A 121298-nucleotide genomic window follows, 5' to 3' on the forward strand; every position below is an offset into this window, starting at 1 on the left:
CTACTTCATACAGCAATATTAGAAAAAACAGAGTGTGGTGGTGGGGAGATGACACCATTAGATTAACCAAGCAAAGTCTACTTGTTTACCCAAAAGTTTGTCTCCATGATGGGACATCACTCCAAAAACATGCTAATGCTTCGTGACAACAGCGACTGGAACGGTTTTATCACCAGCTGCTGGCAGATACTCCAGGCTCACCTAGGCACAGCGTAGCAGCCATTGCCACAGCATCTGAGCACCTTACAGACAGGTTACAAAGTAAACTCAGTAATTTGTGTGTCTCCCTGCATAGGGAAAGTCCTTCCAGCAACTACAAACTGCTGCTTACTATTAGCTCCCAGCCTTTCCAAGAGCAAACATGATGATCAGGGCAGTTCTGCTTCACAGTGGGACAAGCGGTTATTGAGGAGGCAGCTCCCCAGGGACTCTGACCCTTCTGCCTTCAACTCCGATTTCCATACTACTGTCACCTTGCTTAGGACGCCTCCATCCTGATTTTCAAGTATCTTTAGTCTCAGTGGCTGTGGCTAGATCTCATTCCACTAAACCAGCACAAAACAGCAAGTGAATTTCACTGCCTGCAGACACAGCACATTAAAAGCCTTGTTGACATTCCTCCAAGTTAAAGATCAATACAGTTCGTAAGAGCCTAAAACACCAACTAAAAGATTTAAATCATTTATTTGCACATTCTGTTTTCACACGCCTCACTCAAGGGACAGAAATTTATGGTAAGGTCTTATTCACCTGAACTCCTGTGTGTCTGTCAGCAACGGGAACAGCCTGAGCAGTTTCCTACCAACCTTCAAGTTGTACTTCAGGATAAGGCATTTCAGTGGAGCAGAAAGCTGTGAGGGCTGTTCCGGGGAAGCCTCGCTCTCAGAGCTGCCCGCTGCGTGGCCTGGAAGCCCACTTGAGTCGCGGAGAGGGCGCAAAGAGCCAATACGAAAATAAAATTCTCAGAATTATAAATAGTACAAAAGGAAACTAATGGCTGGTGCAGCCTGTCCGATGCATCGCGGTGCAGCCCACTGTCATACACGCGTCTCTCTATAAACTGAAGAGCAGCCAGGGTCTGCCTGGAGGGCAGTTCCTTTCCGTGAACAGGCACCCCTCCTGCGGGGCGTGCAATTCCGCACGAGCTGAAGTGCCAGGTATTGAACCACGACATCCAGTCCCCTGAGCAAAGGGAGTGTCGAGAGAGTGGAGCACAACCGCCTCTGCCTAAGCAGAGGACTGGGGATGATGCAACACCTGCGCTAAGAGTCTTTTCAGGAAGGAATCATGCCTTTGTTCCGCTTTCTGTCAGCCATGACTCGTCGATTATGGTTAGCTCTTGTGCTTTTGTTTGCTTCCTTCTTCCTTCGTTCCTGCACTGTTTCCCGGTTCTGCCCATGGCCCTTCACATTCCCAACAACAGCAGAGCTGTCGTGCTTGTGCCTGGAGTACACAGAGAAAGGACATCACAACGAGAACACTGCACACTTGGGGGACAAAATATACCAATCCCTAGAAACAAGTGGGTGTGGGGAGTTCAGCCATCGGGCCTTGAGCTTTAGCTCACCCCAGCTCTGCAGGGCTTCTGCAATAGCTGAGCATCAGCATTAGCCACGCAATGGCTGCGTCCTTCTATACATTGAGTCTGTCAGCTAAAGCCAGCTATTAAACCATCCTGAAACCCCTGTGGGAGCTGTTCAAGCTCTGGGAAGCTGTGCTCTCCAAGATCCTATCTTGCACAGGGTTCTGCTGCTTATAATAAAGAGACTGTTCCAGGGAAGCCTCGCTCTCAGAGCTGCCCGCTGTGTGGCCTGGAAGCCCGCTTGAGTCGCGGAGAGGGTGCAAGGAGCCAGTACGAAAATAAAATTCTCAGAATTATAAATAGTACAAAAGGAAACGAATGGCTGGTGAAATGTCATTCTACCCATTTAATGGGATAGAACAAGCAATGAAGTAAAAGTTGGGTGAGGAAGTTAACACCACCGTGGTAGTGACCCTGACGTACAGGAATGTTAAGGAACAGGTATACCCTGAACAATTCCAGTCAGCAGCAAAACACCTGCTAACTGCAGAGCCACAGTTTCACCCTGCAGAGGGAGATGCTTACTTACCCCTTCCTTGCAAGGTAAGCCAGCCGCCTGGCTTCAGCTCTCTCCCGCAGTACAGCTGGGTCCTGCACAAAATGGTCCTACCATGGGAAGAAAGGAAAGAGGTCAGTAAACTCATCAGCATCACGCAAAAGGCTAGAGCAGAAGGTGATTCTGTTGGACCACGGAACAGAGTCAATTCATCATTCATTATCTCTTCTGGCTGAGCCAGCAAGATTGGTGTCTCTAAACACAAAACTTGGCAGAAAATCTGACTGAGACTTCTTCCCACATCCTACCTCTGCCAGCAACACCATCAACATCACTGTTTCCAGTATATCCATGACAACAGAGTGTTAGTGACCCTCAAAGCATTCTGCTGGCATCATCCATCTATGGAATAAAGGAGATGAAACCTCTCCACAGAGTAAGTGTCATCGCTCTAGTACAGTTAGCCTAGGAGGCAGTGGAGAGCTGTACTCAGGGGACATTTCACAGTCCAGCAGACCGCAGAAGTAGCCACGCTGAAAAGCGGCTCAGTCTCCATGCTACTGTTAAAAGATTCACTCTCTGAAAGAGGAAATCTGCTCCGCATCACTCTACGGGTGAAGCAGATAAGACACATGGTAAATCTTAACGCAACTCCAACCACAAACTGTCACCTTTGTTCTTTCCTTTTCAGCTTCTTCCTCCTCCTCTTCATCCTCTTCCTCTTCTTCCTGTCCCTCCTCCTGTCCTTTAGGTCTCAAGACCTGAGGAATTGTGAATGGCCTGAGAATTAAGACACAAACAGTCAGCAAGGAAGACAGTGCAGCCACAAACGTTTCACTGAAGAGCGTACCCTTTTGGGTTTGCATCATATCTTTTGAAAATGAGAGAGTCTACAAATTTCATGGACTCGCTTCTTCTTCTGAAGGAAAAAAACCAAAAAAACCCCAAACAGTAGCTAATGACACATTTGCTATGGACAATTAACAAACACATGTTTTTCGCTGGGGAATGTTCACTATGACATTGTTACTGAAAATAGTAACAGTCAAAAAAAGCAGCAGGTCAGGAAAAACCTGAAACCTCACAAGGAATTTCCCCAAGGAAACAACTGCTTCCTCTGGGAGAAGGGGATCCAGGCACAGCCACAAGGCATTAGTAAGGAGTACACTTTGCTAGGCTTTAGCTCACCAGTCAGGGAGCATCTATGGTACACAGACAAACCCTCAAACCTCAAGCTCAAACTCAGACAGAAACATTAATGCTCAGAAAGTGCTGTGCTCTAAAACCTGCTCAGCGGTTATCCACAGAGCCCCAATTTTGCACAGGGGGAAATACTTGGAGAAATCCGTCAAGCTTTATGGATCACCCTGAACACGCCAAGGGCCTGGGAGGGGTGGGGGGTGGAGGCAGAATTTAACACATACCTATAGCTCTTCTTTAATATGTATGTATGTGTGTGTGCATGTGCTTAAATTCTATTGGAATTCAGATCCACCATTCCACTGTCAAAGAAATAAATGTAAAACCAGAAAAGCCTTTGTTACTTCAAACCTATAGATCTAGTTTTCAGCAGTAACATCCACTAATTGTTCCCCTGCCTCTCTAAGAGCAGTGAGCACTGAGCACCTGAAATAGGGGAAAAGACCTGAGTGCCACACTGTTACAGGCAAACAACAAAAAGAATTTAAATTGAAGCCTCACTATGCTTTGGGGGGGCGGGAAGCAAAAGGGACAAAGGAACTCCAAAGATGCATTTTGGTTTGAGATTAGAAATTGTGACATCTTCATCATACATCAGAATTTAAAAGGCCACTTTCAGAAATGTTAAACCAGCTTCTAAAACATGTTTTCTATCTCTAGCTCTTATTTCTAAAATAAATATTCTACAACCCCCATCCCAAACTAACCCTCTGCTTCCTAAAAGCTAATTGTCTCCAGCTGTCAGTCATGTGGAGAGTGCTGTGCAGTCCACCAAGGACTGAATTCCAGGTGTCAGCACTCTCAGATGTCAAGGGGGATTGGCAAGGAGAAGAAGCCTGGTTGTACAGTTTTCCAAATTTTGAACTTTTCCTTTGCTAACCAGCCATTTTACATTGCCCAGCTACACTCAATCCTGGTTATTCAAGACAGCCCATTTTCCCCTGCTGCAGGATAGTTTTCTATAAGCAGAAGCACCGGTGAGTGCAAGTTTCAACACAATGGCAAATTTCCCTCTTAGATTTGTTGATTAGTTGAGGCAATGGCCGAGTCCTGCAGACACAGAAAGCAGAAGCCTGGCAACGTCCTGGGTGCACACCATGGCAACACTCCCTACCAACAGGAGAGGAGAGACCCAAATCTCCCTCCTTGCACGTTACAGAGAAAGCAGCAGAAAAAGGGGTGGTTTGAAGCATGCACGTCCTCATTGAGGAACAGAGCCAAAACCCAGCACTGAACAGGTTTGTGTGAGCCGGACAACTCTAGGCAGTGATTCCCATCAGCCTCCCATTCACTGCAGCCACAGCACCCACCTCCTACTGATCAGCTCATCATCTGAGTCAGCATCATTTGCCCCCACTTGGTTTCCATCGTAAGTGTCATCGTACTCGTCCTCATAGTCCTCCCTGTAGAGCTGAGCTTCTCCTTGCTGCACAGGAATCTCCTCCACGATCACGCTGTACTGGCTGTAGCGTTCCTTCTGCTCAGCAACCAGGCGTTTGTCATTCAGCAAACTCCTGGTCGTGTCTTTCTCCCTCCTGCACTCCACAGCATGGAAATAGAGAAGCAGACACAGAAAGGCAGTGTAAAGATCTTCTCTATAAGTTACTTTTTTTTCTTGTTAGTAAGTGGAAGCCAAAGCAACAGAAGTCTGATGTCAAACTCCACAAGCACTACTTAAGCCTACCTATTTCCCCTCTGATTTATAACAGGGCTGTTTGTCCGGCTACTAAAAACAGCCACTCCTGGCTTGGAACAAGGTCATTTTTAAACAGAAGCCCAGCAAGATTACACAGCAGATAAGAACAGGAATTGGAGATCGCCACTGTCATTTGAGACAGAAAGGAAGCTTTTACAGGAGGCCAAATGCAATTATACTCAAGCTGAAATTTGGCCAAAATCCAAATAACACAAGAAGTCCCATGAATCTTGAATGGCAAGCTGTTAGGGCTAAGACTCCAGCCTACGAGACGGCTCTGCAAGGCCCAGAGTGTCCTCTAACACCATGCTGCAGTATCGTCTCACTGCGGTAGCACGCACAGCTGCAAATCACGGACCAGGGCTGCATTAGAGCAACTGCTGCACGGACACGTATGTTCCTACAGTCAAGAACCTTAGCTTACAAACGTGAGATGCAAACGACGAATGTAGATGGGCAGAGCCAAAAAATTACCAGTGCAGCAAGCAAGGATTAGAATAAGCACAACTAAGAATGAAACAAACAAAACAGAGTAGACTAGTGATTCTGATTCAAGCTATCTCAAAGCACTGCATGTAAAAATTTTTTTTTTTTTTTAATTTAGGAGGCAAGTAAATTATAGTCATTTTAAAGAAGGGAAGACCAAGAAACAGAATTTTGACAGAGGTATTAAAAAGCAGCCACTGAGATGCTGCCTCTCAAGGTGCACAAGCATGAACTCTTTGAAGTCCCATTTTTCAGACCAGCCAAGTATACGCTTACAGCAAAGCAGCAAGGGATTCCACTGTCAAGTATTCACAGGACAACTTATAGCCCTCAAAGCCTAGGGGGAACATGCATCAGTGATCTATTTGGCATCTGGATATTATCAGAGAAAGAACCCATCCAAGACAGACTGTCAGTGACTCAAGAATGGATAGACTTATGTGACATATCAGCAAGTAGTGGGGAAGTGATCTAAGCAGCCTGATTTTCATTAAGAACCTCAAACCAAAGTAACATTACAGATAGATGTGGTTCCCCTCTCTTCCGTGACTCACTGTTACATGCCTGCATTTAGCTCCAAAATGCCCTAGAAAGCCTGTGGTTAGTTCACACATACCTAGGCTGGGATAACACCTTCTGTTGGTACTCAGCATGAGACTGAACTAAGTATTTGATAATTGTTTCCTGTTGAACTGGTCTGATGACTGCAGAAGGGCTGCAATAAAATGTTTCAGACACCAATTCCAGGAAAAACAGTGGGATAACTCCTCTAGTCCCATGGTGTTCAGGACATGCTCTGACTTCCAGAGACAGATTCAGCTAGCAATTATGGATGGACAGGCAGAGACAGGTGAGATCACTTTTCAGCATCAGCAAAGAATCACGTATATGCTGGTATGTTCATTTCCTCATGCTTGTTTCTCTCCTCATCCTGGTGTGGCTTTCTCTTTCACATTAACAGTCCCTGCCCCAAACTGCTTATGCTTACCCACACAGCAGCTAGCGCAATGGGACCCAACCTGATCTGGCTCTTGAAGCACTATTGCTACATCATGCTTAGGCAGCAACGGCACTCTAAATACAAGCAGAATTTGGTGAGCAAAAGATTTTAAGAAGGAGAAAGAAAAAAAAAAATATCAATACAATTCAAATCCAAAGCAGATCTCACACTAGACTAGGAGAAACCTGTTACCCCAACACTTGGCTAAAGCATCAGGCTCCTTGTTGTGGAACAAGGACTACTGAGGAAGTTGCACTTTTATTGCTGAAAGGACGCTCTTCATATTTATGGAGTTCTGAACGTTAAAGCCTAGAGAGCAAGGTACTATAACTTATCCTTTGATTTAGTTAGATATGGTCAACTTTGGGCATTGCTGATCCCAGCTAGTTACCTCCAGGTTTTAAAAAAAACACTCAAAACATAAATAACATGTCTGGAGTCCTGCAGAGAGAGCGTTCTCAGCGTAAGAAGAACTGTTTTGAAACAAAGACATATCCTGAGGGAGGCCAAGAGACACCAGGAACAGCAGCAGTAAGAGGATAATCCCAAGAGGTGACGTAACAGTATAGCAGAAGAGATGACAACTTTCTCAAGGAGCGATGTTACCATTGGAGAGAAGACACAGCCTCCTTAGCAGCAGCCGGAGGGCAATGCCACGGGAGCAGGGTCCCACAACCCAGCTCTGGGATGACTTACAACTTTCAAAGCTCTGTTAATGATCTGCAGAGGGAGCTCCCAGCAGGGTTATTCCATGTGCTGGATGCACCGTGCTGAACTCAGACAGTGCACTCTGGCCTTGTCCGGCTGCTGCTGCAGCCACCCACATGGGCAACACTTTGGGGAGGTGGGAGAGAACCGAGCGCGCCTGTGCACAAAGCTCTTGCTGACAAGGTGCCTGCCTGCACTCTGAGCCAGGCAACACGAGGAGGAGAAAGGAGAGAGATTGTACCTGTGAATTCTTAGCTATGGATACTTCAGAAGTCATTGCCTTGGCCAGAGAGAAGAGAAATTGTTCTCTTGCCTAGCCAAGCCAGTATAAACACTACAGCACTGCTGCTGAGAAGCTGTTTGGCTGGACTTTGGGACAAAAGTGTTTTTTTTCCTGAGAGTTTGATGCAGCTTTGCAACCAAACCTTAACTGGAAGCTCCCAGGGTCACGTGGCTCAGTCTCCAGCCAGACTTCTATTTACATTCTGGGTAGGTACACACCAACGTAAAGATCAGACTTGGCTGGTTAGCGAAAGTGTATAAAAAGAATCTGAAACAAATCAACCGTATTATAGAGATACGGTTGACATCAATGGGAGCCAGCAGGACAATGCCCTAACCTAAATTTGCATGGAGTGTGGCACAGCACAACACGCCAAACTAGGCAGAAAGCAAAGTAAATGTCCTTCTGCAGGAAGCTTACAGCAGCAGGAACAACAAAAGAAGTCTAAGCCACTGAGTGTTATCAGATTTTGAAGTAGATGGATATTGAAGCTTCACTTGGATCTAAACCAAATCATTATTTATTCTCAGTTCTGAGTCACAATCCCAGGCTGGTAGAGACGGGTGCTTTGCAAGGTTTGTTGTTCACTACAAGTTTGACATTAAAACCAAGAAGCAAGAGCCCGACATTACAAATGAGCTTGGCAGAGCAATCTCTAGCAGCATACAGAGGAAAGCCAATTAGGAAAAAGACTAACTGAAAGCAACCCCATAATAATATCTCTTTTTACTTTCCTAGAGAAACAGAAGAAACGGGTGGGAAATATTTTTTGATAAGCCTTACCCCCTGCCAACAAATTCCTGCAGGAGGTTTGCACGAGAAATAAATTTGGAGGTTCACAGATATTTATTCCTCCTGACAGACAGGGTTAATTAAGGGCGCACGATACTCACCGCTTGCCTTTTTGTATCCGAGAAACATCCACTGAATCCCTACTGAAAACATCAAACTCATCATTCTGGAAAACATTACAGCGAGAAGTGACTAGAGGAGTAGGGTCTGGCTTCAGCTGTCTGTTTTAAAAAAAAAAAAAAAAAAAAAAAGAATAAAAACAAAGGTGAACTGAGGAAGACCAAGTCCTCTCCTTCCTAAGACCTCGGTTTATTCTTTGTCAGTCTCAAAGTCATCCACAGCATGCCAAGATCCTCTTCGTGGTGCTGGCTGACTGGGTCACAGATTGCTATTCCTTCATTTCATAGCCACGCGATAGTACATGCACGACCACTACGTGGCATTGATCTAAAGATAAAGGGCACAGTTTTTGAAGCTTATCTTTGTTGGGAAACCAAAGCAACTTACAGAAAGCAAAAACAAAATTCTTCTGTTCATTTAAGAATAAGTCAAACTGTACAGGAGCATGCAATATTCAACAGCCTGCTGGTCTCAAACCAGTGACTCAGTAAAGCCAACCACTAAGTATGATGAATTACATGCTGGAAAAAATTCCAATAATTTGCCGCTGTTGATTTCAGGATATTTATCTCCCTATGGTTCCTTCTTAATTCTTTCTCAGGGTTCCAGGTTTACATTTGTTCAACTTATAAGTCAAAAAACCATTATTTTTACATTCATTTTGTTGGTGCTGTTAGCTCAGCTGGGCATTTGAAAACGTTGCTGTGCTCACTTTTAAGATCAGCAGTGATCAAAATTCTACATTTGCTATAGAACTGACAGTTTTGTTACAAGATGCAAAAGGCAGGAAAGAAAACCCAGCCCCATCTTCTGTAACTGCTGGCTTTCCAGAAAAACACAACCCTTCCAAAAGCCCACCCCACATCATTCATGCCAAAGTCAGCAGATCTGACTGTGAGAACATGAAGATTGTTGCAAAACTAAGATTTTTTTTTTTTTACATCATTTTTCTGATAAAGATGCTTTCCTTTTTTAATGCAACAATGAGACAGTCTGCCCATTCCTCCATGAAATGTGAGCAAACAGCACATTCACATCCTGACACTCAGTCAGAAACTGCTGTTGCAGCACAAACACATGCTAGCAGCTGCAGACGAACTAAAACAACTCAATTCCACTGCCAGCTATAAACCCTACATCCCATGTACAACCCAGAGAAGCAAGCAAAAGCCTGGCAAGTTTGTCAAAGGGTAGACAAAAATGGATCTAAATTGCCATTTCCAATCTCTCTCCAGTTTATCTTCAAATCGCAAAACTGTAGCCTTTCGAATACTATATTTGACCCTGCAGGTTGAATTTCAGCTGAGTTAGTTCCTTTGAAGATACCCTTTCCTGCAGGACAGCTGGGATTTTAACACCCTGTTCTCTGCAGCAAAATAACTTTTGAAGGCAACACATTCTATTGCCCAGCCCAGGCTAAGCCCATGTCCCCATGATGGAATTTTAATGGTTCTTATTTGAGTGTTTAATGTACAAGTATTTTTGTCCCCCATCACAACACACAACAAAGCATCTGCTCTACAGAGATGCTGAACAGTGAATGTTCCAGTCCTCTGCAGTGACACAACGAGGGCAGAAAGCTAGTGGCAGATGGCAATGAGAAGCTCTCACTCCAGCTATCTACCCCTAGAAAATACACATGCAACTTCTCAGAGCTCTACAAGTGTCTAACCTTCAATAAGAATTATGTTAAATCATAGAATCATAGAGTTGTTTAGGTTGGAAAAGACCTTTAAGATCACCAAGTCCAACCGTTAACCTAGCACTGCTAAGTCCGCCACTAAACCATGTCCTTAAGCACCACATCTACCTGTCTTTTAAATATGTCCAGGGATGGGGACTCAACCCCTTCCCTGGGCAGCCTGTGCCAGTGCATGACAACCCTTTCAGTGAAAAAATTTTTCCCAATATCCAATCTAAACCTGCCCTAGTGCAACTTGAGGCCATTTCCTCTTGTCCTATCACTTGTTACTTGGGAGAGGAGACCAACCCCCACCTCGCTACAGCCCCCTTTCAGGTAGTTGTAGAGAGCGATAAGGTCTCCCCTCAGCCTCCTCTTCTCCAGGCTAAACAACCCCTGCTCCCTCAGCCGCTCCTCATAAGACTTGTGCTCTAGACCCTAATGATAACCCACAAACGAAAAAACAAAAGGCATCAAAGCCACGCCAGAAGTTATCCCGCACCTTTGCATTGTTCGGTCCAGCTTATCCAAGTACGGCACCAGTTTATCTTCTAAAATGTTGTTGATCACTTGCTCCGCGTTGTAACTGTACTCTTCCAGGCAGGCCAGGATGAAGCCCTCACCAAGGTCTGGCAGCAGGTCTTTCACTTGAGAGATCAGAGAGTCCAGCTCCACCCCTGAGACCCTGACAATGGGCGCAGCAGCTGCACCGGCACACTACATACACCAAACAGAATCGGTGGCATTACTGGAAAGGGACAGCAGCTGAAGGGTGGCAGGTATGCGCATTAAGAAAGGGAAAGGAACAGTCTGGGTTATCAGAATTTAAACACAAAGAAGTCAAAGACTGAAGTCAAAAAAAGAGAAATCAGCTAAGCTGTTTATACTACGCAAGCTCTAGGACACAGACTTGGGCACACAGCTACTTGTGCCTGTCCCTGAGTCAGTACAAATACTCTGGAGAATCCCTTCCTCAAATAACATATAAGCTGTGCATTTAAAAAATATGCACATGAACGACAGTGATGAAGCACGGTATTTAAATAAACCACAGCAATAGGAAACCCAAGCCAACAGGAGTTAGAAGCCATTTGCTCAAAGAGAAAGCCGGGATTCAGGTGTAGCTTTGTTTCTCATTTCACAAGGCACTCAGGGCTGCACTGAAATCTAGCAAAGCTAAGAAGTGAGACTAAATCTCATGTAATCCCCAAAACCGAGCAAACCAATCCTCTCTCCAGAGACGAATGAAGTAAGGACAGGAAGAGCAGAACCCAGTCCTATCCACACAGCTCTACTCACCTCATCCTCTGATGCATATGCAGCCCCGAGCTCTTCCATATCCTCAGCAGCGCTCTCCACTATTGCTGATGCTCCATTAGATGCTGCTGGTGGTGTTGGATCTTTAACAACGTGTGCTTTTTTCCTGTCTACCCCTTCCCATGCGCTTTCCACTGCTTGGAGGATATAGGCTGTCCTGGTCTCATCTCTAAGAGGACAGCATTAAGGACATTTCTAGATGCACATATTCAGACCTCACCTTGAAGCAACTATGCAATTTTCAGTGACTCCCAAGCCTGTGCCTACATTACCATTCCCTCTTTTCTTTATTACCATTCCCTCTTTTCTTTTTTTAAGGAAAAAAAAAAACCCAAAACCAAAAAAAACTTTCCATCACTCGCTGCCAGTCATGCAGCTTAACCAGAGGCAGCAACACTGGAAATGCCACTGGCGTGAAAGAATCTAAGAGCAGCCAGGTCTGCAAAACCCCAGGGTGACAGCAAAGGATACAGTGTGGAGGATGCTTGCTGAAGCAGACTGACATCATCCTCAACAGGAAACAGTTCATCATAGTCACGGAGAAATCTGAAAGCACAGAAGCGAGTTTAATCAATCGAACTCAAGAATAAATTACCAGCAGACCTGTTGGACACTACCATCCCTGGTACGCCACTTTGACTTCCTCACTGCTCAGGCAGGAACATGTACAACCCCTCACCCAATGCTGAATTTCAGGAGGGGTTGCCATGTCTGATTTTTGCCCCTGTTATACTGCAGCAACACTTCCCCCCAAGCCATCAGAGCCAGCCGCAACACTCCTCATGATGTTGAGACCTGTAACCCAGTGCCGCATTACAGAGAAAATATGGTTTATGACTTGAACATGATCAGAATGTCAGGATCATTGGGAGGACAAGATCGAATTCCCAGTTCTGCCACTTATTCACTTCACATCTTCAGCATTAGCACTTAATATCTTTCTGGTCTGGTCACCCCAGTTGAAAAGCACAGATTAGTAATAATAGCCTAACTTGTCAAGGTAGCTAATGGCTAAATTGCTATCCTCCACTTTGAAAGCCTAGATTAAAGAGAGTGAAGAATAACATTCTCCAGTGTCATGCAACATCCTCCTCACCTTTACAATAAAGTCTGTACTGCAGCCTGAAATCCTCTCACAGCAGTTCTCCCAACTAGTTAGAATGATTTCTAACTCCCAAATGCATCGTAATGCCTCATAATAATGTCTCGGTCAATTCTGTTGTAAAGAATGGAAGAGGAAGGCAAGCGGACCCTCCCCTTGGGCCTCTTTCAGCCAGACTCACCTCCTTTCCTGAAGCACCGAAGTGAAGATCTGTAGAAATTCCTCAATAAAAGGCTGAATGTTCTCACAGCTGCAGAAAACAATGGCACAACAGAGGGAAAAACTGTGCAATGCGGTAGGCTTACCACTATCTCCACATTCTGCCTCACTAGCCAAACTAGTCACATTCATACATCAAGGGAAAATCCTATCTGAAAACAGATTTCAGTCCACTTTTTGGCTTTCACAGGAGCAAAGGGTCCAACAGAAACAAGTTTCTTTTATGGCTTCAGCAAACATTTCAGCCAGCTAGATTAAAGCTGTATCACAGTTAGAATTACAGGACTTCTGACAGACTTTACAAATCATAGTTTGATGCCTCAGACTTGCAATAAGCAGAAAAGGGCGTGTAGCGCTTTTGTAATTGCGCTCTTATTATATGCCTTGGGATTATACCAGTGAACCTGCCAGAAAATATGTGCTCACCTATGTAAGAACATATGCCAAGCAAACTCCTGTTGCAACCTTTCTGTTTTAACGCCTAAACCTCCCATTGCTGCTGACGCATCAAGCCTCACAGCAAGACAGAATGCCTCTGCAGTAGATTAGTGTTAAGAAAAAGATATTCCCCTAGAAGCCGGACATCTTGTTTTCACAGTAGCTCTTGTCAAATTGGCAATGAGTGTCTGGAGCTGTCCTTTACTACCTCTGAAGTATATATAGTCCTTAATACTGTGGAATCTGAACACATTACACTCATTGGTTCCTTTATACTTTCAATATTCCGGTGGGTACTGAAAGGCAATACTCAGGTATGCAAGGGTAAGGCAAGGCTACTATTGATCCTTTAAGGATTGGACTTATAGCACAGACAGGTTGGGTGATTTAGTCCAGGTCACAGAGGAAGTCAAGGAAGCAAATCCAGGTCTCATAAGGAATTCCACCAACAGACCCTCTTCATCTTCTTGGACAACCCTCCTGATATCAAACCAGGGAAAATATTCAAGCAGAACAGCAGCCACAGAGACCAGCGATCTATGAAACCTGTAACGAGTACAGGCAAAGAGAGACCAGCCCAAGACAGCACTGGCCTTCCAATCAAGATCCAGGTTCTTGGCTCTGTCTCCAATACGCAGCATGATTTTGGGTCATGTCACTTCATTTCTCTATTTTAAAATAAGGATAGCTATACTTGCCTTCATTTTCAGATTACTCACAGAGCTATCGGTTAACAATTCTCACAATAGGAGTGGGGGTAGAACTAGGTAAAGGACCAGTATCTAGATTCAAAAGAACTGTTCTCAATGATCTGTAACCCTGCATCGCTTTTACTGTGCTGACAGTCAAGGTGTCTACGCACAGCATTAGAACCTGCACCTTAGCCATAAACTGAGGTTAGAAAGCTTGCTGGACCACAGCCTTATCCCACTTTAGTGGGGTCAACACACAGCTCACTACACCAGTTCTGGATCCTATAGCTTCATCTGGGACATTCCTGCTATGCAGGATCAGACTGCTGATCTTAGTCAAAGTCTTTGGCTATGACCCCAACACATATAGCAGTATCTGTTCATTTGCTCCAGGAAATCTGAAAACGAAGAAACAATCTGCCCCACAATGGCAATCAAATAACTGGCTTGTACCACAGAGCCCAAGTGCCATTACCTGCTTTCTAAGATGGGCTGCAGACAGACTTGGTTTATTAGGATGTGAAAAGCTTCTATCATCTTCTTCCTGGAATGTGAAATTCTCCTCCACAAATCAGCAAAAACACTTCAGAGAGAGTAAAAGAACACACTGTTGGTGTCGGCACAAGAAATCTGAATCTTTAACACACCTTTACTCCAGTTACCCCTCGAGAGGAGGGATTTCATTAGCAGAATAATTTCTTTGCTGCAAGGACCAGAGATTAGAGCCATTTTGTACTCATTAAGGAAAAATCCATGCTCTAAACAAAGCTGGTCTCAACCATCAATTGTCCTGACAGCTAGACACATGAGATCTGTACCAGCATAGTCTGCACCTTAAAATGAGACCAATCTATACATAGAGATATCATTCATGTTTTCCCACTTTGTTACAATTTGAATGCATCTCCCATCAAGTTTCTTCTTAGACAGCAGCGAAAGAAATCATTAGTCACCCCACTGCCCAGGAAAATTTGGAATTAGAAAAGCCATCTCCTCAGAGTTCTTTGAAGCAGCATAAAAAAAGATAGAAAGACTCTGCAGAGATGGGTAAAGCAGCATGAAGTGAATTTTTAACTAAGCCCTGGGAGACTTTTATTGAAAAGAAAATGCAAGTCTTTGCAGACATTTTCACCTGTTATCCTCATAATGCCTCTTCTTAATTGCAGATTCCAGCTCAGGAATTGCCAATTCATAAAACGAAGCTAATCTGTAGAAAGGGGCAACAAAACAGTAACTGTCAACTGAGGTTTCAAAAATCATTTGCTAAAAGACAAATCAAATGGTTACTTTCATTAAATTCTCCTCACTAGCAGTACTCATTAGCATTACCCCATTTTGTTATTTGTTCCCTGAAACACAAGCAAGCAAATATGCAATAGACAAAGAGCAGCACTCTAAGGAAACCATCCAAGTGTCTTTGAAGACCTAGGCAAAGAAATGCATTGGAAAAGCATCATGCCACTGAACAGGAGAACAATCTGCCCAACCAAGAAACATCCCAAACACAAATTTGCAGTCTGCAAAGAGCTGATAGGCTCAAGTCCATCCCGAAACACCGCCTCCCACTCCGATATCCTTATGGCCCTATCTTGCTGTATGCTAAAAAACTGGGTATGAAACAGGATGTGATTTCCAATAAAGTCTTACTGGTCTCGCTATTCGGATCTGCTCTAGGTGGGCATTTAGATGAAGGTATGCAGAAAGCCTAAGAGGATGTTTCAATAGGATGGGGCAGGGAGGAAACAAAGAAAGTTAGTTTGGTCCAGTTTCACATTTGACATGCCAGGCAGCCCACGCAGACCCTTTCCTTCAGGGACACAGCCCCAAGAGATGCGGAGAAACGCCCTTAGGGAACAACAGCCAGTACTGCTTCATCACTAGCTACATGTTACAAAGAACAGTTTACAGCACTTTGCACAAAAGCCAAGCCTGCTGAACTGATGAGCAGAGACTCCATTAGGAACATTACGTCTATGTCTCATATTAAGAGCCAAACATGTTAAATGAGTCTCCGTGAGGCAAATGTAGCAGAAGCTGGTTGATACTTTTAGTCAGGGTGAGAAATTAGCCAGTGCCTGCAGATTGACTCAGAGGTTCCAAAAAGATGACATGTAAATCAGTTTTCCCTCCCCACACTCCAAAGACCCAGTCATTAGTCCATATTGAGAAGTAATGAAAACGTTGCTGTTGTCCCACTGCACAGAAATCAACACTATTTTAGCACATCTCTGACATCAATGGTAGAATTAAAAGCAAAAGGCTTTCCTCCTCTGAGTAACCAAGCATGTAGGCAGTGCTGCTCGCCAATCCAAACAGCCACCAGCAGTCCACCAGTCTCCTCGTCTTTCAATAACCAACTCAACAACAACATCCAAGGAGGACAGAAACCTACACGCCCCAGAGCAGCATTACTCAACCTGTGGTCCATAAACCACTGGCAGCTGTAAGGCTTCAGAGGTCTGCAACGTGATTGGAAACAAAAGCAAAATACAAATGTGTGTTCATTCACACTAACAAGCAAAGAAAACAGGGGAAATATGGACAATAAATTAACACTTCACTTGGTCCTAAACAAAGGCTGTTACAGCAAGACTCTACAAGATGATCTGGGGGCTTAGAGCACCTGGAGCAAAACTGGTAAGTGCCACTCCAGGACTTGCAGCCTCTCGGGGAACACACTCTGCTGTCTGGTCCTTGAGACCATCCTGACTCATCGCCACTGCGATCCAGAGTCGGACAGGGACTTAGCTGTCAGCCCAGCTGCGAGAATGCTGGCTTCTCACCCTCTCCCAGGCACTCAGCTTTTGCCAAACCTCGGTAATACTCTCTAACATAAAACTTAGGCAGAACACCAAACAAAAACGTTTCTTTTCAGACCTTGATGGACTATCACTCTGAAATACTTTCTACTTCCCTTGCTTCGGGTCCTACAGCAGGAAGCTCTTTTTGTCCACAGCTCTCTTCTACTCATCCCTCTCCACCATTTCCAAAGCACAACGAGCACTGTTTAGCTGAGTTTTGAAATTGTCATGGTTGCCTGGCTCTAGGATCACTCATAGATAATGATGAAGGTAAACATAACAAAGTCTAGACGTCCCTATACTCATTTACTTATCATTCTGTATTCCTGTCAGTGTGAACCTCGCAGTCTCTAGTTGCACTCAGTCTGTCTGCTCTTTTAACAACGAAGGGACTAGGACAGGACACAGCAGCACATTCAGTATTTTTACTTCACCAAGACAAGCTCTGTCTGCAGTCCAAGATGTACCTGTAACAAAACTCATGTTTTTGGAAGGTCTGGCAAGCCAATGGGAAGACGTCAAGAAACGCCCAGAGTGTCGTGCAAGTGTCGCATAAGTACAGCACAATATCCTTCAGCTCCTGAGAGAGAAAGAGCAATTACCGAGAGAAAAGCCAGACAAGTTTTCCTAGGAACATAGTATAACTCACTAACAGGGCCACATCACATTCGGACCAAGGCTTTTTCCTGACTGCACAGAGAGAGTCTGCTATCAATCATAAACACGTTACATGTTACCGGGTCTAGAGGCAGAGACAATGTCTCTACTAAAACTTCTATCCTTTAAAGATCTATAATGCAATCCCAACTGCCCACTCTTATTAAAGATTCTGTGAAATTACAAGAATTCTCATCATATCGTGTTTTGGACAGTGGTTTTGTCCTCAATATACCCTCCACATGTAGAATTCTTGCCCATCTAGCTGGAAGCACTACATAGCAGTAATACAGAATTAAAGGGATGATTTCAGTGCTCCATTTCAGTGCAAGCTACGTTTCCAGGGTAGCTGTAACAACTCCCACACACAAACTGTATGATTAAGATTCTGTAGAAGACCATGCCCACTGATGTGAGGCCTGTCTTTGTACAGCACCCAGCACAAGAAAAATCCCTCTTAACTAACTAAAGGACACTGTTGTTCAACAAACATTTCTGGAAAAAAAAAAAAAAACACACAACCAAAAATCCAACTCTGATCACTGTCAGGGTTACATGGAGACTTCTGTCAGATACTCTATTACTTATAAGCTGTTAAGCAAAAAAGATGCCATGTTTAAAAAGAACGCATGACACAATGGATATGGTTGAAATGCAAAGCAACCAACTCACGGTGGAAAGGCTTTATCATGAAGTCATATGACAAACAGTGAAACAATGATGTTGAACCATGTGCTGTATGAGCCACCAGTGTTTGGGAACAGAATGACCCTCTGTGGTCTTACTGCTCCATGGACTGTTCAGTCTGCAGGACTACAAACAGTAAAGTGCAAGGAGCAACAGTTCTACCTGGAGGGGCATGTTCCCCGCAGTTACATTTACTTTTTCTTCCAATTTCTGGGGCTCAGCAGAGGCTCCTTCACACTGCAAACCACACTTATGCAAAATATTGTTGAACACCTAAATCAAAAGAACAGAACAGTGTTAAAACAGACAGGAGAAAGCAGTGGGACATGCTTTATCTTGTTAACAATCACTGCTATGATCACGTATGCAATATGGGACTATTTCCATACAGCACGGAGCTGTGTAAGACGAAAGCTGCAACAGACTCTTGCAAGCTACAGCAGGAAGGGCCATGCTGCACTTCTGAAACTCCATGCAACTTGTAAGCAATTTAAGTGCAGCTGCATACGGCTGTGCTGCTGAGACAAGGATTGCAGCTCATCCAAATCCTTAGCTATGTGAGAAAAATCAGCCAGCAAGGCCAACGCTGGGAGGCCACCCAGGATCCCTATTTGCAAGGGAGTAGTGGGACAACTGGGACGTTAACACCACCTCCTGCTTACGAGCTAGTCCCAAAGCCTTCCTGTCCCATCCCCTGAGGTTAGCAGGACAGATTTTGTGGCTCTTGTTTATAAACAAAGAATCTGAGGAGAAGCTGATAGAATTTGGTTCTGGATTGCTAATAACCTTTGGTGTAGGACCAGCTTAAAAGCAACTCCTCTACATTTGCACCTTGAGAGATTTATCAAACCCTCCTCCCACAGATACGTAAATGGGTGGCTAAAGGTCCTGAAGTTGCATACTTGGTGTTAATACGACTGTTCTACAGGGCACGCAAGCTCCTAAACCTGCACAGGTATCAACTCCTTTCAGTGACAGCGTAAGCACATAAATAGTTTTATGGATCAGTAACGACACATCTTTCTTTGAGCTGTTGCACCCGTACACTTGAGATACACTGGTATCACCCTGCAAAACACAGAGTAAAGAAGCAGTGTTCTGCAGAGAAACTGCTCTGGCATGGTACATCACAAAAAGCAAATGGAATCTCTGCTGTCCTCCCCAGTAATTCATTTGAAGGTTTGGTCTTACATCCTAGAATATTTTTTAAACGTGGTATCACCTCTGAGATTTACCTCAGTTTCTTAACACAAAGAAAAAAAAAAAAAAAAAAGAAGAATGTGGACTTTCAAAAGTCAAGTGACATTATAGGTGTCTTGGGGTAAATGGTATCTTGCGGTTGTTTATTTTTGTGCATAAGTGAGCTTTTTGAGGACATAAATATGACATTTTCAGGGTACAAAGATGTCAAGGCACCTTGATTTCCCCCCTCAGATTAAATGTGAATCCTGCTTACCGAGTCTGGGGAATATAAAAAACGCTTATAAAAATGAAAGCTTAGACATGGAGAGGTGCTAAATACCTTTTCTATGGCAATAATGCATCCCTTCCAACAGATTTTCATTTACTCCTGAAAGCCTGCAGTGTTAACACTAACCCATTCTACTCTCAAGTCTTAGCTACCTCTCACGGTCTCTATTTTGTTGTTTTAAGTTTCAATGCTTGTGGGAGGGATACAAAGAATACTTTTTGAACTGCCTAACAAAAATACCTTGAGATTAACTGCAGAGAAGGCCAGAAGCTGAAGGAAGGTAATAGGAAATAGTCATCAAGTAATAAAGGTTCAAACCTACCTGACCCATGTTAGCATAAACTAGAGAAAGTCAGCAATAGCAAATACATTCTGCCTGCCTATGACCACATTTGTTCCCTTCCACCCTCTAAGCTATGCCACATTTCCAGACGAAATCCAAGCCGTGGGCCAAGCAGGAAAGCAGTACCTGGAGGACAGTGGGCAGAGTTTCGTCTAGGTCACTGAAATAACTTGGTTGCTGAGTGAAGATATTTTCTGAGAAGAGAAGGGGAAGGAGACCATTTCCCATTAGTTCAGACATTCATGCCAACAAGCAAATTTGCAGCAGAAGATGTATTTGTGTTATTACTGACACACACACACACCCCCCCCGGACACAGCTAATAACCATTTAGGATGTGGCACAGGCTCACTTCTCAACTCACACACAGGGCCTGCTCCGATAAAGCTGGCCCATCGATGCTTCAGTGCAACCGGAGAACTGGTCACGAGAACATGCTCATCAGAGCAGAGCAAACGAGATGTTCGATGATTCATGCCCCAGAGGCTGAAGCAATGAATAATGCAAATACTATCGCTAAACATTCCTAGTTCCTGTATTTGACAACTGGAGTTGACTTTTAATTACTGATAACAGTTCAGCATACACTGGAAAATGCTCTGCAGAATATTTCTTAAAGGTAATGAGGCTTCAGTAATACCTGCTATTATATTACTAGGACTTCATTATCTTTAGAAAATACTCCACTGAGTAATGGCGTACCATAAATCCTCACCAAGTAAGCACAGAGGCTGCCTATTCCCTTGTGAATTACTGTTCAGACGATGAAAATTAGCAGAGTTCTCCAGCAAGGACAGAGCATGGGTAAGAGTTATGAGACAGGTTTCAGAAAAATTTATACCCTGAGAAGACCCTAAAGTTTACCAAGTTACGAATTACACACCAGAACTGCTCATGCCACTACTGTCACAACATAATGCAAATAATCAGGTGAGCAAATCGTTGGTCACTTGCATGCAGCATTATTGCGTTGCACTCCAGAGCATATGCATAATTCAAATGAGGTTTCATACACTTAGGTCTTCTTCAGAATATTTTAAGACCCAGATAATCTAAGCATCACATCTGAAAGAGCACTATCTATCTTGTCACGCCTTCCTTCCACCTCTGAGGCTTGACAGGTGAATTTAGAGTGGAAGTCACTGAAAAAGGATAAAGGAATTACAAAACGCAAAGGTTTATCTAAGCTTTTCTGGTCTGGAAATCTGGCTGCATCACGTGATCTCCAATGCTTCTCCTGTTACTCAACTTGGAAATGAGACAAAAATAACTACCAAAGAAAGGAAAAAGTTTCATTACATGAACTGCAGACAAAGTGGGTTAGAATTTCGGAAGAAGAGCTCACTTAATCCAAGGCTAGGAGCTCTTCCATCTGTGCTCAGCTGGATGTTAAAGATCACAAGTGGTTCCCTTGTGAAGAAAGCACAGGATAAATAACAGAAGCTAAACCAATACACCCTGTCTTCATTTGGCAGGTCCTAGCATCCAAGGCTGAGACATTACTTAATATGCACTTGCCACTAAAACTGTCTGTACAGATACAAAGAAATCTAGGGATAAGCACAGCTTGAGCAATGCTCTGCAGTGCTTTGTGGTTTGAAGGCACTATATAAATCAATGTCTGCACTGAAATTGCAAGTTCTCCTACTTCATAAACCAGTGATTACCTCACGGTGCACGTTTCGCTTGGCTCCCAACTCTGGGAACAAAAGCACTCATAGGAGCAGTTGGACTGTGCCCCACCTTCTAACCCTCCCCCCTCCCTGCCCAGGAATTGAGTTGTTTGCCCCCTCCCATCTCTACCAGGATTTCAGAGCCCTCCTGGTCCTCTTACAGTGGCTAAGGACACATTTAATTGGCATGGGAAATAACCACTGAGGCATAACTGAGCCTTGGTTCACGCCCAACACCATGAACCCAGCTCAGGACAGCTAAGCAGCAGGACACAATGCTTTCTTGACATAAATGAAGTTCACAAGAAAAAAAAGAAAAAAGTAATCTGATGTAGAAATTATAGATTCTAGTTGCTACTGAACAATTCATTTTCAGAGTAACACCAGTAGAACAATTCATTTTCAGAGTAACACCAGTATAAAACCCCACTCGTCACTTGCCATTATATGAGTAAGCAAAAGCCTAAATGCAACAAGTTGTTCCTTGGCTTTAACTAACCAATCATCTTCTGGAGCAGGAGACCATTTCCTTTCCCAAAAAGCACACAGAGATCCAGAATCTTAGGGATGTCGAAAAGGAAGTTATTGTAAATAATTTCTCCAAAGACAGAGGGAGTGATAAAATGATCCTACAAAGAAGAAGAAGAAAAAAATTAATTTAAAGGATAATCCGTATCTTACTCTGCAAGAACTCCAGCATTATAACGACACCTGTAAAACCATCTCTCAAAGGTGTATTAAAGGATTTTGTTTCATAGAAGGCAGCAACTCTGCTTATCCCAGCTTCTGCAGAGCCCTCCACCCACACATTTCCAGCTGCTTGTCACTGCCACTACACCGTCCACCCCACTGGCCTCGCACCACTCGCAGGGCCAGGCCGTGCCATGAAGTGAACCAATCAACCTACAAGTTAAAACAAAGCTACCTACAGTTCATTCAGTTCCCAGACCTGGCTCATGATACAGCCAAATAAACAGCTGAGCTGACACAAGAATGGCTCAGCTCAGGAGCAGGAACGAGTAACCAGGCATGGGAACAGCTTAACTGGCACTGACACTGAAAAAAAATACTTGTGAGATGACAGCTTGAGGTTATTGGTAGCCTGGAAGAGTAGAATCAAGGCACCAAAGACGACTGCATCAGTGACAAGTAGGAAGAAAACCCAGGAAGTGCAGCTCTATACCCTGTCTGCGAGAACACCGTGTCAAAAACACGTGACTCATAACGTTGAAAGAATTCCTCCTAAAATTCTAGGTGACAAAAATTCCATCGTCTTTGACGCTGAGAAACGACCAAGCTAAAATGTGATTTCAGATTTTCAGAAGACAAATTTGCCTGTGATAGCAAATGTTTTCCATCACAGTGAAAGGTAGTACGCACATTTTCCCTGCTAACGCAAAGGGACAGGGCTTTATGCTGGCTAGGTTCAATTTCTAGAAACTCCTGCTGACTGCCTGTATGACAACAGGCTATTCATTCTCTTCGAATTACTCAACTATAAAATGGTTTCAAATGTTTGTCTGCCTCATTGGAGTGGTAAGATTTAATCAGATCCTGCAATGAAAGACACCATAGAGGTGTCGAGTACTTCTGCTGAAGTGGTGCCAGCTGCAGGCTCCAGCATTCCTTCTACCTGTTTCCACACCAGTCCTCCACCTCCCACTCCAAGAACTTTCCTCAAAATGTCCTGAGCGCCACCATTGTGATAATCAAGAGAACAAGTACATGACTGAATAATCACGTCATGAACCAATGAGGATATCAAGGGGGTAATTGCTAAAACACAAGGTGCCTCACTCGTCCTGCCCAAAGGCCTTGTGAAAATTCCACAGCTGCTCACGCAATTAGGGCTGAGTATGTCTTTCAATTATGATGCCAAGAAAACAGTAATTTAGAGCAATTTCATTGTGTATCCAAAACTTGGGGAAAGTTCAAGGAAAGACAAGCATTAGCACAGATTACACAATGCTGCACGGCACAGAGGAAGTGGCATTGAGGGAGCGAACGCTCGGCTACTGGTGGCCTGAAGAGCCTCTGTTCCATGCGGCCATATAAAGGACAACTTGCTCTTTTTTCTCTTACAGCGATGTATCATACCACCACACGTAGCTAACCTGCTATTACTTAGCTGATTGCCTGATCTCCTTCTTAAGAAATCATTGCATAGTTCAGATCCTTCAGCTCTGAGTGGTTATCATCTCCATACGGAGAAACAGACTGATAAAAATAGCCAGGGAGAGGAATGCAGTTGGACATGCAAGTAAGAAACATGTTTAATTTCTCCGATTGTCTTTTCCCCTACACTATACAGCCCGGGGCACCTGCAAGGCAAAGAAATATTTACCTTGGACTCCTTGTGAGTGGACATTCTGAGGAAAGTCAGGAAGACACTCCGATGAAGACTTTTCTGCATGTCATTCACCTCTGGATGGCAATCCAACAACCCATCAAACTTGCGAGGGGCATAGCACAGGTAGGAATCCAGACATTTCTGAAGCGTCTCATCAAATATTACCTTGCACAATACGAGACAACAAAACGGAAAGAAGGGAATGTCACACGTTCATAGGTTGCGCTCATGGTCAGCCCAGTTACATTCAAACGCAAGCTAAAGCATTCCAGAGTGCTAAAAGGATTCATATATGCATCAAATACAAGCAAACTCTTAAAATCCACAATGAAAAATCTATAGGGAAATACTACTTTCCTTGCACTCTAAGGTGCAGTAATTAAAATTAAAATGCTTGACAAATGACAAAATGAGCACACACAAGTCTTTACGAAAACGATTTAAAGCTCACGGCTTTTACAAGCACTTAGATCATTCATGCTTTTTCTCCAGTGTCCACAAAACAATTATTACCTGGCACCAAAATTTATCATGAGGCAAAGCCAGAAGCCAGTTCAGGTCATCTGCAATGAATTTTGCTCGCTCCAAGAATTCTTCCACTAAAGCAGGGTCTCTGACAACAGGTGGCGGTCTGTATAGCACAAAAGACCGATCTGCTTTTATTTCTGGGTGCTGCAGAAAGCCAAAACACTGTATTAAAAACACAGACCAAGGGACAGGAGTGCCCAGTTATCATTTGCACCGCTCACTGAATTTTAGGAAACCAACACAAAATTACACTTTAATACAATCTGACGTTCAGTTCCCTGGTAACTTCCCATTTTCTAATCTTTCAAGGCAATAGAGCAGTGAGTTTGTATCCTTCTTTATCAGCAATATTTTCAGACCTTCATAATTTGGTAGATGTTGCTCCTGGCATTCTATTAAGCCTTGCAAAGCAATCCTCCCACACCTTCAAAACAAACAGCATCAGGTTAATGCCATGCCTTTGAAATATGGCCGGCACTCTCTCTTTTTTCCTCCAAACTGGTTCTTGCACAACATTCCATGAAGCCAAACCAACATGACCACTAAATACAGAGAAGAAGCATTTCACTACCCTTCCCAAGGGTTACTGAACAGGCTTTGCCCAAATACTCCCATCCTAGAATAAGAATCACATTGACTCGCAAGCAGCAGCTTCAAGCTCTGCCTCAACCCGCACATATGCCGAGGGTAAACCTCCTCGCAAGCAAGCAGCATTAACGGCAGATCCCACTTCTGCAGCACGCCCAGAAGGCTCTCTCCACGCCTTCTTACTTCTGGGAGAAAAGGGCAACTGTGGATTTAATGTTCTGATTTCACCAGGCTGAAGCCACAGGGCAGGAGGTCACAGGATGCAGTAAGTGGATGGACTTATCCCAGTGCTATAGCTCGGAGCTAAACTTCATACAGAGTTTGCAAAAGCTCCCAAAGCATTCTCTCTATTGCAGCAAAGTTTACATTGCTAATTGGGCTGTTCCTCAAAAGGAGGAGTTCTGAGAGAACCCAGTTTACTAGCAGATGTTGAACGCAGTAAGCTTTCATTTACTCATCATTGACATAAAATTCTCAACTATCTGAATGCACTAAAACACGAAGAGAACAATTTCTTTAACACGGAAGCTGACCAAATTTCATCATATCCTGGACCAAGGGCTAGTTTTGCCCAGGCCCGAATATATGACAATTATTTGTTAAAGGTCTTGTTTGGCTTTCGGGAGAAACACAGCTCACCAGTGCCGGTAAAGTTCTCAGCTTCCCTGTCTTGGGATCCCTTTCTGTCAGCTGGAGTTCATCCAGAGGCAACGCTGGCATCGTGATGACTTGTTCCTGTCTTCAGCAAACAGAAAAACAAAAGCAGCACAGGATGAATTTTACAAGGTCAATCAACCGAAAGCATAACAAAAGAGGCTACAGCCTTACTGTAACACACATACACACGGCGGCTGGAAATATATTTATGCAAAGTGATTTATACACCACCCAAATGCCAAACCTCGAGGGAACACGCAAGAGCCAGCTGCACACGCCTCAGAAGAAACCTGTAACATGGTGCTGTACGTCCATCCCTGTTCCTTACTGAGAGGCCACAGATACCTTCCAGGACAACAAAAAGCATTTTGGGACATTGTTTAATATGGGAGCTTGATACTTAAATCTGGTTCCTGAAGGGTTGGGCTGAACTCTGTTTTTGCAGTCTCTTTTAACGCTTGCAGTCTATCTCCTGACATGACAAACCGGAGAGGCAATCAAAAGACATCCTGCCAACATACTATTAAAAGAATATTTTCAGTGCTTACGTGGCAGAATCACTCAGTACTCATGCAGATAAGGCACACAGGGTGAGCCTACAAAACACTGCCTGCCTTTCCCCGCCAATTTCCCACATGCTCACAAAACTGTATTTTATTCTATAACAGCATTTTTAAACTCAGAAATATTTCAATTAACTTTCTGAAATTAACTGCAAGTCAAACCTTAGAGTAATTCAAAACAAACTATTATGCGCACTGTTTAAAAAGTTCAGATATTAACAAAAAGTGAAAACTGCAGGTTAACGGAGCTTTTCATTTCTTGGAGTTTTATAGTATTACGATTTCTGTGAAATGGTACTAAAAAGTTAGATTCTTGTTAAGATCTAAGATCACAAGTCTCCTGATACGCATATTTAATTGCAGTCCCATTGCCTGGGCAGAATAATAATTAAAACAAGAGAAGTGTCCCTACAGCTGAACAATACTGATTCAGGAGCAAGATCACAGTTTAGACAGCAAGGGAAAGAGTAACGTTTCTGGTTCCACAGCATTTGTCATCTAGGGACGTAGGCAAAAATTGTGTCACCTAACATTTTAAAGTTCGATTTAAAGAAAAAAAATTGAAAAAAATTATACTAGAGCAATGCCAATATATTGGACAGCTTGGAGAACTTAAAATAATTATGTCTTTCCAAGGAGTTTAAAGATTAGAATAGGGACAAGAGTGTTTACAATTTTTTAATGATAAACAATTTCTTTGAAAAACACACTTTTCAGCAGAATAAGCCAAGGTGTTTTTCAGCTCTTGTCATATATTTAATTTGGCTCTTAGAGCTTCTAGTCATCCTGAAAACTGCGCATAGAAGCGCGCGTTTGCAAGCAAGAAAAAAATGTCAAGTGTCTCATTTCAAGCCTGCTAAGCAGCAAACTCTCCAGTCCAAAACAAAAACACCTTGGAAGAGGCAGCCCCCCTGACAAAATGCTCCTTTGTCTGGAGAAGAGAATAAACCTGAGTATGGAATATCCCCAACACAGAGAATCATCCCCGATCGCTGTCCTATGTTTCCCCCCCCCCCCCCCAGACCACCTTTGGCCTCCACTACCAGGACATGATTAATTCATCGTACACCTCCTTGCACACACCCCACACCCCCCCGCTCCCGTAGGCCACCTCGGCCACCACAGCCACGGCCACCACAGCCAGACCCGGCCACCACAGCCACGGTCACCACAGCCAGGCCCGGCCACCCCCCTACGGCCCCAAACACCACCCCCCTACGGCCCCAAACACCACCCCCCTACGGCCCCAAACACCACCCCCCCAGCCACCGCCGCCAGCCCGGTCACCCTGCCCGGCCGCAGGAACCCCCGCCAGGCCGCCCGAGCCCCCCGTTACCGAGCAGCCACGTCCAGCGCCGTCCCCGCGCTTCCGCGGCCGAACGGCCCTTCCGGTGCGGAGCGGAAGTGGGCGGCGCGGGCGGGGCCTGGCGCGGCAGGGCGAGTTACCGCTCCCGCCTGCGGGTCTGAGGTACCGGAGCCATGGCCGCGACTTAAACCGAAACGGTTGGGTTGCGGTAACCGGATAGGCGGTGTTAATCAGCAAACCCCGCGCCGTTCCGCCGGGCCGGGTTCCGGCTGGGCTTCCGTGATTACCACTAGGGCCCGTAACGGTAGGCTGCGAGGGGAGGAAAGCCTCTGCCTGCGAGGCCGCTGTTTTCCCTCGGAAGGGCAGCCGGCTGGTTCCATAAGTCACCTTGTTTTATAAGGGAGACGTTATAAACGTCATTGCACCAGCGCAGGCGGTGCCTCCCCTCGCCCCTTCCCTCCGTTGAGGCTCTCGTTAGGGAGCTCACGTGAGTTCTCGCCAGTTAGTGCCAGCGCAGTTGATACTGAGCCGGGGTCGGGTTAGTGACGCTTACCCCACACCGAAACCCTGGGCACCGGGCATCCCCCGGCCTGTGGGAGGACAGAGGGACACGGGGCAATGGACACACCGACTGGCGCTAATGCAGGTGCTCTGAAGGGGCCCAGCTCTCTCCCCGACCACGGGGAACTCCTAAACCTAGGCCGGAGTCCAGGTTTAGATGGTAAACTAGCCTGAAATAGAAATCACGCCATGCCCTCTGCCACGTGGCTAATTAGGAACGGGACTGTAACGAGGTGGGGGTCGGTCTCTTCTCCCTAGTAACAAGCAATAGGACGAGAGGAAACGGCCTCAAGACGCACCAGGGGAAGTTTAGGTTGGATATTAGGAAAAACCTTTTCACCAAAAGGGTAGTCAGGCGTTGGAACAGGCTGCCCAGGGAAGTGGTTGAGTCCCCATCCCTGGAGGGATTTAAAGGATGGATAGACGTGGTGCTCGAGGACGTGGTATAGTGATAGACTTGGCAGTGACAGGTTGACAGTTGGACTCGATGATCTTAAGGGTCTTTTCCAACCTTAACGATTCTATGATTCTATGAGGTTCCGGCTCCCGGTCCCCCAGCCCAAGCCCTGGCAGGCTCCAGACGGTCGGGATTCCAGCTTCCCGCCTTCCAGCAGTAAGCGCTGGCGTTGGGGCGCCCACGACCCCGCAGGAGGGCAGAGTACCACACGGCTGAAGGGCTTCCCGCAGCCCCGTGGAGGACATTAGCCGCTTGCCGCTCCGGCCCGGCACTGCCCGGGCTGACATGGCTGTCCTCATCCTCGTCTTCGTCTTCGTCCTCATCCTCGTCCTCATCTTCATCCTCGTCCCACTGAGACGTCCCCCGCAGCAGGAGGGCAGTGCAGGCAGGCTGTGTGGCTTTCACGTTCGGTAGGGTGCTATCAATTTGCACCTCAAACGCCATGATGGGTTGTCCCGAACCTGCCATTTTCACCTTTTTTTTTGCCATACCTTTTGAATGACTCGTTTTAAAATGAATGATTTATTATTTCTGTTTCTCAAACATCACCTACACGAGTCAGGCCCTGGGGCTGGAGCCCCAGCACCAACACGCTGCAAAACACCAGAACTAAACTCTAGTCATGATGGCAGATCCAAGGTTTGCTCCGATTCTTCAGCGGAGGATAACATTTGGCAACTGAAATGTGATTCCCTTGCAAAGGCGTCTGTTTATTTCCCCTCCTCTGCCAACCTCCCTCCAGAGCAGCGGTGGCGAGACTCCAAGTGACTCAGTGGGCTTCGAATCTGTCACCGAGCTGTTTTGAAGCACTATTCCTCTTTTTGGAGGTTTTTTTTGGTTACCTTACCCATTGTGCATTATATATTTGATTTCCTAAAGCACTGCAAACTATTGGAGCCTCTGCCCAAAACATTGGTGATATTAACTATGGATGTGTAACCGAGTTACGGAATTATAGGTGTACGCATACAAATTAAATTTAACCTGGCAAATGACTAGAAATTAAACAAGTCAACCAAAAAGTGCATCCGTTCACCTGCGTACAACGTGCCAGAGACCTTTAACACTTCACGGCAGTAAAAGTCAAATCTGAAATCTTGATGCAAATCACAGCTTTCCGATCCCAGCCGTGCAGGACAACTGCTGGCCCCTCTGGCACGGGTAAGGCAAATCCTAAAACCAGCTTGCAGGCCGCTGAGCTCCGCTGAAAAATCCCACGTTCAAGGTTTTGATCCGGAGCATCTGAAGTTACTGGGCGAGCAGGCTTCGGATCAGATCCAAAGTGGAGAATTTCTCCAGACGAAAGCTTCTGCAAAAGGAGCTTTTATTAAAAGGATCCTTCCTCGGTGTGATTCGTGGACGGGAGGGAGTTGTTCAGTGCTGAGTGTAGCTCGGCAGATTATCAGATGTCACAAGTCAAAGGCTGGGAAGAGTGCCCCGGTTCCGGCAGCACCGTGGCGTTTTGACAGGTACGCACCAACAACCTCCTTGACGCAGTTTGCGTGGTAAGGACGCTCCTGACTCGGCTAGCGGGAAGACACAAAAGCAGCCTTTGGAGCTCAAGGAGCTCAAGAAGCACCAAGAGGAGGATTGAAATGCTGGAGCGACCCCAAGAACGTGCTATCGGAGGTCAGTCTGTTTGCTGTGTCCGTCTGTCCCGAATGCTGCAATATGGCGTTCTGCTTCCCGAACAGCACCGAGGTTTCCGCAGTTCCTGCATTTTCTCAAATTCCACCTCAAAGTCCCAAATGACAGCCTGCGGGCCAGTTGGAATATCTCCTTCACTTCTGCACAGCGTTGTGGTTTAACCCCAGCCGGCAACTCAGCACCACCCAGCCACTCGCTCACTCCCCCACAGTGGGATGGGGGAGAGAATCGGAAGGGTAAAAGTGGGAAAACTCATGGGCTGAGATAAAGGCAGTTTAATAGGAAAAGCAAAAGCTGCGCACGCAAGCAAAGCAGAACAAGGAATTCATTCACTGCTTCCCATCGGCAGGTAGGTGCTCAGCCATCGCCAGGGAAGCAGGGCTCCATCACACGTAACGGTGACTTGGGAAGACAAACGCCATCACTCTGAACGTCCCCCCCTTCCTTCTTCTTCCCCCAGTTTCTATACTGGGCATGACGTCATATGGTATGGAATAGCCCTTGGGCCAGTCTGGGTCAGCTGTCCTGGCCGTGTCCCCTCCCAACTCCTTGTGCACCCGGCAGAGCATGGGAAGCTGAAAAGTCCTTGACCAGTGTAAGCATTGCTCAGCAACAACTAAAACATCCGTGTGTTATCAGCATTAGTCTCATACTAAATCCAAAACACAGCGCTGTACCCGCTACTAAGAAGAAAATTTACTCTATCTCAGCTGAAACAAGGACACGGTCATGAAAGGCAGCTGGTTTTCCCCTGCTCGCACCGTAGTCGCAGCAGTCGCTGGGCCAAGCGACCTTCTTCCCCACACGCGAACCAGGTGAGGCACACCTGCTGTCCCCTCGTTTTTTCCAAACGGACGTCACAGAGGGTTTAAAGGCAGCAACCTGCCCGGGCGCTGCTTACACGCGGGTCTGAGGGACCCTGAAGGACCGTCACTTCTAAACACATTTAAAAAATAGAAATAAAATGAAAGAGTTATGAAATGACCAGAGGAAAATGTCAGTGTAATCTAAAAAAAGACACAGTATTAAACTGCAAAGCTGTGGAAATTTGCCATTGTATTTTCTACGCAGCTGAAATGCAATTACAGTAATAATGATGAATCAATATAGCCCTGGGCTTTGCAATTTTTCAACCCAGCTCTACTTTTTCCTTTTTTTACATTTTACCTTAATGATATATACATTAGCTTATCAAGGACTAATGGAAGTTGTAAGCCTTCCACAGCATGTTCTTCACAGTCATAGAGACAGGGGTATTATCATTAAGCTATCGACCTGAGGGATCCTACAAGAATTTATTAAATCTTTTCAATTTTCCATCATTCTCCAATCAATTAACCCCCTTGAAGTATATTCTTAGCATAAAGTCTCATCATTGGATATTTTTAATCCAAAGACATGAGGGATGGCCCGAGATACTTCTTGGTTCGTTCTGCGCACGGCAGACCACCGGTTCCCTCCTTCGCTGAGAGGCTGCCGGCGCAGCGTTCGCCTGGCCGGTGGAACGAAGGAGTTGCTCAACGTCCGACAGCTTTAATGGTGCAAGTTCCTGTGGGTGGGAACTCCTTCCTCTGACACCTGCACGCCACAGCGGGCACAGTCCTGAGTGGGTAACCAGCACATTTCTACAGCATAAAGAATTATCAGTTAAGATAATCAGTTAAAATACTATCATTTTCTAATGATATTTGAAGCAGCTCCTCTGATCAGACAGCTTCTTAGCCTCTCACTGCCTGGTGTTTCTCTTTTAAACAATAGAATAATAACTATCTAACTTCAGGAGGAAAGATCTTAGGCGTGCTCATTAAGAAAAATACGTATGCTTTATTATTAAAGGCGTTTTCCAGGCAGCATTGTTGTAGCAACATAGCACACAACACAGAAAGTCATTAACTTTTCCAAAGAAAAGACATTTGGTATAAAATACTTCGAACATTTTACTTATTTTTAGCTCACTAGGCAAAAATATGGATTATTAGTCTTTTAAGTATAAAAAAATAATATAAGTGGACATAAACCAAGACTTCCAAACACTGCCTAGACTGAACACCTGGCATATCTTCAGTATTGATGTCTTCAGCTTTTACTTCCAGGTACAGAAATGCCCTCCACAAACAAGGTGTCATCCCTCATCCGCAGAGCAACGCCCTGCCCTCATGAACCTGAGCAGTACTGGTATGTTCGATATAAATTCTGTAAGGAAGTGCTGTCCGGCCTTTTACAGTCGGGCATCGTACGTCTGCTTTAGTAAGGCCTTTGAGACTGTCTCCCACAGCATTCTCCTGGAGAAGATGACTGCTCACGGCTTGGATAAGTGCACTCTGCGTTGGGTTAAAAACTGGCTGGACGTCTGAGCCCAGAGAGTGGTGGTGAATGGAGTCAAATCCAGTTGGCGGCCAGTCACGAGTGGTGTTCCCCAGGGCTCAGTGTTGGGGCCGGTCCTGTTCAATATCTTCATTGATGATCTGGATGAGGGGATCGAGTGCACCCTCAGTAAGTTTGCAGACGACACCAAGTTGGGTGGAAGTGTCGATCTGCTGGAGGGTAGGAAGGTCCTGCAGAGGGACCTGGACAGGCTGGATCGTTGGGCCAGGGCCAACTGCATGAGATTCAACAAGGCTCAGTGCCGGGTCCTGCACTTGGGTCACAACAACCCCACGCAACGCTACAGGCTGGGGGAGGAGTGGCTGGAGAGCTGTCTGGCAGAAAAGGACCTGGGGGTGTTGGTTGACAGCTGCCTGAACATGAGCCAGCAGTGTGCCCAGGTGGCCAAGAGGGCCAATGGCATCCTGGCTTGCATCAGGAATAATGTGGCCAGCAGGACCAGGGAGGTGACAGTGCCCCTGTACTGGGCACTGGTGAGGCTGCCCCTCGAATGCTGTGCTCAGCGTTGGGCCCCTCACCCCAAGAAGGCCATGGAGGGGCTGGAGCGTGGCCAGAGCAGGGCAGCGAGGCTGGGGCAGGGTCTGGAGCACAAGGCTGGGGAGGAGCGGCTGGGGGAGCTGGGGGTGCTCAGCCTGGAGAAGAGGAGGCTGAGGGGAGCCTTCATCGCTCTCTGCAACTGCCTGAAAGGAGGCTGTAGCGAGGTGGGGGTCGCTCTCTTCTCCCCAGTAACAAGCGATGGGACAAGAGGAAACGGCCTCAAGCTGCGCCAGGGGAGGTTTAGATATTAGGAAAAACTTCTTCACGGAGAGAGTGGTCAGGCGTTGGAACAGCCTGCCCAGGGAAGTGGTGCAATCACAGTCCCTGGAAGTATTCAAAAAACACGTGGATGTGGTGCTTAGGGGCACGGTTTAGAGGTGGACCAGGCAGTTAGGCTAACAGGTTGGACTCGATGATCTCAGAGGTCCTTCCCAACCCTAACGATTCTATGGTTCTGTGATCTGCTGGATGGAGCTGGGTTCTCGTGTGCCAGCCAGCTCAGGCGTCCCAGCAGAGCCAGGCTCAGACGGCCGTGCTCCTAGCTGGAAACACTGTCCCCAAAGCAGTATTTGCTCAAAAATGTTGCTGTTCCACTGAAGTTTTCAGAGTCCCCTAAAACTTCGTATTTGATTAGTCCTGTCATAATCATCTTGATGTGTAGCTGTAGCCAAGACAGCTTCATTGCGCTAGCTTCCCTTCAGCAAAGTGTCACTAATAGTACATCTTGTTTTAAAACAGGGTTATTAGAAGACAAAAAATCCTAAAATGAGACTGTTGGAAAATGTTCTGACAAAAATGATATGTATGTAATAAAAATCTCATTATTTTCAAATTATTCATCTACTTTTCAAGGGAATGAGTCAGGACATCCATTTTTTGGGCCCCATCAGGACGACTGACGGAGTGGGTGCCTCTCACCGGGCATATTTTAATCAGGGGTGGCCTCACGCTGTGCTGACCCCGACGTCGTCACCACCTGCCATTTGGATTAAAGGAACAATGAAATAACTGCTTGTTTGGTGGGAGCAGAAAGAATGGAAGCGCCTACACAAAGAGGAACACAGGATAAATACGATGGTCAGCGATGGGTCTGAGCGCAGCATTCTGCTCAGGAATTCGTAAAAAAAAAAGGAGAGTACAATAAGTAAAACAACAAAGTAAAGTAAAAGATGAAAAAAGAAACAAAACGGGAGAGAAAGGATGAAGAGAGCTGCTTTTGGGTAGAAAACTGGCCAAAGAAGCCAGTTTGGAGTCTTGAGAAAGGAAACTACCCTGCGTTTCACGATCTGACTCTTCTTACAGAATCAGGACTTGGAGTTGTTTGTTTTTTTTAAGACATATCTGACCTTACCATCAGTTTTTCATCATAACAGAAACAGCCCACAGAGTCTGAGTTTGGATCACAAGAATGAAGTGTAATAAAGGTTACTGGATGGTAACAGGGGCAGGGAAGTACCCGGCGCACGTTTGGTTTTGCCATTTCTCGCTGTGCCGGGTGCAGACCGCTCACGGATTGCATCTCACGTACAGGATGGGCGCAGGAGCCGGCCTCTGTGGAGCGATGATCTGAGGGACCAGGCTGGGGTGATCCAGAGCAGGATGCTCTCAGCCTCCACCACGACCTCATGCAGATTTTAAACGTCCCCTTATTGAATACAGCCAATAACTAAAATGACATTTGGGTTGCGACTGCAGCCCAAAAGAATATCTTTCCACATTGGGTATCCCTTTTCTTTTTGTAAGAAGCCAACTAGTAACTCAGCAGCTGTGCCTCAAACAGTAAGAGAGGTTTGGAAAGGACTTGTTGCGTCTTTAGGGTCAGTTCTCAGCTGTTGGTGGCGACTGCATCAGGGGAAGGCAGCTCGGGGAAGGATGACCCAGAGCCTCAGGACTTGAGCTGTTGGAAGCTCTGGTGTTCTCATGTTTCAGCCCAGACTCTTCATGGCCATCGGATACTTGTTTTCTCTTACACTAACATCACCCTTGCTCTTAAGGGAGGTGTGTTTACTTCTGTGTTTACTCCCTGAAGTTTCACACAGAACAACTGTATCCCTTCTCAGCATTCAGTTTTTTGGCTAAACAAATTATTTCAAGATCCTTACATAAAAAAAAAATCAGGATTACCCTGTAATTATTTTCCAGTCACATTTTAAGTTTGTGTCGCTTGATCAAAAGTGACCAGAGCTGCATGCATAATTCCAGAGAAGGTTGCAGCAGAGCTTTGTATTAACATTTTCCCCTTCTCCTGGAAATATCTCAGTTGATACATGCGTTTCGTGAGAGCTGCTTCATATTCGGAGTTTGCAGTCATCTTGAGATCAACAAATACACCCAGATTTTTCTCTTCTTCTGTCATTTCCAACTGATGAGCTCCCAGCTTGCAGCAGAGATTCTTGTTAGTAATTCCCAAGTGCATGACCTTGTACTTTCCACTATTAAATTTCATCCCATTTCCAGTGTGCCAGCACTCAATGATATCCAACTCTTCCAGCAATACAGATATTCCCTCCGTAGTGCTGGTGCCTCTCAACTTTGTGCCATCAGCAAATGCCAGTGCCTCACTCCTACCTTTTGTTCCAAGGCCTGTCTGAAAAATAGCGTGCAAGATCAAAAGCACATCAGACGTGCCTCGCTGGGCCAGCCTGCGGCCCCTGCGCTCCAGCACTCTGAGAGGGGCAGTCAGCAAGGCTGTTTAGGGAGAGCGCTGGAGCCCAGCCGCTTTCTGCTATCTCTTCCCTTCGCACTCCCCGTGCATCCACAGGTGCTGTATGTTTGAGGTGACTTCCCTGCCTTTTCCGTTTTTTTATGGACCTGCTCTCCATTAATTTATTGAATACATTTTTGAACCTGCTGATTGGCTCCCAAGCCAGTTCGTAAGAAGCTCAGCTCGACCCTCACACTCTACCTTTCCACCCAAACTACTGTCACCTGTTCGTGACCAAATAGCTCCCCAGATAAACTACACATTTGCCACGTGGCATTGTATTTAATATCCTATTAAATCCAGTTAGATTAAACCTATTGTATATCCACTGTCTAGAAAACAATTATCAAAGGTATAATCTTAGTTAAATGCAATCTATCTTTAATAAAGCTATGTCTCGTTTTACTTTATTTTCCACTTGCTTGTCTGTCCCCAAATACTTTTTCCTTTACAATTTTTTCTCAGCTTTTAATGTTCTTGAGGTCAGACTAACAGGTGTCTAAATGACTGGATTGCTTTTCTTCCTCCTGCTTAAAACCAGATAGTGCTTCGGTAGTTCCTCAGTAATTCATTACCACCCTCAACCTGACAAATTAAAAACTTTGTACTGGATGAGCGAGGATTCATTCCAGGTCCATCAGAACTGTGGGCTTGGGAACACCTCGTTTCCCGAGCTGCATGTCACGTTCTCACAGGGCTTGCTCTCCCTCTGGGTACAGTCATTTCCATTTGGATAAAATAATTCTCATTAGCTATCATTCTTTGCCCCGTGCCCATCATGGAAAATAGAGGGAAAAGTCATTTAACATGGGGCCATACCTAACATTTATTAAAAAATAAACTGGAACATAAGAAATGGAGAGACTCAGAACACAAGACGTGGAAAGCCTCCATGCAGTGTGTTTAACCGTATCGGTAAAGATAATGCCAAAGACGACAATTTGTGTCACTGAAATAAGCAGCTGGAAGCGCACAGCTTTTCCTGTCACAGCAATGGCACTCCGGCTAGCTCCCCCTCTTTAAAAAACAGAAGGAGCAACCAGCAGGTTCTGCTGTACAAAAGCGCCGGATCTCCAGGATTCTGCTTCCTGAAGTAGGTCACATTTGATCTCCGTCCAGGCATACTGCAAAAGGCAACCATTTAACAGGGAGTTTTCAAAATTCATATTTGGCGTCCTAATGCTGTCAACACACGTCCTTTTCAGATACAGCTATACCGGCTGAACATTTTTTCCTTGCTTTTGGGTATAAACAAGAAGGAATCCTGTTTTTCCCTTCAGTTACCTGTATTTCTTCCAAAGTTCCTCTGAAGGTACCTATTGACATTCAGATCACATTTGCCTTCAGATGATGGCTTGTTGTTTGAAAAAATCGCTTTAGAGGGGCTGATTAACTTCCTTTCAAATGTTTACTGTCCCTGACCAAGGGAGCAAAACTAGAAAGCAACTCACTGCGTGGCTTATATCTGAGTTTAAAGACATGGGATCCTGTATTTTGTATTGTTCTCTCTGAACACTACTTCTAGCTTCAACATGACTTAATGACAGACCGAAGTCCATCTGTTACAATGACTAGCCTTGGACTCAGAGGGAGAGTCCTGTGGATAATTTAGAAGTGCATTTTATAGTTACTTGCTTGCAAGCATTTCATTTCAGATCAAGGCAAACATGAGGAGCAGGTGGAAATCTCTCTCAAAAGTACAACCTGACCTACATACGGTATTGTAAATTAAAGATATGTATAAAAATAAAGCATTAATGATCCATCACACTTGCAACAAAACCCAGATATAAATCTCGCTGCTGAAAGGGACCTCCATTGCACAAGGCTTAGTTAAAGCTTCATTTTGGAAACTGCAGCGCTTCCTGCCAACCGTACCCCGCTACCACTTGCCTCTCAAGCTTTCTCATGCCTTTCTGTTGCTTGACGCTCATATCCCTTTTGCTTTATCACTTGTCTCTCAATTTCCATGTATTTTTTGGCTCTCATGCCTTGCGTTGGCTCCGTGCTCTCCATTACCTCATGCTCTAGGAGCTGCGGGCTGCTCAGGGTGGCTTGGACAGTGCATCTACCGATGGCGTGGGGCCACACATGTTCTTACAGCTGAGCTGAATGTCACAAAAGCAAAGGAGGAAAGCATCGGCCAGGAGGCCTTGTGCGCAACAGTGGCTTTTGCAGTCAGACAGGGTGTTTCTCCAAAGGACGCACGGGGTTTGGAGGACTCCTGAGGAGGACCCCAGACTGCGGGGTGCGGGCAGCCCTCGGCTCGCAGAGCTCCTCGGCTCCCGCAGCTCCCCTCAGCACCCAGCTCCGCCGATGACCTGCCTCACAGGCTGGCCGAGGCGGCCGCAAAACCTTCCTGGGACACTGCCACCGCGTCGCACCTTCTGCCCCAGCGCGGCTCTGGGCTGCCGAGGCCGGCCTCGGCCAGCTGCGGGCGGTTAAGCACCCTGACAGGGTTACAAAAGGAGGAAGGGGCGAATCATCTTCACCCGCTGAGAGGCTGAGGGAGGGAAGCTGCCGGGCTCCGGGGATGGCGGCGGCGCTGGCCGGCCACCTCCTGAGGGGCCGGGGAGCCCTGAGGAGAGAGGTGCCGCCGCCGCGTCCCCTCGGAGCGGGGCGAGGGGGGGCCGCGGAGGGCGGGAACGGCGCGCGCCCGGCCCCGCCCCGCGGAGGAGGAGGAGGAGGCGGCGGCGGCGGGAGCGCGCCTCGCCCCGCCGTGCCCGCGTCCTGTGCGGCCGCCATGTTGTTGTGGCAGTGAGAGGCGGCGGAGGCAGCCAGGAGCCCAGCGACCTCGGCCCAGGCAGGAGGCCGCGCCCCGGGACGGGGGTGTGGGGGCTCCGCGCCATGCCCTGCCCCGCGGTAAGGAGCCGGTGGGGGCGTCCGGGCTCGCCCGGTGTCTTACGGGGGGGTCGGCCGGCCTGCCGGGCCGGGGCCTGGAGGAGGGCGGCCGGGCTGTCAGCGGCCGGGCCGCGGCCCGGCACGCCCCCTCGGCCCGCGGGGAGAGGGGCAGCGGCCGGGCGCCGGCTCCCTCCGCTCCGCTCGGCCGGAGCCGCCGCGGGAGGAGGCGGCGGGCTGAGGCGGTCGCCCGGCACCGCGGCCGAGGGGTGGCGGTGGCGGCGGCGGCGGCGGCCTCCCCTCCCCGGGCAGGCAGAGATGCCCTCCCGGGCGGCGGCGCGGCCACGGGCCTGCTGCGGGGTGGGGGCGCGTCCCTTCGCTGTGGGGCCGGGGCTGCCGGGCGGCGCGGCGGGGGGAAGGTGGGCTCCCCGCCCGGCCGCTGCTGGGGTCCGTGGCCTGTGGGCCTCACCTGCCGCCAGCCGCCGCCCGGCCCGGCCCGCGGGGGTGGCTCCCTCCCTCTTGCCCCTGTAGCCGAGCTGGGGGATCGCCTCATGCCCCTGGCAGCCGTGGGCCCGTGCTCGGCTTCTCTGCTGCTTTTGGCTGTGATGTCAATTGTACTCAGCTGTCCTTGTGCTTGGGGCAAAATTCCCGTTCCCTTTTCACGTGGGACTTGTTAAGGCTTTTTCTTTACATAGTTTTGGGCTTTAATTGTGCCTCTTCCCCATGTTCCTCTTAACAGTCCTATTCTTTTGGTGGGATCTGAGCAGATGTTGCCCTTCTCTGGTAAGTAGTGTTTTGCCCTCCCCGTTCCCCCAACATGGAGTTTAAGTTTCTGCGTTGCAGTTGTTCCTTCTGTTCATTCTTGTAGGGAATGTTGTTTTATCAGCAGATGAAACCTGATGTTTCTTCACATCTCTGTACAGGAAACTGATTTCTTTCCTTTTCACACATACTTCCCTCACTGGGGGGAGGGCTGGGTATGAGCTTGTAACTCTGGCGGACTTCAGGTCTGATAGGCACTCTTCTCCTGTGTGCTTCACCTGTTTGTTTTCTTGTGTGATCAGCCCATGTAACCATGTGCAATAAGGCTTTCTTTTAGAAGAAAAGAGCTTGTCTGGTGAATCATGTCAGGTAGTGCTGAGTGTAGTGGTACAGCTTGGCTTTATGGTGAACATAAAGGCATGTTTAAATGCCTGGGTGAGTCCATGGGGAAGGGATGGCAGTGTGACTGAAGAAACTATGGCAGGTTTCTTGTAATACCTGTCATGCTCTAAGCTGTAGATAAAGAGCTGAGGTGCCTTTCGTCTGTTATTAAAGTATGTGCTGTAGTATTTGAAAATTAACTTTTTTGGTGGACGTGAAGGAGTTTTTACGAAGCAGTGCTTGTAGATAACTTGAGGGGAGGAGGCTGTCATCTGATATCTGCGTTTCTTCAGCTGTTACTGATCACAGTGGTTTTGGAAGATAGAAGTGCTTTCTTTCACAGTACAGGAAATGCTGTGAGCTGTAAGTGTTGAAACTTTCAGCAGATAAGTAAAGGTGGGGCATGGGATTCTAAAATGCTTCAGTGACAAGTGTTTCTGTGTGCATGCTGTGGAGTTTGGGGAGAGGTAAATGTGCAGAAGGAGGAATGTTGAGCAGTGGTGGTTTTTTGAGCAATTGCACTAAAAGGTGTTCTTGTCCTGTTTCAAACTATAGGAGTGATATATTGAAAATCAAGCTTAGTTCTCTTGCTGGTGGTGTTATAGTACCTATCTAGGATACTGTTAATATCCATTACATTAACTGTCTGCACTAGAAATTATTAAAATATCAATGTTAGCCCACTTAAGCAATATGCTATGCAACCCACAAATGATACCGAGTAGGTGGAATAGGTCAGCTTGATAAGCTTTTTTTAAAAAAACTGGCCATCCACAGCTGGAGGAGATGGAAATGGAGCATGCTCAAGCTTCTGAAGATAGAGGATACAATATTTTATCTCAGATCTCATTCCACCTACATGCAACCCAGGATGGTGGAGAGAAGTATGTTGTCAGCCTTTCAAGAGTAGGAGGAAAGTGGCTATGCAGTGTTTTGCTGGCAATTAAGCCGTAAAATGGAGTAACTTAAGGAGAAGGGTGTTGTTAGGCTGCTGGATTAATGGGCAGAGGCCTGACAAGTCTGCTGTAGCAGGGAAGAAGGAATTGTCTCCATGGAGTGAATCGGAGGAGCTGGGTTAGTATCCAGCACAAAGTTTGAGATCTTTTCACTTGCAGAGATCAAAGGGATGTGATGGTTATTCCTACTCTGGTAGCTTCCTACTGGGATGTGTAACTGGATATAATGAGATAGGGCTCTTCTACGCGATATCGGTGGTGTCTTCCAGAGCGTGTGGCTCCAAACAGTGCATTAGTGCTTATCAAATGTTGCAAACTAGAATGAAAAGTCCAGATACTTAAATATGCACTTGTTTCATAGTTGCTTTCGTTGGCTGAATCAAAGTAATGTAGGTTATGGCTTAGACAATTCAGTACTTAGAAGCTTATTGTGAAAGAAACATAATGTGCAACTGTTCTGCATCTGTCTCTAGCTTGAGTAGCTGGTGGTGTAAAAATCTGCCTGTTAGATCCCATATGGGTTTTAACTCTCCGAGAAATGAGCTTGATGATTTGTAATTCCACCCTTCTTCTAGATATTGCTGCCATAACTTCCCAGTGCTGTCAGGAAAACTTAAGGAATATGCCTAGCGCTCAATTCATGCTGTAATTCTTGGGAGTTAATTGGATTGTTAAAAGATAACTATATCTTTGTGGAGCTTCGAAATTTCAGGGTGATTAAGTGGCTTGCATGAAGGACCTAAAAGTGAAGTTAGTGCTAATTCAGGAATTTGACATACTGACTTTTTACTGAGGCTTACTATGCCCAGTAAAGAACTGAAAACCTCAACTTGTAATGTGTTACAACTTCCACCTTGGATGCTTTAATCCTGAATGGTGCAGGATTGCTGTATCCAGGTATATTGACTTGCATGCAGGTCAGCTTGTTGTGTCTGCTGCTTGTGGGATGGGCAGAGGTCACAAACTATAGCAGCGTTTGGTGTCAACTGTTGTTGTTTGGAATGTAGTTGATAACAGAACAATGAAGATTTTTGTCCTCTTGCTTTGGGGTGAACAGTTGAGAAGGACTGGCAGAGCGTGCTTGATACCATAGAAATCTAATTATGAGCTAGAGCATGAGTAGCCCAGACCTGTTCTTCCCCTTGTCTGTGTAATCGTTTCTGGTAGTGGTGTAAAGGAGGTGAACACCAACTGGCTGCAGTGATTCTGGGAGGTAATGGCGTATGGTGTAAGGAAGTCAGTCTTTGCAGATCAGAAGAGCAGCCTGTAGTAGCAGGGAAGAAGTGTGGTGTTATTTTGTTGAAACCAGTGGTATCTTCCACCTTCAGTCTGTTACGAAGTGTTTGGATTGTGTTGCTCTATGAGCTAAAGGTGCTCTGTTCACCTTCAGTAAGTAGCAATATGTGCCTGCAAGTGTTGGAACTGCAGCTCCACACCATGCAAAGTGAGCTAGGGAAGAAGAGCGTAGCAGAAGGCTTTCTGGAATGTTAATTGAAATGGATGAGCTATTTCTGGAAGCATTGATGTCCATCAAAAAGCACTGTTTTCAAAGGCTTAACTTAAAATACAGTTGGTGATACCTAGCTTTGGTTCATCTTCTGAAACACCTCTGACTGAGAATCTAAAGTTTAGAAAGCAGCAGTTGGTTTGATGTGTGAATGTGACTGCAAGTGAAGCTGTTAACTGAAAGTATGCTCTGTAGGTCTTACTGGGGGGCAGCTGAATACTTCTGAGGCACTGGTCCCCATCATGGGTGTTAACGCTGAAAATAGTTGCAACAAAGTAAGCTTGGTATGATCCGGTTTGAAGTTTTTCTGAAATTTGTGTGTGTATATATGCATGAGTGAAACAACTCATGACATTGTAATAGCTATGATGTAGCTGGTGGAACCCTTCCAAGCTCTGATAAGGAAAAAAAAAACCCAAAACCTTGAACACGACTGCCTAAATAAGTGGTTCTTGCCCTTCCTTGGGAGAGTTGGATTTCAGAAGACTTGAAGCTGGATGGCCTTTGTTAAGTGATACTGGAACTAAACTTGTACCAGCTGCTGTAGTGAAGTATTACCACTTCTGAAAAAGTTACTACTTTGAACAAGATCCTAGTGGAACTTAATTTTAGAGAAATTAGTCTGCTATTTTTCCTTGTGACTAGGAATGAAGAGAAAAGCTTGGGGGCAGGCTGTTGGACTAGCTACTAGTCATGCCAGTAATGGAATGATAGCTTCAATAGTGTCCTCAGTATCACATGCTGCTAGATCTTAGTATTAAAACCCTTTTTAGAGGGTTTTTTGAATTGTAAATACTTTAAAATATAACTTTGCAGTTCAGTGTTAGTTGAAAGTGGACAGAACATCAAAGAAACCAAGCCTTATGGAAGGCAAAGCAAGTTGTCTTTTGCCTTGCTCAGCACATCTCACTGTCATTTTCAGTGGTCATTTTGATGGACTAGCTAGCTACAATGAAAATGAAGTTGGCTGTGCTGTTGACGGCTTCCATCCAAGATGCTGATCTCACTGATGCTTTCACTGGCTTTTGTGACATCAGTTCTTGATTGAGTTATTCTCCAGTGCATGGTAGTGGGCAACTTTAGGATCTTCAGGTATTGTGTATCTTGTGAAGCATTAGAACTAGTACTAGCTGTGAAGCCTGAGCTTAGCATGGAAAATTATCCTGTCACCTATGGAATTAGCTTGCAGCTAGAATGAAATCAGAAACTTGGTGTTAGTCTGTGGCGTCTTAGGAAGAGCTGAGTGTTTGGAAGGGCAGTCAGAACAGACCACCACCCTGACCGGGGTGTGTTCTCCACAGCGAGAGCTGTAACAGGGAACGTTCAAATGTTTGAGCTTCTGAGACTGGATGGCAAGGCAGGCTGCCACAGGCCTCTGAACTTCCAGAACATGGCCTAGAAGACAGTGAATATCTGTGTAGGAAAGACTTGTTCTGATAATTGAACTTTGATTTTTTTTTAACTCTGTCTTCTTCCTTTCTGTTGTGTATATTGATCTCAAGCTGTATGTTCTGTGCTCCCCTCCATTTGATTTTACTCCAATCACTCCTGCATTTTCTGCAGAGTGACAGTTTCCATAGGCTTGGACGGGGCTTCTCTGCAGCACCTCCTCTGGTGTGGTGGCTGGTGCATACTTCTGGGGAGAGTAAGTGGAAGCCTCCACTGTGAGGGGAGCTAGAAAGCTCTTCTGCTTCGTGGGCAAGCACATGAATGTGAAAGCTATTATAGTATTGTCTTTTTTATCTTCTGGCAGAGCTTTAAAATAAGAAGCTGTGACTGCATTTTAACTTGGTTACAGGAAGAATCAGTTTAAATGTGCTTTTCTGCTGGTTAGATTAGGTCCCTGAGAAGGCTTGGGCTGATCAGCTGATCTATTAGATCTTGTGAGGTAGAAGCAGGATTTAGGTACTTGGTTTCTTGAGCTGGGGCAGTTCTGCAGACACCTAGTAAACTCAAGGCTGAACACATTCAGGGAGTGTTGGATATCTTGAGCTGGGTTTTTTGTATTGGTTTAATTTCAGAACTAAAGTTATTCTTTATTGGTTCTCTCTAGCAGATGTGCAGGATCTACCCTCTCAGGTCCTACTTTGTTTAGCTCTTACTGGGAAAAATAATTGGAAAATGCTTTTCACTTTAATCTTAGCTTCCTACTTTTCAAGGAAACAACATTGGCAAAGTAACTTCCTACCTTTATGTGCTTCTCCCATGCTGTGAGTACACTATCCCCATGGATAAGACTTCTACTAAATGCTCTCATTTGTGGGCTTTCTTACCCTAATTTAAGAGCGTGGAAAGGTTTTCATCAGGGAAAACCAGTGAAAAGCTATGCACCATGCTTTAACTGAGACTTCTGAAAACAAAGTAGCTTGAAATAGAGATTTCTAGCTAGGGTGCCTGTCTGTATGATGAGGTCGCTTGTGCATACAAGTCTAATAGTCTCTTCAAGTATTTTTTGTTGTTCTGGTATTCTACAAGGTTTAGTTCCTAGAATATATAGTCACTATGGGGGGGAAGAAATGTACTTCAAGTTGAATTTGTGGAGGAAGACTGCTGCATTGCCATCATTAAGTCTTTGTAGTTTTTCTTTCTAATACCAGAGATTTATGCACTGGCATAGACATTATTTATAGAAACACTGTTAGAACAGTTTTCTGTTGCCCTTTTGTGGGCCTCATTGCTTCTCCAACTTTGGGACTAGAAACCAGGGCTATAATCAAAGCATTAATTCTGTAGCGTTACCTGAAAGGACGGAGCTTTGGGAAGAAATAAAAATAGTTTCTCTTTCCCTATGCCTTTAACAGAAGATTTTTGACTCCTGTATCAACTGGGAAAAGACAGGCTCTTGACAGAACGAAATGGTTTTCTCTAGTGCTGCTTTCTCGAAGTGCCTGGGGGAAATGGCTCCCAGCCACCTGTGTGAGGAGAGGACAGAAATGCCTGTCTGCATGCTGAAAGGTGTAGGTTGAAATCGAGTCTGTGAAGATGAGATGTGCTTAGTTGGCTCTCTGACTACCCTTGGAGAGCGGAGGGAAGGCAGGACTTGCCTGCAGGGTCTGTTGCATTTGCTATTGCCCCAGCTCACCCCTGTGAACAGCCTTTCACGTAGGGGTGATGTGGATTACAAGCCTTCCAAGTCCTGTGAGTATGACTCCTCAGTTTCTCTGTGGTTTCACTGTTCTGCGCAAGTAGGATTCTTATTTTTTGGGGGGGTTTCTGTACAGCTGGTGGCAGGAATTCAGAAAATAGACAGAAAAATCAGATCTTTCCTTGAGTCGTTGTCATGTAGAGTTTAGCACCTCATAGGCCAAGGGCAGAATACTAGAATTTTGGTTTCAGTTATTTAGTTGCTAGAAATTGTAGTTGAAAGTATTGAAGAGTTGAGTGAAACTGAAGGCTGAATTAAAGAAATAGTAACAAAAAGACTGAGCACCCAGAGAGACTGGGAACAATTTATTTGCACCTGCTGTAACACTGGAACTGCTTATGACTGTGGAGTCTCAATACCTTTAACATCTTACAGGAGATGTTACATGGGTAAGATAACTTTCAGTACTTCTGAAGTGAAGCCTAAATTTTGTTGTACAGAAGATGTTAGAATGATCCAGTCTACTAGTTGATCTAGTATTAAGCTCTGTCATATCACTCTTGTGCTACTGCTATGTGCTTTCAAACTGAGTTTTAAGTCCTAAGCTGCTCATGGAAGTGGTTGTAGCTGGAAAGTGTTTCCCTGGAATTTCCTATCTGGTAGTTAGAAGGGGACCTGCAGCCTGGCTCCCCTTGTTTTCTCTGCAATTAGATCAGGAAGGGGAGTAAGCTAGTTGCTGTGGCTGTCTGATTTCATCTCTTGTAGCTCTAATTGACCTAAATGTGTACCTGTGAAAGCTTTACTTATTGCATTGCTATCTGTAAGCTTGTAATTGCTATCATTGAAACTTAACCCTGAGATAAAAGGAGATGCTGTGAAGTTCTGCTGTTTGTAATTATACTGTTTGTTGCATTGTTGGTAGGGTGTTTGCTTTGAGACCTTTTCAGATCTATTTCTGGATTTGTTGCAGCTGAAAACTGTCCTCAGTTTTAGTTGCTTTCAGTGTCGTCTTTAACTTTTAAAACTACTGTTATCAAAGCTGACTTTTACTGTTCTCTGACTTCTCTGTAAGTTCAGGCTTTAAAAATACTTTTCTATCTCTTGACAAAGAACAGATAAGACAAAATGAGAGGCTATGAGAGGAAAATTCACCTGCCATATTGCAGAGCAGCTTTGCTTGAAAATGTGAGGACATGGCACTATCCATTCTGCAGTCAGTTTGCTATGGTCTGACTAGAGTAGAAACACCTTTTCTAAGTGTTGTGAGCTGATAGCTTTGCTTTTGTTGTTCTATTTGAGTTTTCCTTATTTCCTTTTTTCACTTCTGAGAACAAATATGTGAGTGTAATGTAGGCATTGTTGAACTTCTGATCCAAGAAACCTGACAAAAATGTCTAAGCAGATTGCATTTCTAGGTTATTTTGATTATTTTCCTTTAATAAATGAAAGCTGAAAGCAAGTGAAGTGTACTTAATGTAAACTTGCGAGTCTGTTGCCTCTGCCTGCAGACTTTTACTTCTTTCCACCTAAGCACTGTGCATGTTTTTTTAAGAGTGGGTAAGCTTTTTGTCAAATTAATGACTAATCCTTATCAAATAAGTGTTCATCTTTACAATTAAGCGTTCCTGTTCTTTAATTGTGTGGTGATTGGTGGACGTACTAGTCATGAGTCATGAGTACCTTTGAGAATTCAGATTCTTAATTTTTTCTCTCACTGCTGGTAGCAGGAATTTGCTGTGAACAGAGCATTATATTCTGGTTGGGTACCCATTATGATTAAATTATCATCTTTGTCTATGTTCAGTGAACCTTTCTTTGAGTAACTTCCAAAAGAATGCACCTTTTTGCACTTTGGGAGAATCTGAACTCTCTGAGGAAAAAGGAGGAAGATGGAACAAGGTAAATATTTTGAGGTCTGCTAGGCTTTCCTTGTAGGTTTGGCTAATGGATTATGGTCAAGGCATAGTTGTTTTCTAATGCAGAATACAATAGCTTGCTTGTTTTCTTTTACTTTGGACTGGAATCTTTTAATCCCTTCAGACTCAAGCATGAGTATCACATGATTTGGAGGTGTTTGGTTAGTGTACTTCACTGCTGCAGAGCATCCCTGTACGTAATGGATGAGTAAATTGGGACTGCAGAGAGAAACCACATGTGGAAATTTTCAGTTTTGGAGATCCATGTCTAAGTGCTTAATATTTTGTTGCTGGGTTGTGTTCTGGCAAAACCAAGGGGAAGCATCTGGTCAGACTTCTAAGTAAGTAAAGAGATTGGATTTCTTCTCTAAAACTCCTAGTTCATGATAAAAAGGACTACAACTTCAATATACTGATAGTGTACCTATATGTTCAGTGTACCTACAAATACTCAAACCATGTATTAGGGTATTTGTATGGAAACTTCCTTGCAGGAAAACTGTGGTGCAGCTAATCATAGGTCCTTCTTTCAGAATCTGTGATGGTAGAAGACATTGGTCGATACACAGCTGTATAAGTATTACTCATAAACCCCTGTTAAAGTAAAAGAATAATAAATACTCACTAACAGATAATTTCAGAAAATAGTAGCTTCTTATATAGCTGCATAATGGTACCAACATGCCTGGTCACTGTCATGTTGCTTTTCCCCCCTTCAGTTAGGCAGGCTTTAGGAGCTAGAACCAAAGTGTCTTCCACGTGTCAAACTGGAATTTTAGCTTTTAAATGACAGGATGAATGCTGATACTTGATGAGGGTAACTGCTAAACACTGATCTAGTGAGAGGACTAGACAAGATGAGTATGTTGTTGGGGTTTTCTAAAATAAAATAGGATTCCCTAAAATGCTGAATTATGGTAATGAACTGAGGATGGTAAAAAACCTCCAGTGACTTAGAAGATGCTGATCTTGACTCTTGGTGCTGCTTTTGCAGAATTTGGTATGTTAAGCACAAGATCCCTGTTGCTGTGCTTAGAGTGGCTTCAGTAACTTATTCTACCAGCAGCTGAAGCCTGCTTCTTCCCAAGCTGTTTAACTGGCATCGAAAGAAATGCCAAAATAATTGGGGAGCTGTAGTCCTGGTGGCTCTATACTTAGCTCATTACTCCAGGGAAATTATCTTTTGCTTCTCAAGTGTTGACTGGTAGGCTGGTTTAAGAGCTGTCTAGCTTTCAATTGCTAGGTCATTCTAACCCCTCCGCAATATTTTTATCACGTAGGCACTTCTTCCTGTGAACTCTTGAAAGGCTGGTGATAACCTAACAGTGGAAGGGTCTAAGGATGGACATTCTGTAGTAGCTTGAGAGGGGAAAAAAACACAATGCCAAACCTGCTGTTGTAATCAACTTGGAGTAGGAAGCAATTTTGAAACCTGCTCGATACGATGCTTTCCTGCCGAGGGTGGTTAGGTTTGTTCCTGCCACTGCGCTGGCTGATGCCTGGGCTGGGTGGGTGTGGTGTTCATGTGGAGGACATGGGGGAGCTGTGGACAAAGGACAAAAGGATTTTGCTTGATTTGACAAGTGTAAGAGTGGTATAACAAGGACAATAAGAGCTATTTCTTGCTTTCATTTTTTAAGACTAGTTTTTCAATAAGCTGTTTGTATAAGGTACAAGTTTAGGTGCTACTGTCCTTTCTGAGGGTCACACCCAGAGAGCAGTCCTATTAAAATTAATAGTGCTATTGCATCATTCCTTAGACCGCCATATTCTCATTCAGCACTAAGGTATGAAGACTTTTCCTCTTGCATAAGACAACTTGATTTGTTCTGGTTGGGGAGGAAAGAGTTTGGTGGCTTGCTAAAGAGTAAGTTGCATGCTGCTGTGCCTTGTAGCTTATTTTTTTGAACATTACTATTTCAAGTTACTGTCCCGCTTTCTAAACTGCCTTAGCAGTATGAACAACTGCCCGAGACTAGACCACTACTCACCAGTGGCCAGCCCTCGCTGAATGCGGTTCCTTTACTGTTCTTGGCGTACTTCTTGCTCCTAGACCCAAATTGTTTGGCATTCATATTAGAGGCCTAGTAGGGCAAAGCCTCATGTACTTGAACATATCTCAAGGGCCCCAGAATTGCAATATGACTTAATCTGCCTCGTCTCCTTTAAATTTCTAAGTATTTACAACTATTGTTTTTTTTGTTCTTCCAACAAAATTCAGCTTTTAGTCTCATCATAAACACTTGCTACCAGGTGTCAATCCTAGCAGACCAAGCAATGTACTGGTTAGGAAATAATTTTTCTAAAAATACGCTGCAGGTTCAGTAACATTTATTGAGCTAAACTGACTTCACTTGCCAAAGGCAGGGAGTGATAAGTTAAAACATGCCTTGCCAAAAGAAGTCAGTCTTAAGTGACTTGTATCATGAAAAGGGCAAGCAGAGACTTCAGTTTTTTGTGCAAGAATTACCGTATTGGAAGCAAGCAGGTGGGCTGAGGAGAATCTAGTTAAGCTTACAGTTTAGAGAAAGGCCTACTGCCAAAAAAACCCTCCAAAACCTAATTTATGTGTTTAAACTCCACAATTTTTTTATACTGACTCTTGCCAAGACAATTAAAGAATTCCTAGAGCAAGTTTGAATTTCCAGACTGGGTTTGGAGCGCGGTAGCTGCTTCTGCAGGTGCAGAGAATACTCAAGTCTGTTCAGGTAGGTTGGTGAGTCTCGGTGGTTTTATTGCTGGAAAGATTTTTAGGAGTCTGAAGATGTTGCTGTGAAGCACTTTTGTGGTGCAGTTGCATGTGTAGCCAGCTGGGGTTTTTTTACTGCTTGTAAAAGATCAGCTTTTGAACTTTCATGAATTGATGAACAGTAAACTTTAAACTGGTGTTGTAGCACCTGTTTTCTGGAACTGCAAGCCTCCTGTTTGACTCTGGAAAACTTAGGAGGAAGAGTAGGGTCCCTGTGTGGATTGGTGTTCTTAAGATCTGCATAGCTATTTGTAGCTAACTAAAATGCAAAAGGTGAAGGAATACCCTAGGGCCAATTCAGAGAAGGCTTGTTCAGCTGAATGAAGGTCAGCTGTGGTAAAACAACTCAGTGCATCCATCATCTTTGCAAAAGAAAACACAATCAGCACCATATTTCAATAGCAATTAGTCAGGTTTTGCCATTGTATTCTCCCCTAGGTGACTTTGTGCTAAGTATTGTTGAAAGACTTGACGTAGCAGAGTTTGTACATGTTGAAACAAATACGATGGCTTGAAACTTGTCTGAAGAATCTGCTGCTCGTTAGCTGACTTCTGGAGAGCTGCTTTACCTGTAACCCTTCAAAAATAACGCTGATGACTTGGTTACTTTGATTATTTTTTTTTAAATAAAACTTTTACCAGAACTCGTAAAGAGTTTAAACAACATACTGATAGTTTATTGCGTAGAAGAATGTGGAAGAAAGTTGTGAATCTTTCTGTGAAGCTGGGAATCCATAGATCGTGCTGAGTGACAGCTCAGCCTCTGCATGTAATTCAGAGCATCTTTGCCATGTTATAAAAAGCTTGTTGCCTGGTGCTGATCTGTTCCTCCAACATAGAGCTTTTTGTAACCTTTAAACTCTCTAAGTATAGAGTAGGAATTCATCCTGTTAAAACCTGCATTTGTTTAAAGAGTTAGCTCCTACTTATTCACCTATGTCCTACATCTCTAGATCTCAGTTATTTAAATACCAAGGTGTGTGTCACTCCAAACTTACTGGGTAGGTAAGTTTTTCATTTAACAGAAAGAAGTAAATGTGACCTGTAGCAATCAAACAGCTGTGCCTATCTCATGCCTCTCTGTACAGTGTTGAACTTGTAAATCAGGATTTAGGAGTTGGTCTGCCAGTGAGTTTTTGCCTGTGAAATCTTGGAGATTTGTCCAAATGCTTCTGAGATGGAGTGTCTAACTTCAGCTTTATCTTGGAAGTGATGTATTTTATGTTGTATCTGATGTCAATTTTACAGGCTTTCTTTTTGGGGAGGAATGGGGAAAAGTCCTTACTAATGTCTCATCTAAAGAAAATAAGCTGGGTGATTACTATAACAAATACTGGGTATATAGAATATCTTTAAAATGAAGTGCTTGATGATGAAGTAGGCTGAATGGAAGGGTCTGAAGGCTTCAATTCTGAAGTAAGGAATAAGTCTTCTAATTTGTCTAGTTAGGTTTGCCCTACTTTCAGGCCTCACTGAATTTTTGAAGGGAGAGGTAGCAGATTTTTTGTGTAAAACAATAGGCTTGAATTATATCTGCTCTTAGGATTTTGAGCTAGCTTGGTATAGTTTTCACAGAAATGTTTCTCATACTAAGCTGGTGGGATGGGAGTTAAGGTGGGTTAAGTTCATCACAACTCAAATATGGTTCTTCTCTTCCTTCCAGTATTTTAACTCCTCGTGACAAGTGACACAGCCTTCCTTGCGGACAGATTTGAGGTAGAAATCTGCAGCTTAACCTTTGTTTCAGTGTTGTGTCAGCCCATTTTTTTAATAAGGGATTTTTTTAATACAATGCTTCTAGACCAGGGTTGCTACAAGTAAAGCATTTAACAAGTGCTTCTGCAGTGCTTTATTTTGCTTCTGTAGGTAAAATGGTCCCTATCCTAAAGTTGCTGGCTTACAACAGCCTTCCCTAGGTAGAGTGCTGCTAGTGTGCTGCAGTCGAGGATGGGTACAGAGGAGTAGGGCTGCTTTGTGGATCGTGGGACTCTGGAGCTAAGAATACTGCCTGCCTTACAGCGCTGGGGTGTTGGGCTGAACTTCTGGTACGGGAAGGCCTAAATACTGAAAGGTTAGCAATTACTACTGATTTCAAATTATCCCTCAAAAATGCAACTCCTGAACCTGTTCTGTATCTCAAACTGATTTTGTCACCTGCAGAACACCTAGCTCTCCTAGGGTTTGCCTGTACTGCTCTCTGGCCCTGGGCTGTGTACTGGTGGTGCTGCTCGAGTTGTACTCGAGATTTATGCAGGAAGTGGAAGCAGATGCATTCCTTTTTCTCAGAACTATTTTATTAATTGTTAACTGAAGCAGTTGAATTGCTGGTTTTTTTTGTTTAGTATTTGTGGTAGGATTTGATATGTTGCTTGATAAATGCTCATGTGTTTTCCACAGATAAAATGTGCATAGTCCTTGTGGTTTATGGAGTAGTGGGTTATTGGATTTGTGGATGTTAAGGTGGCTATGTATTTAATACGGTAGTGAGAACTAGCGCACTGAACCTTCATACTGGAAAGTTATTCAGTAACTCTGTTTTGGTTACTGAGCTGCAAAAAATAATTCTGGTGAGCTTAGCAAGGTTAAAAGAAAAATGTACAAAACACAAATGTATGTATTTCAGAGCCTGTTCCTAGAGGTGATAAAGCCTTCATTGGTACTGTACTCTCAGACATATTCCTCCTGGCTCTAATAAGACTAAAAATTTTGTAATTCATGTTGTTTGATACCTACACAGTTAGGACCTCTGGCTCTCATTCCTGAGGCTTTATTTTATCTTGTCTGTAAGCAAAATGATTACCTGTCAGCTTGCTGTAATGCTGAAAAGGCATGATTTGCTTCAAACTTAAAAGTAAAACAGAACATATGCATTGCTGTGTTTGCTCTGGTGTAAGTTACTTCAGAGTATTGGCAGATCTCTTCTGTGAGATCATGTATCAGTCTGAGGTAGAAGCTAGTTGCCAGCACATTTAATCTATTTTTGATTTGTCAAGATCTCGAGGGTAGAAACAAAAAGCACTTTGTCCTGGCTAGTCTCATGAAGACTGACACTTGAATTGCTCTTTCTAGCTGTCTATTCACTTATTTCTTAGCATGCTGCTCTTGCTGAGTGAAGCTCATTGTTTTGTAGAAGTCACTTCCACTGTCTAAGTTCAAAGGCTTTCATCTATAGGTTGAACATCTCATAGTAGTAATTTCAGATGAGGTACTTGTTTGAACAGTTCGAAGTTCAGCCTTGTCAGCATGTCAGCGAAGCTCCTCTGGCAACTGGCAGCCCTTCTGTAAAATAAGGCTATGCTGGGGCTGAATCTTACTGCTGCCTTCCGTCAAATCCTTGATGCTGTATCTCCTTTCCCTCAATCGAATGAGAGAAGAATGTGACTGAAGGTACTTTTTGATCGGTGCAGAAGCAGCTCTAGAGAACCAGTATCTCTGGGGTTTTGGTGGACTCTTCAGAGGCTCATTCATGCTTATTTATGCTTTCTTGCTGAAAGAATCAAAGTCTGACAGGATATCCTGGAAATATTGCATCCAGGTCCTAGTTCTTTTTTTATATTATGACAAACGTTTCTTCATTGCTAATCCCAAGTGTCTAGATACAGTAAAAAGTCTGAGTCTTTACTTTGCTGTATAATTTTCATGTATCTGTTTTCTGAAGCTCCAGTCATCAGGGCTTTAAATGTCTCATGCATATTAGAGCTGTGTGAGAATTTTCCCTGACACTTGCAGGTGATCATGAAGTATTCAGTTTAAGTAGTTGAGCTTGGTTTCCTACTGTTTATTTCATGCTTTTCAGGTTTCTGTTTGAATTTACCTTAGTTAAGCAATAATAATTAACTCAAAGCATTGAACTGATTGAGTTCTATTGGGAGAACAAACAAATAACCATAATGCAATAAGCATTATTGCAGCTTCCTGGTAATGAGAATTCCAGTAGTGGAATACTTGATTTAATTTTTAAGCTCTGAGAAAGTAGTGGTGGTGATAGAACAACTTTATAACTGACTCTCACTTAGGCAGCTACTTAACACTAGCAAAAAGCTTGGGGTGTGTAGAAAGAATTGTAGTGACTTTACAGCTGTTGAATAACAGCTGTTTGTGATGTTAATATAGGGAACGTCTGGTGAGCTGCTTGTTCTTTGCATTTGAACACCAAAGGATGCAGTGTGCCCATGTTTTTTAATTACTGATGCTTCCACAGACAGTCTAGATGACATTGTTTATTTCCTTCTAGTGATTCTGTCTAGATGTATTTAGCTGGAAACTGCAGAGTTGAGGACACTTGAATATTGGATACTGTCCTCTCGCCAAACCACACAGTTGAATCAAGCATGTGTCTGTCTTCTGAAGTGGGTGTCCAAAATGGGTAAGAACTGCTCACTAAGGGACAGAATGTGGGCCTCTTTAAAAAGAGACAAGGTCAGACACAAAATCTGGCTTTAGGTGATAAGAATCTTACTTAAGGTCTCTGGGGCAGTTTTTGTGGACATGGCACTAAGGACGCTTCCAGTGAAGATCTCTCTCTTTTGGCTGCATATGGCTTTGGCAGTTTTCTTGGCATGAAAACTTGGTTAACCAGCGCTGCTGTAGATATAGTGTAGGTATAGTATAGATACAGCCTCTTAAGACCCCACTGAAAAGCTCTGAAGAACTTGTGTAAGGACAGCTCTGATTCAGTGGGGAATGTAAGCACATGATTAAACTTAAAGCAGTATCACTGTACAAGTCAGAATTGTTAAGGCTTCCAGCCTCACAAGTGAGGGCATCAGTTCTATCCCATAACCCTCTTAAATCGCATACCATCTCAAAAACTTGTTTCTTACCTCACTCTCTTATTGTGCTTACCTTTAGGCACTGATTTCCAGCTCTGTAGGCTGGAGCACAGCTGTGTGCTCTGCTAATCAGCCGATAGGTGGATGGGCACTAACTGCTGGGTAAGTGCCTCAAGGCTTTCTGCTTGGCAGTAAGGGCCTGTGTGGAGATGGTGGCTCAAAGGCTCAGGCAGTGCCTGCACGCAAATGCTCGTCACGTGCAGGGAGATGCTGTTCCGTACCAATTTAGAAGCTTCTAGTATAATAAAACTTGCCCCAAAGCCAACTTTTGATAGTTTATCTTACTGAATTTTCTATCGGTTTCACAGATACTGCCATGGGATTAATATTGTATCTTAAATATAGGTATTTTGAGCAATTATGGAAGAATTGAAGATGAATGCTTATAGAACAATAGTGGGGTTAGAGTCTAGGATACCTTAACGGCATTATGGAAGCTAGCTATCGTATTATCAGAACCATTCTAAATATATTTCAGCATTGCATTCTTGACAGAGTAATTGTGACGCCAGGACTTGGATATGAATACATCCTAGTGTGCACACTCATGTGAGAATGACGGAACAGCACATGCTAGGCTTGAAGATAGTGTTTCTTTCAGTACGATTTGGAGTATGGTACAATTATCCTTTGCTTTTGACATGTTATGCAAACTCAGTAATGCATGGCTGTTCAGAAGTGACTGCAAGCTGGAGGTTACAGGAAAGTCTGACTCCTTCAAAAGAGAATGCATCTCAGTTTCTGCTGTCCATGTAGAGAAAACTGCTTGCAAAGCTCTTCATTGGGTATGAGATGTCGGGAAGATGATTCTGTTTTTCCATCTTCACGAGAAGTCCATCTTCTAGCTTTGGTCTCCTAGGCTTTGGTTTTTTTTTCCTCTTACTTAGGTTTTTAGCTTGGTTGTGTACTAGTTTTTCTCATCAGTCAAGTTGTTAGACGGGAATACCTGGTAAGTAATACTTATAAGCTTCTGTAATGGATTGGTATGAACTGTTCAAATGTCTGCTGCTTTCTTGTCTCTGAGCTTGCTCTGTACTGCATAATTTAAAGGAAGTACAGGGGTGTTCTGGACAGGAGGGAACAGGTATCCCAAGAGTCAAACTATCTGAGAGGCACTGCCTGGCATAGCTGTCCTGATATCAATGAGGATGGACTCTCATGGTTGTGAAATCAGTAAAATATCACCTCTCTAAACATGGTCTTAAATTGCCTGGTCTCCTTGGCAGAACTGGACATTCTTTTAGACATACAGACTCTTCAGGCAATCTAAAGCTTTTTTTTTTATTGCAGGCAAATGTCTTGGTGACCTGAAGGGGGACTTTGGTAGGCTGAGGAAGTCTTTCTTGCTACCATGTCCTCCTTGCTACCCGTGCTAGCAGGAGATGGGTGTCTTTCACAGTGGAGTGAACATCTACTTGAAGTCATGAGGCATCAGGTTCTATAGTGAAAAGCATTAGTTAACTAAAAGTAGAAGTGAGGTAGCCTTGAATGCCAGAAGACAGGATTGCTGATGACTGATGAAGGATCTGTACCTCACTTCAGCCTTCCCTTTGTATCTTGGGTTTCTGATGGAGTTCAGTAGACATCTTGGCTTAGGTAGTACCAGAGGCAGGTGGTAACTTGGAGTGGGGTTAAAACTCTGTAGAAGTGGAGGTAAGGCAAGAGGAAAATGTGAAGAGCTGACATGCTACTGCTGTATTGATTTCCATACCTGTGCAAGGCCTATATATTAAAGGTATGCTGCTAAAAACCTCTCCCTCCTGTCCTCACTTCTGTGGAGGCAAAATGACAGGCTTCAGTTCCTCACTCTTACTGCTTTAATTCTTCCTAAGGCTGCCACCAGAGTAGCTTTGCTTCATGCTCTGGCAGTCTTGCTTGAGCTGTCAGTGCAGTCTGCAAGCTTTCAGTATGAACGCCACTGGTGTAGCAGTTGATTGAGCAGTGGAAGCTGGAGTAAGTATCACTGGCTGGTTCTCAAGTCTGACATCATATCCAAGAATTAGATGGCTCTTGTTCACTATGGGGCTAATGAAATAATTCCTACTGTGTTATTCATTAACTCGCATTTCATTCAATGGCTCCTAAGAGGATAACGAGTATGTTAGAGGTGAACTTGCATAAGACTTCTGACATCCTTTTGATAAGATAAACAAGAGTTAAAGCTAGGACAGCGATGCCTCACCGAGGCAGGTGGCATATGGTGTATTACATGTACTGAGTTTAAAACTAATTTAATGGCTTTTTCTTTAATGGTTTAAAGAAAATAGCCTGCTTCTAAAGTTGTTGGAGAAATCACTAGTGCCCAGAGCCAGATGAAGGTCTGTCTTAGTGTGGAGGCTGCATCGGATTGAATGGCTGTACAGAAAGGTGAGGTTCAGCCCAGCATTGCAGTGCTTTGGGGCAGGTGTGGGAGCCCGATAAATAAATTGGGGGACCTGCAACAAAGAAAGCATATGGAGGGAAGAGTATCTTGAAGGACAGCTGCTCCTGATTGGTATAAAAAAATTTGATACAAGAGCCTGTTGAACCTTGTTGGGTTTCTAGTTTTAGCATTAATGTAGCTTGAGCGTGTGTAAAATTTGAATATCCCTTAAATGTTAGTGTCATGCACTCTTCCCCCTCATGTACGCAGTTTTGTCAGCTTAAACTGCCATATGCTACTGTGCAAGAAAACTTTAAAGGGGAGAAAGATTACTTAATTTGCTAAGGGATTTTCACTAACATTATGTTCAAAATAATGAAACTGGGCAACTCTACCCCTAGCTTTAGGGCTGACCATTTTAAAGGAGGCTGTGGGAATTAGGTGTGTTGCCTGATTTTTTTGGCTCTAATCTGAGTCCTTGATGACTTGGGCTTCCTGATAAATATGGCTGTGGCTGTTGTATCAAGCTACCATACCAAATCTGAGTACTGTTGTATTCTGAAGGCTTGCCAGGGGGGTTCATCTCCCTCCAAAAGAGGTTTATCTGTGCTGTGCAATTGAGCCAATAAACAATATAATCAGATTAAGCTGTTTGTGGGAGGAATAATGATTGGATATTCAAATGCATAATAAACTGTCTGATCTTTTGACTGTTGCTGTTAATGCACTGGCATCAGAAGTTCATCCCCACAGGTAATAACTGAGATGATTTTAAGGAGAGGCTGCAGTAGCCTTGGACATCTGAAGAAATCCAGAACTTCCAGGTGGGCCAATAAGATCTTAAATTACCTGGTATTTGTCAAAGCACTGGGTGAGGGAATAGTGACTTTATCTGGGAAGAAGTTGTAGGTGGTGGTCTGGTGAGTCAGGTGGCTGGCATCCTGGAGAACTAGATGTGTCGCTGTCCTGTTGTGGCTTGTGGCGCTGGCTAGTAAGTTACCGGAAACTTCTACAGGTGTGTGTAGTGTTATGGTTTTGGTGTTAAATACACAACTCCAGGCTTGAGTGCTCGTCTCTGCAGCTCAGAGCCCCAGCTAGTGGAGCTATTTCCCCAATACTCCCAATATTTATAGCATTCTGCTCTCTATTTGAAGAACTAGACTTTAGACATCTGTACTGGGTACCAAAACTGGATCTTTCTGATGCCTTGAACTCTTACTATGCTTTGTTTTTCAACCTTTTAAAAATACATTACTACCACTTAACCATATGGGACAGTGTGAAAACTGTGGTAAGCACTGTGGATTTTTAGCAGAAAAGGTGCTATAAAATGAGCAGTGTAGAAAAGATTGACTTGATTCAGAACTGCACATTGACTACAAGGTTTAGTAAAAATGAATATAATGAAAAGTTTGGGCTCAGGGAGTGCTGTCCACCCTGAGTGAGGGTGGGGGTTTATGAGAAGGAAAGGATGGAGAAGGGAATTAGGGATCATACGTATTCCAAGAGAAGCTGAACTGAAGCTTCACAGGTGATCATAGTGCTTGCATTTCCTAGTGTGTAATTCTTCCCTCCATGCTTTTCATATGTAGACGTTTTAAGATGCAATTACAAGCTGATTTCCGTGGCACGTATGAGTAGTGAAAATATCTGCTGTGTCATTAATCCATGGGTTTCAGGCTGTCAGCTTTGCCTCCCTTGTTTACTGTATTGTGCAACTACCTGTAACAACCTTAACTCCCAGTCCAAAAATCCATCACCGAAGCACTCCTGCCCTGTCAAGGATCTCTTCTCTTACAGCAGCATTTACACACCAGTGCTCTGACTTCTTGAGCTGTTGTACATAAAGCAGTAAGACACCAAAACAGGCCATTGTTTCTTACCTGTTCTTGGAAGATCTGTTTCCCAGCACCCATGGTAATGGTAACTGGGAAAAAAGAATGTCTGCAGTTTATGTCAAGCTTGAAGTTGTTCAGACTGAACATAGAAGTTTGGCTGTAAGGGCTGCTTCATGGATGTCATTGGTTATTCTGGAAGCTTCTACTGTCAGGGAAGACTTTCAAAACAGTTGTTAGCTGGACCTGAAACTGATGCAGAGATGTTATATTTCCAAGCTAATGACACAGATGTGGTACTTTTATTATAACATACATACCTTGGATCCTTGTACTTGGTTGACAGATTAACTTAAGCTTGCCAAGTAAGCTTCCTGCATAAAGATGTCATCTTTCATCCAGGAAAGGTGTTTGGCCATTTTTTGGCATTTGAATCTAGATGTACAAAACTGCATGCAAGCTCTTTTAGAAATACAAGGCCTGAATACTGAGGTTGTTCCTACAGCAAGCTGTTATTTATCTAAATTGCAAATGCTTTTTCATCTCAGCTCTGAGCATTTGCTTCTAGATTTGTCTTTGCATGTAGATTTGTTACACCAACTGCATAACCTCTTGAAGTAAAGGCTTACAATAAAAGTGAGGTAGACTTCAGTATTCTGAACATTCTTATCCTTGTTGTTTTCCCTGGTTTTGCTCAGTGTGAAGGCTTCCTTTGCCTTTGAGTGTTTTTCTGAACTTGGTGTAATTAAGATTCCAGCCTTAGTATTGGAACAGGTTGTCTAGAAAGAATATGCTTAGAGATATTCAAACCTTGGCTGGACAAGGTTTGAGCAACTTGATCTAACTGGAACCGTGTCAAGCAGGGGCTTGGACTAACTGATGTTCACTTGTCCCATTCAACCCAAATTGTTCTGAATTTTTTTGCATGTGTATCTATCCTGGTTCTTTATACTTTCCTGTTTGGACTTAAAGGGTCAGAAGCGGCTTCTGCTCTTTTGTAATTGAATATTGGATCTTGTTCCTGTGACTGTTAACAGCACAGAAATCTCTGGTGTTGAATGCGAGTCTCTTTCAGAAGGAATGCTTTCTGTGAAGTTCAGCCCTCCTGGACCTGATGGCAAGCTTTACTGCAGACAGCTTTTATTTTCATGGTTACGGGAAGGAAAGAAATTCCTGCCCTTTTTTGGTTTGGACTTTGATCAAGGTTGACACCTCATAAGATCTTTAAAGGAGATCCTTGAGTACCTCAGCAAACTGAGTTTCTCAGCATTATGTTCATACGTTGTCAGCAGCTTCATCCTGCTTATGCATCATGAAACAAGACGTCAGTTGGGGTCAGGGTTTTTTGCTGCTTAATTTCATCAGGAGCAAAGCTGTAAATTGGGACCCAAAACTCAAGTACTAAACCTCTTATTGCTCCTTATTCATGTTGTATCTACTTTTTTGCCAAATTTTTGATTTACTTTTTTAATCTAAGCAAATGCAAATTGAGTATTTTATTCTCATAGGTTTAAGACAGCTACAGTACAGACTTGTTTTTCTTAAGTTGTTTACCGGGGTACTTCAAATTGAAGGATAAAGAATAAAAATAGGCTAATTTAGTTGATAGTACTTAATTTTTACTGTGAAATGCTACTTCTGTGCATTTAATTGAAGCTTGACATCTGTAAGTCACAGGTAAGAATTCAAGTGTTACAAATGTGTAACTTGCACTATTTTTGTATCTTTAAGCAAGCTTATGGACTAATACATGCATGTTCTTGCATGTCTTTATAAAATACAGTTTGAAATTGAAATACATTGAAATACATGCTAAATTTACTGTGAGGATGGCTATAAATCTTTTTTTATATTTTTTTTAAAGGAAGGTTAAATTTTGCTGGCTGATAATGATTCAGATGCAAACCAAAGTGGATAACTGAAGTTTCCTGCATACTGATGTACATCTTTATTAAAATCTGAGATTAAATCATACTTAAAATGAAAATTACCTGATGCATCAACAGAATTAGCTGTTGAGCTACGCTCACTTCTACAATACCTGTGGGAAAGATGTGGATGTGTTGTGTTAGGTAACTTGCTGAAGAGCCCAAACATTTTGTTTCTTTAAGTTGATGATTTATCTCTTAATTACAACCAAGTCTTTTCTAGTAAACTAGGTTTGTTTTGAGTCACACAGGGAAAGGAGTGAATGTTCTCTGAAGGATAAAACGCTTCACACCTCTGATGTTCTGTGTATTATTAGTGTTCTTCCTTCCCAGGGTTTGTTGTATCTACCAATATGAATGAGTTTCTCTAGGGAAAATAAGTGAGAGAGGTTTTAAGTCAGGGTTTGCCGGACTTGAATGAATCCACACTAAACCAAATTTTGGCGAAAAATGTGTTCTGGATAGTCCCATTAGTTCTAAGTGTCTGTACGTACAGGCAAATGCATTTCTACAACAATTCAGCACTAGAAGCAAAGGTTGCTGTAGGTTAAGTGCTTCTAGTGTTGAATTGTTGTAGAAATGCATTCTCCTGTACTTACAGACACTTGTTACTATCTTGCATTACTAATTTGTCATGCCTTTTTTTAAAGGGCATTTAGTATAAAATATGATCCTGGAGTAATACCTCTTTTTGGTAAAAACTAACCAACTATACAGAATTTGGTGTGGGTTGATGTAAGTGAGCAGGTAGGAAATCCAGACTTCAATCTTCATGTTCCCTAGAGAAACTCATTCCTGTTGGCTGATCTAGCCGTTGAAATAGTGATTTCAAAGGGGATATAGTTACCATATAGGATTGATTTCTCTTTCCAAATAAGGCAAATATCTGCTGGTACCCTCCTAAGGGAGCTTGAACATGTAGGTCAATGGGTTTTTAATTATTTAACTAAATAGAGGAGTGGGGAGGGGAGAGGCTGTGGCTAGGAGATATTAACTGGGGATATGTCAAACCATGTTTCAGTAGCAGAGTTGCAATCTATTGCAGAACTTGATTTTAATTCTAACTGAAGCTCAGTGTTTCAGTATACACATGTGCTTTGGAAACAACCACAAAACCTTCTTTGCCTCTCTGAAATGCCTAAATATGTTTAACTGTGGCTTCATGCTGTTTAGTCTTTTAAAATAAGCATATTCTGTTAATCCAAGTAAATTCTTTCCTGGCTCTGAATGTCTGTGCAACTTCAGTGTAAACTGACAAGCTTGTGGTCTTCCAGGGTTATGGAAGTTGTTATATAGAGAGAAGATCTTAGGGAGTTGTCATGACTGAACCCATCCTCCCTGGGTAGTCTGGAAACAAGACTTCAGAGATGGTAGTTGTTCTTGCCTTTGACATGTTTGAGATTTGAACAAGATGGTTGCATAGCGTACTGCCTTGGTTTAGTAGCTGGAGGGCTACTGGATTTAAAAATAAATAAGCTTTAAAAAATTTACATAATAGAGGCAACTGATTCTAAAACACCACTGTTGTGCCTTTAGAGGAATAAATTTTGCAGTTTGACAAAATTAACTAGTCTATTTGAAGACCCCTGTACTTAATACTAGATACTCATCATGTATGTAATTGATCTTCAAAACGAGTTACTGAAATTGAAATACAGTAAGACTAGCTTCAAATTTCTTTAGGCGATCTTAAGAGATGCAAGACTATGTATTGTGCCTTGTGCCTCCCACATCAAAAGGCATGTGCAAATGCTGTTTAAATCCCTGGTATTTGATTAGGCTCTCAAGCGAGGTAGTCTCGGCTGTTCAGAGCTCCTCATTGTAGTTTGATATGCAGATGGCTCAGTGTCCTTTTTCTGCATGTTTGTGGGATCCTTTTTAAGGCATCTTTCTTTGCTTGCCTTCATAGTTGTGCAGTCCCATCTCCAAGTCTTACTTAGGTGCAACTTGCAAATGGAAAGTAGTGTTTTGCCACTTAGATTTCCTGCTTCTGAAGTAACTGGCTTTCCATGAGTGGAAAAAGATGGGAATAAACAACTCTTAATATTTGAAAGATATTGAAGTGGTTTAACTATAGGAGAAAAGGTATTTACTCTTCTGCTTTTTCTCCTAGCTTTAGTGAATTGAATCAGCTGAGCAAAGAAGGGACATCAAGTAGCAGGGTTCTTGGAGGCAGTGTGCTGGTACATCAGCCAAACCAGTTTGTCCCTTGTAATCTAAATATAGGAAGCCTCCTTAACTGGGGAGGGCATCTGAGTTCTGTGTACATCTGAACACACGTTGGGAGCCTAAGCTCTTCACTGCTGTGGCTAGCCTAAGGGCAATGCTAGTGTGAGTCTTTACTCCTCCTGTAGAAAACTTGGCTAGTAACAGAGTGTAATGTTGAACGTCTGGAGAAGTTGAAGCTGGAAACGGATTGATGCAATAACCTGTTTGTTCTAGTCTGGAAGGGGTTAGCTGCTCAAGTGTAAGGAAGGCAGTAACCTGTTCTGGTAAATAGTGTGTCTGGCTTTAAACTGGAACTTGCTGTCTAAATAGGAGCTAGCAGAAAATTCCTTATACTCACTTAAGCTGCTAGTGTTTCCTTGCCCAGCCCTTGCCAGTCTCCTTATCATGCAAAAGCAGACGTGGCTTTATCTCGTCATAATTTGACTTTTGCCTTACAGTGTTTATACATATTAAGTGGCTGGTTGAATAGTGAGTTCTGTTGATGCCTTAGCAGTCTTGTGGATGATGCCCAAACAAGTAGTTGGACTGCTCTCTGGAAAACAGCTGTGTTTGATTCTAGAAAAGCTAGCCTAATTCTTTATGAACTCCTGAAATGTGAAATTTAGGTGGTCGGTTCATAAAAAGGGGTTTCTTGTGACTAAATAAAGCTGGCTCTCTACCTGGATCAGCTCTTTGAATATGATTACTTGGTTCAGTTGTGTTACCAGGATTGTTTTGCATGTACCAATAAAGAAATACCTGAACTCAATGCTTTTCTTGTATTGAATTAACTTACTATTTTATACTCTAAATAAACAGTACTGCTACTGCTGTGATCAAACAAACTTATCCCCTGCCACGCTTGGTTGGAAGAGAGGAGCTCTTCATCCCTGAGTTCACAGATGCTGGCAGGAATATCATTGCTGGGTATTACACCTAAAGACACCTTCTGCTCCTGTTGGTACAGGGTAGTTGTATGCTTAAGAGCTCTAATGCGGATCAGGGCTTTTTGAGGGTAATTAGTATTTGAACGGTAAACTCTGCCATTTAAACTTAGTCTACTTAATGCTTTGAGAAATAAATATAGAAGTAGTTTGAGACGAGCAAGCTAAGTTCTGTAAAGAAAATGTCACTTCTGCAGGTGTTGAAGTGATTCTTAGGCTACCTCAAATTCTGTAAAAACTAAATGTCACACAGTTGCTTTCAGGCTTTGCTTATGAGCATCTGGTCTGGAAACAAACAACATACAGCATTTTAGAGTAGTGGTGCTAGAACCTGACTTCTTTCTGGGTTAGTTTTGGCTTGCATCTGGGAGTTGGATTATGTCATGAGGGGTCTGAAATGTCAAGAGTTGGTGTAAGATAAGGAAGGGGAGGATTTTGTTGGGGAGGAGTATGGGAGCATACCTTTTCTGATGGCTCACCATGATTCAGGGCATGCATAATGTAGTCTATTTAAAACCATCTTAAGTGTCACATTAAAAAGCATTTTTGGAGTGTGCCACAATTTTACCAAGTGCTAGTGTTCGGCCATTTGAAATGATTCACTTTCACACTTGTGTAAGGTAGTCCAGTGTAAGTCATGGAACACCGAGCCTCTCCAATGGCCTTCTGTTCCTCGATGGAGACAGTGAAGGTGTGTAGGCATCTCACCCAAACGGCCTCCTTGACAGAACAGGTTTTTTCCAATGCAAGAATTAATGGATAAAACTTTAGTCCATAATTGCATTGTGCAAGGTGTGCAGTAAAAGAAAGTGATGTCTGGTTATAGGCCTTGATAACAGAAAGAGACCTTTTCGGTGTTTCTAGCTGTGTAGCTGATCAGTGCTGTTGCTCTGAGCTGCTGTGGGGGGCTGAGTTTCCTGTTATGGACGCCTTATAATAACTTAACCTACTCAATGTGTTGAGAAATAAATGTTTATTCCTAGCAGGTACTTGGTATTCAATAAAGTTGTCTTATGACAAAAGCATTAAGTGGTCTTTTGTTAGAGGTTTTAAAAGCTTTGTGCCAAACAAAGTATGGTGAAAATGAGGTCAACTTACACACTTAGGAGCTAATAGCTGTAACTGCGTGTACGTTGTCCTAATGGGGACAAAAAATGGGGAATGGGGAAATGGGGGGGGGGAAAAAAAAATCTCATGGGAGTGTAACTTGAAACTCCAAAGGAGTCTTCAAATCAAATTTGCTTCTTTAGTCCTCCCTATTTTCAAAACTTTCTTTTTTTAATTACCTGTACATCTCTCTAGTGTTGCATTGACCGTCAATAAAATACAACATGTAAGGAGCCTGTTCTCTGGGTATTGGGTAATGCTGCTCTCCTGGAACAGCAGCTGCCTCCGTTCCAGTACTCATCCAGTTAACAGAACAGACTGAGTTAAAGCAAAATGTTACTGGAGAGCAAAGGAGGATGAATAGGAGTTTTGGGAGGATAAGTAAAACCTTTGAGACTTTGATTAACAACCTCTTATCCCTATTTGTTTGTTGCTTTGCTTCCAGAAAGGAGGAAGTAAGTGAGGGAGTGTTGACTCATGGCAAATGGGGTGTGAGGACCTTAGTGGAAAAATGGGAAGTATGAGGAGCAAATTATTCCCTTCTTACTCTGCTCTGCCATTTCAAATGGAAACTTTTGCTGCCTGGTCTCAGTCTTGCTCACTTGTTTTTTTTCTGTTTTGTAACTTCAATCTAATATTGCCCTATTTTTCATGGCTTTTTGGTTACCTTTTGATGTATTTTTCCCTCCCCAACACACCTGGTCACTGTTCTAGCTTACAACCTACACAAGCCTACTCAGTTTCCACCGGCTCAGGCCCTGGTCAGCATTCTGTGTCCTGTCAGCTTTCAGATGTGACTACCACATTCAGATCCCATCCTTGCAGATCTCTCCACAGTTCAGGCTGATCTGTATAGCTCGTTGGTCCTTCTTGGTAGATATTACTTGTCTGTCATGCACATAAAGTTGAGGAATACAGAGTAATTCAAATAAAAGGAAAATGCTAGAATGGGTTATTAATTTCAACTTTAAACTTCCAGTGGCTCATCAGAAGATCTCTGATGGGTAAATTGTATCCTGGCTTATGTATGAACAATTGCAGCATTTTGATCTCTGGGGTTTATCCAAATGAAAAAGGAATTCAAAGACAAGAAAACATGAAATCTTATAAGAAAAAGCAACATTTTCTTCAGATTTTGGTTTCAAGCTTGCTGTGGTGTTTTGGCTTGGGAGGTTTTGAGAGCCGAGAAGGAGAATACTGATATATGATCTTTTATTCGGAAACACTCTTTTCTAAAAACCCCCTCACTTATTGGAATAATTAATACGCTAATCTCACTTAAATTCCACTGTGTTTTTATTTGTTAGATCAATTAGGGAGAAGTGGACCTTTCCTAATGCAAGATCAAACTTCTCTTTACTGCTGTTAGATATCTGCAGTCTCAGCAGTGCTTTTATTGCCTTTCCTACTGCATTCTTCTGTTGTTTCAATCTTTGCTTACTGTTTGAGATGTTTTTCATTTTAATATTGACCAGTTGCTTCTACATTTAATTTTTGAAGCATATAAGAGAAGTGATTTTTTTTAACTAGTATGCAAAGATAATCAGCTTCATCAAAGTGCTTTAAAAACAGATTAATGCCTTTTCTGAGTGGGAAGATGAAGGAAACTAATATGCCTCCCTATAAAGGGTTCCACAGGAACCTAAATTACTTACCATTAGTGTATGAGTCAGTGCAGCAACCGATGTTGACAAAACTTTTTTGATGCTTTGGACTCCTATAATTAATTTTATTCTTCACTCACAGAAGCACAAGTAGAACGGAAAATGGAATGAGAAAGTTTCAAAATGCTCTTATGTAGGACACTTCCCTCTTATGTAGGACACTTCCCATCTGTGTTAAGGGAAAGCAAGATATTCGGTATGGCTATTGATCTCTGCTTATTCTGTCATGCATTTGAGTATCAATGCATATGCTTCACATTCAATTGCTTTCCAAGCTGGAAATGATGTAACTTAATCTGGGGAAGTGTATGACAGAGGAGAATACACATGGCAGTATAAACAAGAAAATACCTCCTTGAATATCAGCATTCCTTCCTCTCTGTGTACGTGTTTTAAAACTTGCTATAAAGTAGTAACCTTGCACTATCCAGCCGCAGGAGCAACTGTATTCAGGGTAGCAGTCCTGATGCTTGCATCCCCTCTGCGGTTTTTAGCTCGGCCGCGAGCTAACCACATCACCCCACGTGGTAGGTAGCTGATAGTAGTACTTTGTTCCTATTCCTTAGCACACTAAGAATATGGTAAAAATAGTTTTAGGGGAAAGCAAGCTAAAATCCACTAGGAAGAACATAAAGAGGACGAGCAACCTAGAACCAATATGCAAGCTAAAGCTGAGCAGAAAGCGGCCAAATAAAAAGGTGATGAAATGGTAAGTGCGTGATGATGTGGTGCAAGAGGAGGTTCGGTCACTGCTGAGCTAGGTTATGTGGGAACAGTAATATTGCAAAGTTAGAAATGTAAACAGAAATAGAGAACTTTTAATCAGAAGCTGCGCTTGCATAATATTAAGCTTGTGACATGGTGTGGCATAACCAATGTGGAAACGCCATACTTCAGCAAAGAGGAAAAAATACACCTTCAGAATAGTCAGTTAGCAGAAGAAAGTTTGGTTTAGTTTTATTTTTCTACATCTTTATGAGGATAGCTTTGTCTGCAGCTAGAGAATATTTGGATTTGGTTTTTTCCAAAGCTGCTATTGTCTTCCGTCATTTTACTTTATGCTTATCAAATCATACCTCTTCTGTTCTTGCTAGATACAGTCTTTCAGCCAAGAAACTGAGGCGACATCTTTCCAATCATCTGATTAAATAAACCTGCTTAGTAAAACTTGAGTGTTTTTCCTAACTATTTGCCAATGTTTTAAATAAAACGTCAAGAAAAACGTCACAGACTTACGGTATAATTTAGGTTGGAGGTCAGGTAGTCCAACACCCTGCTCAGAGTGGGGCCAGCTGTTGGTTCAGGTTGCTCAAGGGCTGGTAGGCTTTGGGATATCTCTAGGGATGGAGGTTCTACAACTTGGAAACCTGTTGCAGTGCTCAACCATTACTCTGAATTTTCCCCCACAATTATATTACTTGTGTTTCACTATTACAGTATGATCGCTGTATCGTTCCGCTATGCTACTTCTCCATAGCATCTTCCAAGAAAAAACAATGGAGAGAAGGCCCAGGTGCTAGTTAAAGTGTTCACTGAATGCCCACGTTCCCAAAATAGTCAACAGAGGAGGATCCTGAGAAGATGGTTCAAGGCAAAAAGCTTCGTTTAAGTGTTCTTGTTTGCATCACCTGAAGTACTGGAGCTCTATGACAGAATGACTTCTTACATGTTTAAAATTGGGCAGTATTAGTATGTTCTTCAGCACCTATGCTTAAAACAAATCTAAAACAAACAGCTATGAGAATGTGCCAACCTAATAAGAAGGATAGTGCAAAGCCAATTCCTGTAGTAGACATGTTTGACTTTGTAGGATTTACGGAAAGAAATGGTCCTGTTCCCTTTTCCATCTGCTACCCTTTGCTTTCCTAATGGTGCCGAACCTGTGCTTCGTGGATCAAGCAGAAGCAGGAATGCAAGGAAATGGCGGGAGGGTGGGGGGCTGCATCACCCTCCTCAGGGGCAGCAAAGGTAGATGTGCTCAGCTGCATTAATTCAACAGTTACATACCAGTACTTGCGATTGCTCCTCACGTAATTAGGGGTTTTGAGATGGTAGTAGAATTCATAGCGATGTTTCTTCTTACAGTCGGTGCCTTTTTTTTTTTTTTTTTGGCACAAGTTGTTGATTTAGGAAGTGATAACATTTGAGGTGCTTATCTGTGACTAGCAGCCCTGCAGGAGGAATGCCGATGAGCGTGTCGTCAAGTGTTTTCTGAATACTGGCAGGAATAAAGTGGAATTATTAACGCTTATATTGGAACGTTTTTCTCCTGTTTTTAAACTTCTCTACAGAATGCTTGAGATTCAGTGGCTTCTTCCAAACCTCGTTAAATTCAATAAAAAGCTTATTGCAGATTTTGTGAGGTTTGTTTTTTTTTCTTGGACCTAAACTGCACAAAATAAGTTTACCTCCTGCTACCCTAAATGTGTATCTTGCCTTTTTAAAAGCAAGGACGTGGCCAGAAAACTGTCTCTGAAGAGTTGTTCTAAAGTTGTATAGTCTCCCTTCATAGCTTTTTTTTTTTGTTTGTTTAGTAAGCTTGCTAAGTATCCCTGTCAAAGGTGACTTTGTACAACCAAGCAGCTGTAAAGTTGAACTTGTTGCATGATCAAGCTGATACCTCAAAGTAAAACTCTGTCCTTTCTGCTTCGTGCGCCATATTTCATTATCAACCCGTAAAGCTATTGGAATTGGTATTTGGCTTGTTGGTTGAGAGATATTTTAAAGTAAAAAAAAAAAAAGTTGACCTCTGTTGCAGGTAACTAAATGTTGCTTTTAGAAACTACTTTATAAAATTGTAATTCATGATTAGCTGAGGTTTTTAACAGCTGTGATCATTCCTAGGGTGTTTTCTGTTAAATCAGGGCATCCTCATGTCTCAGTTTTTTTAAAGAATAACTGAATGTAGATACGTATGAGATTCCCCTAAAGTGTGTCCACCGTGTGAAATGTTAGGATTTCTTTTGCTTGATGCATCTAAGTTTGTACTTTTTAAACTTTCTGCTATGTCAGTCCTAAAATGATGTATCCTTTTTTGTGTACTGAGAGTATTTTTAATTTTTTTTCCTGTTATAAGCCATAAACTAAAGGACATCATAAATGCAAAATAGAGATTTTTTTTTTTTTTTTAATGGACCAGAATGTGAAAATTATCACTACTTGTGGCACATCAGAATACAAGCAAACTATTTCTAGCAGCAGGATTATATGTTTATATAAGCTAGACTTTCCAGGCACATACATATGCGGTATGCTATTGGGATAGCTTCCAAGTTATTGTGAAGAGCAAATCGTATGGTACACTGGATACAAGGGAGTGGTATTCCATTGGTTTGGCTGCTTGCATGCTCTAGGAATGGTCGGTTTTAGTCCGGAACTTTAATTTTAGATTTTGGGTATTTTAGTATAGAACTTGGTGTTCCACGTGACTCAAGCTGTTGGAGGAGTCGTTCAGATGCTATAGAAGACGTCTGCGAATACCTACTGAAGTGACTGCATGAGAATGAGGCAAATCAGATATTTTATCCATATAATTTTTCTGACAAATGTATATTTGCGACACAATACTTAAAAATTTATTTTTTAGGAAATAATTGTACAGCACTTGGAAAGTCAAAAAGATAGGGCTTAGGAGGAATGGTGTCATATGAGCATTGCTGTTCGCCCGGGCTTTTTTGCAGCTTTGCCCAAAAGTACTTAGGCAATACCCAGTATTTAAGGGTGTTCATCTGCTTTCTTGGGGGGGTGAAAAAGCTATTGTTAGCGTAAAATTAAAATGCACTTTTGAAGATCAGTACAAAACCAGTGGGATCTTCTGTAAAAGAGCTCTCCTGCAGCTTGTATTGCTAAGTAATTTTTTTTTTTCGACTGCTGTGTACCAAAGAAGTTTAAAAAAAAAAATTGAATTGCTTTGTGGCCACGATTTCTGAACTATTCCTTACCAGAAAAGAGGCCTTAACCATCAGATGTGTGCCTATCAGAATACAATCATAGAATTCCTTCTTTGGGCATAGTAAGATCTCAGTAGTTACAACTTACACAGTAGTTAATACTTTTTACTTTTCCTCTTTAAGACAAACTAACGTAAGAGTTGAGTTTCTTGTATAAGTTGCTAGCTATTTAAGAAGTGGTTTTTTTCAATTGAAGGATCATGCCTTAAAGTACTGTGTTTTTATTTGCAGTTGCCAATGTGAAGTATCGGAAGAGTATTGTTTGAAACTTTCTGGGACAGAGAGGACTGTTTTATTATCTCTCGTTCTTTGGTAAGCTAATTGTGTTATTTTGGTACGACAAACTACCTGTTGAAGGTGGATTCTATAGTTATCATTGATTACTCTCTTAAAGCATTTTCCAAGACGTTAGACAAAAATCAATATTTTACCGAGTTAGAATTTGCAACTTTTCATTAAAAAAAAAACAAACAAAACTTCTGATTCTTACTTGTACACAATCTTCAAACATGATTCTTTGTCTATCCTGCTCCTATTCCTGAGTAACGTGTAAATGTCCATATTGTTAGCGGCTTCCCCAGTAAATACTTTTGAAAGTTATTTAGTTACTTCTAGATGCGGTGCCAGGAAAGAGGGGAAACCTTGCTGTCAGGGATTGAAATGTGGGAAACTTAAGTGTTTATCCTTATCGCAGAATAATTTCCTTCCACATGTGAAAGGGGAAGAAGTGTTTTCACTTTGTGACAGAAGCATCTTTTGCTAAAGCCAGATCACATTCTTGAATATTTCATGCTCAAATTTTCTAATGTTTCTTTGTCAAAACCTTTGGATTCCCATCTAAAACTTTTACAGGGCAGCTGTGACACAGCATGTAGATAGCTATGTTTTGAGACTGAGGGTCAACTCAATTTGATTTTGATACTAAAATAAATGGGATTTAGGATCTGGACAGGGAAGGCAGTGGAAGTGAAACACTTGGGTACTTCGTTTTTCCTTTTTTCCCCTCCAGTTTTTCTTTTTCCTTGCTGTAAGTCCAACTACATTTAAATATATGTGAATGTAAATGATCCTTTATTTATATAATCTTTTTTGTTTAGAATCACTGGCAAACAGATGGTTATTGCTAGTCTTAAGTATGTACATAATTTAGACCAGAAGGCACATCTAAAATGAAAGGTAATTAAGATGTTCCTGTACTGGCTGAACAGAGTCTGAGGTTACAACCTTTACTAGTTGTTTATCCTTTCAAGCAGAACGTAAGGATGGAGAATTAACAAGACTAACTTCTTTTCAGTGTAATATAATATATGTGAATCTGCAGTTGAAAGGGCAGCACAGTAAATTGATAACATAACTTTTTTTTGGTCAGGACTGAGGCCAAAAAAGGTTATTTCTAACAGTAAAAACAAGTTTCACTACACTATTTATATCTCTTTTATATGTCATCCTATTTATATAGTGGGAGACTGAATTTGAGGGTGCTTTTTATGAAGATGTTTTCTTGGTCAGTTATTATCTAAGCTGTATTTGAACATTTCCATTTAATTTCTGGGAAATGTTTTTTACTGTCATGGAAGAGCTGATGATTTGCCAGCTGCAGTTAAACACAACGAGAATTCTGATTCCGTTCTGTTGCTAATCAAGGAAGATGGTATGGGTCAACTCGAGAATAGATTTCTTCAGCCAGTCTCACTTTGTCTCAAGCTGCCCTTCAAGGTAGCATGGTGTGTTAATGATCACGGGTACAGTTCAACGGAGTGGGTTGTTGGGGTTCACAATATGGAGAATGTCCTCGTTCTCACCGCTGAGGCAGGGCTCTTAAAGCGAGGGTGAGCAATCCCTGAACTAGGTGTCACACAAGCGCTGTGATCCATTTTCCATTCACATGGCTAACCTGGAAGGGTTTGCCGGATGTACGGATGGAAATGCATTAGAAAGAAATTGAGATTGAAAGTGTGGTTTCGGAGTTAATTCACACAATCCCAGTATGGGCCGCTACGGAGAATAGCGTGTGGTCCCCGGCCCTGGTCCCAGTGCTCTATTTCCTTCCCCTGGTGCTCAACCCAGTGATCGTGAAATCATGAAGGGAGTGGGATCAGCTTGTTGACATGATGGGAAATGAATTATTTCTGTCGGTATATTCACTGTCCATCAGATCACTGAACTTCATTCTAACAATTCAATGTCTCTTGCTATTTTGCCAGCAATTTCTAGAAGTACTTTTGTGTTGTGGCAGTTTAGTTGATGAAACGTTTCACTAATACCTGGAAGCAGTGTGAGCGTGCAAACTATTTGTTTTAGAACAAGTCTTATAAGTTCTTGTCCCATTTATCTTGGCAACATCACAGTTTATATCTGATAATCCTGATTAAAACTGAAACTACCATATTTTTTACACACAGCTTTCCCCAAATTCACCTTAAAAAGGAAGATTCTCACATTCACATAAAAAGCCACAGTATTGTAATAGAAGCTGTTTTGCAGCTGAATGCAGCAATTAGAATAAGAAACTTGTTCTGCAGTAATTTGGATAGTTTCTGCTGATGGTTTATGCTGGATTTTAGGAGCACAGCTGTAAGAAATTGTAGAAAACGTAATTTTCTAAGCTAGTACTGTTTTTATTAATATGCAGATGGTTATATAGTAAACTTTAAAAATAAATATCTCATCAATCTGAAGTATAAAACAATGATTTTGTTACAGCACAGTGCCAAATACATTAAAACTTTTCATCAGTGATATTAAGCATGCTTTAGATTTGTAATAAAGCTCATCTTTTTAATTATGTCGGTGTTTCTTTGATAATTGTGCCTGAAGTTGAAGGAATATTCTGAAATAGCAAGGTGGTTTTTATATCCAGAAGGCTTTACTGTTAATGTTTAATGCTTTGTTCAAGTTGTACATAAATTGTCTAGATGAATCGATCTGGAAATGTTTGGTCCTAATGACTTTAACAGTGGCTGGTCTTCTGGAAGAGCAGAATTGGTGCTGGTGAAGAGGTGGTTGGTTGCAGAAGGCAGTCGTGCCGACAGCCTGCCTCCAGCAGCCTGCAGAAACGGTAACTGAGATGTCCTCCTCAAAAGCATTGGTGTAAATATGCCCTGACTCTTCATTGCTCTTCTGGCTGGCTGTAGACCTGATAGCTGAACGTGTAAGCTTATCATTACTTTAAGGATGGAGAGGGAGATTTGTATAAACCTTGCAGTTTTTAAACCCATCTTCTCTTGAATCATTAGTCTTCATTATATCAGGATATACTGCAAAGTTAATCCAGTTAATCCGCCTTTCTTGATGGATGAGCTGTAAGATAGAGGTTGATTGGACAAATAAGCCTGTTGCTTAGCCAGCCATCATTTTAAATTTGATTGAGCAGGAGGCTCATTTTTTAAATCTTGTAGATCGAGGAGAATGGTGCTTCACATAATCTGAAAAACATATAGTGAGAACCAAAGGTTAGAAGCTGAAACCCAGTGCATTTCGGAGAACTGCTGAACCATTCCGTTCTCCGTATCTTCAAGTCATGGTTCTGGAAGATAAGTGTACCCAAACACAACGTACGTAAAACACCAAGTCATGCTGGAATCAAGCACAAGCTCTTGTTTTGAATATAAGGCCTGGAATTTTATGGCCTCTGATATATTAAAGATCAAACCTGATGAATTTATGGCCGTTTTAGCTGTAGGTGTTGCAGTTCTTTGAATATTCTCATCAGTTACAGCATGGGTTGCATATGAACCATCTTTCTTCTCCTGCTTCTTTTGAAGCAAAAATGTTAGATAATTCTGCCTTTTTTTAAACCAATATTAATAATACTATCTTCATCTTGCTGTTGGTAGATAGCATTTCTAGATTTCTTTCGTTTCTGATAACTTAAAAGAATATTCCTGCTCTCCATTGTTCTTGCAGGCATGGAAATTTCTGTGCTGTTTTTTAATTTTTCCTTATCAGTTTCCGTAGTAGATAGATTCAGGCTTCTATCAAGTCAAGTCTTTTGTTTTTCTTGTTACTTTAAAATTGGGATTTTATATCTATTTTTGCATTAATTTTTAGTGAATTAGTGGCAGTTCCAGCTTGATTCTGCTAATAATTTCCTCCTTTTATATACATATATATACACACACACACACATACACGTCCTTCTGCAAGCTGTGCAATTTTGAACCAACTTGCAAGCTTTTATATGCTGTTTCTCCCCTACTCTGGGGACACAAAAGCATTTTGTTTATTGTGATGTTCCTATTTAACAGAGGTTTTGGGGACATTGTAACGCTTTCTTCTCATTGATCATTTTTAGACAGTGGGATGTTTTAGTTTAAGAACATATGCATCTGCTGCTCCTTTTCCCTTTGTAAATATTCTGTACAATACTACAATATCTATGTAGTTAGCGCTTCCCGCAGTGGTGGCGTGCTTGTGAGCTGATGGATTCAAAGTGGTTTTCTCCATCAACCACAACACTGATAATTTGAAATATAAGTAAGGTGACATACGAACTGAGAACTGACTGAACTTGGCTGATATATTTTCATTTGTATCTTTTATGTGCTGTAGACTGCAAAACCCATAAAAAAAAATTGTATCTTTTATGTGCTGTAGACTGCAAAACCCATAAAATACCTGAATGAATCCTTTTTTTTGAAAAGGGGAGAACCTACCTGAATTTTAAAAATTGAATATAAGATAATTCTCAAATTGTAACTCCTGTATTCACTTCAATCATTAAGTTCCTAATAGGGTCAACTGCATAAATTTCAAGACTGTATGCTCTTTAATATTTCCAGAAAATTTGTTGATAAAATATCAGGGGATAATGGAGAGAGCAAGTCGCTAGTGTAGAGTGATGTGGAGCTCTTGGAAAGGTCGATGTAAGAAAATGGATATTTTGATATGCCCGTGGATGTAGAAAATGGGTCTATGAACTATAAAATGAGGAATTTTATCTGTATATAAATTGTAATTCATATGTCATAGCTGAAATAAGATTACTTCAGGAGGATCTGACAACCTGTGTTACATCACAGATCAGTCCGATCACAACGATCCCTTTGGTTTTATAACCTACGTATTTGTGAATCACCATCTGCAAATGACTTGGGAGGAAGTTCAGGGTGATCGAGAAAGATGAACATGCTTTGATTTGAATTATATAAACAGTGGTCTAATTGCTGCATTCAGATGGGTATTCTCTCAGCAGTGCATTGAAAGATGATTTTTCAGAATGAACAGAAGGAGCCAGACACATTTTGAAACAATTGTGTCTCTCAGGAGAGTTAGTTTATATGGATTTCATCTTTTCATAATTACTGTTTGCTTGCAGTTTTCTAACAGCTGAATTCTCAGTCTTTAAAAGTTAATTTGTATTTATTTGCCAAACGAAAATGAATTTAACTTCATTGTTATACTTTTCTCGTTTTCTAGATTTTAACAATAAGTGAAGAAGAGGCTCAAAGTATTGTGAGTAAAGACGAGGATTTCTCCTCCTATCCAGGGCCTGTCATGGTAAGCAAAAGGGGTTTGTAGGGCCTGTTACAAAGCAGAATAGGCTAAAATCTGAAAAACATTAGAGCATTAATGTTTCCATGTGGGGTTGTTGAATTTTAAGTGTAGTTCTAGACTAGGCTAGGCTAATGCTTTTTTCCTATTATTATTGCAAGTCTTTTTTATGACTTTATTAATCAGGCTGCAGGAAGGAAATCTGTTTCTAATATCATATTTAGTTGTTAGAGTGCTTGCCTTTGAAAGCTTAGTAACTTTAGCAAGTTACTGGTACCTGAGTTCTCTAAACACTTCATCCTGTTTGAGCTTTTCATTGGTCATTGATAGCTTGCTATGTGGTGAAGGTGGCAGCAGGTGACCGTGCTGAAGTTAACTGTAAGGCTTTGTTTCTCAGGATGAAGAGACTCAGCACAGCCTTGAATGCATCCAGGCTAATCAGATTTTTCCCAGGAAGCAGCTGATCCGAGAGGATGAGAACCTTCAGGTAATCACTACACTGCTCCTTGCCAGTTAAGATCACAATATCTCTAGTTGACCTCTGTATTCTCTGGCCTCTCCCATAGAATTTTCATTCCCAATTGAGCACAGTAATAGGAGAAACACGCTTTCTTTTTAAATACTCATGTACTGTTGGTAGGACAGAGAAGTTGTGCATTATATTACAAGAGATTCCTTAGAGTGTCCAAAAAAATATAGCCATTACTTGTGTAGTAATTTCAAGTGCTAGGTTTTATTCCATAGTTTAGAACTCTGTTGGTTTTTTTTAAATAACACTAAGCTAGTTAAATACTACCATTACTTCTTGTTACTGAGAAGCCAAAAGTCTTATGTTGCGCAAAATGGATATTTTTTTGGTTTCTTAATTTTCCAAAGTTCTTTTTGAAATCAAATTATTTCAAATGATTTATCCATGCAGACGCTATTATATCGACTGAAGAGGTACTTTGTTTCATTTTAATAGAAAATTTTTTTAATTGATTTAAGCTGAGTTGGTGTGAAGCCAGATTATTTTCAAGTTGAGCATTTACACTTTTCACCCACCTCAGCTAAAGTGGGCTTAAGTCACATTTTTAATTAAACAATTGCAATTTCTATGTGCAGTGTAATACGACTGCAGGTTTTCTAACTTTATAAAACAGCAGCATGTCATGCATTTTCACATTTGCAGTGAGATATAGGAAGCAAAAAGTATGATTTGTCCAACTGACTTCAGCTGTGTAGCATTTAGGTATCCAGTCTAAGCTGGTTACCCGAGCTTGCTTAGTGAATGTTGGTCCCTAGTATTCATCTTTGTTTTTCCTACTTTAGGATGAATTTAATGACATTATGGAAATGCCACTCTCCATTAAGTAAGGAGTGAGAGCATAAATCAAAGGGTTGGTCAGACTGCCAAAACGTGAGGATATTTTGCTCAGATTTTTCTTAAAAGTTCATTGTTTTCCCTGACCAAGCCCTTACTACTCAGGAAAATTAAAGAGAAAATGAGGAATCATTTTAAAAAAAGGCTACAATTAACCTCTGAACCAACCTTACCCAAGACTTTCCTTCTTAGCAGTAATAGCTAGGCTGAATTCTCAGCAGTGTTTCATTTTGACTTTGTGATGTTGGGTGCTTGAGTGTATGCTTACAGGAGGTACATATTCTTGGTAAATTGTTTCTGAAAGGTTTTTCTTCCCATTCTGAAGGTCCCATTCATTGAACTTCATGGTGAGAGTACGGAGTATGTAGGACGAGCAGAGGATGCCATCATTGCACTTTCTAATTACAGGCTTCACATCAAGTTCAAGGAGTCTGTTGTGAATGTAAGTGTTATTCATGCTACTATGGTAATAGAGGTATTCTGAACTCAATCCAAATAAGAGAATTTAGGCTAAAAGTACGGTGATCCTGCCTTTTAAGGTTAGTGGTAATGAAAAATCTTTTTATGATGTTCAAATCACATTTTTCAGGGAGAACAGATACATAGTTAAGCATCAAAAGATGACTCAGCACCTCTGAAAATCAGACTTCATAAGGAAACTTGACATCACTCAACTTCGTTCTCTTTACAGCTGGCTATGTCAGTCACTTGTTCTCCCTAAGTTCTGTATATACTCACTAGAGAAATAAAAGGCCTTCCAAAGGGCTGTTTGGAGCACCTAAGTTAGATTTGTGCCTTGCTTGGAGCTTCAAAAGGTGGAAGTAGGTCCAGCTACTGAAATTACATGCTTGAAGTTGGGTAGTATGAGTACAGTCATTGACGTAAGAGATCTGTGAATTGGACCTCATCTTCAGATGCCTGTTCATTTCTTTAAAGAGCTTTACGCTAAGTATCCATTCTTAAAAATTGTTACACATCCAGCTACTCATGATTATACACATAAATTAAATGGGCACTGTATAGCCCTTTGCAGCAGTATAATGCTGACATATACTAGTCTTACTAGTTGTAGTACCGTTTGTGAACTATGTAGAATTTGATAGGACATTATACATGGCACAAAAATATTTTTGTGGATATTTGTAATAAAACCAGTAAAACAAAATCCAAAGAATCAAAGCTTTTTTTTTTTTTTTTTTGCCCGATGATAGGTTTTTTACCAATCTCCTTATTTCAAGACAAGTCCTGACCCTGGCTAGTTGTTCACAATTGCCATGTGTCAGTCGCAGATCCTGAACTATGCGGTGGTGAGTTAAGTGTAAAACACCAAAACTGCGTGTTGTTGCAAAGCTGAGAAAAGCAAGGGAAACAAAATGTAAGAATTGACAAGCGTCCAACACATACATGACTGAGACAGATGTGACACAGTGGTCTGGAACATCAGCGAGATCTCCTGTGCGGCTAAACAATTTAATTTTTGATGCCATGTCAATCTTAAATTTAAATTGTTTTTTTATTGTTTTGTGCCAGAACTGAATTATTAACTCTGTAAAAATGTTGTTTACTAACTGAAACTCAATCTTTACTGGTTTATGTTGTCTCTAATAGTATAGCTATGTTATCTACAGACTTTGAAATGTGCCTGTGTCATAGTTATCATTAATCACTTTGTGCTATTTTAGTTCATGAGTTGTCAATGTGGTAGGCTGGATAGTTGTGTCTGCTAGGCTGGTGAACATCTGTGTACAGCATTAAAGTGCTAACATTCATGATGCCGTGGGGTTTTCCAGCAAATAAAGGTATTATTTCTGAATGGGGCAATTACTCGAAACGATGACAAAAATTTAATTGGAAATCTAAGGGCTATTATCTTGCACTGCTGACGGTACAAAGGAGATGATACAAATATGTGCATATGCAGAGGTATCATAACTTTGCTTTTCACTTTTCTTATTCTGTAGTCAATCCTGAAGTATAACTTCAGACTTTAAAGTTAAGCTGTAAGCGCACCGTGCATCGGAATGGTAGCCAAGGGTCAGCTAGGTGCTGGGATGCCTCACGTGCAGTCCAGGCAGCGGCATCTCCACATGCTGCTGGCAACAGAGAGAAGACGCCTTACGAGGCATGTGTTTTATAGGATTCCTGTGCTGCTTTGTGATACAAACATGAATTCTAGGGCTGAATTCTGCCAAGGGGGCTGATACAATAAATCTATATTGTATTACTTACTGTTAGATTTTTTTATTTCAGAGTCTGAATGTTGTATGAAATTGGCAACTAGAATTGACAAAGCAAAGGACTGAATATTTAAAAACAAGGAGCTGAGATGTGAGAAACAACAGTAGTCCTAGAAATCAAGAGTTTGTCCTGAGGAGTGCCAGGAAATGATAGAGTTACTTTGAGAGAAGCCGCTAATGCATGTACTGCACTTACTGTCATTATCTGTCCTTAGGATAATTGGGGGTATTAATTTTTAAGAATTTTCAATTTAATATTTTTGAGCAGTAACAAAAATTGATGTTTTCTTAAATAATATTCTTTCTTTGTGTTCAGGAAAGAGTCCATAAAAGTTTGTCACTATTACCATGTTAATTTTGCTTCCCTGACTTTCATATCCAGTATTCTGTCCTCTCACTCTCTCTGATATCTCCAAGGTTGTTAGTCCTACTTCATATGTCATCATTAACCAGAAAGATTCAATTAGATAGTGTATGAGGTAGAGCAGAATATAGATTATTCTTCTGTAACCGTGTATGACCATCACTAATAACATAGTATGAACTCTACTGGAATCCAGGGCAGACAGGATTTGGAGTATCTTTAAGGATAAAACATACTTACAATAATTAGGAACCATATTTAAATTGTTACATTTTGGAGTAATAATCACTTCGGTTATTGTTGATCAGAATTATTCATCAGATGGTGATTCTGTAAATTAAATCTTCACAGAGTAATTTTTCATTGAGTTCATCTTTATTCTTTCCTACTGTTTTTATATTGCTAGAGCTGTTCAGAAAACACCTGTAAGAAGACCTTTTTAAAAATGTATAGATCTTTACTAATGTTAGGAGGGGTTTTTTTTTATTATTTTGAACGATTTTTATAAGAATCACTATCCTGACTAAGTCCAGCCACACCAAAGACCTTGTCACCTCAGCGGAGAGAAGTACTTCTGTGTAAGAAAGAGGATTCTTAGCAAATATCTGTATTATAGTACTTGTAAAATGAATTGATTGCCCGTGCCTGAATGTGCAGCAGTTCTATGCTGGCATCTCCTCTTGAAGTAGGCGGGATATTCTCATGGTAGAAATGGTCCTCCAGAGAAAGCAGTGTGCATGTCAACTACTTGCCCCTTAGTAAAAGTAACTGCGTGAAGGAAATGGAATCCAGTTAAAAATGGATTCCTGGTCTTTGTTTTCTTTACCTCACTGTTCTCTTTTTGTTTACAATTCAATAGACTGGCTGTCAAAATGATGCTTGTGAAACCCCAGTAAGTGGCACAGTGCTGCTGGATCACTTGCTGCACCTGTGCTTGGAAATAAATACATTTAAAAGTTGATAATGCTCACAGTGCAACACTGCAGAAAATGGCTGTATGCGTAAATCTTTTCCATGGATAATTTCCTAGATCACAGTAGTAATAGGAACGTGGTGTTTTAAATGCAAAAACAAAAGATGCAGTAGACCATGCATAAATTGGAGGGATTATGACATTCAAAAGTGTTGACTTACATTTATCCATGGGATAAAAACACAGACTCAACAGTGATCTCTCAGTGCACATGGGAAGTTTGGTTCGCAGGCTGATCTCTGCTGATTGGCTTTCCTTAAGAAAATGTCAAACTTCGCAGCTGGTGAGTGTTTCTGTCGAATCATTTTTCTCCCTGTAAGCTAATTGCATTCATGACAGAATTAAAATTTTAGCGTGGTTTATGAAACCATGGACTTGTATGTAGCCTCTTTCAAAGAGTAGATTTTGAATGTAGTAAAAAAAAAAAAAAAAAAAAAAGAAGTCATGCTGGCAAGATGAGGGAGACTTTCAGCCTTGGTGATTAAATGAGTTTTAGTATGAACTTTCTCTTGCTTGGCCTTTAGTGGAAAAATGGTTGGTTTGGAATCTTCCTTACGTACGTAGCACAGTTGTGATTCCTCTGTGCTGAACAGTGGCTTAGTCCTTGTCTCATTCTCAGGTCCTGATGCTCAAATTGTTCACATTGCAAGCATGCTAATTGTGAAAGCAGAGGGGGAACTAAATGATTGCCTTCGAGACAAAACCTAAGTGTAATTAGTTGTAATTAAAAGCGAGATTTCCTTCAGGTACTCCTTGTAGGTTATATGAACAAGATCACACCTGGGGGGATTCAGCTCCTTCCACCTAAGAGAGTCCTTGAAGACCTTCTGAGGTGACCTTGCATCCTCAGTTCCTCCGAATGTCCTATCATATCGTGCTTCAGGACACACAGCACTTAGCCTTGGTCTCGTGCTGTTTCAAGTAACCAGTCTGTAACGTAACCCTGACATTATTTCAGGCTCTGAACTGGGAAAACAAGAAGAAAGTACTAATTACGGCTCATGGCCCCTGGGTGCCATGTGGTATCATGGAGAGACTTGGGCCAAATGGTAAACAGGGTAGAATATATAGCATAGTCACTCGTGAAGGGGCTGGCTTACAGCAGCCTGCCCGTGGTCCGCTGCGTACCACTTGGCGTTGTGGTCCAGGATTGAGCCATGGGTGGGTTGTTTCAGCCGTGTAAACATAACTTGGTGCTTTTTCTAATGACAGAGGTTTATTTCTCTAAATATATCTTGCACTGCTGTTAGATAACAGACAGTTCCAGTAATTAAAATAATTTTTAAAAAAATTTTTCAAAAAGAAAAGTTTGAGTTGTAGAATGTTGCTATTGTTTAAAATAAGATAATTTTAAAGAAGAGACAGTCAAGAGACAGATACTGCACGAGCACGATGCGCTAGTACTCTCTATAATGCAGTATGATAGGCCTTGGATAACAATGCGTGTTTATTCTTATAAAAGCAGAAATGATTGCTTCTCCACTGCTTTATTTCCATAGCCATTGTTATATGGTGAAGCGCCTGCAAATAGAATTGATGGCTCTTTCAAGAGCAAGCTGACTGCACTGGGTGTCTGACTTGCTGCCTGCATCAGCCTGAAAAACATAACGATGAAAATGGAAGGTTATCAGTGGGAAAGAACAAGGAGTGAAGGCAGATAATTTTACAGACTTTTACTGGAAGAAGAATAATGGACAGGAAGGAGATTGAAAAGGCAAGAGGATCAGAGGACAGATTTTTATGACCGGAAAAGAAAATTGAAAAGATTGATATGAAGGTTGCCCTGAAGAAAACCCGGGAGATTCTAAGGAAATAGATGGTGAGCTGCATGTAGACTGTCAAGAGAAAAAAGAATGGCTGTCGAGCAGAGGGCAAATTGAAAGGGCATAGAACAAAGAGTGACTTTGAAAGAAGGAAATTAAAAATAATGCAGGAGCAGAAGAATACTTAGTATGTCATTAGAGTGCAGACAGGAGGAAGAGGAGCCAGAACCAGACTGCTAGAAGAAGGGAGCAAGGTGAAGAACTGCTTAAAATTAAGATGGACATGGGAAAAAATGCAATAAAAGAGGGCTTGGGGAAAAAAAAAAGAATATGAACAGACAAAGCAGCATTTGACTAAAAAAAGCAAGTCTTCTGGAGTCTTAACTGGTTTAGTTGGGGAAAGGTACCTTACTTTCCATGTTGGTGCCATGTAAGTCAATGGTAGATTTAAATAATTTATTTGGTGTATGTGAGGCTGTCCAGTGGGGAAGAAAGGATGGAAGATTCTCCAGTCTGAGGTCTGTTCCAGTCCCTTAATTTATTAGACAAAACTATCACAACAATTTATCTACCCTGCAGACTAGAATCAAGTAGGAGAAGGCGTGGAAGAAATTAGCAGTTAAAATCAAAAGATTAACTATAGGAACAGTACATCTGATCGTATCTGTAATGCATTTAAATACTCTGTTACGTTGGTACCTAAGTCTGTCAGCATCTTCACTGTGCTTGTTCTCTGCAGGTGACTCTGCAGTTTGAGCTTAAGGATGGCAAATAGAGGACGGGCTTATCTCACAGAAGGGAATCCTGATTTCATGTGCTCCTTCACGTTGCTAGTTGTGTAATTTATATTAGACTATCATGGATCTTAAAACAGTAATAATACTGAAAACATGGACCAAAATTCAAGTTCCAGCTTTATTTGAATACCCAAACTCCTGGGCTGTGGAGTCAGACACCATCTTGTCTAGTCTCCTCGTACATGAATTTTCTGTTTTTTTTTAATGGCCTAGTTACAACGAAAGGAACAAAGAATAACTCAGCTGGACCAGCCTTGCTTGGCATGGGAGAGGAGGGTTAGTACTTCCTCCAGCTAAGCAGAGTCCAGCGCTGCTTCTTGGTTGTGCTCTTGACAAGGGCAAGGATAAAGGTTGGGTATTAAGACAATACCTGCCTGTTGTATCTTGGGGATGGTGAGCTCTGGGCAGTTATTTGAGCTTTTGCATTTGGAAGAGGACTCTGGACTCTGACTTTTGAGTTGGCAGCTTTTGAGGTGCAGCTGTGAGCTGTGTGCCTGCCTTCCCAAGAGACGCGAGAGTTGCGATCACTCTCCTGGGCACAGCATTTACCATGCATGAGCTTTCTCTAGGCATCTTCACACTCAGAGTATGTTTTCTTGTGGTTCGTATTTCTGAAATTTCTGAACCATCTCTTTCCCTTACTTACTGTTTTTACTTCCATTTCCTTTTTTCATTCCAGTGAAATCAGGTACTGTTTAAGCTTTGTGGTGCCTGAGTAGAAGCTGTATCGATTCCTCACCCCAGATTCTTGATTGGAGGTGACCTTCGAGGACTTGCCCAGAGTCCCGTGGAAAGGCACCGGCAGAGCAGGGTCTTACAGCCACATCTTGTAAGCCCCAAGCCAGAACTTAAACTGCTGGATCCTACTCCTCTGATGGCAGAGAATAAACAGAGTATTTGGGTGTTTCTCCGATAGCCTTTGTATTGAAGGATCTTGATGGCAGAGGTGGTGTTGCCTTGTGTAATGTTCAATATAATCTAATAAACAATTCAAACAGTTTTACACTTTGTGTTTATTATAGGTATTAGCTAAATTTGTGTTTGGAATTTAGACAGTTATGTATGAGATAGTTGAATACTAACTTTTATTTAAGACAGTAATGTACGTTTGCCTGTCTCAGGTAAAAGTCCAAAAATGCTAATGAAAACTAATATTTTCATCTTGTTGTTTCTTCTTATCTTTAAAGGTACTTGCATATGTTTATGTGTTTTGCCTGATCAAGGTTCTGCTAGTTACATGTGCCATAAAACATAAGTGCATGTAGCTACACCTTTAAAAATGAATGATTCAGCATTATTACTCTAAGTATGGCTGCTTTGATCACGGGTGTTGATCTAAACAGGCCAAATGGTTTCTTCCTGAAGAGGAAAGATGGGATATTTCTGTATAACAAGCATCTACACTGCAGCAGCGTGTTAAAGGGGATCTTGCTTAGCAGTTCATTTTTTCACCAACAGCTAAAATTATATTCCCAAGATCCCTAAATTTGGACCTATAAGAGAGAAAGATGCTTCCACGAGAGAGGAGTTTGTGGGTTTCTCCTGCTTTTCCTGCCTTCACATTTGTCACCAGTGCTGCAGTCGTCTTAGCTGTTTTCATGTGATCCCTAAAGGTTTTTGGACTGTACAGCAATGGACCTGAAACTATGGATATATGGTACCATACTTCAGAGCTGTTGAAGTAGTTATGCTTAGTTTTCTTTGTTTTCCTCTCTCTTTTCAGACTCCACATAGTCCTATAAGAAATCTTTGTGAGATCCGCAAAGAAATTACAGCGTTAGTGCTGTTTGAAATAAAATTATATAATCTTTTTAATTGCAGGTTCCGTTGCAGCTTATAGAAAGTGTGGAGTGCCGTGACATATTTCAACTTCATTTGACTTGCAAAGACTGCAAGGTTATAAGGTATGAACAGGCTGAATGTTGAATGGGGGGTAACTTTGCTTTCCACATGCTGTGGACAGCTGTGATGTTTTAAGGAAATGTTTTTTCTTACTTAGTGGACTTGCTTTCCCTCAAAAGATTTTCTTTTGTCTGATTCTGCGTATGGTAGCTGGACATTTTTTGTAAAGAGGATGGGAGCAAGATGGTCTGTGTTTTTGCTTGCTATGATACAGTATAGCAGCAAACCTTGGTCTGAGCCTATGTGGCTGATCTTGATTTTATTCTGAAATTAATTTTAGTCTGTGTTTTCCCTGCCTTACAATCAGTTTTAATGTATTGCTTCAATTAGTTACAAGGTACAGAACTAGATAAACCCACTGAAACACGTACTACTGGGAGAAGTGTTTAATGAAGATTTGGGGGTTGGAGGGTTAAGGAATGGGCTTGGGCAGTACTACAAACCTTCAGTCTGGATAGCGTCAGCCCCCCTGCATTTTTAACAGCTGTGGGGGTACAGCTGCTATCCTTAAGACATAGTAGCCTATTGGAAAGGAAAGTGAGGGAATAAGGTAAAGCCAGGTCTGCAGCCCGCTCTGTAACCCAGTAAAGCAGACAGCATCATGTAAAAGGGAGTATTTATTTCTGTCTGTCCTTCAGCAGACTTCAGAGTCTGCCCCAGGAGCCTCTGAGCTACTGAGCCTGAGCCACAGCTATTTCCTACTTTTCTGCTGCAGAAATTAATTTTGATCTATAAACTTTAATTAACAAGAAAGGAACATTTCTTTTTGATTAAATGTTTGCTGGCAGTACCTTTTGTATAATGAAATGAGCCCCAGTCATATCTGAGCACTCAGAGTGTTTAACAGGCCAGCTGCTTCCTGAAATGCTGTATTTTGATGAGGACTGATTTTACTTTAGAAGTAATATTTAGTTTAATTTGAATTAAATATTTAACTTCCTCTTAACTTGTAGCTCTTGACATTTAAAAAAGTCACCCTTCCTCTCTACATTAATTTGTTATTTCTCATCAATTGTAGAATGAATACAAATTATTTGTGTTTATGCCCTTCCTTATGAATCTCCCTTCAAAACTGCATCTCCAAGAATCAGTACTGGTGACACTGGCCATTGGAAGATGATGAAGTATGGGGCCGAGATAGCAGATTTAGATCATGGTCGTGTTCTTTTTCATAAACAAATTAGTTTGTGTTTTGAATAATAGGACTCAAGTGAAGATAGTACTTGTTATTTGCAATGCTAACTTTAAAAGAATTTAGAAAGAAATTTAGGGTTCTTTGGGGTGAGATGTATCTTGTCTGACTGTGGATATTTAAAAGAGAATTACCCAGTCTAAGGTAGTAGTCTCAGCTTGCTTTATAGTCAGTGATGGGAAATAAACACCTCCAGGCTGCAGTTCCTCGCAGCTATTTAGACATGTTTCATGAGTTGGACATATCTTTTTCCTTCCACTGACTGACTTTTAGGTATTTGCAGGTAGAGGTAATAAATCCTGCCCTTTGAGAATACAGATGCTATCATTAACCATGAATGCAGTAGAACGCAGACTGAGCTGAACGTAAATACTTGGTGAATATTTTATAACTACAAAATCTTGAAGAAATCTGTCAGAGCAAAATAAATCACTGATCCTATTTCCACCTTTTTATTCTAAAGGGTCCAGGAATCCTCTTTGAAAAGACAAGCTAATGTGATTTTAATATACTGCTTTGAAGATTAGTTTCTCCTGTGCAGCGAATACTCTCGCTAGTTGTTGTTCTTAGCCTGTAATGTTAGGCAAAGCTCAGTTTCAAAAACGTTGTTTGTGCTTCCCACCAAGGCCAGAAAGAGAATCTTAGCATATGAGATAGGGGAATAACATAAGATTTCAGATACTGGAGTTTGTCCACATTATTTGCAAATTAAGTATATTAATCAAATGGATGTTTCTCCTATGTCTGATGAAAAACGTGTTCTTGTTTACGGGAATAAGATGCGTAGATTATAATGTACGTGATGGTTTTGTGAGTTTCCCCTCTGAGACCACCAGTCAGCAGGACGCGTTCCTGCCTTTGGTTGTGTGAAAGCTGCAGACTGAACTCAGTGACATTGTCCTTGGTTTTAGAGTAAACGTGTACATAAGCATCTCCTTCATTCACGATTCGTAGGACATACCGCTGGTTTATTCACAATCACAGAACATTGCTTTCCTGCTTACAGTTTGTTTTGACTTCCTAAGTGTGTATGTCTTCACTAGTATCCAAAGGTTTCATGTACACAGCAGAACTAAGTTATCAATAAGATGTTTGTATTTACTTTTTGCTTTCACAGATGTTTTCATAGTCAGCCTGTCAGATCTTATAGTCTGGCATCTTTTACTGAAAATTAATAGATAAATGTTTGTTTCTGGGACAGGTGTCAGTTTTCTACTTTTGAGCAGTGTCAAGACTGGCTTAAGCGACTGAACAATGCCATCCGCCCTCCTTCGAAGATAGAAGACCTTTTCTCGTTTGCCTATCACGCTTGGTGTATGGAGGTATATGCTAGCGAAAAGGAACAGCACGGGGATTTGTGTCGGCCAGGTATGCGGAAACACTTTGGGGATCATCACAAATGCATGGACTAGTAACTGCCTGTTTGCTGAGACCCAGACTTTCAAAAAAGTTACAAACAAATTCAGTCTGTGGTGTTAAACTGAGCCTGCAAGATTCCAGTATGGATTTTTTTTTTTTGTACATAAGTTCTTGCACTTCTTCACTACCTCGTGAATTCACTGTATGTGGTAATTATATAGGCGTAGTACACCTTCAGTTACAGCGAGGTGTCCTTTAATGTCTTGCATGTCTGCCGCACAGTCTGAGTTTTGTCCTGTCTGAACAAAGGAGAGATGAGCTCCCACCATAGTTACTTTGGGATCAATATGCAAAGCAGTACCTGCATATCCTGAGGAAATTATTATGGTGGATTTGATTTAGTCAGTCGTATGTAATACTAATAACGTTTTGTTCACCATGGCAGTAACTTTCAATCTAAACCATTTTGTATTGATTGTGCCCACATTTTTTGTAATTGCCTAGAACAGTGGTCTTCAACATGGATGTTGAGGAGCAGGAGGTGAAGGAGAAGGAAGTCCCTGAGCTGCTCCTGAGGTTCATTCACAGCTGCAAGACAGCGACCTACTTTAGTGAAATGTCATCCTTGCTGGAAAGTTGTAGAAGCCCACAAGTAAATAAAAGCTAAAAATTGGGATGCTGGTGGTTATAGCACTTGTTTGAATATAAGGAAATCTGGGTTCCAGGCCCTCGCCGATCTGAGGCTCTCTTTGCTCACAGTTCACACATCTGAGAAAAGTGTCCCAGTTACCAGTTTGAGGAATGTTAGTGTGATTCTCTCCTTATTACTGAAGCTGGTCTGGGGCTGAGCAAAGACTGTAATCTCTTTGGTGCCTGAGGAAGAGCAGTCAGCAGGTGGCACGCAAGTGGGAGGAGGTGCTCCTTGGTTCTGATTCCCGTGCCTGCACTTCACACACTTTATGTTAGCAGTTACTGAAAAAAGGCAAAAATATCCTCAGAGCAGAATTTTAAACTCAGGTCTTTTCCCAAAATCTAACTATCAGCTTCTGGGGAAAAAAAAAAACAAACTAAGTTGTTATCAGTGTATGTAATGGGAGATATGAACTGTGGCTCACAAGATCAGCTTTCAGTCAGAAGGCACAAGTCCACAAAATGTATAGCTTGCTTTTTCTCTGATTTTGAGAATTGATTGGGGTGCTTTGAAAATATTATCCATCTTGGCTCAAAATGCTTTTTAAAATACCAGCGTTTCAGGAGGAATGGACAAAATGTTAAGGCTAGGGTTTCGTTTCTCAGAGGAAAATCTATGATTTCATGACACGCACAGTAGCTGAAAAATTGAGAGAAATCAAACAGAATATTTCATTTTCATGTAGTTTTATGTGTTTCTCTTAAAACCCACTAGCAGTATGCAGCATCGATGACTGGGGATATTTCCGGTATTGTCATTTACTCTCCAGAAAAACCCTTAAGGATGTATTGCAGGTTTTAATGACCATTCCTCAAAACAGCTGATAATGAAGGCCGTTCTCAGTGCTGCAAGAGCATCCTGCTGTTCCAGTAAAAGGGTTTGATTGGGTTTTTTGTTTGTTTTGTTTTGTTTTTTTAAAAGAAGCTAAAGAAGAACATGACAGAGGTTGTTGTCTGGCTGGAATGTATTGTCCCAGTTTCAGCTCTGCACTTGACAAAGGATCAAAGGGCTCCTCACAGAGCTGCCATCTCCGGATGGAGCCATCCAGTTTTTGTAAAACAGGGGCTCAAGCAGCTGGCCTATTTGAGTAGGTGGCTAAAAGATAATAAATTCAAGCTCACACAGAGTTCACGTGAGAAGCGGGAGATTGTTGGCAAGCTCCAGCCTAACTGATCTGATGATAGGGAAGGTAGAGCAGAACTGCAGCGTCTGTGTGGTACTGAGACTAGCCTTCTGCAGAAAAGGCACGACGCAGGAGACAGAACTATTTCTTTTTTATGGTACTGTTGTACCAGTGACATGATGTAAAAGGAATAAGTGATGAAGGTCAGTCAGGTCCATAGATTTTACTGCCATGTGCCTTGAAGAGTGAATATTCTCCCTTTGCACACAATGGCATTCTCATGTTTTACCTTTCAAAAAGCATAAGAAAAATAATCTCATTATGCAGATCTCTTGCACATTGTCCGTATTGTAAAGCACGTGTAGATGCACCATTTTCAGTGTATGATCTGACCTGTAGGCATGAATAACATTATATCTTTTCTTTCGCAGCTAATTAAGTCCTGTAGTTAGGCTGCTATTTTTATTCTTAGTTTACCTATTTCTCTATATTTTTCTTCAATTGTTCTGTAAGTCACATAAAAATTTGTTTTCTGAAACATATAATGGAAAGATGTAATAGTTAAAGCATTAATTTTTCAACAGATTTTTTTTTTCCCTGTCGGGTGATGCTCTGCCTCATGATTTAATGATAACAGTAGTTTAAAGAGACAAGCAATGGACAGCCTTTCAGAATCATTTTATCTAGTGTTGCTCACATGCTCGTTAAATTTATAACATTCTTTAGCTCTGTGAACCTGGAAATTTTGTACGTTATTCTCTTCTACACGTTGATTGAGTACCTTCTAATTCTCTAGACTTTCTGTCTATCAAATAATTCTTTATTGCCATTGTGTATTTTTCAATTGTATTTTGATACTTTTAAAGAAGTGTCTAGGAAATAAATGGAGCTCGTTCCAGTTCCTTTAATATATTAATCCAGGAATTTGTGAGGGTCTTGTGACTGATATTTGTGTCCAACAATCATTTATGCATTTTATCTTCATATCTCCGCATGACTCATGGAGGAATAATGTCCAGTTTACAGATGGAAAACTGAGATGCAGGTTAAATTACAGGGCTTGCCTACAGTCACACAGGAAACCTGTGGCTGAAATTGCATACTAAATGGAGAGTGCCCAAGTTCTAGACGGCATTCCATGTATTACCCCTTCACGTATCAGTCAGACCAGAGCTTCACATTCTTCTCATTGATATAAAATCCTTATGAACTTCAGAAAAGAAAAACTATTAGCGTTTTCCCACTAAGACTGCTGATGGATCTAAATTGCTTTTGCTGGTGCGCTTGGTTCTGGTCTGCAGCGTTATTGTTTCTTACATGAATTTACAGAAGCTGGTTGTTTCAGAGAAAAAGTCCTTGGTGGACTTTGACATTTCTGGAGAGTTGAGCAGGGAGAGCCATCAGTACAAACTGTGGTTCTCCTGATACGGATTTTCAAACTAGGGTTGTGAAATACAGATGGTGTTTTTGGACTGTTCCTTTCTCTTTTCAATTTTGAAGTATGAGTGCAATGGTGTTTTTCTCTAACTATTTTGAAAAGTAGGAACCTTACTTCTTATTTCACATTTATTTTCTCTCTCTGCTTTTGATACCCAGGAGAACATGTAACTTCAAGGTTTAAAAATGAAGTGGAGCGGATGGGGTTTGATATGAACAATGCCTGGAGGATTTCCAACATCAATGAGAAGTACAAGTAAGTTATGTGGGCTGCTGATTCACAGCCAAATGGCATCTCAAAACACCAATTTTGTTATAGCAGATTACTGGAACTTTTTCCAAGTTCTACAGTTCCTAACAAGGGACAATTAAAATTACAATTTTTTTTGTTGTTCTATAGAAAAAAATGCGCTTTTAGAGTATTATTTAGTTTTTTATTAGCTGCTACAATTTTTGTAGACTTAGAAATACCAGATTTTGATGTGCTTGCTGGAGAACTTCTTAGAGGATAAGCATTCTAATGGAAGAAAGGGGAGCCTTAAGTGAGCAAAGAGTGGAGTTTGACTGAACTTTTAAAAAAACTTTTTTTTTTTTTATTGTGTCTTATTCTCTAACTTATGACAAAGACTTGTATTAAAGAACGAAAGTTGGTTTTGGAAGAGTTAGGCTTGTAGATCCTGAAAATAAGAAAAAACACTTTCTGTGGTCCTGAAAGCATAGACAAATGTCCTCTTCTCTAGCTGCCGGAGCAGAGAAAGGCGTTCCTGCATTCACGGTAGGTTGGACAGAGCGTGCTGGCTGAGCCCTAATGCAATTCAGAGCAAAACCAGCAGCAACACTTTGTGATGAGATGTGTTTCATTGCTCTGTCTTTGCAGGATAATGACTTGCAGCTGGTAGTTGGTGTCACTGCAAGAAGAATCTGTCTTGGTCTCTAAAAATCTAGGGAAGAAAAAATAGCTATCCCTTACGTATTTGATACTAAAGAAAAAGGAAAAAACTTTCTATGTCATGTGGACGCAGAATGACACAAACTACTCCTTTCCTTCTTGTGGCCAGCACTTGAGAAAAGAGCGTTTTTTCAGGCTGATGGATATATTTTTCTGAGTAGAACAACCTTAGACACGTGTTCATGTCTGTCCTTCTTGTGCAGTAAGTGAATCTCTTCAAGGGGATGGACTGGGGATGAACTAGTTTATGATTCAGCAATATATTGCAGGCGCTACTGCCTGCTTGCGCGGTTCTCATTGGCAGTCATGGCTTTATTAGTTAAATTGTGGAGTAAGAGGTGCATCTAGTAGAAGAAAGGTCCAGTTAGCCAGTCAAGGATAAGCCAGTGCACTCAGATTCCTGCCTTCAGCAAGGGTTGATTTGGCAATGTACTTTTTCCACACTTAGACAAGTTTTCTGTCTTGAATCCAGTAGCCCAGTGTGGCTGTGGTTCTGTGTTTTGTGACCCAGAAAGCGAGTGGCTAATTCTTTAGCATGGAGAGACGTAGAATTTCTTTTCTGTAGTCCAGTTTATTTCAGCAGCTGGAGTTAAAAATCACCTACATGTGCATTTCTCAAGAAAACACCAGCTTGAATCTTCTAATTCTGAAATGCATTTATGCACCTCGATGTTCACAGTGCTTTTTGTATATGCAAAGGAAGAGTTTATTAACGTGCAATGAAACAGGAATCAACAAAATGGCAGTTTGCTGAGATGAACAGCTGTCACGTTGCTTATACTGCTTATTTGTGTGTGTTGTATGGAAAGTGTGTAACTGCTCTGTATCGCTTTCGTTCAACCCTTTGCACCGCTTTTCTCGCAGGCTCTGTGGTAGTTACCCCCAGGAAATCATCGTTCCCGCCTGGATCACGGATAAAGAGCTAGAGAGCGTGGCAAGCTTTCGGTCCTGGAAGCGTATCCCTGCTGTTGTGTACAGGTGAGGCTCTTGTGGGTGGAACAGCTTTCACCAGGCTGTAAATGGGGTGTTCTAGCAAATAAAAGCTGAAATAAGTTGTAACTGGGAATCCTGGCTTGTAATGAAAGATGTTCAGGCTCCTCTGGGCCCCAGATGTCCCCTCACTGAGCCTGACAGACTTTAGCAAAAGTGTTAAAGGTATTTTAAAATAATATTTTTATAATAAAATAATATTTTTATAATAAAACAATATTTTTATAATTTATTCAAAGTAAAGGGAGGTCTCGCATGAGAAGATGTTCAGACCTGTTCTTAACTGACAGCAAAGTATGACCTGTTAGGCTTGATAGCTTGGGGTCTTTGTCTCTACATTTGCTACCTATATACATATTGCTTTATACCTGTTCAAAACTCCATGAATGTGTGAGACAGCAGCACCTATTGGCCCTTGTCAAGCCATAAATGAGGTAAGGCAGACCTACTACACATTCACTCTGAGTGGGAATAATGGTTTGTATCTTTTAATTCCAAACACATTGTAGGAGCACTCAGCATTTGCATCTCCTGCAAGTCATTCCTAGGGCAGTCACCTGAGTTAAGATTGATTTTATTTTTTTTAATATGAAAATGAAAAAATGTAAGGTGAAGACATCAACACAGCTGTAGAATGATAAATGGCATCTCTGGCTAGGGACTCCTTTGGTTTTTCTCTAATTCTCATCCAGCTATTACTCAGACTGCAGTATAAAGAAGGACAAATACTGAAATTATTTAAGGGAGATATAAAACTCAAATTACAAAAGAATGTACATGTTAGCACTATCTACATATTTTAGATAGTTTTAATCAAACAGCCTCTTCCTTAGATTGAGTCCAGCAATTCTTCATAACAAAATTGCTCTTCTGAGATACTGGGTTTTGGCATCTTCTTTAGTAAGAAATATATTTCTGCATCTGGTTTGTTTTTTTTTGGTTTGTTTTTTTTTTTTTTCAAATATTCTGGAACCTGCCATTTAATAGCTTGGCCACTTTCCTGGTGTAGTTATCCTCCCATAAACGTTTAAAATCTCTTTAAAAAATCAGATGACAAAGGGATTAAAAAGATAATGAATACTGATAATTCCATTAAGTCTGCCTAGCCACCCATTCCTTCTAAACAGACAGAAAGGAAAAGCTGTTCTCTGAGCGGCAAGCTAAATTTAGAGAGCAGTAAAGTTGACATTCATACGGCCTGGGTCAGAGGAGCAAGAGTACAAGAGTAGGCCACAAAACACTATTTACCTAGCTTAAGAGTTCTTGTTCTATGAAAGGAGAACAAATTAGGTTGTGGCAGCAGACCATTATCTTCAAATCCTCCTATCTTTTCTCCTTTTTCTTCCAAATAATAAAGGGAGGTTAGCACAGTCTCTTTCTGAATGTTAAGGAATTGCTCCATCCTCTGTTCAGCTCTGCGAGGGGGGGAAAAAATGCTTTCCAGCATATGCTAATTTTTTAAGACTTAAGGTATTTTATTATTATGGTAGTACATATAAGTATGTATGTTACATATATGTATGAAAGAGAGTAGTGTAATTTATATATGGTTTTGTGTTTGACTTTGAATACTGCATTCCAGGCCGCTTTGTGCCTTTTATGCAGTTGTCGCATAACTGGGGACACCTCACCTGCAAGCACGCTTAACACGGGGAAGCACCCTCCTTCTTTCATCACTATACGGGGGAAGGAAACCCCTTTCTTTGCATTCTTGAGTACAGCTTACATTCTTGGGGATTTATGGGAGAGTGATTTAAATGTTCAAAAGACCTCGTCGACTGAAATTGTGTAATCCCTGGCATTCAGTGTTCTGCAGTGATGAGACTATGTATGGTAAATTACCACATAATTTTTCATTCGTAATCTCAAAATCAGTGGGAGAAAAATTTTTCTTTTTTGTTTTCTTTTTTTCCTTATCTTGACATTTAGTAATAAATCTTTCAAGACATCCCGTTCATCATTCTATGCTCTAATAGAACTCACATCAGCTAGTGTTTGATGATCCGTATGATTGGAAATCCATGTATAGTTTTCTCTCTATATATGTTGCCATAAAAATAGCTTTTTTCCTTACTTATGGAGGCGTAAGGGACAAAAGCTCATTCAGCATTTTTTATCTGTTGAAGATGATTTTGGGGATATTAGTTTCATTTTTGATCACATTTAAAAAACGTGCTCTTTTTGCTTTACCTCGGGGGGGGAGGAAAGTAATAATGATTTTTTTTTTTAAATTTGTCCACTAACTTCTCTCAGATACTGAACACTGGGACAGAGAGAGACCAGAGACACAGGCACTTTGGCAACAAAAACTTCATTGTCTCTTCTTGTAAAGCGTTCGAGAGCTGTGAGAGTGTGCACAGGCTGAAAAGCTGAGCGGGCTGAATTCACAGGCAAGCTTCAGAAACACTCAGCTGAGATTGGACTGTCAGGAGGGTTGCTTCCATTTTATGATCAGATTTCTGGAAAAATCTCACATCCAGCTTCTGCAGTTTTTCTGTGTTTACAGTTTTTTAAAATCTAGGCACATAATTATGTAGATAAATCTGGCCCGTAACGCGGTTTTTGTAGCTTATCTGTTTTGGTCCCAGAAAATCAATGTTAGGGAGAAGCCTTTTTGGATTTTGTGGAAAGACGATAGAGAAGACTTCATACATTATACAAACAGTGTCCTAAACACTTCAGAACCTACTTGGAAATCAGCTGTGTTGAAGGTGTCTTTTTGTCTGGCTCACTGCTGAAGGTGATTACCCATGCAGGCAGCGTTTCTGCCAGCACGGGAAGCCAAGGTAAACAGAAAATCGCCGTGTACTGTGCTTGCTGAATTATATTTGTGAATTGCAGCAATGATATTTTTTTTTCAGTTGCAAGTCCTAGTAGTTAAGTAATGCTATGGAGGGAGCTATTCAAACCTTCATTAGTCCTTCCTGTCTTTATAGTTACAAGGACTCAGTGGATTTATTGTTGTACTCAAAAGGTTGCTTGAACACAAGGAAGATGAAGCATGTGCAGAGGTGTACCGTACATCATGCAGCTAGGCAATGCTTTATAGAGGGCTCTCTAGTTATCTAATGGTGATTTACTATTTAGTTTCTGTAGGGAGGCTGCATGTTTCTTTGTCTCTAGAGGGTTAGGAAATTTGCAGTGGAGGATTTGCTTTAATTTTTTTAATCTTTTTTTGGTTACTGGGATCTGAGTGACACCATCTTATCCCCAGCTCTATCTCTAGGGACTTCGGAATCACACTTGAACTATTTGCTATTTTTTGTTCCCATGGCCAGTCCGGTTGGAATGAGTGTGATTCCTCAGACCTCCAACATTACCGTAAATAGAATTGCTTGCTGATTTCTGTTGGTACATCTGAACATTGCATATTTGTGCAGGCTTAGGAGTGTTAGGGCTTTGCAGCTATCAATGAACTCTACTTTTGGCCTAATGATTCTTTATTATTTGTAGTATAAATAGGAGGCAAGAACCTGGAGATGAAAATATAACTCTTTATGAACCTATGAAAATGATTCCGCAGGCAGGTAGTAATGAAATCTGGGAGAACATATGGAAAAATAAATGACCTTATCTGAGTGCTCAAAATAGATTTCTTACACGTATAATGATGTTTTATTTTCTTTTGTTATTTGTGCAAGTGTGGCGGGGAGCTAGGTGGCCTTTCGGTGATTGGCATCTATGTTTTGCTGAACTAATTTGCTATCAACAGAGTTGTTTCTGGAAGGCTATTCACTTCAGCAGAAATACATTTTCCTTTGCATGCAGTCGACTGGCGCCTGGTGTAAGTGCCGTGGCACTCAGATTGCTTTTCCTTTGGTTCAGTTAATGCAGTGTGTCGGTTGCTTCCTCTCAGTGAAGGAATTTTATATGAAACAATTACAAAAGAGCTATGAAAAATACTTACAATACCGTATCACTACCTATTTTATAATTTTAAGTTTTTGCAACAAGGAGCCGTAACCCAATGTAAGTGGTGCTTTGGATGAGTAGCACGAGGCGGTCGCTGCTGCCCGCTGCTGTGCCTGCAGTGACGCTGCAGAGGTGGTGCTGCTCCGCGCCTGACGGGGGGTCGGCAGCTCTGACAACAGATTGTAAACCAGCTCCTCACACCTCCATAAACATTTATTAGAGTGGCGACAGGGAAAAAAAAAAAAGATTTATAGGTTTGGGTGGGCTTTCTTCCTGTTCAGGGCTGTCAAAGTCAACTGTTTAAATTTGCTTAAAGATTCAGCTAATGCTCACCAGTCATCAGTTGCCTTATTAGAGGGAATTAAACAACTCTTGGTTGACGTGAAGCTGGGATGGCCAGCTTGTTTGCAGGAAGACTCTCAAATCCTTTGCCGCATCGTAACATATAGGACCTGTAATTGTCACGTGCATACTTTATGTATGGGCTTCTCATGGGACTCCTGAGCAAGAATGGCATTGCCTAGAGGCACCTTTGCTTAAAGGGATGTATATTTGCAGGCCATTTAAATAGAAAACAGTGTGTGGGTGAGTGATAGGATATTTCAGATGGGACATGAGGCAGGGAGTTAACACTTCTAGGTGTCCCATTCCTCAGCATCGCTGACTCACCCTGTGGCCTGCGAGAAGTTGGGTCTCTTCTCTGCTTTGGCCGTTCCACCTGCAGCTCTTCATACCGACAGCTGGGCTTCCTTTCCTGCCGTGGCTGAGGTCCTCTGAATTCGGGGTGCTGCTAGTGAAGGTCAAGGAGAACGTTGTTAATGCCAGATGTAAACGCTTCAGTAAACGGGGCATTACATTTCTGTTGGCAGCAGTGGGATGTGCCAGCACGGAGGCAGTAAGTGAAATTACAGTGATAATATGTTTCAGTACTCTTTTATATAATAGATTATAGGGGAGAGTTTTTACATCTTTTTCAGAGTATGCTTGCAATGGTTGGATGCATTTTACTTACTTCAAATCTGTTCTTTGTGTAGTACAAGAAGCTAGGTCAAATTTAAGAAAATAACTACTAACTCTTCAGACATGTAAAAAAAAAAGCAAACAACTGATTTTTTTTTTTTTTTTTAATGATGCTCCCCAGAAGGAGATAGCTACGTTCAAGTTAGGTCATTCTTTGGTTATCTCCTCGACATATTTTTTAATTGATAGACTCATCTCTCTACTCCATTTGCCAGTTCTCTGAAGTTTTATCAGTATACAGAGTGCTTGCAATTTCTATCACATTTTAGAAGAAAAATATTCTGTTAATAAACAGTATTCCCTTTTTCAGTGCTACTTAGGTGTCTGTAGCAAAATTTACTTGTTTGTGGACTTTGTTATTTCCCAGCCTGGCACCACGGTGGTGCTCACACGTAAGAGCTACTGTTGCCCTTCATCAGCTCCTTGGTGCTCTTCTGCTAAATACGATCGGTGTTTGAGAGGCAGCAGAGAAAACACTGCCCAGAGAGGGTCAGGAAGAGGGACGGAGAAGACCCACACATAGAGGAGAAGAAGCTGAAGAGGGGATGGCAGAGCCACTCCTTTCCCACAGATGCTAATACCAGACTTCAGAACGAGTAAAACTGCAGATATTTAGCATCCTGAGATGCGAAAGGCTCTTCCTTTTAGCTAGTGAAACAATACTTAAAATACACTGGCTTCTGGATATGGTTCTGCAGTGTTCAAGGACCGCCTCCTGTGATTCACAGGTGGTGCCTAGAAATGGGTACCATCGGTGTATAGGAGTACGGTTTTGGCTTACCATTAGGCATCATCAGATAGAAGGCGTGGTATTTCCCACCAAAATTGTAACATTCTTCAGATTTCATTAGTGCTATGTTTTGATTTAAAAAATCTCATCAAAAAGTGAATCTGTGGTTTTACTCCTGTCTTCTAGCTTTAAAATGAGCATGAGTTCAATGTAACTTTCCTCTTTATTCTGGCATTGTAGCAGTAGACCTGACTATCCAGCAGGTGTTGAATACCTCTTTAATGCCTCATCTGCTGTTCCAAAATGTTCCCCAGCTTTCGCTGGCCAACAGACAACAATATTGAACAAGAAAATGCTTTGTTTTCTCTTACTGATTTCGGCTTTGACTTTTACCGTCTAGTGACTGTGTGGTCGCAGTCAGCATTTTGAAGGGAAGCACATGGAATATGTTGCCACTGAATCACGGATGGAGGATAACTGCTGAACGGTAGAGAGTTCCCCAACAGGAGTTAAACTACTGGAGTGCACCATTTAATTTTTTATGCCCTCTGTGTCTTTCATCCTGATTCTTCAAGTTAGGCACCGCTGGTTTTATTCTTTTCTTTTCCAGGCATCAGAGCAACGGAGCAGTTATTTCCCGCTGTGGACAGCCTGAGGTCAGTTGGTGGGGCTGGAGGAATGCGGATGATGAACACCTTGTCCAGTCTGTAGCCAAAGCCTGTGCCTCAGATTCGAGGTCCAACAGTAACAAATTAATGAATGGAAATTGTTCCAGAGATTTCTCCAATGGAGGGGACCTCTCTGATGTGGAATTTGGTAAGTTTGTCACTGTTCCTTTTCTGTAAAGGGCAGAGCTTTATGTAAAAGCTTAATCTTCTATATGTACTGTAACAGACTCAATCCTTTGTATTTAATCAGGCATTCTCCAGTTTCTGTATGTGCAGCGCATATGCGTTGTGGGACTTGAGTGAATCAATGTTGTGAACAGTGTCAGAAGTATCCCTTCAGTTATTCATCAGTTGCATATCCTCTTCCCCAGATTCCTCAATCTCTAATGCTTCAGGAGCAGAGAGTTTGGCGATACAGCCTCAGAAGCTTTTGATCTTGGACGCACGATCTTACGCAGCAGCTGTGGCGAACAGAGCCAAAGGTGGAGGCTGTGAGTGCCCAGGTATCCCCTCAGTTCTCTATTAACTTAATCAAAAGGATTTGCTCAAATATAATTACACTGATATCCTTCAGTACTGTGTATTTAACAGACTGCGTGGATGCAAATACTGTTCATCTATGTGAAAGTTCTGGATCGTTGCAGCTATCACGCAGCCCTTCAAAAAGACAGGTTTAGCTGTTAATTAGGTCTGTTTCTTAGAGCATAAAACCAGCTGGTAACAGCGTTCAGTAAATGCTGAACTGTGTGGAATATGCTGATTAGCTTTCCCCTGCTGAGTCAAATGTATAGAGTGAGACAAAGGTGTCCAGTGTGCTAATGTCTAAAAAAAACCTGAACAAACTTGTAAAAATCCACTAACTGTAGAGGATAGTAATATTCTAGAATGGTTGTGCAGAAGACAACTTCTCAGCAATTTTTCGAAAGCTGAAACGTTTTTCAGCATTTGTATCATAACCCAAACCAACTGAAATCCTGATTCATCTTGCATTTGTAATACATTTGCAATTATCACTTTCTGTGTTCTTTGGCACTTGTAACTTGTTGGTATTATAAACAAGATATTTTTTTATGGTCATTGTTGGATATGAATTCAACCTGTTAAAATTCTGTGGATGGAGAGTCTACAAAAAAACCACCAGACAGAACAACTGTAGATAAGATAACAAAAGCTATTTTGACCATATATTCTTATTTCGGTCTTGGCTGCAATAGCTGCACTTTGATATGTAGCCACCAGTAAGAAAAGATGAATTTTCCATTTAACACCTCAAAACTACTAAATAACTCGTCATCAGAGAGTAAAATTTCACAACAGAAAAGCAGAGTATACAAGAAGTTTGATTGTCTTCCTATGTATTGGTTCTTGAATTCTTTGTAGAAAATTTCCAAACAGCTTGTCACCTTTGATAAATTTGACCTGCATTAAGTGCTTCCTCTTTGCTGCTAAGTTTTCTCCAGGTATTGCCAGGTTTGCTTCGCTCTCTCCGTATAAAAGTTTCAGTTACGTTATGCTTTATTTTATTTATAACATCATTCAGTAAAAAGACCAAAAAATGCTTAAATTGTCTGATACCATCAGTCGCTTCTGACTGGGGTTACCTAGTCCATCACTAACAGGATGTTCTGGTTTGGGTCAGAATTCATTGCACTGTTAACAGTTAAGAAATCAAATGATATAAAACATGCTCTTTTAAGAGACTACTGCGTTTTCCTGTGCAAGCACTCAATATCCCGTATTCTGAATCCTGATTAATTTTTTTCTATTGTAGAAAAGGCCATTTTAGCTACCGTGTCATCATTTTTGTGCAGTTAGAAGCATCAGGATAGAGGAAAGCTAAATCCAGGAAAGACTATCAGTATTTTTCTGCAGCTTCTTCGGTGTTCCCTCTGAGTAGCGGCCCCTGTCTGTACAGATACTGCCTCGCCAGTAGAGCAGAGTTGCCTGAGTACCTCCCATAGCAACTTCTGAAGGCAGGCTCAGTAATTCCATCTATCTCCTGTTTTCCTGAGCTTTGAGTATTTCTCACGTGTGTGATGCTTGTTCCTCATAATAGAAAAGCTCAGAATAAAGCAGTAAATGAAGTAACCTTTTAGCCTTTTTGAGTGGTTAGGAAGAGGAATCTATAACTTGTATAAAAATGTACGTTAGTTTGCCAAATTTAGGAACATCCGTAAATTATCAGTTAAATATTGTTTATGCTTTGCTTTTAGGATGTTCCTTTTAAAAGCATTCTGTAGCCTCGAGCACAGCAATATCACTATTCCCATAGGTTTGTACTCTGCTTTTTGTAATGTGAAGTGAAACATTGAAAATAAATACACAAACACTTTGCTAACTGTTTCCTGTTTTGCTATGCTGTGCTGTAATGTCTGGAATACCTACTGAACTCCAAGTACTAGTTTCTCCTTAAAATATTCGTAAACAGGTTATTTCATCTGCCCACAGCAATAGCAGTTTGTTTTTATGAAAAAGCTTCTTTTAGAAATTAAACTTAGTGTAGTTTTTAGTTTCTTCCCTCTTTCTTGATATTTCCTTACAGAATATTATCCAAACTGTGAAGTGGTGTTCATGGGGATGGCAAACATTCATTCTATCCGGAAGAGTTTTCAGTCGCTGCGTTTGCTCTGCACACAAATGCCAGATCCAGGAAAGTAAGTGGACGTTTGGTGGTTTTTTGCCTTTGTTTACATGTTTCTGCAACTGCATTCTTTTGCTGCTGATTAGTAAACTGAAATTTAGTGGTTTTTTTTTCTCTTGATGACTTTCCTGTCTAATAATGCTAATCTTTTCATTTCCACGGAATTTGAGCTAAAGGAAGCCATTAGTTTATTATCATTGAAGTGAACCTAAAAAATGAGATCTGGGCTTACCTGTTTTTCCTGGTTCTTCAGTCTTCACAGCTTGGCTCTCCTTCAGAAAATTCTAGTGGCGTTCCATGTACTTCACGCATTTATAGCGTCATTTCAGGAGACGCATTTCATAGCCCTCCAGTGCTATGGGATAGCTAGCCTCTAACGGCCCATCGTCTCGGGAGCTTCTCAGGTTGGGTCTTCACTAGGACACTGTCCTTGCACCAGTCCTGTTTCCCCTACCGCTTCCCTGTTTTGAATTAGCTCCTAAGAGTCTTTCATGGTTTCAAAGTAGATGCAGAATGGCCACCCTTTCCAAACTGGATACGTAGATCTTCATAAGGTAGAGATTCCTGAGATACCTACAGCACTGTTCCATTGTCTGTTGCTGGTGACATGTTATGCTCTTGTCTGGGAAAATGTTATTTAAGCTTCTTGCAAGTCTTATGCAGCAAAGCGTTTACGAGAGACTGGCTGTTCCTCAGGTGGACTGCATGGCTTTGTTTCTTACAAATCTGGGAAATTGTTAACGAGACGTAAATGAAAAATATTCAAGAACGGCATTCACAGCTTATTAAAATAGGAGCTTTGACTTGATAAATTTGAAGATCCAAACCTGAAAGCATTTTAAAAGAGCAAAAACTGTCTTTCCTTGTTTTCCTCTAGTTGGTTATCAGCTCTGGAAAGTACCAAATGGCTGCAGCACTTATCTGTGCTTCTGAAATCCGCGCTACTCGTAGTTCATGCCGTGGACCGAGACCAGCGACCAGTCTTGGTGCACTGCTCAGACGGCTGGGACCGAACCCCCCAGATCGTGGCGCTGGCCAAACTGCTGCTAGATCCGTATTACAGGACCACAGAGGTTTGTAAACCATCTCTTAGTGCGTGAGGTAGTTACCGAGTTTGGGTCCTTTTCTGAGGAAGTCTGTCTATAAATGATTTCATTTTTTTTCCACTGGAAAAAGCACTAAAGCTAGCAGGAGTTTACTAACAGTAGTCTGCAGACACAGTTACATATAGGTGTAAATATAGTCTCTAATTCAAGAGCAGATTATGTTTTTCCCCTTTGCTGTAACTGCCCAGTCATGGTCTATGCTTCCCCGTATTTAGCTTGAGAATATGTAGCACAAAGTGCTACGTATTGCAGTTTCCATTACACCATTGCAGTTTCTCAGCCAACTATTGATACAAAGCCTTTCTCTTTTCTAGATTTCCCAACTGCATGTTTTTCCAATTTCACATTTTCGTTGTCCTCTGTCACTTAGTTATATTTCTCTTGGGTTTTTAGCCTGAAATTCCCCCACCCCCCCCTCGCTTTTTAGCATTGTGTGATATGTGATGGTTGGATTCCATCTGCCAGCCCACATGCAGATGCCTTTGTTGTCTAGAACAGAAGCATATGTCTGAGCACTCTGCTATAAAAACTGCTGCTTAAAGCCTTGGACACATGAGGACCAGAAGTTTAAACTGTAGCAGTGCCTTTTGGATGAAATGGTGGAAACTTCTCAGATCCTTTTTCACATGGGTTCTAAAGTCGGCATCCATCAGGTCAAAACATACTGCTCTGTCCTTGGCACGGAGCCTCCTCCTGGTCCCTCCTAAGAGGGCCGTCGTTCCTGTTCAAAGTGCAGAGTTCTTCTGTACACAACCTTTGCCTTCCCTCTTGTCCACCACCGCATCAGAGGAAACCATAAACTGTAGCTGTCTATACAAGGGTCAGAAATGTTTAGGAAAATGAGTCTTCAGCATTGTCACATTTCAAGCTTTTTGGCTATCAGCTATTATTTTTGCTCTAATTACAACCATTGACTTAATAAGCATGCTCTACAATTTTACTTTCCGCTAAGAATCAAAACCTTCCGAACCTGTGATGGGTTTTAGGTCCGGTAAGATGAGGTGTCGCGTTCAGGTGCTCAGCTAGGCACTGTTTTGAAACGTTCCTTGCCCCTTTCATGCGCAACTCATGCAAATCGTGCAACTTGACCTTTAATCAACCTTGTGACTGTGCTACATTTGGTATCATAGAATGTCCTGAGTTGCAAGGGACCCATAAGGATCATCAAGTCCAGCTCCTGTCCCTGCATAGGACAACCCCAAAATTCACACCAGATGTCTGAGGGCGTTGAATGGTATGCGCACAGGCAGGCACCCTGAGCATGGATGTCCTATCGTGGATGAATTGGTTTTTTTTATGACAGATAGATCCACCCATCATTTTCAAGGGAGAGCTTTAAAATTTCCTCTCTTGTCCACATGTTGGTTACCGTGATTCTCAGAGGGTTTTGATCAAGGTGAATTTCCTACTCCCCGCTGCCTGGCCAGGATAGGTGTCGTATCAGAATCCTTCCTGCCAGTCACTGAGGACTTAACCTGCCTTATTCCCTTTCCTGTTCATGTAGCCTTGGGAATTCATATCTGTCCTAATTTCATTGTGCAGCATTTCAGAACACAGAGGCATTAGGTAAAGCCGTAAATGAGGCCAATGCTGAAGGGAAATGGGAGTGAGGGAGGACACAGTAATAAGGTGATTCCCGTGAGTCTCAGACTGTCTTAAAAAACTGAACCAAAGAAAAATAGGAACTTTTCATCTGTACTTTCATTTCTGCAGGGTTTCCAGGTGCTAGTGGAGACGGAGTGGCTGGATTTTGGCCACAAGTTTGCAGATCGCTGTGGCCATGGTGAGAATTCGGATGACCTAAATGAGCGCTGCCCAGTGTTTTTACAGTGGCTGGACTGCGTCCATCAGCTCCAGAGGCAGTTCCCTTGCTCTTTCGAGTTTAACGAAGCATTCCTTGTGAGTTGTGGCTTGAGAGATTGCTGTTTTATAGACTGCTTCTAAACCGGTACCCGGTACTAACATACTATAGAGTCCCAAGGAGTTTCTGGTTTTCCCATCTATCTGTGATACGCTGCAGCCTGATAAAGGAAATGGGAAAACTGCCCAGATACAGTAGACAAAAGTACTTGTATACTTCATGGGACCTGCGGTCTGTTCGCTCTTAAAACTGAAGCAGAGCCCTTGAGGACTTCTTTTAAACTTTAAAGAAAGAAATAAATTATACGAATTTAATAGTCTCACCTAAGAGGTGCTGAAATAACTCTGGTATAATGCATCCAAACAGCATGGAAAAAGTCATAGTTACGGGCAATAAAACTTCCCCCTACTTTGATCTTGTTTTGACTTGAAGGCTCCTCCTCTAAAAACAACCTCCCCCTTACCTTTCCATTCAGTTTTTCTGCTGAAAATGTGTAGGATATATGAGCTTTTTTTGTTTTCTTTTGAAGTGGACAGCTCTCCTGTTCGAAATTTGCCTAGGATGGTCAAAATCATTTCCCAAGGCCGGAAAGCAGGTCTCTGGGAAAGTGGCAGCCACTGACTGCAGGACTAGTAATCTGAAGAATAAAAGTTTTTATGAAGTGTCTGATCCACTAAGAGATTTAAAGCACATGCCTGTGATTGTGGTTGACTTGAATTACCACTTGCCCGCTCAGCCATGTAACCGAGCACATGTACAGTCCCAGCTTAGCTCAGTTGTGAAATGGGATACGTAAGGTTGTAACTGGCTTCACAGCACACTGCTGATCTACAGGAGCCGTCTGTGAACATACCCTTAGCATTCTGGCCTTTTTAGAGTAAACCCCTTAATTTATTAGAGTATTGAAGTACTTGTCTTCATTTAAATGTCTGAATAATCTCATGGAAGTCATTTATATGCTTAAAGTTAAGTTCATATTAAGCTATTTTGTCAGACTGGGACCACAGCATAGAATGCATAATGATCAGGATGCGTGTGCTGTGTGCATTTATACCAACGTACAGAAATTAATACTTTTCCCCACTGTTCTTTGCCTTTCTGTGCTGCATTAATGTTTTGTAACGGGTATCATGATTCTCTTCTGTGCCTGTCCTACAGGGCTATCAGTTGGAATCAGCAAGACTCTTATACTTCATTATGAACAAAAATTTTGTCTTTATATTTTTTTTCCTCGATTTTTTTTTTTTTTAGTTATGATTTTAAAAGATTCCGCTATGCCTGAGTTCCTTTGCAATTAGTTTAGAGGTATGCAAACAATGCTAGGTGTATTTGTATATCAGTCTTTAGGAAGGGGGTGTATTGCCCTGTGAAGGAAAGATTTGTTGCTTCTTAAGCCTGAACGTTGATTCTCACATTAAGCTGATATCTTCTGCCATGTGACAATATTTGTATTGGTCTGTGCAGGTCAAATTGGTGCAGCACACCTACTCTTGCCTCTTTGGTACATTCCTGTGCAACAATGCGAAAGAGAGAGGAGAAAAACACACTCAGGAACGGACCTGTTCTGTCTGGTCTTTGCTGCGGGCAGCAAACAAAGCCTTCAGAAACCTGCTCTACTCCTCCCAGTCAGAATCTGTATGTATCCTTCATTCCCCAGTCCCGTCAGGGGCTCCCAGGCACAATGTTCTCAGAAATGTGTACCTTAAGAAAATACCCAAGCTTGTAGCAGTGGGACTTCGTAATGGCTTAACTGTCATGGTGGATACAGTGTGGAGATAGGTATTTCCAAAAAAGTGCGCTCAGCTCTCCTCGTCGATGTTTACCGTTGAATTCTGTGCAGTCTGACATTTCAAGTCTTGCGTTAAGTTTGCTGATAATTGAGGACTGTCAAGGGCAACCTTGGAAATTTCTCTATGCTGGAAATGCGTTTTCTGTAACTAAATATTTAGCTTTATTTTTTGTAACAGAAAACACTTCAGTTCCTGCTCAGTGGCAGGGAAACCTGACTGTTTCTATGCCATTGCCTGCTTTTCCACAAGGAAGTTACCTGGGAAGAGTGGAATTGACAGAGTGACCCAAAGTGTTTTTAAACTGAAACAGAAAGCATATTCCACAGTCAAGGAATCCCTTTTAAGAGCAAGCTGCCTGTTCAGCATAGTATTTCTGCATGTACTCAATTTTTAACATATGAGTGCTTCCATTAAAGACAAGGTTAGCTTTGATGAATCGGAGCCTGTAGAAGGAGGTTATTAGTTCAGCTCTCATATGGCATGGTATAATACAAAGTACAAGGACGTCTCTGCGCTCACAATGGGCCACCGAATTCTTCAGCAGTTTAAATTGCTCAGAAGCATTATTAAGGTGTATATTCACACAGAGCACATAGCAGTAATTCATTCATGAGAAGCTGAAAGCTGGCATTGTTACGCCTCAGCCTCTGTCTCTGAAAGAAAAGATAATTATATATCCAAGTGTAGCCGATTAAAAACGCCATAGCTGCTCGCTGGCCTTCAGAGTTATCTAGATGATCTAGCAAAGGCTCCCAGCTGCAAACCTGAATAGTCAACTACCACAATCACATCTGAACAATTCTCCGCGTTCTGGGAGCGAGCAGTTTACCGTTTCTGAACATCGCGTGTTCTCCCCTCCCAGGTGCTGTATCCAGTGTGCCACGTGCGTAATTTAATGCTCTGGAGTGCTGTTTACCTGCCGTGCTCTTCCCCCTCTACACCCGCTGATGACACCTGTGCCCCATACCCTGTTCCCGGCTCTAGCCCTGAAGATCAGCCTCTGGGCAGGTGAGCCTAGAGCCCAGAAATCCCATCCTGTAAAGTAAGATCAACAGAGAATATTGTGGGATATAAAGAGGAGGATACTTGTGGTGGGAGGGAGGTGTTTTCACAGGCTTATTTGCGGGACTGTTTGACTGACCTACTCAAAAGCAGTCTGTCATTGTTTCAGTTTTGAAAGCTGTTAAGTTTCAGTGGTGATAGCATAGCAGAGAGAAGATTAGGAAACAGAATTAAGCTCCGGGTATTGCATTGCCTTGTAGGATTCCTTATACTCTAGTGGGATATAAGCTTTCATTTGGTTATTTTGAATTTGAGTTCTTTTTCTGTGTTGCATAACTATTTCTTTGCTTTTTTGTACAATCATTCTGAGCACATGTTAATGAGGAGGTGTGACCAGACTGTAAGCATTTGTGTTTTGTGGCAACAGGATTATTCTGGGAATGTCTGAAGTCTGATTGAACATATTTTCCTGATGGCAAACAAAGAAAGTACTGAAGCAGCTCTGTGCTACAGATGGTCAAAATGTGCTCCTAGATAATGCTTCACAGAAGTCCATTAGTTAGCAGATTGTTGCTGTCCTAATTGTGGGGGGAGTTGTTAAACCATAGTAGCTAAGCATTTGAAAAAAAAAAAAAGTCCCCTGACTTTGGATTCTGATTATTTGTACCTTTATAGGTTACCAAAGACGAGATCATTTGACAATCTGACGACAGCCTGTGATAGCAGCGTGCCTACAACCAATCGACGTAGTAGCGACCCCAGCCTCAATGAAAAGTGGCAAGAGCACCGTCGGTCCCTGGAGCTGAGCAGCCTCGGTAACCCTGGGGATGATCCGTTTGATGGAGATGGCCTGAGTAAACAAGGCAGGGCTCCAGTTGGAGCAGAACTCTCTGTTGCAGCTGGTGTGGCAGAGGGACAGATGGAGAACATTTTGCAAGAGGCCACCAAAGATGATGTTGGTCTGGAGGAGCACTTACGGGGTAGCCTAGAGACAGTAGGGAAAGGGGATGAGATTGCCCTGGACAAGGAGAAGAGAAGCGACAATCTACATGGGTATGTCAGTGATGTCGGTGAAAAGGCCAAGGCGGATAAAGGTATTGTAATGAACAATCCAGCATCCAATCCACATCCCGTTTCACAAGGTGCTTCTGAGCTGAAAGGACAACAGGATGAGCATGCTGATCTCAGTAACGCTATCCAGAAGTTACCTCAGGTGAGAGGACTACAGGCTGTTCCTTTGGAGGGCTTTGTAAATAGAGACACTCAAAAGAACATGGAGGAAGAAAGCGTTAGCAAACTTGAGGGAGAAGCAGAGAGCCTGTACGATACAGCGCAGGCCAGCCTTCCGTTACCTCTTACGATCGCGCATGAGGCAAGAACATCCAACATTGAAAGTTCTACGGAAACCTTAACAGAGAATGAAGCAAAGCAAGAGCTTGTTCCTAAGGGTCCTTGCCATAGACCTCACCTGATCGACAACAGTGCTGACGAACTTTCTCGAACTATTGAAAATAGGCCAGAGGGGGAGAGCGTGCTAGAACTTCAAAAACTGGGAACAAAAGTACATAGGACTTCTGGTAGCAGCAACACACACATCCCGATGCCTTCCCCTTGTGCCTTGCCTTTAGCTGAATGTAAAGATGAGGTGGTGTGTAATGGAGAGCTGGAGCCTGAGAATAAGATGACAGAGAAGCCTGAGGGGTTTAGTATCACCCAGAAATACCACGCAACAAACGGACACTGTGTGAATGGAGAGGACGGTCGGATCAAAGCCTCTCTGAGTCGGCAGGTCTCCACAGCTAGCTGTAGTTCTGCACAGTTTCACTTGAGGAACTTGCACCAAAAATGGATGTTTAGTCATCTTGGTAAGCAGCAGGCAGCCAGCAGCCCAGAGCAACCTGCCAGAAGTCACCTGGATGACGATGGGATGCCTGTCTACACTGACGTTATCCAGCAGCGCCTGCGCCAGATAGAAACTGGCCATCAGCAAGAAGTGGAGACCTTGAAGAAGCAAGTGCAAGAGTTGAAGAGCCGGTTGGAGAGCCAGTTCCTGAACAGCTCCTTACGTCTCAATGGTGATTATGGAGACGAAGTGGTAAGTGAAATGGTCATTGAGCCACTGCTGGAAACAGCGGGCTAGTTAGTTGCTTTCTGGATCTCTCCATATTGTCGGCTCTTGATTCATTGGTCAGGTAGTGATTTTTTGGCCTTACAGGCTTTTATAAAGCTCTCAAGGTCATTCTGAAGAGGGCAAATGACTGAGTACATGGCAAATGGCCATGAATGATGATTAGTATTTTCACTGTATTTCAGTTTGACCATAAATGTAGCAAAGGTTTATTTCAAGATGGGTGTTTCACAGCGTACTCGCACAGACCTGGACATACTTAAACATCTTTATTGGCCTTTTTAAAAAACAAAACAAAACAACCATTTGTTTTACTGTTGTTTTCATATATGGTCAAAGATATTTTTCGAAGGAGCGTAGGACTGATCTCTTGGTGCTTTGCATGCTTGGGGTAAGAAAGATGCAGCAGTGGCTGCTCGGTTAGCTCAAAACCATGAACTTCCAGCCATCCCCTTTTCAGATGGCTGGCCAGCTCAAGGCTTAGTCGCTGGAATAAATTAAGAGCTTTTGTGACAGCCTCATGTCAGTGAGGGTTTTTTCTCAACAAATTAAGAATTTTAGGGGAGCTTTTAAACTGTGCTTTTACGTGGAAGTGTTTAAAGTCGTAAAAGTAGAGACTTAACATTTGAGGCGTGATTCAAATACAGTACAGTAATTTCTGTAGCGATTAAATGGTCTGTGTAGTTGTGGTTGCAAAAGACATTTTAAAATCAGAAATAAGTGTAATTCCAAGTTCAGGATCTCAATAGCTAGCAATGTCTCTGTAGGTCTTGGGTGGATTTTTAAGTTGCTTCTCCCCTACCTGTTTTTTGCCTAATTTCTCCTCTTCTCTTAACTAACAAATAATAATAATAAGTCAGAAGAAATAGAGCCACTGGCCTTGTACTGTTGCTGGAAGGTAGCACTGATTCAGAGAACAAGCAGGAGTCCTGTTCTGTAGAGGCCTTCGAGCACACAGCACTTCTGCGGATTGCTGCAAAACTTGGTTTTTCAAAGGCCCAGTATTATTAGTTAAATAAAAGACATGAAGAGGGGAGAGCTGCTTGGGAAAGCAGGTAGGCACGGGAGGAGGAAAGGGGCATGAAGGGGAAGGTGAGGAGACGTAGAATCCCTGAAACAGAGCTTGTATCGTCCTGTGGGTTTGAACACCGGGCAGAACGTTGGCCTGCAGTTCCTGAGGTTGACATAGCACCCATCAAAAATTTCATTTTCCTACCTACACATTGTAATGCGTTTTATATGCCTGCAAAATTGGGGGGGGGGGGGGAATTTACAAGAGGTTTCCAACTTTTGTTTGTTTAATATTGTTTAGAAGTGGCAGAGGTGCTGGATAGTCCCAGGTACATTTGTTGTGAAAAATACTCAGAGCCGCCTTGGCTATTCCCATTGGTGATAACAGCACTAAGGGCTCCTTTTGGGCATCCGTTTCAGTTGCGTGTGGCTTCTGTCACTGGCAAAAGCTTGGATTCCTTGGAGAAAGTTGGTGATTTGGCTTAATTTACTATGCTCCCATTTTTTAAGGGCCTTCACAAACTGCAGCGTAGGGCTGGATGCGAGAGCACGCCATCCTCTAGAAAATTCACCAGTTTTAAAAATCTGATTGCTACCTTCTACTTGTACTTGCACCTCTTCAGCTTGGGAGTAACAGGTTTTCTTCGGGAGCTCCAGAGGTGCCCATTCCTCAGGCATAAAAAGACACTAACTCAAGATTTCTTGCAATTTTTAATGTATTTTAAGGGCTGGCTGAGTTTTAAATCAGTTAAAATACAACTCTACCTGGCCAGACTATATTAAGGAAACATTATTCCCAAAAAACCTATATATGGAACATATATGGCTCAAATTCTGAGTTTCCCATGTGTGATTTGGCTTGTATTCTCCAGAATTTTTGCCGACAAAAGGATATACGTGTTACTGGTATTAGTTTTGAAAGTGAAACAACCTTGGAAAGGAAATGCGACCATGACATTGGAGCCACAGCTAGCAGCTTTTATGGTTAATCGCCCGAAGTGTTGCCAGAACTTTGTGCTAACGCAGCAGAAAAGAGATTTTTAAATCCGTTCTACCTCACATCATCCTGTCGTCAGAGGGTCAAAAACTGGCCTGTTGGGGGGTTTTTGCCTTTTTTTTTTTCTTTTTTTTTGCAAGTCACCGCCACACAAACTGCTTCAACGTGTGGCATTTATAGTCCCATTCAAAAAGGCACTCTCGCCTTTGCTGCCACGTGCATGCTGTCGGTAGGCGACTGGTGGTGACGTTTTCCCTTCCATGCAGCCACAGCCTGCTCTTTCTTACAGGAGGTACCCTTTTCACTCCTCCCCACGGCTGCCCGCTTTTTATTTGTATGGAAGTAGGAATATGGGAAGGTTCTGTTCAGCTGTGTTTGTTTGCCAACAGACTTCTATACCCGACTCGGAAAGCAATCTGGATCAGAACTGCTTGTCTCGCTGCAGCACAGAGATTTTCTCTGAAGCCAGCTGGGAACAGGTGGATAAACAGGACACAGAGGTACAGACTAAATCCCTGTAAATCGCTCATTCTTCCGGTAGGATGGGATATTCATAATTCAAATTATCCTACAGCTTTTGGTCACGTGCCACTTCTTGAGAACTATCTTGCTTGCATTTCACTTGTCTCTCGTACTTTAAATATCAGTACCTGTGCCTATGAGCCCTCTGCTGTCTGTGAGAAGCTGTGGAAGGGATGGTTAGCTAAAGGAGCCTTAGGCGGACACGTGCTTGGTGAATATTCTTGGCCTGAATACTTTTAAAGCACAAAAAAACCCCAGGGAATTGGACTTTATGACTTAATTTCTGTTTGTCGGAGGGGAATTTAGTGTCTCTGTTCTCAAAGGGAAGGTTTCTGTCGTCTGCCTTCAATTGTTGCAAACACTGAATTTGCGCTCTTAAAATAGAACAAGCGCTTCCCTCGTGGTGCTTCGCTTTGAATTTGTGAGCGTGAATCAGATGGGTTTGTTTCTAATTGCCCTCTCCTTGATAAATGTGGCTTTTATTTCTCCCAGGTGACGCGATGGCTTCCAGACCACCTCGCTGCGCACTGCTATGGCTGTGACAGCACGTTCTGGCTTGCCAGCAGGAAGCACCACTGCAGGTAACCCGTGCATCGACAGAGGACAGGAGGGAGGGAGGCACGGCCGCGCCTTGAATTGTTCCCTCTCCTGTTAAACCAGGAAAGGGTTCTTTTGACACGTAGTTCCTTTCTCAAGAACGGATGTCAGACCAAGTGTTTTAAAGTAGGATTATGCACGCTCCTGAAGGAACGGAGAGCTTTGGAAGAACGGAACAGTTTCTCTTGTTCGGTTCCAGTTCATGCAGAGTATATATTTAAAAAGCCAGATTTGGTATCTGCTCTACCCCAGCCTAAACAGATCCCGCCTTTTTTCCTCAAACTGCATTTAGAGGCAGCTGGCTGTTTAGCTTTTTAAGAGGATGTAAATAATAAGAAATACTGGTTTGTCATCTTAGCATTCAGTAATTCAATACCTCAAATATATGAATAGCATCTTGTTCCCATTACTGGTTGTAAACCTGCTCCTTTCCTTCCCTAACCATTCTTCCCTTTTCATTAAATTGCTCTTGTAAGAATCTGAAAAGGGCATTTACGTGAAATAAAAGTTTTCTGGATTATTCTTTGCCAAACATGTTGCCAGCAGAGGCTACAGCAGATAATGCAGGCAGCAGGGGCTTAATGAAGAACAGGTGGCAGAGGCCTTTTGATTAGATCATACTCCAGTTAAAGACCGAGAATCTCAGATTTCTAAGTTATATTTTGAAGAAATCCCTATTCCTGATTTCTGGACATGAGGAAACGATTACAGGGACTGCCACATAAACAAATGGCAGTTATCACATTTTGATGCTTCGTTGCTTTTTGAAGTTGTGGAGAATTATAAACTTCTTTCTTGGTTTGTGTACATTTTGTATTTTGTTCCGTTTGGTCTTCTTGTAAAGATAAACAAACCCAGGGAAGAATGAATAGAAGTTGAATGGCTTTGATTTTTTTTCATGTCCACTGTGTTTGTGCAAATTGGTATGTCTTAAGGCTTCAGATGAAAAATATAATTACTAAGCATACAGTTGTACACACCTGAAGGGTTTTATAAGAGTTAAAATGGTGCTTGCCTTTGTCCTTCTCCTAGCGGTATCTGTTGCGAAGCGTACCCATTCAGCACGGCCTCCCTAGGCTGACTGACACTTGGCATCGACATTTCAGTTTCCTAGGCCCGGGCTCTGGAGAACTCCTAGCGCGTGGATACACACAGGACACCCCCCGCACCACGAGGAGTTAAAATTGACTCAGGGTTTCAAGTTTGGTTGCAAATTTCCCTTTAGTGTCTTTGTTTCTAACCTGGGTCGACCAGGCTGTCCACATAAGCTCTGGTTGTTTATGGTAGAGACCAATAAGGAACAGCAACCAATGAGAAAACCAAGTATTTCCATAGTATACCTTTTCAAAAAACTCAGTGGCAGTCTGCTCGACATCTTACCTGAGAGTGAAAATGAGTTGAAACCCATACGCTGTAAGACCTTGAGCCGGATAAAAATATCCAGCTTCTTTCATTGCCACTATTTGCTTCTTTTGCTAGTTCCCCTCTGAGCTCTTTCTCCCCTCCTTGCAGGGACATTGAACGTGTTGATCAAATCTGGTGAGCATTTACAACAGCCTCTGTCTGTTGTCTGTCTGTGTTTTCTTGGTAACTGCTCCAAACTAACTCAGTCTCTTCCCCCTCTTTGTTTTTCACTTGCCTAGAAATCACTAGAAATAAGCTGTGGGTGGCTAGCACAATCTGTTGGATGTTTAGATCTGTATAAACAGGCCTCTCTTTTTCACAGAAAGGCACGTAGGACTTGGCTTTTGGTAGCTTAAACTGGGACGTGGATCACACTAACGCTCACCATCAGTTAAGTCGTGTGTTTGAGTAACAGAGTATGCTTCACTTCTAACTGAGAAGAGACTGTCCTTCAAGTTTAGCCATACGCGTTTATTTTTTATTTTCCCTTTTTGCTTTATTTTTGGGAGAGGTCCACATGTTATCCAACGATTCTACTATTGCTGTGCAGTGTGCTGACAAAAAACCTGCCACTTATTTTAGAAGGACTGAAAATACTGTGGCAGTAACGGGTAATGCAGAGCTGGTGGAGGGTTAGTATCACCAAAAAAACGGGTAAACATCTATGATTTAGCAAGCAGAGGAGGTGTCGGTAGCATGATTTTAAGTCCCCATTCCTCTAAGGAGTGAGATGGCTTTTCCAGTGTCTCTTTTTAATCTCTCAAGCGAAGCAGAGGACCACCAGGATAGAAAGAATGAGTTGTCCAGAGCTTTCCGAAGCTCGGGGGAGAACAGTTACAGAACGCTATTCTCTATCACAGAAGGATAAAACAGCAGAAAAACCCCAACATATGTTAGGAAGCTGGCGAGCTACAACAAACAGATCCTTGTTTTAATCCCTCTGGTTCTTTTTTGACCTCATCTGTCAACAGCAAGCTTCTGCTGGATAATCGTTCTTTGAGCAGCAGAGATGTGGGCTGTCGGAACTGCTTTTCTGCAGGCCGTTTCTGTGTGACGCCTCACGGGACTGTTTTTACTCCTGCTGTTTTTTCCGATAGTGATTTCTAACAGGGTCCTTAAGACGACTTCAAAGCGGCTGCAGAAAGGCTAGCCGTTGTCAGCCCGCTAGTGCTAGGGTTACAGCTTTGAGACCAGGAGCCGCTGTGCGGAGCTGAGAAAATTAGCCCACTGAAGTGAGAAATAGGATTTCTCTGCTGACTCTTTCCCCGTCAGTGACCAGCATCTGGAAATCTTGTCTCTTGGCAAGGAAGGATTAATCAAAGCCGCTGGGTGTAGGCAGAATTCTCTGTCAGTCTCTTGGCAGCAGTAAATCTCTTCTAGCACAAAAGAATAACGGCACAAAATCCTGATGCCAAAGAGTTAATGAAAAGGGCGTCAGGCATGGAGGTAAACTTGCAAAATTCAGGTCCCTGGAGTGCTGTTCTGAGCTCCTTGTAAGAATTGATGAGCGTGGAGGACAGGGCACTGCGGTGCTCACCAGGCTAGCTTGAGCAGCAGCAGGTTTTGAGGGGGGCTGCGAGAAGAGAACGTAATTATTTTCCAGATTTAAATTTTATCCCTGCCTCCCATGAGGTGCATGTGCCAGCGTGCCTCCACCAGCTGACATCTGACAAGAACGCGTGTGAGACTGCTCACCCTGCCGCAGCGTTACTGCCATTTCTGAGCATGAAATACCTGGCTGCCCATCTCATGGCTTTGCATGATCCTTGTTGACTCAGTTTACTTTATGCAGAAGCGTGGGACTGCCGGGAACGCCGCAAAAGGGACTGCGCTGCTGGGGCAATGGGAGGATTGCATCAACCAAAACTGGTTTTTAATTATTTTTTTTTTTCATCTGTCCCATGCTTAAACTTTCCAGCAGCGCACTTGAAAGGAACCAGAAGAAAATGTCTCTGTGCTGGCACTTACCAGCACGCACTTTTAGAAGAGTAAAGGAGCAGAGACTCCCACCTCCTCCCAGGACTGCAGTATCCAGTCTGTCTCTTAACGCAAAACTGGTTTGCTCTCCCTTAGCCCCTCTCTTAGCCGTGTGCCCCCAGCATAGCAGTGGCAGTGATGAGTAGCACCGTGCCCGAGCTCCGCAGCGGGGCAGGGGAGAGAGCTGGAAGTTCCCTCCAGTCTGAGGCGAGCCAGCGTTGTACGAAAGAGCCGTCCCTGTAGAGTTGTTGTAATGAGCTGTAATTTTGTACTGTAATTTGCTTTGTGCTCCCTTCGGGTCTCCGTTCCCTAAAGCTCCGCTTCAGTTTTAGACGCGGAAGGTTGTCTTTGCGTGCATCCTGGTACTTGGGGAGGAGCAACCACAGTCTCCAGGGCTGACCCCATCACACCACTGCGAACAGTATAATTTTAGAACTTGGGTAACTCTGTCAAACTGCTTCTAATCATTTCTTTTCCATTTTTTCTCTGTTCCTGATGCAAGGAATTGTGGAAATGTGTTCTGCTCCAGTTGCTGTAACCAGAAGGTGCCCGTTCCCAGTCAGCAGCTCTTTGAACCCAGCAGAGTCTGCAAATCGTGCTACAGCAGCTTGCACCCCAGCAGCTCCAGCCTTGACCTCGAACTGGATAAACCCATCACTGCCACGTCAAATTAAAGTCCCAGCCTCAGCGCTGCGGGGGAGCAGCCGTGCCGACTCTTCCCCAACGGACAGAGATTCTCGGTGGGCGGAGGCTGGGAGGATGCGGGAGCCATGCACTTTGGAGGTTGGGGCATGGAACACTGCTCGGCGGGAGAGACCTCGAGGACGTACTGCTGGATTGTGGGATTCTCCTGTTCCAGCTCTTCCCCCTTTCCTTTCTGTCCTATCTGTGTGTATGTGTTTACGCGCGTGCGTGTGTATATATAATAATATATATATATATGTTTGTTTGCTGGAAGATTGTGGGAGTGGGAAGGGAGCTGGCACCAGAACCAGATTTCCCTTTTGTATTTAACTGTCCCACTGCTGAACTGTGTTGCAGACAGACGATTTTGTGGAGGAAAGGAGAAGAGGGGAATCAGTCCAGCCAGCGTGCAAAGTGTGAATACCTGTAGCGTCAGTGCTAGTGCTTTCAATCACTCCCGTTACTTCCAAACAAGAAACTGCTGTTTGGGAACCTGTTGCTGCTAGAAGAAATGGGAATCTCTTTCCCAAGAGAGCACTCTCCCTCTCTGTTCTTAGAGCGGGCTTAGTTATCCTCACTGCGTGAAGGGGGAATCGGTCACGGATTTCCATACTCAGCAGCTCTGGACTTGCACACACAATCGATGCGTTTTGTTGCCATCAGCCCTGCCGCCGTGGCTCGGAGCGGAAACACCCGGGCAGCGCTGGCTAAAGAAAGTGCGTGCTTGTTCGCGAGAGGTGGGAAGGGGATTGAGCAGGCTGCCCGGCTGAGGTGGGTCTGACACTGGCGCCTCTCTCTGAAGTTCTGTAAATGCAATTCGTTATTTAAAACCGAGTGGGAAAGTAGAAGACCTTCGACTTCTATCCTTGCCCCATCGTAGGATGGTTTACTTGATGCGAAGCTACTTTTGGAGCAGAGCACTTGTCGTGGTTCATACCAACAGGCTGTCGTGCTGTTGTTCAGACTCGCGCTTTAATGAGACGATCCAAAACAACGCAAGAGCGACTGTGATACGCTGGGGTTTTCGCTGGGCTCGGTCCACGAGGAGTGCACTGGTGCTTGCAGTACTCCTGGGATGTCTCCTCCTCTTTCAGTCGGTATTCGGTATGCTCCAGATAGGAAAAACCTGCCTGAGGATTATATTAAGACCTGAAATACATCATGGATTCCCCTTCTCCCTTCTGTCCCAATCTGAGTCGCTTTTAAAGTCACCTCATTAAAGTGTGAATGTCTTGAATATATGTTTTTAAATGGGTGTTAGGTACTCATGCCCTTTTCCTTTTGATAGAGCCTGCTTCGTGCAATTTGGCGAGGAAGAAATGTAGATCCTGCTTCCCAATGCATTGCCTAGACAAAGTTACGACTTCTCTTGTGATATTCTCAAGAACAAAAAATCCTGCTGGAGTATTTGAGAGTTTTAGATACAAAAAGCTCAAAATCGAAGAGAGCTTGGGAAAGGAGTGCTTCCCTTCCCTGGAATGTCAGAATTGCGTCATCCAGAGCGAGTATCACACAGAGAAAACCACCTCAGAATATTTGTTAGGTCTGATGGGGAAAAGAAATGTCAAGGTATTTTATTTTTCACTTTGAACTTCCCACACCCTTTGCAAGGATCGTTACGCTGCTGCGGTGTAAGCTGAAGATTCACAAGACAAAAATGAATGTCCGGGAGGCTGGTTTAGCGTAGCAGCCTGTGTCCTTACGGGAAGGGGGGCTGGTAACGAAGCACCTTGGGATCTCCCCGGTACGGGTTCTGAAATGTTTTTCAAACCATCAGGAGGGAAGAGCGAAGAAAAGATGGGTTCTCCAGTCGAGTTGTATCTATAGAAGTATTTGTTCCTAAGCGAGTGCAGCGAATGTCTGGACTGGAACCGTAGGCGTTGCTGTTCCCTGTGAAGCAGAGACAGCTGGAGCGGGAAAAGGATCGTAGGCGGCTCCCGTCTCGGGCTCTTCCACGGAGCGGGCAGCGCGAGGTTTGACTTTAGGGGACACGGAGTAGTTGTGCACACTAACGTTGCATGGGTTTGTGGTGCAAACAGAGAGTCAAAAATAAGTCTAAGATTCTGCAGTTCCTAACGACAGGTGCCAAGAGGTTACGATACGGGTTTTGGGGCTCTGTGATGTACAGTGTGAATAAATGCTTGCAGCTCTTAGTCTTTTTTTGATCGATGAAGCACTTTTTTTATTAATATTATTTTTCTTTGTATGTAAAGGAGGAACCAGTATCTCTCCATAGCTGTATATATAACCCTTCTCTCCTAAAGAGAGTAAAGTGCTCCTATATTTTTCATTTTTGTCAAAGCAAGAAGTAAATACTTTAGAATTGTTAAATATATAAATAAAAGTGAATAAAGTTCAGACTTTTGCATGGGAGCATTTGCTAACACACTTTCTAATTTTTTTCTTTCCTGTCCCTCGTAGGGGATGTATTTGAGGTTCAGCAGAAACACCAAGGCCTTTGAAAAAGGAGGCTGCAGCAGGCCTCCTCTTGCTTTCTTTTCCACTGTGTGTCTTTGCAAGGAACAACAAACTGTTGCTCCTAAACTTAGAAGAAAAAATATTTAGAAGAAAAAACGTTAAGCTTGGTTTTCCTGGTGCAAGAGGCCCAGGGAGGGGGAAAAGACAGGAGCCACGCGCACCATCAGGTACTGTCAGCGCAAGCAGCACCGTTTTCCGAGGCTGGAGAACTCTGTGGAGTCTCGCCTTCCTCGGAACCTCGTTTTTTCTTTTCCCCCCCTTAACCGACCATCGTATTTCAAAAGCATCGATCCCATGATGTTAGCGCAAATGTAGGAGCGGCCCAGGTCGCTGGGGAATTCACCCCGCATTCAGTGACGTTTGGAAAGGGAAGCTCGGCATCTCCCTTCCCTGCGGCGAGCAGGCGCCGGCCCTCGGCGGGGAGGGCAGAGCCCGGTTCTCATTTGCACACTTTCTGCCTTATTCTCAATGCTGGATGGTGGAGCCGTCGCTCTTTGGGAACAAACCAAACTCACTCAGGTTTAATATCTTTTAATCTTTCCCCAGAAGGTGGAAAACTCAACTGCTGTTTGTCCTGCAAAAGCCTCCTGCACAAGGGTCCGATTATTCTCACGTTCCTGGGACGGCTTGCTCGTTTCAGCCGCTTGGCTGCGTGCGCTCCCGTCACACGCGCTCGTGCTCCATCACTTATTTCTTTTCTTACGTATTTGAAGTTGCGAGAGAGGATTTGCCCTGAATTCTCAGGGGCACTGAAGAGCTCCTTGAGCAACTGTGAGTTATTTTGGGACAGGCCTGTTCTCATCACAAGATGTTGTGCACAATTGCTTTATAATCTCCTGGTATTTATTTAATCAAATAAAACTGCAGATTCTGGGCAGAGCTGTGATCGCAGCTGGTGGTAGCATTTACTGCGTCAAGAATAAAAAAGATAAAGCATATATAATGTTTTGCACTATTAAGAACGTGCAAAGGAACAGCGGGTTTTCAATTATACACCAGAATTTGATTTTATATAGCTCCTTTCATACTTGAGTTACTTCTAAGTGCTTTTTCAGTAACTCATTACTCCGTAGCGCGGCGGCTGTCGAGTTTATGTGGACACCGGTACTCCCAGCCCCGGACACCGTGCTGCTGGGATGTTCTCTGCTTCGGAAATGCTGAGCAAAACCCTGCGGGTCTCCTCGCCGCTGCCGGAGGGAGTTGGAGAACTTTTTAACTTCTGCCTAGCATGAAGCCGTTCTTGTGCGGAAGGGCTTCGCATCAGCGGCATCAACGGCCTGGCAGCTCTGCTAGAGGAGCGCACAGCTGACATCACGTAGAAGCTCGTTTCCCGGTGATCAATTCTTCCTAATGAAGGTCCTTTCCTCTTTTCTTTTGTTACAGCTC

The 121298-nt window shown here is 42.5% G+C and overlaps 2 protein-coding genes and 1 long non-coding RNA gene across 33 annotated transcripts; 1 reads left to right on the forward strand and 2 right to left on the reverse strand.

Moving 5' to 3' along the window:
* Positions 1-665: 665 nt before the first annotated feature.
* On the reverse strand, positions 666-31053 carry ASCC2 (activating signal cointegrator 1 complex subunit 2). Of its 11 annotated transcripts, none has more exons than XM_087768349.1 (20): positions 27467-31044; positions 25858-25912; positions 25550-25649; positions 24308-24484; positions 23789-23959; positions 21944-22073; positions 19898-19965; positions 18120-18230; positions 17081-17193; positions 14945-15019; positions 14288-14395; positions 12645-12713; positions 11833-11907; positions 11344-11530; positions 10547-10761; positions 8345-8464; positions 4589-4813; positions 2750-2858; positions 2112-2188; positions 666-1443 (listed from the first exon to the last, which is right to left on the reverse strand). In XM_087768349.1, exons 3-20 carry the CDS (start codon positions 25628-25630, stop codon positions 1275-1277), a joined length of 2280 nt encoding a protein of 759 aa, XP_087624475.1. In that variant the 5' UTR covers positions 25631-25649; positions 25858-25912; positions 27467-31044; the 3' UTR covers positions 666-1274. The 11 variants fall into 11 exon arrangements, 10 of the variants coding, with proteins under 10 accessions (XP_087624475.1, XP_087624481.1, XP_087624477.1 ...); XM_087768355.1 differs by having other exon boundaries at positions 24308-24466; positions 27467-31041; XM_087768351.1 differs by lacking the exon at positions 25858-25912 and having other exon boundaries at positions 25550-25645.
* Positions 31054-38406: 7353 nt separating this feature from the next.
* On the forward strand, positions 38407-120791 carry MTMR3 (myotubularin related protein 3). Of its 17 annotated transcripts, XM_087768337.1 has the most exons (24): positions 38411-38589; positions 39305-39348; positions 51585-51637; positions 70983-71063; positions 73709-73809; positions 76170-76250; positions 76642-76731; positions 77933-78049; positions 85563-85645; positions 88037-88203; positions 91605-91701; positions 93259-93372; positions 99657-99862; positions 100086-100217; positions 102257-102368; positions 103233-103428; positions 105175-105360; positions 106787-106957; positions 107975-108120; positions 108790-110209; positions 112640-112750; positions 113265-113353; positions 114882-114908; positions 117253-120791. In XM_087768337.1, exons 6-24 carry the CDS (start codon positions 76248-76250, stop codon positions 117422-117424), a joined length of 3639 nt encoding a protein of 1212 aa, XP_087624463.1. In that variant the 5' UTR covers positions 38411-38589; positions 39305-39348; positions 51585-51637; positions 70983-71063; positions 73709-73809; positions 76170-76247; the 3' UTR covers positions 117425-120791. The 17 variants fall into 17 exon arrangements, with proteins under 17 accessions (XP_087624467.1, XP_087624472.1, XP_087624454.1 ...); XM_087768333.1 differs by lacking the exon at positions 73709-73809; XM_087768334.1 differs by lacking the exons at positions 51585-51637; positions 73709-73809 and adding an exon at positions 70206-70308.
* LOC148054414 (uncharacterized) lies at positions 47164-69155 on the reverse strand. 5 transcript variants are annotated; one of them, XR_015707150.1, is made up of 5 exons: positions 68809-69155; positions 66793-66970; positions 58999-59202; positions 48605-48715; positions 47164-47766 (listed from the first exon to the last, which is right to left on the reverse strand). It is a non-coding gene; the product is annotated as an uncharacterized LOC148054414 (long non-coding RNA). The 5 variants fall into 5 exon arrangements; XR_015707147.1 differs by having other exon boundaries at positions 48563-48715; XR_015707146.1 differs by lacking the exons at positions 47164-47766; positions 48605-48715 and adding an exon at positions 54871-56392 and having other exon boundaries at positions 68809-69153.
* Positions 120792-121298: the final 507 nt, after the last annotated feature.

This window comes from Nipponia nippon, unplaced genomic scaffold (genome assembly GCF_047370975.1).
Source record: "Nipponia nippon isolate SJK-2023a ecotype South Korea unplaced genomic scaffold, ASM4737097v1 scaffold_30, whole genome shotgun sequence".
Lineage (NCBI taxonomy): Eukaryota > Metazoa > Chordata > Aves > Pelecaniformes > Threskiornithidae > Nipponia > Nipponia nippon.

Excerpts from the sequence above, each read along its gene's own strand:
- ASCC2 (XM_087768351.1), bottom strand. The coding sequence starts at position 25,630 with ATGCCAGCGTTGCCTCTGGATGAACTCCAGCTGACAGAAAGGGATCCC. Across the intron at positions 19,966-21,943 it reads CCTGCTCCAGAAGATGATTG|AAAATATCTTCACTCAGCAA; the intron begins GTTAGTTAAAGC and ends TTCTCTTCTCAG. Across the intron at positions 18,231-19,897 it reads CTCTGCCCACTGTCCTCCAG|GTGTTCAACAATATTTTGCA; the intron begins GTACTGCTTTCC and ends CTTTTGATTTAG.
- MTMR3 (XM_087768328.1), top strand. Across the intron at positions 76,732-77,932 it reads GAGAGGATGAGAACCTTCAG|GTCCCATTCATTGAACTTCA; the intron begins GTAATCACTACA and ends CCCATTCTGAAG. Across the intron at positions 112,751-113,264 it reads TGGATAAACAGGACACAGAG|GTGACGCGATGGCTTCCAGA; the intron begins GTACAGACTAAA and ends TATTTCTCCCAG.